The 144,179-nt window shown below is 45.2% G+C and overlaps 2 protein-coding genes across 3 annotated transcripts; one reads left to right on the top strand and one right to left on the bottom strand.

Annotated features, from left to right (window-relative positions):
* Positions 1-9,356: 9,356 nt before the first annotated feature.
* On the bottom strand, positions 9,357-45,752 carry LOC135311249 (zinc finger SWIM domain-containing protein 6-like). The gene is made up of 2 exons (XM_064440377.1): positions 45,003-45,752; positions 9,357-10,863 (listed from the first exon to the last, which is right to left on the bottom strand). Exons 1-2 carry the CDS (start codon positions 45,520-45,522, stop codon positions 10,739-10,741), a joined length of 645 nt encoding a protein of 214 aa, XP_064296447.1. The 5' UTR covers positions 45,523-45,752; the 3' UTR covers positions 9,357-10,738.
* Positions 45,742-115,124, top strand: LOC135311250 (small integral membrane protein 15-like). Of its 2 annotated transcripts, none has more exons than XM_064440378.1 (3): positions 45,742-46,162; positions 114,040-114,539; positions 114,584-115,124. In XM_064440378.1, exon 2 carries the CDS (start codon positions 114,067-114,069, stop codon positions 114,289-114,291), a length of 225 nt encoding a protein of 74 aa, XP_064296448.1. In that variant the 5' UTR covers positions 45,742-46,162; positions 114,040-114,066; the 3' UTR covers positions 114,292-114,539; positions 114,584-115,124. The 2 variants fall into 2 exon arrangements, with proteins under 2 accessions (XP_064296448.1, XP_064296449.1); XM_064440379.1 differs by lacking the exon at positions 45,742-46,162 and adding an exon at positions 111,636-111,990.
* Positions 115,125-144,179: the final 29,055 nt, after the last annotated feature.

Consider the following 144,179-nt stretch of genomic DNA (forward strand, 5'->3'; position numbering starts at 1 on the left):
GTAAATGAGCTCATGGATGGGAATCAGGGAGGCTTGGTTGGTGCGATATTGCCACCAGTGTATTGTTGTGGTGGCGACAGGCACCTGTTGATCTTCGACCCACAGCAACCCCACAACAGAAGGGTCCTCCACAGTACCAGGCAAGGTGGACAACTGTTTAATTTCTTCTGTCTCCAAGGCAGCTACACCAAAATCCCACCTGTACTCTTTTGGGTCCTTGAAATACCCTCTCCTGAGGTAGTCTATGCCAAGGATGCACGGAGCCTCTGGGCCAGTCACAATGGGGTGCTTTTGCCACTCGTTCCCGGTTAGGCTCACTTCGGCCTCCAATACAGTTAGCTCTTGGGGTCTCCCATCAGTCCAGAAATACTGATGGGTTCTGCCCTTGTATAGCTGGATGGCATTACGGTGCACTGTGCACCAGTGCCCACTAGAGCTTTATACTCCTGTGCAGCTGATGTGCCAGACCACCTGATCCACACAGTCCAATAAACCCGGTTGTCCCTTTCCTCCACCTGGATGGAGGCAGGGCCCCTCTAGTCCTGATCATAGTATTCGCTACTCACTTCTTGTAAATGTGAATCAAAAGTCCCTCTGTTAAGATCAGAAATAAAATCAGTGCTTCTACTGTGTCTGGGGAAGTGCTCACTGGAAACTGGAGCAGCAACTTTCCTGGAAGAACCCCACTGAGTGCTTTTCCTTGAACTCACATACCCGTGCCTCTAGGGTCAAGGCGAATTTTCCATCCCACTTCCTCATGACCTCTTCCTGGTCACACAGGTAAAACCACAGGATGGCCTGTAGTGAATATCCACTACAATCCTCTTCAGCAGAGGGATGATTACTCCTAATGGCTGAGATACTGGTCTGTACAGGTGGGACTAGGACATATAATTTTCAAGTTGCTGGACTTTCTGGGACAGTTTATCCACAGCTGAGAGGCAGGCCCATAAGGAGGAAGACAGACTTTCCTCGTTTTGCCAGAGTTGGCCAGCCAATTCATACACCATTGGTTCCTCTCCATCTTTCCAGGTCATTACTGCCAATGCTTTGGCATGCAACAATGGTGCGCTCCATAGAAACTTCCGCCACATGGATCATGTGCACTTGACTTCATCTGGATCTTTGGATAAATGCTCTTTGTCCAGGTCATCATAAATCACCTCCAGCCCAGCTAATTCCCTCAGATACTGGATACCTCTCTCTATGGTGGTCCACTTGCCTGGGTGACATACATGTTCCTTGAAGGGATACCTTTCCTTTACACTGGACAGGAGTCGCCTCCAGAGGCTGAGGGTGCCCCTTTTCCAATCACGTTGTCAACATCCCCTTCCCTAGAAAGAGGTCCCAGCTGCTTGGTTTCCCTACCCTCCAGTTCCAAGCTACTGGCCCCATTATCCCAGAATTGGACCAGCCAGGTGCAGTGTGCTCACCTAGACCATGGCTGAAATCTTTTCGTATATCTCGCAGCTCACTCAAGGACAGGGATCAGGTGGTTACCATCTCATTTATGGGTTCTGCCTCTTCCTCCTGTTCATGTAATAGCCCTTGTTCATCTTCATCCCTTACTAAACAACTTCATTTTCTCGTGTATTTCTTCTTCTATATAGTGGCGACTGATACCGGCATGTATTGGTTCTCTGGCTCAGCTAACAAATCTCCCAGCCAAAGCATCCACTAATCACTGCAGAGCACAACAGACTGCAAAAATGTACACCAATATTTAACAGGTACAGGGAAAAAAAGAGCATGGTGCAGATCAGGTAAACTAAATATTGAGAACAGGTGAATCAACATTGTGACCAGCAACTGTTAACAGATATAAATTCCTTAATACGCTCTAATCCATCTGTTATTATCTCAAACCCTTTGGGCTCCACGTTGGGTGCCAAAAAGGACTGCTGTGGTTTAACCCCAGTCAGCAACTAAGCACTACACAGCCGCTTGCTCGCTCCCCCTCCCCGGTGGGATGGGGAAGAGAATCAGAAGAGTAAAAGTAAGAAAACTCATGGGTTGAGATAAGAACAGTTTAATAATTGAAATACAATAAAGTAAAACACTACTACTACTACTAGTAGTTGTTGTAGTAGTAGTAGTAGTAATAATAATAATAATAATAATATACAAAGCAAGTGATGCACAATACAATTTCTTACCACCCGCCGACCGATGCCCAGCATGTCCCCAAACAGCGATTGCTGCCCCCCCAGCCAACTCCCCCAGTATATACTGAACATTACATTATATGGTATGGAATAGCCCTTTGGTCATTTTGGGTCAGCTGTCTTGGCTATGCACCCTCCCAGATTCTTCTGCACCTGGCAGAGCATGAGAAGCTGAAAAGTCCTTGACTAGTGTAAGCACTATTTAGCAACCACTAAAACATCAGCTTGTTATCAACATTATTCTCATACTAAATCCAAAACACAGCACTATACCAGCTACTAGAAGGAAAATTAACTTTATTCCAACTGAAACCCAGACAGTAACGCTCCATTTGAATGGGAAATTTGTATTTATGCCAAACAAGGCACATTCACTGTAAAAACTGTTCAAAACTTTCAGACAAAAATAAGAACCTCTATGTTCTCTCATAGTCAGAAATGTTTCAGACTCAGCATCCACAAAAGCTCAAATATCGTACCAAATGTTACAATTCCCTTCCAGCTAGGGCAAGACTCAAACTTAAATACTCCACGGTATCTTAAACAGACACTGCTCACCTAAAAATCAACTAGATTGTCACAGAATAGTGTATACTGAGTAATCTGTAGCAGCAAAAGCACTGCCTAGATATTGCTAGGCACTGGTTCATAGTAAATACAATTGTAATTTGCCAGTATAAAACCAGCTTATTCTGAAGGCAGCAAAAAAATTCAGACAACAAACCCTTACACAGACAAGCAAAGTCAGTTTTCTTCATGTTTCCACCTGTCAATGTGACAAGTATCTCATTGCTTTATATGAAAACAAGGAAGAGAGCAGTGAGCAAAGAAAAAACCCAACCTGCACAAATCTGCTTATAAAAATGCTACTTTGTCACTTTCCTGTAATTGTTATTTGTTGAAACATCAATGCATGGAAAAGTATTAGTACAGAGTTACCCACAGAAGTTACTTCTGAAAACAGAGGAAATATTCTTTTGTGTGCAGTTATTAGAATGAAAAGCCAGATATTGCACTTTTACATTATCAATTTTGCAGCTAATGAAGTTGTAATAAACTCCTATTAAAACAACGGTGTAATTCCAGACAGGTAGGAGCAAGTATGTAAAAACTTGTGAATCCTTTTCCTTATTATTTTTAATTCAGTTAGCATTGCAATAACATGTTGATTGCAAGGATCTGTGCAGCAACTGTCACTTCCAAATGCATCCTTTGAAACAGCCTCAAGAGCAAAAGTTTCCATAATTTAATGAAGTCGGCCAAAACCACGCTTGTACTCTTCTAGTCCAGTCCTACAGATAATACAAATCTGGAAGCACTGGAGAAATGCAGATAACATTTGTTGTGGGTTGACCTTGGCTGGATGCCAGGTGCTCATGAAGCTGCTCTATCACTCCCCTCCTCAGCAGGACCAGCGGTTGCTCCAGAAGAAAAAGGTTGTAATAATGAATGCCCCCTCTCCTCCTTTCTCTTAGCTTTTATTGCTGAGCAGATGTCATATGGTATGGAATATCCCTTTGGTCAGTTTGGGTCAGCTGTCCTGGCTATGTCCCCTCCCAAGATCTTGCCCCTTCCAGCCTACTGGCCTTTGGGCGTGAGGGGGGGAATGTTGGAGAGGCGGCCTTGATGCTGTGCCAGCACTGCTCAGCAGCAGCCAAAACACTGGTGTGTTATCAATACCTTTCTAGCTACCAATACAAAGCAGAGCACTATGAGGGAAAGATAACGCCATCCCAACCAGACCTAATACAATGCTGTATCTCAGTGTACCATTACAGTATCCTTGTAATATAAGTACCAAACTGTGATATGAAAATGTCAGCTAGTACAAAACAGCTCTGTAATGTTTCAAGGCTAGAAAAAGGGTACAACATGTTTCACGGAAAATAATCTTACATACTTGTGCCATCAGAAGCAGTTAACAACAAAGAGGATGCAATATCTCTTTTAACAAAATTCTAATGGAGAAGGATCCAGTTTTCCTCTAACTCTGGGCCTCCTACTAGCATAGGCAGACACATCCAAAGCATGCCAACTGGTATGTTCCTTTCAGGATCCACACAAAAGATAGACTGAGAACAATGAGCTGTGCCATTTACATTCTAAAATTAATAAAACATATGTCATGGTTTTGGCTGGGATAGAGTTTTCTTCACTGTAGCTGGTATAGTGCTGTGTTTTAGATTTAGTATGAGAATAATGTTGATATCACACTGATGTTTTAGTTGTTGCTAAGTATTGCTTACATTAGTCAAGGACTTTTCCAACTTGCCATGCTCTGCCAGGTGTACAAGAAGCTGGGAGGGGAGAGGGCACAGCCAAGACAACTGATGAAAACTGGCCAAAGCAATATTCCATACCATAGGATGTCATACTCAGTCTATTAACTGGGAGAGTTGGCCGGGGAAGGACAGAAATCGCAGCTTGGGGATTGGCAGTGTCGGTGAGCAGGTGGTGAGCAGTTGCATCACTTGGTTTTCCATGGAGTTTCATTGTGATTTTTTTTTTGCCTGGATTTCACCCCTCTCTCTTGTTATTTTCCTTCTCATTATATTATTATTATCATTTCTATTACTATTACCATTTTAAGTATTAAACTGTTCTTATCTCAACCAATGAATTTTCTCACTTTTACTCTTCCAATTCTCTCCCCCATCCCACTGGGGTGGGGGGAGTGAGCAAACAGCTGTGTGGGGCTTAGTTGCCAGCTGGGGCTAAATAACAACAGTCCTTTTCGCACCCAACGTGGGGCATGAAGGGTTTGAGATAATAACAGTTGCTGGTCACAGCACTGACTCATCTGTTCTCAATATTAGTTTATCTGATCTGCACAACGCTTGTATTTGCTGTACATGTTAAAGACTGGTGTAGGTTTTTGTAGTTTGCTGTGCTCTGCAGTGATTAGAGATGTTTTGCCTAGGAGATTTGTTATTAAAACGCTGGCCTTGAGTTTTAGCTGGTATTTGGGTTTTGTACTGAAGCTGTTAGTGTACTTCAGGTACCACCTCATGGAGAAAATTAGCAATGATACCTCCTCCTCTGAGAGTTTTTTTATGGAGGAAATACAGAATGGCATCTTCGCTACCTTCTTCTATGATGTCTCCTCCTTCATTACAACAACTTTTCAGCATCTTTAACATCCTTGGGTAGTTAAGATACTTCTATTGGTGTTGCTTGGGAATATTGTTTCGGCTTTGTCTATGGTTAATAAGCAATTTAAGAATATCATCCAGAGATCTGCCCCAAGGCTCAATAGTTATGAGTGGCAGGGCATGTGGGATACCATGAGCAAATACCTAGGAGAGTGGGCACCTCCAGTGGTTTGGACCTTCACCCCTGAACAACTGCAAAATCCTGAAAAACTAGTAAAGTATTTGGAGAAAGTATGTTGTCACCCGGGCAACTCCAGAGAGACAGAAATCACTGCAATGTCCTGGGGCCTGGCCCATGCCTAACGAGCCCTGTTGAACAGTATTCAGTGCTCCCAAGGGGAAGAGAAGGCCTCTGGATCTAAAAAGAAAATGAAAAAGAAAGCGACAGGCACTGCGCCTACTCCAACCCTGGTAACAACCACTATGGCTACTCCAACCCCAGCGACAGGCACTGCGGCTGAACCAGAGAACCAACACATACTGGTATCAGTTGCCCCTATACACAAGAAGAAATCGTGGAAGAGAAAGTCAACTTATTTAGAAAAAGATAATGGAAGAGCAGGACCCTCATGACGAGAGGAGGAGGAAGAGGACAAACTCTTAAAAGAGATGGAAAACACATGAAACCATCCCTGAGTGAGCTGCGAGATATATGAAAAGATTTTGGCTATCGTCTAGATGAGCACATTGTCACGTGGCTGGTCCAATGCTGGGATAACGGGGCCAGTAGCCTAGAATTAGAAGGGAAGGAAACCAAACAACTGGGATCCCTTTCTAGGGAAGGGGGCATTGACAAAGCAATTGTGAAAGGGACACAAGCCCTCAGCCTCTGGAGGCGACGCCTGTCCAGTGTGAGAGAAAGGTATCCATTCAGGGAAGATGCTATATATTGCCCAGGAAAATGGACCAGGATGGAGAAAGGTATCCAGTACCTGAGGGAATTAGCTGCGCTGCAGGTGATTTATGGTGACCTGGACAATGAACAGTCTCCCAAAGATCCAGATGAAGCCGAGTGCACACGACCCATGTGGCGGACGTTTGAACAGAGCACTCCACTGTCACATGCAAACTCATTGGAAGTAATGTACTGGAAAGATGACGAGGCACCAACGGTGGCGTAGCTGATTGATAAACTCCGGGAGTATGAAGCAAATCTCTCTTCCTCCCTTGTCTCAGCTGTGGAGAAACAGTCCTGGGAGTTCCAGCAACTCAAAGGAGACATGTCCTACTCCCACCTGTACGGACCAGCATCTCAGCCATTAGCAGTAAGTGTCTCTTTGCTCAAGAGAGAGGATACACACCATGGGGCACCCTATGGTTTTACCTGCGTGACCACGGAGAGGACATGAGGAGGTGGGATGGAAAAATCCACCTCAACCCTAGAGGCACGAGTACGTGAGATGCAAGGAAAAACAATCACTCTGGGGGGTTCTTCCAGGAAAGCTGCTGCTCCAGTTTCCAGTAAGCAATTCCCCAGACAGAGGAGCAGATGCGCTGATTTTCTTTCTGATCTTAACAGAGACACTTGTGAATCGTATTTACAGAAAGTAAGTGACGAATACTGTGATCAGGACTAGAGAGGCCCTGCCTCCAGCCAGGTGGGCAAAAGGGATAACAAGGTTTACTGGAAAGTGTAGATATGACAGCCTGGCACATCAGCCCCACAGGAGTAAAAGGCTCTAGTGGGCACTGCTGCACAATGCACCCTAATGCCATCAAGCTATCCAGAAGCAGAATCCATTTGTATTTCTGGAGTGACAGGGGGATCCCAGGAGCTAACTGTATTGGAGGCCGAAGTGAGCCTAACCGGGAATGAGTGGCAAAAGCACCCCATTGTGACTGGCCCAGAGGCTCCGTGCATCCTTGGCATAGACTACCTCAGGAGAGGGTAGTTCAAGGACCCAAAAGGTTACAAGTGGGCTTTTGGTGTAGCTGCCTTGGAGACGGAGGAAATTAAACAGCTGTCTACCTTGCCTGGTCTCTTGAAGGACCCTTCTGTGGTGGGGTTGCTGAAGGTCAAAGAACAACAGGTGCCGATTGCCACCACAACAGTGCACCGGCGGCAATATCGCACCAACCGAGACTCGCTGATTCCCATCCATGAGCTCATTTGTTGACTGGAGAGCCAAGGAGTCATCATTAAGACCCACCCTTTAACAGTCCCATATGGCCAGTGCAGAAGTCTAATGGAGAGTGGAGACTAACAGTAGACTACTGTGGCCTTAACGAAGTCACACTGCTGCTGAGTGCTGCTGTGCCGGAAATGCTAGAACTTCAATATGAACTGGAGTCCAAGGCAGCCAAGTGGTATGCCACAATTGATATCGCTAATGCATTCTTCTCAATCCCTCTGGCAGCAGAGTGCAGGCCACAGTTTGCTTTTACTTGGAGGGGTGTCCAGTACACCTGGAATCGACTGCCCCAGAGGTAGAAACACAGCCCTACCATTTGTCATGAATTGATTCAGACTGCACTGGAACAGGGAGAAGCTCCAGAACACCTACAATACATTGATGATATCATCATGTGGGACAATACAGATGAAGATGTTTTTGAGAAAGGGAAGAAGATAGTCCAAATCCCTCTGAAGGCCAGTTTTGCCATAAAACATAAGGTCAAGGGACCTGCCAGAGGAGATCCAGTTTTTAGGAAAAAAATGGCAAGATGGATGTTCTCAGATCCCAATGGATGGGATCAAATAAATAGCAGCCATGTCTCCACCAACTAGCAGAAAAAAAAACAGACGTTTTCTTAGGCATTGTGGGTTTTTTGGGAATGTATATTCCAAATTATAGTCTGATTGTAAGCCTTCTCTATCAGGTGACCTTGAAGAAGTACAATTTCAAATGGGGCCCTGAGCAATGACAAGCCTTTGAACAGATTAATTCCTTGTACTAGTCAAGGAATTTTCAGCTTCCCATGCTCTGCCAGGTGCAGAAGAAGCCAGGATGGGAGGGGGCACAGCCAAGACAACTGATCCAAACCAGCCAAAGGGATATTCCGTATCATATGACGTCATGCCTAGTATATTAACTGGGGGGAGTTGGCATGGGGGGCAGCAGTCGCGGCTCGGGGACTGGCAGTATTGGTTGGTGGTTGGTAGTGGTTGCATCAGTTGTTGGCTTGGGTTTTTTTTCCCCCTGGCTTTCACCTCTGTCTCTTGTTATTTTCCTCTTCATTATATTATTATTATTATTATTATTATTATTATTATTACTGTTACTATTTTATTTTAATTATTCAACTGTTCTTATCTCAACCCACAAGTTCTCTTACTTTTGCTCTTCCAATTCTCTCCCCCACCCCACTGGGGTGGAGGGAGTGAGCGAGTGGCTGTGTAGTGCTTAGTTGCTGACTGGGGCTAAGCCACGACAACACAGTTTATATTCTGCAGAATAAGTAAAAGATTGGAATACAGTTAGCATCAAGACAGATTCAAATCAAAAAGATATGAGAGTTCAAAGTTAATAAACTTTCTATAGAGACTGAAAAGTCATTTTAAGAAAAGATTAAGAAAAGGCTCCACTCTCTTATTTAGCAACAGTCCCCTGTAGATACAGTTAATTTACTGTTATTAGAACCATGAAAAGAAAAAATTAAATAACTCTTATGATGGTCAAGCCAGCCACCTACAATCAAGTCTACATCATGTAGAAGAACTCTGAGCCACACGCTGCATTTGGTGTGGGTTTCCCAGAGACATTGTCATGGTTTAGCTCCAGACAACAACCAAGCACCACGCAGCCACTCACTCACTCCTCTACAGTGCGACTGGGGAGAGAATCAGAAGAGTAGAATTGAGGAAACTTGTGGGCTGAGATAAAGACAGTTTAATAGGTAAAGCAAAAGCTGTGCGCGGAAGCAAAGCAAAACAAGGAATTCATTCACTGCTTCCCATAGGCAGGCAGGTGTTCTGCCATCTCCAGGAAAGCAGGGCTCCATCACACATAACTTGGTTACTTGGGAAGACAAACACCATCACTCCTAACAACCCCCCCATTCCTCCTTCTTCCCCCAGCTTTATATGCTGAACATGATGTCATATGGTATGGAATATCCCGTTGGTCAGTTGGGGTCAGCTGTCCCAGCTGTGTCCCCTCCCAGTTTCTTGTGCACCTGGCAGAGCATGGGGAGCTGAAAAAGTCCTTGACCAGTGTAAGCGCTACTTAGCAATAATTAAAACATCTCGGCATTATCGCCACTGTTTTCAGCACAAATCCAAAACATGGCCCATACTAGCTACTGCGAAGAAAATTAACTCTATCCCAGCTGAAACCAGGACAGACATTAACATTCAGTTCCTCCTTGCCACTGCTGTTCAGCTGAGACTCCTGCAGTCCCACAAGGCACCAATTACACTGTGGCTATGGCTGGCATCCTGGTGAATGGACAACATGGGATGCTGGGCAGACAGACTTGAAGGGAAAGCTGCCAAGTGTCTGGGAAGGAGAGAGGTAAACTAGATAGTACCCAGAGGGCATTCATTAGGAGTTTGATCTCTGTGCCTATTACTCTATTATTAGCTTTTCAGAAGCATTCTGGTATTTTGTTCTGTCATATGTAGACTAAGTAAAACTACATGTTTGGGTAATGCCTAGGTTATAGTAACACTGTTTAATTTAGGATCAAGGTACTGCATTGATCTTCTAAGGAAGACCATTGAACAAAGGCTTTATTGTGCAAGCCGGATTACTTTGTGTCAACAATGCATGCCTTGCTAACAGCTATACCCTTGAAGAAGAACTAAAAGACTGATAACAAGGGAACATCCCGCCCCAGAAGGTGCTAAGTTTCAACAACTGCCGAAGAAGCATGAAGTCAGCACAGACCTGCAGTAACTGGGGAAAAGGTAAAGGGGGCAGGGTGAGATCATAACCACCGATTCAGTTCAAAGCCAAAAAAAATTTGCCCCCCTCCTGTAAGGAGTGCGTGTACTAATCTACATAGCAAGTGAGGCAAATTTAAATATAGCTAACCAATAGCAGATGGGATGGTAATTACCAACCAATGAGCATGAATTTAGGCGGGTTTTTACTAATCATGTAACAAGATAAATACATTGTAGCTTGTGCTGTGTGCTAGTTTTGTGGACTTACCACCTAGCTCCTATCTTTGTGCAAATATGAAATAAACAATTATCTCTGCTCTGCATGTTAATTGACTTTTGCACACTGGGTGAAAGAACCCCAATTTTTGGGACAACACATACTTACACTAACATTGTACTGAATTGCTAATACTGCATCAGTACAGATGGACCAGACCTCTATAAGGACCATCAGCTGGCAGAGCAAAAAGGGAAAACAACATGCCATTTGTGTACTAGCACTGAAGCACTGCTCCATACTTCTTTTTAAAGTGACAATAAACACTATGCAGCACAGGATTTCTTAGTGGGTACGTTACTGGGTACGTTTCCCTTCAGTTTACAGGGGAAGGACCCCTCTCTCTCTGAACTGCTTCTAGGTTTCTTTCATTATGAGTCACCATGATGAGGGACTTCGAGGTACAAGAGCAAGGAGCACTGCGCCTTGAAAAACCAGGCTCTGAAAAAGAGAAGTGAAACAGTGAATATAAGGAACATTTATCTTCCATAACACCAGTGAAAATCAAGTACATAAGACTAAATCTATGAATTAACATGGCAGAAACAAAGAAAAAAGAAATGCATGCTTACGTAGACATTTTAGTAAAATCCACAACCGTGAAGTTTAATCCATCTCCACACATCAAATTAACCTCCAACAGTAAATTTCAGAAGCAGGCAATGTGTTAAGCTTTATGTGGTGCCTATTCTTTGTGGAAATGCAGAACTTCAATGAGTCTTTCATGGCTCAAACCCAACATACCCAATTTCTATTCAATACACAGCAATATTTAGGTAGCTTGAAAGCTCCAAAGTCCTGTTTCGTTATGGTCTGTGTCACATTCAACTAGACTTAGTAATTTTATAGCTCAAGAGGAAATCCCAGATTATGCTCACTGGAATGAGGTATAAAACTAGTCTGATTCACAGAGGCAACCCAGAGACTTCCTTGTAGTCATGCTACTGTATTACTACTGCCCAGATGCCACAGACAGAACTTGAGGCACCACTGTGGTATGCACTGTCCAGCAGTAGTCATGAAATTTAATAACAGACAAGACAGGAGAAAGCAACACACACAAGCAGACTGACTCACCCAGTCATGCAGCACCTCAGTAGTACAGAAGAAATTCACCTCTTCTGACTCCTAAAGTCCCAACCACTGACTAGGTCATGTCTCAAATTTTAAAAGGTGTTTTCCATACTAGTACATCTGGTCTTTTTCAGCTCCACCGAAGACTTGTCCCTAATACCATCTGATAATTAATTTCATGAACTAGCATTGCCTTGCACAAACAAGTTTCTTTTTAACAGTTTCAAAATTTGTTATCTCCAGTCTGCTGACTGTTCTCTCATTTGTCTTTATTATTAGGAACAGGTAACTATACTGATGCCACCTACATCTGCAAAACCATTCACAGGATAGGAAGTGGGAGAACAAAGAGAAAAGGGCTTCTCTTGAATTTTTTTCCATCTCCCCTCTCATTCATAAAAATCTGAGAAAATCAGTTCCACCATGTATTTATATTTAAATTCCAAATAGAGTCCTGCAACCTATATCTCTAATTTACAACAGGATTAGACTGTTTTGTACAAGACTTAGTGACAAGCACACATTGACCAGAGACACCTGTGATGAGAAACACTGCCCCAGAAGTTTTGCAGATCTAGTGAAGACTAGAAGCAGTAAGACTGGTTATAGGAGGAAAGGCAGTCCAAAAAAATAAACTGAATTAGAAAAGCCAAGGGAGCAGCTTCAAAAAAGCTGCCTGGACCTGCTTAGCAAGTGTCCAGACAGCCCAGAAGCCTCTGCAATCAACAGTTCTCTCAAAATCCTAAAAAAAGAAGCATTTAAGTAATGCTCCATTTACCTATATTGCCAGTAAGGCTGATATTGAAACATGCTTTGTCACTCTTCCACAGCCTGCATATTTTCCAGATACGATCATATTTTGTATTTGTTTCATAATAATCCAGAACCATAAATCCACACTGAATCTGATTATAGAAATGAAGAAAATATAACCCAGAAAGCAATCAAATCCAAAAATAAGCTAATTTTATTCATTTTGAACCAAAAGCTTAACACCTTGCCACCCTCAAAATACTTTTCTATGGAAGTTTTCCCTAATTAAAAAAAAAAAAAAATTGCTGTGATGACACCATGGCATCCTTACTGCTCTGGTGCTTCTGGCTGTAGCTGATACCCAACAAGTCACCTCTGTATGGGACAGACAATTCATGAGCTTCTGCTTCAGAATCTGGCTGGGCTGAAGATGGACCAGATGGGCAGGGGAAGGAGATCTGACAGTGGAAGACATACACCGCCTCCCAAAATCCTCCAACCTCAAAACTGCGAAAGCTAAAGGATATTTTTTTTGCACTCTCTTCACCAGCTCACCTGCAGTGCTGAAAACAAAATAAAACAGCAGACCGTGCGCCATTAGAGGGAGACATTATTTTTCAGTTAAACGACAACTTTGCATTTATACTGTAGGCCCCGGTATGACAGAGCAAGATGAAGAAGGGGTTGGAAGCAGCAGGGTGGCCACAGACCTCAGCAGGGTGGGGAACAAGGGGAGAAGAGGGTATTTCAAGGCAGTGAGGACAGGAGGCCTGCAGACAGGCCTGGCTCTCGGCTGAACTGCCCACCCTGACATCAGCTAGCAGCATAAGCAGCATTCCTTAACAGTTCAGAAAAACCCACTGGTGGGAAACCTTGAAAGCCCTCAGCTGTAGTGAAGAAAGCAAAGGCTTAGCCAGGAGCCAGACTACTGAGCTCAGCATTTTGTAATGTGCTTCCTTTTTACTTAGCAGCTTGCATAATGCATCGACCCCTTCTGCCTTTAACCCTTTATTCACCCACACATTGAAATCAGGTTTATGGCTGCAGCACTTTCTTGTCACCCGCTCCCACAATGCTGGGCCGGCAACTCTCCATTAGAAACACTGGAAAACAAACTGAGATGCTGCAGTGACCAGGGGAGTTACTGGCACATTTACTCAAAACTGTGTCAGAAAAAGGAAAAAGAAGAACTAACCCGAAGTACTGCAAAGTAGATACAAATTTGGCAGTAACATTCACAGAAAAAAGATTACCTTAATTTCCTCTAGTCCTCTGTGAGTCTGTGTGTTGACAGAGACAGTTGGATGCAGATACTGTATTTACAGCAGCCCTGATTTTAATCAGATTTTTATATACGATATTTACACATGAATCCTGAAAGTACCACTGTTCACAGATTCATCCATACAAGCCAGAGAAACCAGCAGATTGCCATTTGTGTTGCACTGGGGGCCAGGTTCAGGGCTCAGGGCAAACACAGCAAGATGTGGTTCTTGTCACACTGAGCTGGCTATCTGATTTAAGAAAAGACTCAAAACAAGCAGATCTGAAATCGGAAATGGGGAGGAGGCTAAGAATAGCTGTGGCTGCTACATACACTATGCAAGTGATTTCCAATAATCTCTACAAATCTGAAAAAATTAAGGAAGTTTTCTGAAGGTCACATAACCTTAGTTTCCACATTTCATTCATATAGCCCTACTACTTTTGAGACCACACAGTTCCTATTTTAAAGCTGTGAAGACAGTACAGTGTAGTAAATTCCTTCCTTGCAGTCTTCCATTTTGCAATGTTATGTAATCACAGATCCCTATTCTATTTTTCTGAGCACATGCCATACAAAAATAATTTTCTAGCACATCCAGAATTTTTGCCCTATTAGGTGAACATCTATCCAGTACACACTGCCTCACCCAGCAAGAGGCACTCATTTTAAAATAGTGATAACCCTAAGAAATATTTGTATAAGATTCTTTGATTTTGACTGTCAGCATCACCTCAGTACTATAACGTTACAGATACTACAAACCTGAATCAAATAATCTCTGAGAAATGTCATAGTAAAACTAGAGATAAGTTTTAATTCAGCTAGCAAGTAAATTGCTGGCAATGTGAAACTTTGTGTCACAGAAAATTCTTTACAAAAAGCATGAAAGCATTTTACAGACGTTTAGTTTTGATCAGCTGTTTCCAGATCCCCACTACCATTTACAATACAAGAAAACATATTCCTGTAACCAGGTCAGATGACCCAAGTAAAAATAAAAAACAACCACAAAACAAAGAAAAAAACCCACAAAAAACCACCACACCCATCTATGTACTTCCTGAAGAGGGGCAAGTACAGTGTTGACAAAGATTCATAAGTTTACAATTACCTTTTTTTTAAAATAACAAACTAGATTTCCTAAACTTGATTTTCATGTTTTTAATAAGAAAAAAACTTAAGTTCCCCACTTAAAAAGAAAACAAACTCAGAAAAATAGCCATCTCATCTAGCATTCTTCAGAACAGGACATTGCTCAGGGACAGTTAAAGCAAAACAAAAGCTTTGACTTCTGAACCATAATTTTTTACACTACATTTTAATTTGAAAGAGATACAATACAGCCTGTGCTCCTAAACTGTATGAGCAGATAGGGTGGGGGAAAACAAAGGATGTCTCTTCCCTCACACTCCCTCCATGCCACCTATGCAAACTAAGACATGATTTCAAGGAAAGTCCCTTTTCCAGTCTTCTATAACCACCACCATTAGGAAGTGTAGAAGCTCCAGTTGTCAAGACTCTCCAGAGCTGAAGCTTTACAATGTTATAAGACTACAAATCATGGCACATATTATTTTAACTCATAGCATAAAGGATTTCAAACGTTAACAAATATCTAACAGTTCTACAACTCCTTTCATGTTAAGTTTTATAAATCCTGCACAGATTGCATGTGGTGGCAAGCTGGACAAATTGAAGAGTTAACTACAAGTAAAAGCATTTTATCTGACAGCATAACTGACACCAGTATCTAAATGCATGGAATTAATCAGTTCAATGCCTTCAAAGCACCAGGGCACTTATTCAAATAAAAGTTCCCCATAGCTACTATACCACGTATTTTAAGGCAAGATTTTATCCGCATATACAGCAACACAAAAAACTCAAGCACACTAGGGGATGACTTAATATTTGCTGTGGGGGGCCATAACTTTTAGTTTTCTTGATGTTTACATTAAAGGGATTCCATAATCATTTCATAATTATTGAGCTTCCACTTTCCTAGTTTTAGGTTTCCATTTGCATAAACTATTAAAAAATAGCTCCCCATGTGCCTCCCCTGTTGCTTTTGTTCCAGTAATGCCCCTAAATCATCTTTGCTGATAAAACACTAGTTGAGAAACACTTAGTACATCTCCTTTTTAGACACTACAGGGTGTAATAAAATTCAAATTAACAATTACTTTCAGGTGTAAAGTGGACAGACATTTTGAATTTGGATTTAGCTTTATGTCATGTTTATAACACTTCCTCAGGACTATTCCAGGTAATGCTTTCATTGAGAAGGATATAATTTGGGTGGTTTTTACCTTATCACCATAGCAATTATCTCAGTAGTCCTCAAAAGGAAAAAAAACCCCAGTCATCAGCACAGAAGCCAACCACATCACATGCTGTTTCTGGCTCCTCTGGGGGATCTGAAAACAGGAAAGTAACTGATGGTCTACAGGCTGTTCTGATCCTAGCAACATTTAGTATTACCAGGTTTGTGTTTCACTATTAGCTTACCATTTGAAAAAGCTGAACACCTCCATACTAGAACAGGTAGCTGCCATCTTCAAAAATCTTCCTAGAATAATCCCATTCTTAAATTTCACAGGGTTTTCTACTTGCCATTGGGCTTCTCTCATTTAAAACATTAATTTAAAAAATTATCTCCTAGGGTTTTTTATTGCTATTTTTTAAGCCTTTTGATTTCAGGACAAGTTAATCATGATTTCTTAACATTTCAGTTGACAAGTACACAACACTATATAATTATGTACCTATTTAGCCTGTGAAACCACACGTTCACATCTTTGTTCTCATTCACTCTTCCCCTTCAGATTTTTTTGCTACACCCTTTTGCACCATAATTTTAACAATAAACTTTTCAGAGCAAGGACTGACGGGTAACATGAGTTTGCACAGGGTCTATCACAAACAGGATAAAATAATAAACGAGTACAGGTGGGTAAAGGCAGAGGTGATGGGGAAGTACTGGAGTGACAGCGTACACAAGCTCTGAAGAAATCCTTCAGTCATCTATGGATATCTCTATCAAATCAACCAAACAAGATTGTCCTGGTTGCAGCTGGGATAGACTTAAATTTCTTCGTAGTAGCTAGTATGGGGCTATGTTTTGGATTTGTGCTGGAAAACAGTGGTGATAATGTGGAGTATGTTTTAGTTGTTGCTAAGTAGCAGTTACACTGGTCAAGGACTTTTTCAGCTCCCCATGCTCAGCCAGGTGCACAAGAAACTGGGAGGGGACACAGCTGGGACAGCTGACCCCAACTGACCAATGGGATATTCCATACCATATGACATCATGATCAGTATATAAAGCTGGGGGGGGAAGAAGAAGGAAGGGGGGGGAATGTTTGGAGTAATGGCGTTTGTCTTCCCAAGTAACCGTGATGGAGCCCTGCTTTCCTGGAGATGGCTGAACACCTGCCTGCCCATGGGAAGCGGTGAATTAATTCCTTGTTTTGCTTTGCTTCCACGCGCAGCTTTTGCTTTACCTATTAAACTGTCTTTATCTCAACCCATGAGTTTCCTCACTTTTACTCTTCTGATTCTCTCCCCCGTCCCACTGTGGGGGAGTGAGCAAGTGGCTGCGTGGTGCTTGGTTGCTGACTGGGGCTAAACCACAACAAAGATGACTTTGTAAACTCTAAACAAATCATTCAGACTTGGTAAGGTGGATGAATATGGTTATAAAAAGCTTCTAAACATGACTAGTACAAAACAGAAAATCCAGAGAGGAAATCCTTGTTCATGTGTTAGAGGAGTGAAGGGAATCAAAAGGACAATTCGGCATAAAGCTCATACACTTAAAATATCCATTTCAAGAGAAAAGCTGTGGCGGCTCTTATAACCAATAAACATCTTTAGTTTATTGTAGTTAAATATAAAAAAGCCTAGCTTTGCAACTATTCTTAAAGACAGACTCCAGTGCTAAACTGCACCCTTTTTTAAGTTGGCAACTCTTCACAAGTTCTATCTAAGAACAAACTGAACTCTTACATTTCATTTATGCAGGCTAAGACATGGTTTTCTCCTTTGAGCTTTGCACTTTCAAAAGATCTCATTCTTGGTCATCGCTGCAAACCCATATTTCATTCATAAGAGGCCTAAAAAAAGGAAGTTTCAAATGTTCTTAACTTATCCCTTACCTACCTTTAAAGTTTGTACTGCAACGGACAGTTAAGTGTACAGATACCAAGCCTTTTCAAGCAGCTGCTACTATGTTGCACTGCGGTGTATTGCCTACTTTCTTAGGGTGTTTAGTACCTCAGCCTTTTCCTCATCCTCGGTGGCAAAGTTCCCCTCTGTATCCAATAGAGGATGGAGATTCTCTTTGGCTCTCTTTTTGTTGTTAATGTATTTATAAAAACATTTTTTTGTTATCCCTGAAAACAGTGGCCAGGTTGAGCTCTAGTTGGGCTTTTGGCTTTCTAATTTTCTCTCTGCAAGACCTAACAAGGTCTCTGTACTCTTCTTGAGTTGCCTGCCCCTTCTTCCAAAAGTGGTACATAAACAAGGCTTTCCTTATTACAAAACCTTGACCAATAGACAAGTCCCCCTACCACACTCCCCCAGTGGTTAAAAGAAAGCCAGACAAATGTTTACTTTAGGAGTACAGGAAAGAGGAAGAAAATACCTATTTACTCCAATTGTGCATGTTCACTTTTCTCTGTATCTGCATAGCTGTTGCAAAAGCTGCTTTTTGCCTTCAGAGATCATATCTTGCTTCTTTTGAGACAGTACTGAGCTTCAACATACTTATATATTATACAGACTTTTGAGGCAATTTTTCCACTTATTTATACAGTTGTTTGGTGACCAAATAATGTGTTCTGTGTTTTATTGTCATTCGTAGCTGTTGACTTCAGTTTCTAAAGTAAGCATTCACAGCTTTTTGTCTGGTTAGGTCTGTTGAGCCAACATAGCTAAGAATGAGCTAGAATCTCCTTTGTTTCTTGGGCTTTGAGTGGTTGCCTCTCAACAGTCTCACTGGAGGCTGCAGGGTCATGATGGTATAGCGGAGACTTCAGTTGGCTTGCATAGTCTTTATTACTGGTAGTAACACATGAGAAGGAAATGATGGAGCAGGACTTGTAGATCTCAAGCTGAGTTTGTAGGGCTGGCATGTAGGAGTGAAAAAAAAAAACCCAACAACTTATTGCTTGTAAACTGAGTGCTTTTGATACAGACCTCACTGAGAGTCTAAAATAGCTTTGTGGGGTTCCAGTATCATTACTACTTCCCCAAGTAGAACAGCAATTGAGTAGGATGTTGGTGCTTTTGTATAACTTGCATAGTGTGGAAGTTAAATGACAGACAGCTGCTCAGTAAATACACCTCACTTACTTACCAGAAGTGACCTGTTTTCAGGACTAGAATAAAGCAGATGGGTGATCTATTCCAGATGGACTGAACTAACACAACACTAAGCTTGCCCATAACTGGTGGAGGAAAGAAGTGCATTGGAAGCCCTTGTTGCACATTTCACAGCATGAATGAGTCAATTTTCAGGGCAGAAATGGCTTTCCTTTACCATAAAGAGAGATTTCGTGGGGCTTTATGCAGGCCTGTCTGGGATAGAATGCTTTGGCTTTCTCAACTGCTTGCACAGGGAGAGGTTAAAGCTTATCAACAAGGCTTGCTTTCAACAATAGCCTGTTTTGATGTGGAAGGATTGATCTGGGTTGCTTACTTCCTAGAGCATTCCTACAGGTCTGCCTAGAGGATTATAGCTGTCAGACTCTATGGCATGCATGAGTGAGACAGAGTCCTCAAGTTGTACAGAGCTTAAGCAGGGTACTTTACCTCTCTCGGTTGTCTCCTGCTGGAAAGGAGCCTGCATGACCTCCAACCCTAACTGAAGTGTCTAGTTTCCTTCCTAACCTCTGCCGGTGGTGTTTATTGTACATGTTGATCCAGGTTTCTAAACTAAATTTTTCCTCATATGAGGAAGGCAAGTTAGTCTGTTATCTTTCCTGCTCCATTGTTGCACTGCTAAGAATCTTCTAAAATTAGATTGCTCTTCTGTCAAATCATGTTTTAGGCTTATCACATGTGTTTAACGTGATACTATTTGAGCTGACCATGATTTCCGCAAGGCAGGTTTGTTAAAGAAGTACCAGCTTGAACTCTTGTCCACTTAGTGAATGAAGAACAGTCAGGTATATCAGTCCTTCAGTTTTTGTACCAATAAGTTTGGTTTCATGGCTGTCTTCCTTTTAACCCCTCCAATTATACCCCTACTTCCCCTTTGCTATGTTCAGAACAGCATACTGAGCTATATGCAGAGCTGTTGCTCACATAAAGCTAACAACTAAGAAAAAGAACAATCTCCATGAGTAATGCAAGAGGGTTTTTAAACACGGTCAAAATAAACAACAGAGTTCAATTTTGAAGCTCAACTAAAGCTATATTCAGTTTAAGAAGTACTATCCCAAAAAGGATGAAGGCTTATAGGACCTGAATGGGAGGAGAGGAGCAGTGCTTGTAGACTTCCTTTTTAGCTTCACGAAATAATTAAATTATTTCATCTGCTATGGGTGGATGTGTCTACTTATTATATTTAAACAAATCAAAGATCACAACACAGATAAAGGTTAGTTTGGCAGATTCCTACTATGACACCATTGATATGACATATAACAACTATAGTAGTGATGACATACAACATTATATAGCAATTAACAGCATACCATTCAGTTCATTGACTGTTTTCACCCAAAATCAAATCCCCTTGAGGTACACATTGGACATCTCCATCCTCCCGCATCACCCACCAAGTACACCCAGGTCCTCGAGCAAAAGCAATCCTACGAATGGGTTTGCATTTGCCTGAGGCAGGAAGAACCCAGACTGTTTTGCCCAGCATATTTTTTTTACATGCACTACAGGGACTCTATCCCCTTCCACAGTATGTAGGATTTCTGACTGGGCAGGGCCAGCTCGATTGGCAGATCCCCTAGTGTTGACCAACCAGGTTACTTTTGCTAAATGTGTAATCCAGTGTTTGAACATGCCACCTGCCATTGCTCTCAGTGTAGTTTTTAACAGTCCTTGTATCTTTGATTTTCCCAGAGGCTGGTGCATAACACAGGATGTGATACACCCACTCAACACCATACTCTCTGGCCCAGGGGCCTATGAGGTTGTTTTCAAAGTGAGTCCCATTGTCTGGCTCAATTCTTTCTGGGGTGCCATGTCATGGTAAGTGTGATTTGTCAAGACCCAGGATATTCTTCTAGGTGGTGGCATGGGATAGGTTTCCAGCCATCCGGTGGTTGATTCCACCACTGTAAGTACATGGCACATGCCTCGGCAGGTTTGTGGGACTGTGGTGTAACCAATCTGCCAAGCCTCTCCATATTTATATTTCAGCCATCATCCTCCATACCAAAGAAGCTTTAACTGCTTGCCTTGCTTGATTGCAGTACACACTTCACATTCATGGATAACCTGTGCAACAGTGTCCATGGTCAAGTCCACTCCAACACAGCGAGCCCATCTGTACGTTGCATCTCTCCCTTGACGGACTGAGGTGCCATGAGCCCACACACCTATAAATAATTCACGCTTATGTCGCCAGTCTTCAGTGCTCTTCAGTGGCTCGACCCCTGGGTATGTGAGCATCCACATGACATACTTTTGCAAGCAGGTTCTCTACCCAGGCAGCAATATCTTGCAACAATGTGGCAGCCCAGATGGGTTTGCCTCTGTGCTGCCAGTTCCTCTGCTTCCATTGCTGTGACCAGCCCCACAGGGCATTTGCCACCATCCAGGAGTCAGCATAGAGATAGAGCACTGGCCACTTTTCCTGTTCAGCAATGTCTAAGGCCAGCTGGATGGCCTTTACCTCTGCAAACTCGCGCGATTCACCTTCTCCTTCAGCAGTTTCTGCAACTTGTCATATAGAACTCCATACAGCAGCCTTCCATCTCCAGTGCTTTCCCACAAGGTGACAGGACCCATCAGTGAACAGGGCATATTGCTTCTCATTTTCTTGCAGTTTGTTATAGAGTGGGGCTTCTTCAGCACGTGTCAACTCTTCCTCTGGTGATAATCCAAAGTCTTTGCCTTCTGGCCAGTACATGGTCACTTCCAAGATTCTTGGGTGACTGGGGTTTCCTACTCGAGCCCGCTGGGTGATCAGTGCAACCCATTTACTCCACGTAGCATCAGTTGCATGGTGTGTAGGGGGGAAACGTTTCCTTTGAACATCCAGCCCAGCACTGGCACTTGGGGTGCCAGAAGGAGCTGTGCTTCAGTACCAACCACTTCTGATGCAGCTCGGACCCCTTCGTATGCTGCCAATATATCTTTTTCAGTTGGAGTAGAGCGGGCTTCGGACCCTCTGTATCCCCAACTCCAAAACCCTAGGGGTCGACCTCGGGTCTCCCCTCGTGCTTTCTGCCAGAGGCTCCAGGTAGGACCATTCTTCCCAGCTGCGGTGTAGAGCACATTCTTTACATCTTGTCCTGCCTGGACTGGCCCAAGGCATACTGCATGAACTATCTCCTGTTTAATCTGTTCAAAGGCTTGTCGTTGCTCAGGGCCCCATTTGAAATCATTCTTTTTCCGGGTCACTTGATAGAGAGGGCTTACGATCAGACTGTAATTTGGAATATGCATTCTCAAAAAAATCCACAACACCTAAAAAAGCTTGTGTTTCCTTTTTGCTAGTTGGTGGAGACATGGCTTCTATTTTGTTGATCACATCCATTGGAATCTGACGACATCCATCTTGCCATTTCATTCCTAAGAACTGGATCTCTTCTGCAGGTCCCTTGACCTTACTTTGTTTTATTGCAAAACCAGCTTTCAGAAGGATTTGGACTATTTTCTTCCCTTTCTCAAAAACTTCTTCTGCTGTATTGCCCCACATGACGATGTCATCAATGAATTGTAGATGTTTCAGAGCTCCTCCCTGTTCCAGCATAATCTGAGGCAGTCCATAGCAAATGGCAGGACTGTGTTTCCACCCCTGGGGCAGTCAGTTCCAGGTGTATTCTTCACCCTTCCAAGGGAAAGCAAACTGTGGCCTGCACTCTGCTCCCAGAAGGATGGAGAAAAAAGCATTAGCAATATCAATTCCCTTAGATAGTAGATACCTTTCTCCACAGTTGTCCATTTTCCTGGGCGATATCTAACATCTTTAAATGGATACCTTCCCTTCACTCCAGACAGGACTCGCCTCCAGAGGCTGAGGGCTTGTGGCCCTTTTTCAACTGCTTTGTTAACACCCCTTTCCCCAGAAAGGGATCCCAGTTGTTTGGCTTCTTTCCCCTCTAATTCCAAGCTACTGGCCCTATTATCCCAGCATCAGAGCAGCCAGGTGGCAATTTGCTCCCCTAGACAAAAGCCAAAATCTTTTCACATATCTTGCAACTCACTCAAGGACAGGGATCGTGTGGTCTCTGTTTCATTTATGACTTCTTCCTCCTCTTCTCGTTATGGCCCTGCTTCTTCACCATCCCTTTCTAAACAAGTTGACTTCTGCTTCCAAGGTTTCTTCTTCTGTGTGGGTGCGACTGATACTGTCATGGGTTGATTCTCTGATTCAACTCCAGTGCCTGTTGGGGGGGTTTGAGTAGCCACTGTGCTTGTTCTAGGGGTTTCAGTGGCCACAGAGCATGTCATCAGTGCTCGAGTGATCACAGTGCCTGTCACTTTGCATTTCAATCCAGAGACCTTCTCTTCCCCTTGGGAGCACTGAATACTGTTGAGGAAGGCTCAGTGCGCATGGGCCAGGTCCCAGTACGTTGCAGTTATCTGTGTCTCTCTGGAGTTCCCAGGGTAATAACATAATTTCTCCAAATATTCTACTAGTTTTTTAGGATTCTGCACTTGTTCAGGGGTAAAGCTCCAAACAACTGGGGGTGCCCACTGCCCTAGGTATTTACCAATACTATCCCACGTGCCCTGCCACTCGTAACTATCAAGCCTTGGGGCAGATTTCTGGGTGATATTCTGAAGTTCCTTTCTAAGGTTAGTCAAAACCAAAACAACATGCCCAAAAACTAACAATAAGTATATCGTAACTACCCAAGGATTTTCAAGATACAAAAACATTGTTGCAATGAAGGTGGAGACATAGAAGAAGTTGCAAAGATACCATTCTGTATTTCCTCCATATAAAATCTCTCAGAGGAGGAAGTATAATTGTTAATTGCCTCAGTAAGGTGGTATCCAAAGTACAGTAAGGTTTCCAGCAAAAACCCCAAATACCAGATAAAGCTGAAAACCAGTGTTTGCATAACAAATCTCTTAGGCCAAACATTACTAATCATGGCAGAGCACAGCAGACTAAACAATCCAACACCAATCTTTAACACCAACTGCAAAAAACGAGAGCTTGGTGCTGTGACCAGCAGCTGTTATTACCTCAAACCTCCTGAGCCCTATGTTGGGTGCCAAAAGAGACTGTCGTGGTTTAACCGACAACTCAGCCCCACACAGCCACTCACTCACTCACTCCCCCACCAGTGGGATAGGGGAAAGAATCAGAAGGGTAAAGCTCGTGGGTTGAGATAAGAACAGTTTAATAATTAAAATTAAACAATAACAACAGCAGCAGCAATAATGCAATGGAAAGGTAAAAAATGAGAGAGGGGCAAAACCTAGGGGCGGGGGAAGGGGGAGTGAACCAGCAAAACAAACAGCACATGACCCAGCCACGCGTCAACCCGACAGGGCCAGTCCCCAAGCTGTAACCACCCCTGCACACTAACTCTCCCACTTAATATACTGGTCATTGAGTCACATGGCATGGAATGAACATTCCATTGGCCAGTTGGGGTCAGCTGTCTTGGCTGTGGTCCTGCCCCCCAGCCTCTTGCCCACTTGGCAGAGCATGGGAAGCTGGAAAGGTCCCTGACTACACTATAGGCACTACAGTGAAGAGAATTAACTCTTTCCCAGCCAAAACCAGCACACCCTTCCAATCTACCTGGCCCAAAACACAGCTACAGATAACAGCCCACCCCTACCTACCAATCAAGCTACACATATGCTAGGCTAATACACAGACTTCTTTTTGCACTCTTATGCTGCTGAATCCCCCACCTCATTCACCCATGTAACTTCTGCCTGAGGTGCTTGTGTTATGATAGAACACCACCTGCTCCACATCACCATCTTTTCACTCCCACTGCCAAATAACTGAGTACACTGAGGCCCTTGCCTTGAATGTGATTCTGCCATTAAGCCTTTGCTCATTCCAGTGCAGTGCATCACACTCAGATGGCTTTCACCACGGTCCCCAGTGGAGAGCTTTTCTGGATATGCTTCAGGATTTGTATTCCTTTACCTTTCAACACTTCCATAAATTGATGATTCTTCTCCCAGAACTTTTGACCTTTACTGGTGTCATGGTTTAACCCCAGTCAGCAACCAAGCACCATGCAGCCACTTGCTCACTCCCCTGCAGTGCAATGAGGAGAGAATCAGAAGAGTAATAGAGGAAAACTCGTGGGTTGAGATAAAGAGAGTTTAATAGGTAAAGCAAGAGCTGCACATGCAAGCAAAGCGAAACAAGGAATTCACTGCTTCCCATCAGCAGGCAGGGGTTCTGCCATCTCCAGGAAAGCAGGGCTCCATCACGCGTAACGGTTACTTGGGAATTCAAACGCCATCACTCCGAATGTTACCCCCTTCCTTCTTTCTTCCCCCAGCTTTATATACTGAGCATGACATCATATGGTATGGAATAGCCCTTTGGTCAGTTGGGGTCAGCTGTCCCGGCTGTGTCCCCTCCCAGCTTCTCGTGCACCCGGCAGAGCATGGGAAGCTGAAAAAGTCCTTGACTAGTGTAAGCACTATTTAGCAACAACTAAACCACCTCCACATTATCAACAGCACAATTATCAACAGCACATTATTAAAACAACAAATTATCAACAGCACAAATCCAAAACGTAGCCCCATACTAGACACTATTAAGAAAATTAACTCTATCCCAGCCAAAACCAGGACAACTGGCTTTTGTGGCTTTCCTTTCACTTCCTAAAAACATCACAACTCAGTGTCTCATTGCAGTCATCCTCCTCTACTTCCTTCTTTCAGTAGATGTTTCTCAACACTTTATCTCTAGTTTTTAACTTCATTTTGTTATTCAGGGAGGGAGAGGAAGATGTACCTCATAACAGGCAGGATTCACTGAAGTGCATGCCCATGATTCATCTCTCTTTCCATTTATCCAGTCTAACACTGCACTACCCCCATCTTTATTCCCAGGTCAGCACAACATTTAGCCTTGGAGGAAAAAAAGAAGAAAGCAAAAATAAATCATAAATCCTCTCGTTTCTTCTCAAGTCTGGGTACCACAAATATTCACTACTATGGAGAGAAAAAAAAAACAAAAACAAAAAGAGCAGATACCTGCTCTTTTTGTAGTACAGAATGTTTATAATCAAGCCATTTATTTCCTGTTGAGGAGAATTAAGACAATTTTACTATACCTTATAATAAAAGAAAATAAGTTATATTCTATGATCTTATGAATGCGTATTTAACTATGAATAAATCTGTTTCAAACAGTTGTACAAAATTAAATCAGTGGTTTTGTTTTACCACTGTAATGATGGAGCCTCCACCATGACCCAACATAAATAGCTTCCACTTCTGATAAAGTACAGCCTGACAAACACCCTTCAATTAAATAGAAAGTCAGTGCTTTCTGAAAAAACAGTGCTTCCTTTGTGTGTCAGATAAATCCTATTTATAAAATTTAGATTGGGATGTAAGGTTAAAAAAGAAAAGAGAACACCCACTTCATATCTTTAAACATATTTTTACAATTTCAAAAAGCTACAGGACAGCTAAGCTACAGTTTGCCAACCTGTTTTCAATTTTGAAAGCTTTGTTTCATTTTGTAGGAAAGAACCTATCGGCTTCTATGCCTTCACTAGTACCCATTGAAAGTAGACTACATATAGGGAACAGTCATTCAGACTATATCCTCCTCAAATACACATCTTTGGGGATCTACTGAGCTCTTTGACCTCTACCTTATGTCAGGCATCACCACTTGCCCACTTCTCTTCCTAGCCTCTCATCTATAAAGGTCAACTCAGCATTTTACTACCTCTCTTCCTCTTCAAGTACACCTTATTCTATGAGCCAAACTCTTGTTTATTCCTAAACACTTCTTCATTCCTGCCACCAAACAGCCACTTACATTTATCATCTACATAACTACCTAGAAATTAAGCCTGTAAATTATTGCCAGGATACATGACAATGTAAAGTTTGAAGACTGTCAGTAAAACTACATGGTACGCTGCTTCTAAAAGTAGCGCTAATCAAGTTATTCTCAGCTTCCTTATCCCATCAGACTGCCAAGGCATCTGTTACATCAAGTCCCATTCCTAGTCACTGCCTATCATTCATGCATTAGCAGCACATTTAGCTGAAGTCACCTCTGTAAATTAATGCATTTAGATTTGACCAAGAAAGCTGCATGATGGTGCTCTCACATATCATGGCTTGCAATAAGAGTTAAAAAGTTACACATTTCATGTCATCCTCATCCCTCTGCTCTAGAAGATGCAAAATTTCATGCTTCTATGTAATATAGCTACACTAAATCCAGATACAGAATATAATGGACTGATATTTTATCCCCAAAACACTCATTGTAGTCAGTTTACAAGGTTTCAGTTTACAGCCTAAATCAATGAAGGAACTGAGACTCATTTTGCATGTACAACAGCAGCAGTACAGCCAGTTGTCATTGGTCATAACACAGTATTTCAGAATAAAAGCATTCCATGTTTTCTTCCTTTATAGCTAATATATTAAACAATTCATTTAGACTATCATGTTTTCCCTGTTCTTGAACTTTTAAAAATCAGCAGCCTTAACAGAATTATATCGAAGAAGCACAAGCCATGCTTAATGTGGTCACTGAGGCCAGCTTTGTAAATATGCAAATGAGTGTTTTACTAAGACTACTTTTCATCCTCCCAAAGCAGTGTACTGTATTCCTTAAACATGAGAGGGAAAAATAAGTGCTTCATTGAAGCAACTGCTGTGCAAGTACTCAATAGCTTACTGTAAGGTTCTTCACACAACTTTGCTGACTAGCTCATGTTTTCCAGAAGATTATCTGTAGACATTTTAATGAATTCTTAACACAGTCATTTTAACTACCATCCTTTCATGGCCAAAACTGCAGTTAAATGGCAAAAGTGACCAGCCCCCAAGCATATGAAATCCTGAAGACCATACAATCTGCGTTTATTTATACTTTCCATAGATGCACTATCAATACCATCTTTAGAGCTTTAGAGCAGTCAAAATATCAAAGATTAATGTAGAAATTAAATATTAATAAAGCTCACCAGCTACTCTTGACAAGAATAAGCTAGAAGCTGATTCGCTGAAGAGAGTTTGTGCTGCCACTATGCCTTGCACACATAGCTGAACACTGGTATGCAGAGAGAATACAGACCACTAGTATAAAATACGAAAGAATCAAAACTTTAAGCATAAGGACACAAACCCAAGAAAGCCAGTGTTGGCCTTTAACCCAAAACCTTGCTTTTAACACAAGTTTAAAAATACAAAAATAATTAGAATACATGCAAACTTGATCCTCTACTGTATCACAGATTGTAAGTTTGTCTCACACTTTCTAAAACAGTTTATCCAATTTTAATTGCCTCAATGGTTGAACGTTCTTTATTTCATTAGTCAGTCCTCTGGTCTGCTTACACATTTGCAGAATTAAGTTGGCGGGGGGGGAGGGGGGGGGGAAATAAAAATCAAACCCTGTTTTAAGATAGTGACTTTCATCACAAGTTTTCTAGACATCCTGGTCTTAAATAGTGGGGCCAAGGCAACAAAGACTCGATGCATATTGCTACCTCAGATGATGGCATGGTCATGCATTGCAAGGGCATCACATAAATCATGATAATTAACACGTAGCTAGGAGAATGCAAACCAGTGTACAGTACTAGCCTCTAGTGATCCAGGTCACAGAAGGTTATAAAGCCATGTCGAGAGTTGCACATATACCCAGCTGAGAAGCTTTTTATATAGGTAGTTTTAAATAGTAAACCAAAAAGGAAAAACTGGGAGTTCAAGGAGACAGATCTCCCAGAAAAAGTGCAGTTGTTGAACAGTACTCAAGTATTCACATGCTGTCAGGTTGACTGCATTCCAGACAATCAGAATTCACATTAAATCTGTACCCCTGCTGCACATGAAAGCTTTTTAAAATTTCAAATTAGTTCCTGTCACAGCATATTAATAAATTAGGAGAGCTTTTGTCAGTTAAAATAGTGTGGTCCTTTTTATTTTTTTAAACGATGCAGTAAATTCTCCTACCTAATCCCCAAAGAAAATCAGCTAAAGAGAAAGTAAATTAAGGAGTGCCAGCTGCATTCCTATATTACCATAACTTTACACTCATTTTGTTAACTACTACAAAACTTCAGGATTTGTCTTGACATAACAATTAGATTACCTGGATAGCAGGTGACATTAAAATTGAACCCATGCAGACATATCTTATAGCGTGCCACATAATATGCTTTTTATCCTTCACCAGTAAAAACTGCTGTACATAATAACATACTACTACTCACGCTAAGTAGGGTGGAGGTTTTTGGTGTTTCCCACCTGCCCAGTTGCTTTGTTTTCGGGTTGTGGGGTGGTTTGTTTTTTTTTAATTGGAACTTTACAAGAGTCTTATGTAAGGGTTCAATTTTAACAGGTTCATTGAAAAAAAAAAAAAAGCAAATGATATGGCAAAACACTGCAAGTAGCTACTGACTTAAGGAAACCAATTTGCCCAATGTTGACTTTAAAATTGTTTCAGCCTGCCCTCACAAACAGATTTTGCTTTTAATTAATTGTTCATCTCAGACTGCAGAGAGAGAGAACATGCACACAAGCATCAGTTGCTGGCATGACAACTGGCTGAAATTCAAGAATTGCTACATACCAAAACATCTGACCATATACAGAGATGGAATCGCTTTCCTAAAACTGAAAGCAAGCTTTGAAAGTGAAAATTGATTTCTTGGAAGCAAGGAAAGCCTTGAAATTAGGGAAAAAGAAACGTGAGAAACATGAAAACTGACCCAAAACAAATTATGAGAAATTATTAGGTCAACCCAATATAAAACTTTTCTATAAAAGAAGATTCCTTGTTTTAAAAACTGTGATGGGAAGTGATTTACAATTCTTTTTCCTCCTTTAAAAAAAATTCTAGAGCTATCCTATTAAATTTATCCTACTATTCATTACATGGAAAGATAGTATAAAGTGTTATTTTCACATCTTGGAATCACTTTAAAATGCTTACTTTCCCTTAAAATCCAGAGTAGATAATTTTAGAGAAAGACTGAAAAAAGGCAGGAGCTGATTTACAAAGTTTTCAATATTTAGTAATCTGATCTTGAAAGAAAGCTTTTCTTCTTCTCCCCCGGTTTCCAAAGAAATGATACAAGGTCAAGGAGAGTACATAACAGCACACATACATACACACTGGAAATAGCTTGTGCGTTCCCTAATTAATGCATTGCATTCCAAATCTAACAAGGAAACTGGAATTCATTCACATGTCTCCCTTTCATGAAGAAATATTTAAAAGTTAATTTACTTGTTTCTGTTCTGGAACTTGGAAATATTGGTAGTTATTTCCTAAAGCAAAGCAAAACTGGAATCAATGAAGATATTTTCACAAGACTATTAGTCTTGGAACTAAGTCAAAGAAATCCAGCAAGAAGTCAGACATCATTTGTTTACTCCCCTACCACACTACTGTATTAATAAATTCTGGATTACTTGTTTTAGTCATACATTCCTAACCAAATCCCAACATCAGGCTAACTGGGGAAGAAACCTTGCTTGTTCCTTCAGCATGTCAGCAGATAAACTTCTTGTCTTCCTCAAACAAGCAGAGTTTAACACAACCTTCTCCCCTTGGAAAAAGGTCACTATGCATACCAGGACAATTTGGTATCACAGGAGACCAAGAAGTTAATGCAAAACACAGTGCTTGTATCTCCACAAATGACAGCCTTAGTTTTGTCACATAATTTAGTATTATTTGCATTAAATAAAAATTTTTTACTAAATCCATGTGTCCTACAGGTTTCATCAAAAATTAGATATGTATTGCACACATCAGTGAAGATGTCTGCTAAAAGGTGCATTTCAAACAACAACACAAACATTTGTGCCACCTCTGCTAATAAGATACCTGGTGTTTTATCAACAGAAAGGTGTTCACATCATACTGTTGGCACTCTGTCATGGTTTAGCCAGCAGCTCAGCTCCACACAGTCGCTCGCTCACTCCCACACCAGTAGATGGCGGAGGGAATCAGAAGGGTAATGCTCACGGGTTGGGATAAGAACAGTTTAATAATTAAAATTAAAAGAAACAACAACAGAAATGCAATGTAAAGGAGAACAACGAGAGGCACAAAACCCTGGGGGGGGGGGAGGAGAATTACCGCCAAAACAAACCGTACACGACGCAGCCACTCACCACCTGCCAACCCGACGCCGCGCCGCTCCCGAGCCGCAACCTGCCCCCCCTTAATATACTGGTCATGGTGTCACATGGTATGGAATGAACATGGCATTGGCCAGTCGGGGTCAACCGCCCCTGCCATGGCCCTGCCCCTCCCAGCCCCCCACCATGCGGCACAGCACGGGAAGCTGGAAAGGTACCTGACCCCCCACGGTGAGGAGAATTAACCCTTCTCAGCCAAAACCAGCACATTCTCCACCCCTTATTCCATACCATTTACATCATGCCCAGGTCCCATACCATCCAATACAACCTTACCAACCACCACCCCTCCCCCTTTCCATCCTTTAACATAATACATAGACATCATTCCCTTAGTTCATGGACCTTCCCTGTAAAATGGCCATTCAAATGTCCATTGAGTTCACCCAGTCCATGACTCTGGGCTCCATCTGTCATATCAGTCTTTCAGGGCCAGAGAGATGGTGTACATGGCGTTGGGTTGCTGAATACCTAGTCCGTCATCATTCCACCACTGCTGAACATTGCTTGTTTCATCAAAGATCATCTTCCATGGGTTAGGAGGCTTGTACTCTGATATCATTGATACAACACAGAGATGACACACAATATTATATAGCAGTTCACATTGTACCATTCAGTTCATTGACTGTTTTTTCCCAAAATCAAATCCCCTTGAGGCACACATCGGATTTCTCCATCCTCCCGCATCACCCACCAAGTACACCGAGGTCCTCGAGCAAAGGCAGTCCCACAAATGGGCTTGCATTTGCTAAGGCGGGAATAACCCATACTGTTTTGCCCAGCATATTTTTTTCACACTACAGGGACTCCATCCCCTTCCACAGTATGTAGGATTTCTGACTGGGCAGGGCCAGCTCGACTGGCAGATCCCCTCGTGTTGACTAACCACATGGCTTTTGCTAAATGTGTATCCCAGTGTTTGAACGTCCCACCATCCATTGCTCTCAGTGTACTCTTTAACAGTCCATTGTATCGTTCAATTTTCCCAGAGGCTCCTGCGTGACAGGGGATGTGATACACCCACTCAATGCCATGCTCTTTGGCCCAGGTGTCTATGAGGCTATTTCGGAAATGAGTCCCATTGTCTGACTCAGTTCTCTCTGGGGTGCCATTTCGCCACAGGACTTGTTTTTCGAGACCCAGGATAGTGTTCCGGGCAGTGGCATGGGGCACAGGATATGTTTCCAGCTATCCAGTGGTTGCTTCTACCATTGTAAGCACATGGCGCTTGCCTTGACGGGTTTGTGGGAGAGTGATATAGTCAATTTGCCAGGCCTCCCCATATTTATATTTCAGCCATCGTCCCCCATACCACAGAGGCTTTACCCACTTCGCTTGCTTGATTGCAGCACATGTGTCACATTCATGGATAACCTGTGCAATAATATCCATGGTCAAGTCCACCCCTCGATCACGAACCCTCCTGTATGTTGCATCTCTCCCTTGATGGCCTGAGGTGTCATGGGCCCACCGAGCTAGAAATAGTTCACCCTTATGCTGCCAGTCCAGATCCACCTCAGCCACTTCAATCTTGGCAGCCTGATCCACCTGCTGGTTGTTTCAATGTTCTTCAGTGGCCCGACTCTTGGGGACATGAGCATCCACATGCCGTACCTTTACAAGCAGGTTCTCTACCCAGGCAGCAATATCTTGCCACAATGTGGCAGCCCAGATGGGTTTGCCTCTACGCTGCCAGTTGCTTTGCTTCCACTGCTGTAGCCAGCCCCACAGGGCATTTGCCACCATCCATGAGTCAATACAAAGATAGAGCACTGGCCACTTTTCCCGTTCAGCGATGTCTAAGACCAGCTGGATGGCCTTTACCTCTGCAAACTGGCTCGATTCACCTTCTCCTTCAGCAGTTTCTGCTACTTGTCGTGTAGGACTCCATACAGCAGTCTTCCAGCTCCGGTGCTTTCCCACAAGGCGACAGGACCCATCGGTGAACAGGGCATACTGCTTTTCATCTTCTGACAGTTTCTTATAGAGTGTGGCTTCTTCAGCACGTGTCACCTCCTCTGGTGCTAATCCAAATCTTTGCCTTCTGGCCAGTCCATAATCACTTCCAAGATTCCTGGGTGACTGGGGTTTCCTACTCGAGCCCGCTGGGTGATCAGTGCAACCCATTTACTCCATGTAGCATCACTTGCATGTTGTGTAGAAGGGACGTTTCCTTTGAACATCCTGCCCAGCACTGGCAGTCGGGGTGCCAGAAGGAGCTGTGCTTCAGTACCAACCACTTCTGATGCAGCTCGGAACCCTTCATATGCTACCAACATCGCTTTTTCAGTTGGAGTATAGTGGGCTTCAGACCCTCTGTATCCATGACTCCAAAACCCTACAGGTCGACCTCGGGTCTCCCCTCGTGCTTTCTGCCAGAGGCTCCAGGTAGGGCCATTCTCCCTGGCTGCAGTGTAGAGCACATTCTTTACATATTGTCCTGCCCGGACTGGCCCAAGGACTACTGCATGAACTATCTCCTGTTTAATCTGTTCAAAGGCCGGATGTTGCTCAGGGCCCCATTTGAAATCATTCTTTTTCCGGGTCACTTGATAGAGAGGGCTTACGAACAGACTGTAATTTAGAATATGCATTCTACAAAAACCCACAAGCCCAAAAATACTTGTGTTTCCTTTTTGCTAGTTGGTGGAGACATGGCTTCTATTTTGTTGATCACATCCATTGGGATCTGATGATGTCGTTCCTTGCCATTTTTTTCCTAAAAACTGGATCTCCTCTGAATGTCCCTTGACCTTACTTTGTTTTATGGCAAGACCGGCCTTCAGAAGGATTTGGACTATTTTCTTCCCTTTCTCAAAAATGTTTTCTACTGTGTTGTCCCACACGATTATGTCATCAATGTATTGAAGGTGTTCTGAAGCTTCTCCCTGTTCCAGTACAGTCTGAATCAGTCCATGGCAAATGGTAGGGCTGTGTTTCCACCCCTGGGGCAGTCGATTCCAGGTGTACTGGACAGTCCATGCCTCTAGGGTCGAGGTAGGCTTGCCATCCTACCTTCTCATGTCCTCTCCGTGGTCACACAGGTAGAACCATAGGGTGTCCCACGGTGTGTATCCTCTCCTTTGAGCCAAAGGACGCTTATTCCTCACAGCTGAGACACTAGTCCATAGAGGTGGAGAGAAGGACATATCTTCTTTGAGTTGCTAGACCTCTTGGGATAGTTTCTCCACAGCGGAGACTAGTGAGGAAGAGATATTTGCCTTGTAATCCCGGAGTCTATCAATCACCTTTGCCACTGTTGGTGCCTCGTTGTCTCTCCAGGACATTACTGCCAATGAGCTTGCATGTCTGTTGTCAGCGCTGGAGTGACCACAGTGCCTGTCACTTTGCATTTCAAACCAGAGACATTCTCTTCCCCTTGGGGGCACTGAATACTGTTCAACAGGGCTCGGTATGCATGGGCTAGGCCCCAGCACTTTGCAGTTGTGAGAAACTGAACTAAGGTATTGTTTATTAAGACTTATGTTAAGCTCAATGTAAAGCATGCGAAGAATACCTCCCAGGCGTGCTTATGCAAGATAACCATCAGATGTCCAAACTTATCGACAGAGATAAGACAAGCAACCCCATATCACCAGGAAGCAGGAAACGACCCCCTAACAACAACTGAAGCATGCGAAAAGTACCTCCACTATCTCATTGAACATGGAAGTAAAGATGTATAAAGAGAGACTGTTTGAACTGCTCAGTACGGCAGTTGGCGGAGCGCAGACTCCCCTGCCGTCCAGCGCTGTATTTGCTCATATTCTACTTGCTACAATTAATAAAATTCTAATTGGATTATGATCCATTGTGGTCTCAATTTATGACAATTTGGTGCCGTGACTCGGATAAGGAACGGTGAGCTTCTGTCCTCCGGGGAGGCGCCCCGCGGCAATCCGCGGCCCCGCGACCGACAGCTTACCTCAACCTTACCGACGAACCTAAATTCTAGAATGATGAGCAAAGGAGAAACCGGTAAAATCCCATAAAAATTCTGTGCACGGGAGTCCGGACGAAGACGCAGGGCGCGTAAGTATATGGCGAATTTGTTCGCGGGTTTACCGTTCGGGCGGGATTGGGTTTCCTGGAATATAACGAGTGAGAGGTTCGCTATATTGAACCAGGCGAGTGCGGACCCTTAAGTACTGCGTTTCCCATCTCCCGCGAGGGACTGGGCCAGGAACAAGGGGAACGAGTGAGTGCACGCTTGTGGATATTCCAGAAGATGGGGGCGAAGGGCAGCAAGCCTTCGACTCCCATGGGAAAGGTACCCACTGTACCTAAGAATACCCCTCTGGCATATATCCTAGACAATTGGAGATATTTCCCTGGAACCCTAGGGAAAGATAAACAGAAAATGATAAAATATTGTACTAGGATATGGGGAGGGAAGAAGATTTCTAAAGATGTCGTTTGGCCAGTCTATGGGTCAGAAGAGGATTGGGTCAGACAACAATTAAACCTCTGGGTTAACAATAAAAAAAACCCCTTAACCCAGAAGAGAGTCAGTATGCGGAAGTGTGGCTAGAAAGACCGAGAGCTAGACTTTATCCACTGAATGAAGTAAAAACTGAACAAAAGAAAAAGAAGGAAGAGTTAGACGAAACCCTTCTAACCCCCCCTCCTTATATTTCTCCTCCTGCTCCCGCAGCCCCTTCAGAGGTCCCCAGAGTGCCCACTCCCCCACCAGAATCGGAACAAGGGTCTCCCCCTCCTCCTAGACGCGTAACTAGGAGTCAAAAAGGGGCAGCTCAGATGTATCCTTTAAGGGAAATGCCCATGGGGGGACCCCAACCTGTGATTGGATATATTTTTGTGCCCCTAAGTTCGGCTGACCTACGAGATTTTAAAAGAACCGAGATGGGAAACCTAATTGAAGACCCACTCGGAGTGGCAGAAAGATTAGATCAATTTTTGGGACCAAACCTTTATACTTGAGATGAGATGCAATCTATCCTTGGTCAATTATTTACTACCGAGGAAAGAGATATGATTAGACGAGCAGGAATGAGACTGTGGAATGCTCAGCATGCCCAGGGACCCCAAGCAGATATTAAATGGCCACTCCAAAGACCTAATTGGGATAATCAGGATCCGGTGCATAGAACTCATATGCAGGACCTGAGAACTATAGTAATTCAAGGGATTAGAGAAGCAGTACCCCGTGGCCAGAATATCAATAAAGCATTTAATGAAATACAAAAGAAAGATGAGAGCCCTACTGAGTGGCTGGAACGACTGAGGAAAGCCCTTCAGCTGTATTCTGGGGTAAATCCAGACAACCCTTTAGGGCAAGCGCTCCTCAAAACTCAGTTTGTGGCAAAATCATGGGAAGATATCAGAAAGAAGATTGAAAAGTTAGAGGACTGGCAGAATAGAGGGTTGGATGAATTATTGAGGGAAGCTCAGAAAGTCTACGTAAAGCGGGAAGAAGAGAGCAGCAAGCGACAAGTAAAAATGATGGTAGCAGCAGTCAGAGAGGATCGCAAAGGGCGGACTGGTGAACACAGATCTGCTGGAACGAAACAAGGGAACGTGGTAGTAAAGAAGGAACAGAGATGTTGTTTTTACTGTGGAAAGAAGGGACATATAAAGACGAATTGCAGAGAAAGGATCAGGGATGAGGAAATATTAAAAACGGAATAGGAGAGTCAGGGGCTCTATATCTTAGGGGACCGGAGTCATCATGAGCCCTTGATAAAATTAAAAATAGGTCCCCATAAACAAGAGTTCACCTTTTTAGTAGACACTGGGGCTGAGAAATCGACTATTAGGCAAATACCTGAGGGATGTAAAGTTTCCCCTGAAAAAGTACAAGTAATTGGGGCAAAAGGAGAATTTAAGACAATAGAATCGGGCCCCCTGAGTGCCAGCTGGTCGGCTCAAGCCTGTGAGCTGTACGCATTGTGGAAAGCCTTAGTGTCACTGAAGGGAAAGGATGGAACTATATATACAGACTCACGCTATGCGTTCGGAGTAGTACATACCTTTGGGAAAATATGGGAGGAGAGAGGATTTGTTAACTCACAGGGAAAAGAACTGATACACCCAGAATTAATTCGGCGAGTTCTGGGGGCATTGAAAATACCAAATAAAATAGCAGTTGTACATATAAAGGGACACCAGCGAGGCACGAGTTATCAAGTTAGAGGAAATAATGCAGCTGATACAGAAGCAAAACGAGTAGCAGGCAATTATAGTACGATTTTGACTATGCAACAAGTACCTGTTAGTAATAATTTGAGTTTTGAGTCTGCAGAAAAGGAAAAACTAGAACAAATGGGAGCTAAGGAACAAGATGAAACAGCTGTCCGGACTGCTGAGCATGGATGGACTCATGCTAGTCGCATTAAAGGCCCAGTGACGAGACCCCACTGGAAAGTAATCAGTACTCCAGGTGACACCAAGATAACTCTGAAAAGATAACGTAATGATAAGAACTTTAGTTGATTATTTTGCCGCATTACCTTTTGGTATAAAGTGTATATTGCTGTTTATATTTGCTATAATTATCTTTTTTTAATCTATTATATATGGAAGCGTACAAAGTGTGTTGAAGGAAATTGCTAAACTTATGTAGTAACACAATATTGAATATAGAGGAAAAGCTAATAAGCACTTTAGATATACAAATTAGATGCAATCATTTGAACTGCGATTGTTATCCATTTGCTCGTTGCAAGTGTAAGGTATGCCAGGATAAATGGTGGACACACTGTGAATATGGATACCCTCCGATAGGAGTTTGCACACAGTGTTGGAAAACCCAAAGAACTCTCACTGAGTGGAAATTAAAAACAATTAGAGTCGGAACAAGAAATTATTCGAGGATCCCATGAATGGTGGAAAGTTTTGCCAAAGGAATAAACCCTTAGTATTATTGTTACCATTCCAACGAATCAATCCCCTTTGTGGTTGAAATTTTGGCTACAAAGTGCAGAAGGGAAGTACTAGCTGTGTCTTGCTTAGTCCCATTAGTTAAAGCTGCAAAGTGGGAGGCCTATATAAACAGGCAGAAAGCCTGAAACAGCTGTTCTCCTGAAGATTTCCCTTGCTGCCAAGAAGATGGTACACCCCGTGGCTCGAAGCAACCGAGTCGACGGGCGAGGCAGAGGAGGAACAAACTGTGGAGAAAAGAACCAGAACAATGAGACGCAAAAGCAGCTATGGTCGAACTTCCCCAAGACTGGTAAAAGTGTACTTAAATTGGAAAAATTGACAGACACCCTTTTTCCTGGTATATCGTTAGTTTTATTATCGATAATAGCCCAAACTCCGGAAAAGGTTAGATCAACGTAAAAAAGATCGTGAAGCGGGCAAGTTATGGTATGAAAGCTGGTTTAATGTTTCACCTTGGCTAACCACTTTGTTGTCTGCTTTAGCAGGACCGCTTATTATGTTGATTCTGGGACTTATATTTGGACCTTGTATATTACGCTGTATTTTACATTTTATTAAAGAACGGTTTGACCCAGCTAAATTGCTTATTTTGACTACAAGGTCTGAAGCAAAATATAAGAGTGTATCTATTAATGAAGATGACGATTGTTGTGAATGCATTATGCCACATAAGAACTATGATTGTAATTGTGAGATATTACCTTGTGAGTGTTATGATAAATGTCGGAATTGTGGAAGAAGATTTGCCTGCAGTGCCGAAAATGAAAGTAGTGTCTAATAAACAATAATAGGATAAAAAGAAAAAGGGGGGATTGTGAGAAACTGAACTAAGGTATTGTTTATTAAGACTTATGTTAAGCTCAATGTAAAGCATGCGAAGAATACCTCCCAGGCGTGCTTATGCAAGATAACCATCAGATGTCCAAACTTATCGACAGAGATAAGACAAGCAACCCCATATCACCAGGAAGCAGGAAACGACCCCCTAACAACAACTGAAGCATGCGAAAAGTACCTCCACTATCTCATTGAACATGGAAGTAAAGATGTATAAAGAGAGACTGTTTGAACTGCTCAGTACGGCAGTTGGCGGAGCGCAGACTCCCCTGCCGTCCAGCGCTGTATTTGCTCATATTCTACTTGCTACAATTAATAAAATTCTAATTGGATTATGATCCATTGTGGTCTCAATTTATGACACAGTTATCTGTGTCTCTCTGGAATTCCCAGCATAACAACATACTTTCTCCAAATATTCTACTAGTTTTTCAGGATTCTGCACTTGTTCGGGGGTGAAACTCCAAAACACTGGGGGTGCCCACTGCCCTAGGTATTTGCCCATGCTATCCCACATGCCCTGCCACTCGTAACTATCAAGCCTCGGGGCAGATTTCTGGGTGATATTCTTAAGTTGCTTAGTCAAAACCAAAACAACATGTCCAAAAACTAACAATAAGTGCACCTTAACCACCCAAGGATGTTCAAGATACAAAAAGGGAGGGGGGAGGGGAATTACCACCGAAAAAACTGCACGGGACGCAACCGCTCACCACCCGCCAACCTGATGCCACGCCGCTCCCGAGCCGCAAACTGCCCCCCCTTAATATACTGGTTATGGTGTCACATGGCATGGAATGAACATGCCATTGGCCAGTTGGTGTCAGCTGCCCCCGCCATGGCCCTGCCCCTCCCAGCCCCCCACCACCACCCGGCAGAGTGCGTGAAGCTGGAAAGGTAGCTGACCCACCACGGTGAGGAGAACTAACCCCTTCTCAGCCAAAACCAGCACACACTCAAACAAGCCTTGAAAGAAAAGAATTTACATTTGTTTTACTTGCTCTGTAATTTCACAGTATTTTGAGCAAAGATGGCTAGATAGAACAAAAAATTCTTAACTAGAATCATCATCCATTAAAAGGATCTGAAATTTCCAAATACAATACATATAGGTATCACATTCCACCAGAATTACATGTAGCAGTTACCAACATGGTTTTGTAAAGCTTTCTCTTCCTGGTGAGAAAATAGCTTCTCCTGGTTTTGAAAGCAAATCCTACCACACTACCCCCACAAAAAAGCGGGGGGATAATTAGCTGTAACGATAGATGGTAAAAACACCTCTGAGTCAGAAGATAAATACTTCTCATTAAAAGAAAATTGGGAAAAAAAAAAAATCAAGTCTTCAACTTCATTTAAAAACCAACTAAAGAAACATATAGGGAGCTCCAACCATTATTTTACGCTTGAGAAATTTTCGTGGTTCAGCCCCAGTCAGCAACTAAACACCACGCAGCCGTTCACTCCCCCCACCCCTGTGGGATGGGGAAGAGAATCGGAAGAGCAAAAGAAAAAAAAACAAAAACAAACTTGTGGGTTGAGATAAGAACAGTTTAATAATTAAAATAATTATGAGAATAATATTGATTATGATAATAACAACAATAATGATACAATGAAAAAGGGAAAAAGGGAAAAAACCAAAACAGACAATATAAGCGCTCACCACCCGCCCACTGACACTGCCAGTCCCTGAGCCGTGATTGCTGCCTGCCTCCCCTGGCCAGCTCCTCCCAGTTAACATACTGGGCATGACGTTACATGATATGGAATATCCCTTTGGCCAGTTTGGAACCGCTCTCTTAGCTGTGCCCCCTCCCCTCCCAGCTTGTTGTGCACCTGGCAGAGCATGGGAAGCTAGGAAAGTCCTTGACTACTATAAGCACTACCCAACAACAACTAAAACATCCTGTGTTATCAACATTGTTTTCATACTAAGTCCAAAGCACAGCACTATGCCATCTACGGTGAAGAAAATTAACTCTATCCCAGCTAAAACCATGACAGACATTTTACTTGTTTTTCTTTGAAAAGTATTCTGCTTACATCCCCCCCAAATACATTTCACCAAGGGGCTTCAGAAAAATGAGTCTGCAGCTCCACACTGAATGATGCTGTTTGGCTGAACCCTCTTCCACAGACAAGGCAGTTTTTTAGCTCACAATATTAACATTAAATTCTAGACCTGTGTTAAGTGCCAGTCAATTAATTGTTTACATTATTTTCCTTCCCTAGGAGTTTCTTCCCTCCAACTCACTCCCTTGCCATTCATACCCAAGAGGCATGACTACTATGATTACAAAGCCTTATGCTGCCGTGGAAAGGACTGCAACGCCTTAAAGGAAGATTTGTATGAGCAAGCAGGGTCTATGCAGCAAAGACAAGCTGACCTCAAATTATAGACAGATAAAAATACTCTAGGAGTACTTATATGACATATCAAAAAAACCTCACTTCAAGTACTTCCAATATGGACGCAGTTACAGCAGCAAAGTTGAGCTTTATAACACTACAGCAAAGGCAGTCTCCATCTTTCCCCAAGCAGAGTCATATCAGCAGAAGCACAAGGTTTGGTTATTTTTTTTTTCTTCACCTAGAATAACTGCATTAAGGGCTCTTGCCAGGTCAACTGTGCTACTGAGGATTCACACCTCTTCCTAACCTTGACAACCATAGCTGTGATGACAATACAGTACTGTATACTAATTCAGGGATAACCTCAGAAACCAAATACACACTTTACCATCTAAAACTGTCTGCTCATTCCTACTCCTGCAGGAATCTATGCGTCCCCCTCAAATTAAATCCTGCATTCCCTGTTTATAGTAATACTTAGTGTTACAAGTAAAGCTGTTAGAATTGATATGTAATATAATGTACTTTGTCCAATAACTGCACTTTTCCATAGTACAACAGAAATTCCATTACTTATACTGCAAAGAACAAAAGTTGACATTTATATTGTCACTAAACACACACTTATACAAACTCAATGTTAATTTTTGCTCAACACTACAAATTCAACTGTATTATATGAAACCAATTCAGTTCTCCACCCAATATAACTCACTCCAGTTAAATTTGCTTTCACAGTTGCACCTTTCTGCTTCACAAGGAGTATCTCACTGGTAAGAGCCTTTACCAGCCCTAATGACACAGCTACCTATCCAAACTACACAAGAATTTTCCTACACCGGGACCTGGCCTATCCAAGTGCTCCACAACTCCCTCACTAGGCCTCTGTCAGAATAAAATAGAATAATTTCAGTTGGAAGGGACCTACAATGATCATCTAGTCCAACTGCCTGACCACTTCAGGGCTGACCAAAAGTTAACACATGTTAGTAAGGGCATTGTCCAAATGCCTCTTAAACACTGACAGGCTTGGGGCATCAACCATCTCTCTAGGAAGCCTGTTCCAGTGTTCGACCACCTTTTCAGTAAAGAAATGCTTCCTAAGTGTCCAGTCTAAACCTCCCCTGACACAGCTTTCAACCATTCATATGTGTCCTGTCACTGGATACCAGGGAGGAGAGATCAGCACCTTCCTCTCCCCTTCCCTTCCTCAGGAAGCTGTAGAGAACAATGAGGTTGTCCCACAGCCTCCTTTTCTCCGAACTAGACAAGCCCAAGTCCTTAGCTGCTCCTCATAGGACATTCCTTCCAGCCCTTTCACCAGCTTTGTTGCTCTCCTCTGGATGCATTCAAGGACCTTCACAGCCTTCTTAAATTGTGGGGCCCAGAACTGCACACAGTACTCAAGGTGAGGCCAAACCAATGCTAAATACAGCGGGAACAATGCCCCATGCCTGTCAGTGTTTAAGAGGCATTTGGACAGTGCCCCTAATAACAATACAATTGACATGTTTCATTTCATCAGCTTCCACTACTATTTTTGCACAGCCTTTCAAAGGAGGCTCACATAAGGTTAAAAAAAAAAAAAAAAAACAAACAAACAACCAAACAAAAGACACAAACAAACAAAAAAACCCAAACCAAACAACAAACCACTCCACCAACTAAAGGTATTTTCAGCAGTAGGTATAGCATTTGTTTGGAATGCAGTTAAGGGGTCCAGAAGCAGCAGCCAACAGTTTGATTTATGCAGATTCTCTTTCTTCACATTGACCCTTGCCAACATTACTCCCCTTTTGAAGCTATGCAAAAAGTTACTTTTTTTCCTTTCACAACTACTCATTGAGGCCTAATCCACTGCTGAAAGCAAGCAAAGCCAAGCCCACACTGGATGACCTAGAAAAGATTGCATCTTTTATTTATCACCTCTTGGTTTTATTTTCACAGTGAATTCTGCACTCTAGTCAGTCCTCATTGCTTGCAAACAGAATCAAATGCAAGCAAAAGGGGAAGGAAAAAAAGTCTCAGCACTGCCAACCAAACTAAAAGCCCCACTTTTGGTTTTGTCAGTCCTGAGGAACCACAGATGTGCCTCAGACCTTTGGAAAGAGAACGAAAGGCAGAAGATTAAACTTATAAAAAAGTTAATAAACACCTCTTTCAGAAAAAAATTTAAAAATAGTGTCTAAAGCTGAACTCCATCCAGGCAGAAGGGTATATAGCCCAAGAACAGCAACAGAACTTCCCTTTGGAAAGTAGAAGGCACTTTTGCAGTCTGCCAGCGAAGTGAAATACGCTGCGGACAAGGCCGAGAGAGAGCCCAGCACCGGGACCGGGGCCGCCGCCACAGCTCAGCGCGGCTCAGCCCTACACGGCGCCGTGAACAAAAGGCGAGCAGCAGCCGCAGCTGAACCACCGCCGAGGGACGGTCCGGCCCAGCACAGGGCGGGACACAGGGACCGGCCCCACAGAACCGCCGTCCCGCCCCCCGATTGCCGAGCCGGCGAAGAGAAGCAATGAAGAATCTCTTTTGTCTAAGCTTCCACTTTCGGAGGGGGGGGGGGGGGGGTGGGTGTGACAGAAAGTGAAGAGAACACAAATAAACATAAAAATGAGAACAAAGTGCCTAGTCGTCGTCGTCGTTGTTGTCGCCGCCGCCGCCGCCTGCACCCAGCACGCCCGGGACACGGAAGCACACCCCCCCGCAGAAGTTTCCCGGGGAAGCTATAAACCCCTTCCCCGCGGCATCGGCATCGCCACCGCCCTATCAGGGGGCTGCTTGCGGGCGGGGGGAGCGCGCGCACCCCCCCCCAACCTCCCCGGGCAGCTCCCCTGTTGGGGTGGAGGGCACCAACCTTCAGAGGCCTTTAGAGGCAGGGGAAGAGTAAACTAGGGTCAGTCTGCAGCAGGTGAAGAGCAGCGGCAGGCGGGGGTAGCGGCGAAAAAAGTATTGTTCCAGGAGGAGGAAGAGCAGCGCTTTACTTCCTTACCTCGCCGTTGTCACGCAGGGGATCATCCCAAAGTAACTCGTGGGACCCCCACGCTCGAGCTACAGCAGCTCCCCGCCGTTGCCCCGAACCGGGGGCCTTTCACGACGCCTCCTCCCCCCACCCCGGCGGTGGGGCTTGGGAGGGATCGCGCCCCCACCTTCTCACTCGCCGCCGCTAACCTAGAACTGCCTTTGTTCCCAGCTTCGCCTCCCTCCCCCCCCCGCCAGGGTCTCGCACCCTTTTTTATTTCTTTATTTTGGACCGCGGCGCATCCGCCCCCCTCCCCCGCCGGCCGCCTTCTGCTGATTCATTTCCACCGGCGGTCCCGAGGGGGACGGCGGAGGCGTTTCCTCGCTATTGTGGCTCGGGGTATGGCGATGACCCGGATTACCAAGGGTGGGCGCTGGGAAGAAGCGGAGCCAAACAGGATTACACACTCTGGATTACAGGGAGAGGGCACGACGAGTCGGGAAAATTAAAGGGACAGGGGGGAGTAGCTGTGCCCGGCCCCCCTGCCGGAGATTGGGCCGGCTGCCGGCGGCGGGGGCCGTGGAGTTATTCCGTGTTCTGGGTGCGAGGGGGAGGAGACTGGCGGAGAAAGTTGCTCGGCCCGAATTACAGCCTGGGAGTAAAGGATTCGTGCAGGCCGGGCCGCGGGGGGAGCAGCTCCCCGGCCCCACTGGCAGCCCCCCAACGGGCTGCCGGGGCGCATCAAGGAGGCGGAGTGGCTCCGGCCGCCGGGGCCGCGCAGGGAGGGTGGCGGCTCCCCGGATGGCAAGCGAGTGATACGCAGGGGCAGACCCGCGCCTGAAGATGCCGGCGGCGCCCTGCCTGGGTGGCCACGGCTCCGGCCGGTGACTCACCGACTTGCAGGACATTATCGACACAACCGCCGTCTAGCAGAGCTATGCCCCTATGGAAGGGCAGTCGGTTCTCGGCGGCGGCGGTCTCGGCGCCCCCACTGGGCGCGGCGCCGGTGCCCCCGAGGGCGACGGCAGGGTCCTCGGTGCCGGTGTCGAAGGAGGAGTACATGCAGATTTCCCTCTCGCTGCGGGGGAAGGACCAGTAGACGATCCTGCGCTGTACCGGCTCCGGGATCCGCTCAAACCGCTCCTCCACCCGCTGGAAGGGCCACTTCTCCGCCACCTTGCGAGCCGCAATGTCCAGCAGGGACTCGGGGTTCTGGGTTTTGCCGAGCGGCAGCAGCCCGGCGGCGGCGGCGGCGGCGGCGGCGGCGGCGGCGGCAGAGGAGGGTCCGGCGCAGAGCGCGCCGTTGCCGAGTCCGGCACCGCCCACCCGCTGGCCTGGCCTGCACCCCGAGCCGTAGCCGGGTCTGCAGCAGAGGCGCTTGATGGGAGGAGGGAGGTGACCACGCTCCGCCATGATCGCGCCGCTTCTAAGCAGATAGCGGAAGTATCTGTACCCTATAAACGGCACCAGGAAGACAGCGAGCGGCCGCGAGCTACCCTGGGTCGCACCCTCTCTTCCCTTACATGGCCGCGGGAGGCGGTGCCGGCCGCCTCGCCCACGGCGGGGGGCGGAGCCTTATGCAAATCGGCGCCACAAACATAAATAGAACGGCCCGAGGAAGGCTTGTTCTGCGCGCTGGTGAGGGATGCTGTGCCGATGTTTCGCCTTTTCTCCCCCCACCCCGCTAACGTCATGCGCGCAAACTCGAGAGCGCCTCGCGCGCCTGGTGGGAAAAGGGGGCGTGGATGGCAGCGTTCTTTAACGCCGTTCTTCTCTGACACTGTGTAAGGAATGGAATGCGGGGGCGGGGCCGGGGCCGCCATGGCCTCAATCCAGTCACTTCTACTAGGAAAACTGGTGGGAGGTGGGGGTAATTGCACTCTGCAGCCGGAAAATACGTTACAGCTGAGGCAGCCGTCCTCGCCCGCGGAAAGGTGGGGGCTGGCCTGCTCCCAATGCCTCGCCCGGGAGATCAGAGCAACGCCTGCCTTTCGCTGGAGCTCGGCGGGAGTTGAGAGCTGATGGGAGGCGGAAGAGGTGCCTCGGAGAGCAGGTAGGAGGCGCCCACGGGTGATCCCACATGGGCTGGGGTGGCTTGGGTTTCTGCCTCAGAGGCAGGCTGAAATAGGCGAAGCCGTGGTGGTGTTGTCGGGGTACTGCTCCTCTGGGGCAGAAGCCGGGGTGGCTGACCCCACGCGTGCCCGCAACAAACCCTTGAGACGGCTCAGTGAGGCGCGCCCCAAATTTTTCCTTTCTGTTAGAGGTACTACGGTAACTATGGCCATTGGACCGTGAGGTGAGACCCCGTCCCGTGGCGGGGTCTGGCGTGTCCTGGTTTGCTGGTCGTGGGCGCCTTTGCGCGTGGGCTGCAGCCCGGTGAGAGCTCCACGTGGCTGGCTCATTTCGCAGATGGTTCGGCTGTTATCCCGAAAAGCGGGCTCGTTTGCCCGGTGTGCAAAACGCCAAGCTACACACAGAGCAGAGGTATTTTATTTGTTATTTTTGTGCAAAGATTGGTGCTAGGTGGTAACCCATAAAGCTAGCACACTGCACCGAGAAACTACGAGGCATTTATACAGTTAAATGTGTCAGTCACAGCTAATATTCACACGCCTCAGCTAATAATTGGTTCTTTCTTGCTTGGATTTAACGGTACAGCTCACTTTTAATTTACCACGCATGCTCGGGGGTGGGGGGTGGTTCCAGGCCTATGGGCCTGTTTTTCAGTATTATGACAAGGAAAGTTCCCATACTGGGCGCTTTGTTTTAGTTTTTATCTGCATCCCAATTAGTTGTTCTCCTTGACTATACGCTTTATCACCCAGTTTTCAGAGGCTTCTGAGGCGGGATGTTTGCTTTGATAAGTCTCTCAGCTCTCCTCAAGGATATAGTTGAAAAACAAGTGCTTTTCTGTCTCAGTTTTTGTCTCTTGCCCTCTCTTTTGCCAGGCTCGTGTAGTTCATTGTTATGTCTTTAGTGGACAGTTCCAAAAATTCCATTTTCTTAGGGATATCACGACTTGAAACAGCACTAGTAGCCCAAGGTGAAGGGCTCAGTGCTGCGACCCGCAGTGAGTAAACTGAACTCAATTAATGTGTGCTGTGTTTGCCTTGGTGTTGAAAAGGTCTGTAAAAAGGCTGATGTTGGCCATCTGTCCCAGTTAATTTTTAGCAAGCAGCGGGGTGCGTAATGCTTGCAGTTGCTGCAGAGCATAGTGAGAAGGATTCTTTTTTAATGAATACAGAAAAGTAAAACCATAATATTCAGCATTATACCGACTCCTTAAATTAAATGGTCTTCCTGGAAAAAAAAGAGTAAATTCTAATGAGCCACAGTAGCAGGCTGAGGGTGTAAGACTCCTGCATAGCACAAATAGCAAATGCTACCTCTGCTTGTAGCAAGGAATTCTGTCCCTAATTACAGGCATACTGATAATGTAAAATATTATTAAAAGAATATACAATAAGGATCAGAGCTAGCAAATAAAGCTGATATATCAAAGTCTCTCTCCATAAGAAAGATATCATTTTAGAACAATAAATATTTTTAATTCATTATTTTCAAACTTTAACTTGAAAATGGCATTTTTGGCGACTTACACTTGAAAACACTTATTCATTCATTTGGATTTAACAATGAACAGCACTTGATAGCGTATGATACAAAAGACGTAATTTGAGTGCCTAGTTGACTGATTCACGTAGGCTAGTTTACCAAGCTGGACTATATTTTCCATGATGCAATGCAAGTATTCAGTTGGGAGGTGCACAGTCCGGAACGCAGGGAAAGAATGTCAAGTTGTTGTGGTTTAGCCCCAGCTGGTAAGAACCACACAGCCACTTGCTCAATCCCCCACCAGAGGGATGGGGGAGAGAATCAGAAGGGTAAAAGTGAGGAAACTCATGGGTTGAGATAAGAACAGTTTAATAATTAAAGTAAAACAATACTAATAACAATAATAATATAATGAAAAGGAAAATAATGAGAAAGAGAGACAAAACTGGGGTAGGGGGAATAAACAACCAAAATGAAAAAATTATGCAAACCCAATTGCTCACCACTGGCTGACCTGACGGTGCCAGTCCCTGAGGCTCGATCAGCCCTGCCCCCCAAACCTGTGGTGACAACTCCCCCAGTTAATATGGTGCTCATCATGTCATATGATATGGAATATCCCTTTGGCCACTTTGGGACACCTGACTTGCCTGTGGTCCCTCCCCTCCCAGCTTCTTGTGCACCTGGCAGAGCATGGGAGGCTGGAAAAGTCCTTGACTAGTTTCACTACTTACCAACAACTAAAACATCAGTGTGTTATCAACATGATTCTCATACTAAATCCAAAACACACCACTATACCAGCTACTAGGAAGAAAATTACCTCTATCCCAGCTGAAACCAGGACAGTGTCCACCCCTTATTCTGTACTGTCTATGTCATGCCAAGGTCCTATGCTTTCCAATACATTCCAATTAATCACCACCACCTTTCCTTTATTTTGATATATACACAGAAATACCATTCCCTTAATCTATGGGCATCCCTCTAAAATGTCCGTTGAGTACATTTAGTCTGTGACTTTGGGCTTTGTCTGTCATAACAGTCCTTCAGGGCAGGAGAGATGGTGTATGGTGTTGGATTCTTCCATGCAGAATCCAGTCCTTGTTCCATCACGGCTACACTTTGCTTGGTTCAAAGTTCATTATTCATTAACCGGGGAGATTCTTACTATAATACCATTAATATAGCACATAACAACCATATAATACTGTATATCATCAGTTTTATAGGAATTAACATCATACCATTCAGTTCATTGGCGGTTTTCACCCAAAATCAAATCTCTTTGAGGTACACATCGGAATTCCTCTACCTCCCATATCACCCACCAAGTTCACCCAGGTCCTTGAGCAAAAGCAATCCCACAAATGGGTTTGCCTTTGCCTGAGGCAGGAAGAACCCAGACTGTTTTCCCCAGCATATTTTTTTATGTACGCTACAGGGACTCTTTCCCCTTCCACAGTATGTAAGAGTTCTGATTGCGCGGGGCCAGCTCAATTGGCAGATCACCTTGTTTTGACTAACCAGGTGGCTTTTGCTAAATGTGTATCCCAGTGTTTGAACGTCCCACCATCCATTGCTCTCAGTGTACTCTTTAACAGTCCATTGTATCGTTTGATTTTTCCCAGAGGCTCCTGCATGACAGGGGATGTGATACAACCACTCAATGCCATGTTCTTTGGCCCAGATGAATATGAGGTTATTTCGGAAATGAGTCCCATTGTCTGACTCAGTTCTCTCTGGGGTGCCATGTTGCCATAAGACATAGTTTTCCAAGTTCAGGATAGTGTTCCGAAAAGTGGCATGGGGCAGGGGATATGTTTCCAACAATCCGGTGGTTGCTTTCACAATTGTAAGCACATGGCACTTGCCTTGGCCGCATTGTGGAAGTGTAATATAATCAGTCTACCATGCCTCCCATATTTACACTTCAGCTAACATCCCCCATACCACATAGGCTTTACCCGCTTCGCTTCCTTGATTGCAGTGCATGTTTCACATTCATGGATAACCTGTGCAAAATTCCACCCCTCGATCACGAGCCCATTTCTATGTTGCATCTCTTCCTTGATGGCCTGAGGTGTCATGGGCCCACTGAGCTAGAAATAGTTCACCCTTATGCTGCCAGTCCAGATCCACCTCAGCCACTTCAATCTTGGCAGCCTGATCCACTTGCTGGTTGTTCCAATGTTCTTTGGTGGCCCGACTCTTGGGGTCATGAGCATCCACATGACGTACCTGCACAACCAGGCTCTCTACCCAGGCAGCAATATCTTGCCACAGTGTGGCAGCCCAGATGGGTTTGCCTCTGTGCTGCCAGGTGGTCTGCTTCCACTGCTGTAACCAGCCCCACAGGGCATTTGCCACCATCCAGGAGTCAGTATAGAGATAGAGCGCTGGCCACTTTTCCCGTTCAGCAATGTCTAAGGCCAGCTGGATGGCCTTTACCTCTGCAAACTGGCTCGATTCACCTTCTCCTTCAGCAGTTTCTGCAAATTGTCATATAGAACTCCATACAGCAGCCTTCCATCTCCGGTGCTTTCCCACAAGACGACAGGACCCATCAGTGAACAGGGCATATTGCTTCTCATTTTCTTGCAGTTTGTTATAGAGTGGGGCTTCTTCAGCACGTGTCAACTCTTCCTCTGGTGATAATCCAAAGTCTTTGCCTTCTGGCCAGTCCATAATCACTTCCAAGACTCCTGGGCGACTGGGGTTTCCTACTCCAGCCCGCTGGGTGATCAGTGCAACCCATTTACTCCATGTAGCATCAGTTGCATGGTGTGTAGAGGGGATGTTTCCTTTGAACATCCAGCCCAGCACTGGCAGTCGGGGTGCCAGGAGCAACTGTGCCTCAGTACAACCACTTCTGAAGCAGCTCAAACCCCTTCATATGCTGCCAATATCTCTTTTTCAGTTGGAGTATAGCGGGCTTCGGACCCTCTGTATCCCCGACTCCAAAACCCTAGGGGTCGACCTCGGGTCTCCCCTGGAGCTTTCTGCCAGAGACCCCAGGTAAGACCATTCTCCCCGGCTGCAGTCTAGAGCACATTCTTTACATTTTGTCTTGCCCGGACTGGCCCAAGGGCTACTCCATGAACTATTTCCTATTTAGTTTGTTCAAAGGCTGGATGTTGCTCAGAGCCCCATTTGAAATCATTCTTCTTCTGGGTCACTTGATAGAGAGGGCTTTTAATCAGACTGTAATTTGGAATATGTTGTATTTTGGACTTAGTATGAAAATAATGGTGATAACACACTGATGTTTTAGTTGTTGCTAGTTAGTGCTTATACTAGTCAAGGACTTTTCTAGCCTCCCATGCTCTGCCAGGTGCACAAGAAGCCGGGAGGGGAGGGGGCAGAGCCAAGAGAGCAGATCCAAACTGGCTAAAGGGGTATTCCATATCATATGACATCATGACCAGTATATTAACTGTAGGGAGTTGGGCAGGGGACGTAGTGATCACGGCTCAGGGACCAGCAGCGTCAGTCAGCGGGTGATGAGCAGTTGCATTGCTTGTGGGTTGTTTTTTTTATTTCCTTTTTTTTCTGGTCTTCATTTCACTCTCTCTTTTTCCTTTTTGTCATCATTATTATAATCATTACCATTATTACTCTTTTAATTATTAGACTGTGCTTATCTCAACCCACAAGTTTTATTGCTTTTGCTCTTCCGATTCTCTCCCCCATCGCACAGGTGTGCGGGGTGTGAGCGAGCGACTGTGTGGCGCTTAGTTGTTGACTGTGGCTAAACCATGACAGCATTCTCCAAAAACCCACAACACCTAAAAAAGCTTGTGTTTCCTTTTTGCTAGTTGGTGGAGACATGGCTGCTATTTTGTTGATCACATCCATTGGGATCTGACGTTGCCATTTTTTTCCTAAAAACTGGATCTGCTCTGCATGTCCCTCGACCGTATACTTTTTTATGGCATAACCAGCCTTCAGAAGGATTTGGACTATTTTCTTCCCTTTCTCAAAAATGTCTTCTGCTGTGTTACCCCACATGATGATGTCATCAATGTATTGAAGGTCTTTTGGAGCTCCTCCCTGTTCCAGTACAGTCTGAATCAGTCCATCGCAAATGGTAGGACTGTGTTTCCACCCCTGGGGCAGTCGATTCCAGGTGTACTGGACGCCCCTCCAAGGGAAATCAAACTGTAGCCTGCACTCTGCTGCCAGAGGGAATGAGAAAAATACATTGGTGGTATTAATGGTGGCATACTACTTGGCTGCCTATTACTCCAGTCCATATTGAAGTCTGGCACGGCAGCACTCAGCAGCAGTGTGAATTCATTTAGGTCATGGTAGTCTCCACTCTCCATTAGATTTCTGCACTGGCCATATGGGACTGTTAAAGGGTGAGCGGGTCTTACTTCTTGGCTTTCCAGTCAACAGATGAGCTCATGGATGGTAACCAGGGAGTCTCGGTTGGTGTGATATTGCCACCATTGCACTGTTGTGGTGCTGATTGGCACCTCTTGTCCTTTGACCCTCAGCAACCCCACAACAGAAGGGTCCTTCGAGAGACTAGGCAAGGTAGACAACTGTTTAATTTTCTCCATCTCCAAGGCAGCTATCGTTCAGCCTCAGTTGGCAACTAAACACCACGCAGCTGCTCGCTCACTCCCCCCCACCCCTGTGGGATGTGGAAGAGAATCGGAAGAGCAAAAGAACTTGTGGGTTGAGATAAGCACAGTTTAATAATTACAATAAAATAATGATTATGATAATAATGACAATAATGTTAATATAATAAAATGGAAAAGTAAGGGAAAAAAAAGGGGAAAAAACCACAAACAATACAGCCGCTCACCACCTGTCGACCGACACTGCCTGGCCCCGAGCCATGATTGCTCCCTCCCTCCCCTGGCCAGTTCCTCCCAGTTAACATACTGGGCATGACGTTATACGATATGGAATATTGCTTTGGTCAGTTTGAATCTGCCCTCTTAGCTGTGCCCCCTACCCTCCTGGCTTCTTGTGCACCTGGCAAAGCATGGGAAGCTAGAAGAGTCCTTGACTAGTACAAGTGCTACCCAGCAACAGCCAAAACATCTGTGTGTTATCTCAACATTGTTTTCATACTAGGTTCAAAGCACAGCACTATGCCAGCTAGAGTGAAGAAAATTAACTCTATCCCAGCTAAAACCATGACAGCAGCTATACCAAAAGCCCACTTGTACCCTTTTGGGTCCTTGAACTACCCTCTCCTGAGGTAGTCTATGCCAAGGATGCACGGAGCCTCTGGGCCAGTCACAATGGGGTGCTTCTGCCACTCATTCCCAGTTAGGTTCACTTCGGCCTCCAATACAGTTAGCCCTTGGGATCCCCCTGTCACTCCGGCAATGCTGATAGGTTCTGCCCCTGTATAGCTGGATGGCATTAGGGTGCATTGCGCATCGGTGTCCACTAAAGCTTTATACTTCTGTGGTTCGTATGTGCCAGGCCATCGGATCCACACAGTCCGATAAACCTGGTTATCCCTTTCCTCCACCTGGCTGGAGGCAGGGCCCTCTAGTTCTGGTCATAGTAATTGCTATTCACTTCTTGTAAATGTGAATCAAGAGTCTCTTTATTAACCTTTAGAAATAAAATCGGCGCTTCTACTCCTCTGTCTGGGGACCTGCTTACTGGAAACTGGAGCAGCAACTTTCCTGGAAGAATCCCCCTGAGTGACTGTTCTTCCTTGCAACTCACGTACTCGTGCCTCTAGGGTCGAGGTAGGTTTGCCATCCCACTTCCTCATGTCCTCTTCCTGGTTGCACAGGTAAAACTGTAGAGTGCCTCGTGGCGTATATCCTCTCCTTTGAGCAAAGGGACGCTTATTCCTAATGTCCGAGACACTGCTCTGTAGAGGTGAGGAGTAGGACATATCTTCTTTGATTTGTTGGACCTCGTGGTATAGTTTCTCTATAGTGGAGACAAGGGAGAAAGAGGTATTTGCTTCGTAATCCTGGAGTCTGTCAGTCAGACCCCCCACTGTTGGTGCCTCTTCATCTTTCCAGGACACTATTGCTAATGAGATTACATGGGACAATGGTGTGGTCCGTACAAACTTCTGCCACATGGGTCATTTCAACTGGATCTTTGGGTGACTGTTCCTTGTCCAGGTCACCATAAATCACCTCAAGCACTGCTAATTCCTTCAGATACTGGATTCCTTTCTCCATGGTTGTTGATTTTCCTGGGCGATATGTAACATCTTCCTTGAAGGGATACCTTTCCTTCACGGCTGACAGGAGTCGCCTCCAAAGGCTAAGGGCTTGTGCCCTTTTTCCAATTGCTTTGTCAATGCCCCCTTCCCCAGAAAGGGATCCCAGTTGTTTGGCTTCTAATTCCAGGCTACTGGCCCCATTATCCCAGCATCAGAGCATCCAGGTGACAATGTGCTCACCCGAATGATGGCCAAAATCTTTTCGCATATCTCGCAACTCACTCAAGGACAGGGATCGGGTGGTCTCCGTTTAGTTTGAGTTCTTTCTCTCCTCATGGTGACCCTGCTTTTTCATCCTCTCTTACTAAACGAGTTGACTTTCGCTTCCAAGGTTTCTTATTGTGTATAGGGGTGACTGATACCACCATGAGTTGATTCTCTGATTCAGCTGCAGTGGCTGTCCTGGGGGTTCGAGTGGCTGTCGCCTCATTTGGAATAGCCGCAGTGGCTGTCACTTTGTCTTCTTATCCAGAGGTACTGAATACTGTTGAACAGGGCTCGGTAGGCACGGGCCAGGCCCCAGCATGTTGCAGTGATCTGTGTCCCTCTGGAGTTCCCATGGTAGCAACATTCTTTCTCCAAATATTCTACTAGTTTTTCAGGATTCTGCACTTGTTCAGGGGTAAAGTTTCAAAACACTGGAGGTGCCCACTGTCTTAGGCATTTGCCCATACTATCCCACATACCCTGCCACACATAACTATCGAGTCTTGGGGCAGATCTCTGGATGATATCCTTAAATTGCTTACTAACCTTAGATTAAACCAAAACAATATGCCAAAGAAATACCAACTACCTAAGGATGTTCAAGATACTGAAAAGTTTTTATAAGGAAGGAGGAGACATCATAGAAGAAGGTAGCTAAGGTGCCATTCTGTATTTCCTCCATATAAAACCTCTCAGGGGAGGAGATATAATTGCTAATAGTATCCATGAGGTGGTACCCGAAGTACAGTAACGGCTCCAATACAAAACCCAAATACCAGATAAAGCTGAAGGCCATTGTTTGAATAACAAATCTCCTAGTTAAAACATCACTAATCACTGCAGAGCACAGCAAACTACAATAACCAACACCAGTCTTTAACATGTATTGCAAAAATAAGTGCATGGTGTAGATCAGATAATATTCTCAACTAATATTGAGAAGAGATGAATCAATGCTATGACCAGCAACTGTTATTATCTCAAACCCTTCGAGACCCATGTTGGGCGCCAAAAGAGACTTGTGATTTAGCCCCAGCTGGCAACTAAGCACCACACAGCCACTCGCTCACTCCCCCACTGGCAGTATGGGGGAGGGAATCAGAAGGGTAAAAGTGGGTTGAGATAAGAACAATTTATTAATTAAAATTAAACAATAGTTGTTATAACAAACCCAAAAATAATAGAATTAAAAGGAAAATAAAGAGAAAGAGAGAGGTGAAACCCTGGGGCCGGGAGGGGGAATAAACAACCAAAACAACCCGCAGGTGATGCAACTGCTCACCACTGGCCCACCCATCACCACCAGTCTCTGAGCCGTGATTGGCCACTCCCCCAGTTAATATACTGGCCATGATGTCATATGATGTCATATGATATGGAATATCCCATTGGCTAGTTTGGGTCAGCTGGTTTGGTTGTGGCCCCTCCCCTCCCAGTTTCTTGTGTACCTGACAGAGCATGGGAAGCTGGGAAAGTCCCTAACTAGTATAGGCACTACTTAGGGACACTTAGCCACTACTTAACAGCAACTAAAACATCAACGTGCCTTCAGTGCTAAACCAGCTACAGTGAAAAAAAATTAACTCTATCCCAGCCAAAACCAGCACATTAGTTTGTCAAGCATAAGATCTAAGAAGTACAAATAACATCAAGTTGACTGGAAACTTAACATCTACTTTTTGTTTCCACCAAAAACCAAGACTACAGAAATAGTTTATTTTCTAATCAGGTGATTGAAGAGTTTTGTGGAAACTGTGTTTTTCATTAAAAATGGATGGGAAATTCAGTGAACTGTATCAGACTTGCCTACTTTGATTTTTAAAGAAAGATTGGCAGAAAACCTGAAGATTGTTTAGAATATGCAAGTATTGGCTTTTTTATATGCTAGTAATCTCTTAGACAGTAGCGTTAATTTGTAATTTCACAGGCAGAGAATTTTTTTTTCCCTGCTGTCAGTTGCTTATACTAAGAAAATGGCTAATGGTTTTTAACTAAGGAGTTTAAACTGCAGACTACAGACAGGGACTAAACTGTGTTCTGCAGAATTTATTTTCTGTATATACTAAAAGGTGTTTTTTCTTTGGGATCATGAGAGCTACTTTCTGGGTAGGAAATTAGTATAAACTGATGCTTGTGCTTCTGGGTATAGACTGCACAAAACAGTTACTCTTCAGTTGCCAGTTTCATAAATTCACAGATACTTTGCTGGGATATTAACTGGCATCTTCATCATTTTAGTATATATTTTACAAGTGGTCTACTGGATTTATATACTTAACTCCAACTAAATTTTGGAGGTATTTGGGAGCCTGAATGCTACAGGCAAGAGATGAGGATGTAGTACTTTATTTTGCTATTAATATGGTATTGGTTTCAGTATTTCTGACAGCAGAGAAATGGAATATGTAGAAGGTAAAAAATGAAGAACTTCATGATTTCATGTGTATGAGTGCAGAGGGAGGAAAATTATATTTCATTTTCACCTCATCACTTACTCTTTGTTAATAATTGTTCACATCTTGAAGCAATTTTTCTTCTATGTTCTTCTAGCACTATTTCTGTTTTAAACAAGTGTCTAGCAAGTCAATAAAAATGCTCTTCTAAATTAGGTAATTGCTGTTCTTTATCAGGTCTTAGCCACCTGCTGCAACAAAAATAATACACTAATGCCACTGGAAGAATTCTTCCTGTCATAGTAAAGAAGTTTTACAGTAAAAATTGAGAAGTAAGAAGAGTGAGAGATATGTCAATGAAAAATAGAACTTCCATAATAAGCAAAGTAGCCCATGTCAGTTATCTCAACTTCGTCATTCTTCTGTCTTTTCAGGTCTGGACAGAAATTATCAAATTCACTTAAAAAATCTCAGAGAAAAGCAGGTGGAAAAGCCCATAGATCAACCTTTTCCTTCCATCTTCTATTCAGCAGGAATAGCTACTTCCTATTAAGTCTATGAATATTAATAGCTACATAGGATGCTGTTGAAGCTTTTTTTCATTTCAGGGCTAGGGAGTACATGAAGAGTGTAGGGGAATAGACAGGGATCGGCGACCGGAAGATTACGGGATGTGACGGAAAGATAGACTCCTCCCCATAGGAGTGGCAGGAACAGGAACCGCAAGAGCTATATAAGCGTGTGACACAGCCAAATAGACGGACATTTTGTATCCATCATATTGGTGTCTGTGCATCACTGTCCCCAGGGTGGGTAGAGCCCTGTGTCCCGGAGGTATGCGGCCCAAGATAAGTTCTCCCGTAGAAGCGTACAGCTACAAGTGGTGACCCCGACGTGATTAGCGGGGAGGCTTGGCAAGTTCGCCGGGGGGAAAAGAGAGCTTGGGGCACGCAGGGGCGGGACGGGGAGCCGCAGGTCGGCAGGCGCGCCATGGATTCAGTCGTAAAGGTACTGAAGGGATTGGGGAAGGAATATGGTACTTCGATATCGAAGACGCCTACCTCAAAGGCCATCCGATGGATGATTACGCAGGGGCTCATACGAAGTCCCGCAGACATATTTAATAAGGATAAGTGGGTGAGGATTAAAGAGGAGTTAGCCGAAAGGGCTATGATGGGAAAACCCCAGTACATACAGCTCTGGGGAAAGATACACCGATTACTATTGAAAGCTCGGGATGATCAGGAGACGTGGCGGCAGGCGCGGCGGTGCCTGCACAGTGCTACAGGCGACAGTAGCCCGGAAATAGACCCAGGAGGGGCAGTGGGGATGCAGACAGGGGCAAGCATCGCGGGGGATGGGAAAGAAGGGGAGAGTTCGGACGGAGTAGCCTGGCCAGCGACTCAGTCTGAGGCTCCCAAGGAGGTGGATCGGGAAGCGGCGGTGTTCCCTGTTGAGCCAGCGGGGCCTTTAGAGAGTCCCCCCCCCTGCATACCCCTGGGATGATTTGGCACGGGCGCGGGAGCCCGCGCGCGGGGAGAGTGACGTGGCAGCGGACGCAGTGGGAGTGACGGAGCGGAAGGAGAAAGATGACCAGCGCCGGAAGCAGCGCCGGCAGCGGCACAGCCCTCTGCCCGACCCTCGAGACTGGCTCCCGGGGCAACCCTTGAGATGGGAGTCGGACGAGGAGGGGGATTGGGGTGCCTGGAGGGGAGGACAGGGGGAGTATAGAACAATATCGAGTAGCAGCGAATCAGAAATTGGGGGAGAAACCGATGCCCATATGTGGGAAGAGAGAGCAGCTTGCCTGCGGCGCGCAAAAAAGAGGCACAAAACAGCAGAGACTCGGAGGACCAATCAGAAGGAGGGAGGAGAGGGACCGTCAAAAGGGGAGTTCCGGGGCGCTGCAGCTCCGGAGGGGTCTCCGGAGGAAGTGCTGCGGCAGCTGCAGCAGGTTATGCGCGCACTAGGGGTAGTAACTCGGCAGCAGACAGGACTTTTAACGAAGGGTGCACCCCAGCGACAGTCAGTTGAGTTACCTAACTGGCGGCTGATAGCTAGAGATTGTAGCCTCGATGGAGTAAGGATAGAGGTGCCCGGGATCTTCCCTGTCCGATTAGCTCCAGGAGGAGGAGTGGAGTGGACGCCGATAGATGCCAAACTAGTGCGAACTTTATGGCGAGAAATTAGAGAAAAGGGGCTGAAAGACGAAGGAGTAGGATTGCTGCTGGACGCTGCGCATGCAGCGCCATTGACCCCCTCTGATGCTAAGCAGTTGGTGAAAGCAATATTAGCTCCCACAATGTACATACTTTGGAAGGAGGAAATGCACAGTGCCTGCCATGCCCTTGTACAGCAAGTGGCGGCAGTTCCGGGCCACCCGCTGAGGGGGACCACCCTTGACCGTCTCACTGGCAGAAGTCAAGGACTGGAAACCCCGCAGTTGCAAGCAGCAGAATTAAGGGGCAGGGAGCTGCAAGCGGTAACGGAGAGTTCCCGCAGAGCGTATAGCAAAGTGGGCAGGTATGAGAAAAAAGCAGAACCTTGGCAAAAGATACAGCAAGGACTAGCAGAGCCATTTACAACGTTTTGTGATAGGTTGCAGAAGGCTATTATAGAATCAGAATTGCCACCAGCAGCCAAGGAGGCAGTCCTTATGGATTGCCTCCGAAATCAAGCAAATCCGCAAACACAAGATATCCTCCGCACCCTGGCGGTAGGGGCGCCATTGGGTGAAACCATCAGGCATGTCTTGCGCCAGGAAGCATTGAACCAGCATGGCAGTGCGGGAGCGCACGTCTGCCAGAACACTCACTGTGGAAGCGAAGAAAGGGTGATGGTGCAAGCAGCCGGGGTGGGGCCGATATGTCACTTGTGTGGACGGCGAGGGCACTTTAAAGCTGGGTGCCCGTTAGCGGAAAGGGGAGGATGTAATGGAGGAGGAGTCCGCCCAGTAGGGAGGTGCTGGGTGTGTGGGAAGCCAGGACACCTGGCAAGAGATTGTCCAACTACGAGGCCGGGAAATGGCCAAGGGAGGGCGAAGCGAGGGGGATTCGCGCCTCCTATGAGTCAAATGACCCCCATCACGGTGCCAACGCCAGGAGCTTGGCCCACCGTAGCGAGCCAAGGGGGAGTGAACCGTCATGCAGGGGGGCAAGATTTGCAGGTTACAGCCCCCGCGTGGCCTTGGTCATAGGCTGTGACTAGAGACCCATGGCAGCAGTGATGATTACCCCACAAGAACCGAGTTACCTGGCACGAATATGCCTGGGAATGTTAGTGGATACCGGGGCAGATGTCACAATAATGCCACTCGAACGGTGGCCACCAACTTGGCCCCTTGCCATGGGAAAACGTATAATAGGGGTAGGAGGAGAACAACAGACGAGAACAAGTACTTGCCCTGTGAAACTCGAAGTCATGGACGAGGACGCAGGGAAGCTCCTCACGGCCGTAGTGACCATACTAGTAGCAGATGGGGTAGCAAGCCCCTTGTTAGGGCGAGACGCCCTTGCCCAGATGGGGATCGGGTTGAAAAATTTATCATAAGGGCCACTGCCTCAGAGGGGCTTCATCAGCACAAGTTAGTGTGGAAAACCGAACAGCCCGTCTGGGTGGAGCAGTGGCCCCTGACAGCAGAGAAAACAGAGGCTGTAAGAGCTATAGTAAAACGAGAGCACGAAGCAGGGTACCTAGAGCCCTCGATGAGCCCGTGGAACACCCCTATATTTGCTATAAAAAAGAAAGATAAAAACCAGTGGAGGATGCTGCATGATCTTAGAGCAGTAAATCAGCAAATGGAGGACATGGGGCCTCTCCAACCTGGCCTACCAGATCTGAGCGCTGTCCCGAGAGGATGGCAAGTCATTGTTTTAGATATCAAAGACTGCTTCTTCAGCATTCCGCTACATCCAGATGATAGAAAGAGATTTGCCTTTACTCTGCCTGCAGTGAACCGCACAGAACCAGGTAGTAGATGGCAGTGGACAGTACTTCCGCAGGGGATGAAAAATTCTCCAGCGATCTGCCAGAGGTATGTGGCTTCTGCATTGCGGCAAGTAAGGCAGCAGTATCGGGAGAAAATCTACATGATCCACTACATGGATGACGTCCTCATAGCTGCGCCCACCGAGGCGTTGTGTGAACAAGTCTTTTCAGACACCCAAAGGGGCCTTGCGGGACAGGGCCTCAAGGTAGCTGAGGCAAAGGTACAGCGAGGACCAGTGTGTGGATTTCTGGGTGCTAGAATAGAAGGGGATTCCATACAAGCTCAGCCTATTAAACTTACACCTAAGGTTAAAAATTTACACGATGTCCAGAAGCTGGTAGGAGCACTGCAGTGGTTGCGGACATTCGTGCGCGTCACCGGTGAGGAGATGCAACCTTTCTATGCGTTGCTGAAAGGGACCAACCCATGGGAGCCCAGGAGTTTAGACGCTGAGGCAGTCCAGCAGTTGCAGATGATAGAACGTCGAATGCAAAAGGAAGGAGTATGGCGGTGGGACCCCCAGGAGGAATTAATTGCAGGTTGGATTCTGACCGCCAGTGGAGGGTTAGGATTGCTGTATCAAATACGAGCAGGGGAAGAAAAACCACTGCGATGGGTATATCAGAAGGTTCCCAAGGATGCATTCTCCACAAAAGTCAAGGTAGCTGCAGGAATGATTTGGCGGCTGCGACGGGAAAGCAAGGTAATTTTTGGGAAAGAGCCAGATAAGCTGACAGTGCCGTGGAATGGGGAGAAATGGCAGAAGGTGGTAGAGAGTGAAGAGGATATACAATTGGCAGTATACTCATACCCAGGGAAAATCGTCACAGGCACGGTACAGAAGTGGGCCGAAACAGCCAAAGTGGTGGATTTAAGTGTGGATAGTAGAGTTTTGGATACCCCTCACCCAGGACCAACATATTTCACAGACGCTTCCTTGAAGACGAACAGAGCGGCGGTAGTGTGGAAAGAAGAAAATAGTTGGATGCGCCAGACGTATGAGGAGCAAGGTAAAAGTGTGCAGTGGCTAGAAGCGAAAGCGCTAGAGATGGCCCTGCGAAAGGATATAGATCGGCATATAAATGTGTGCACAGACTCCTTATATGTGTATAAATTAGTCATGTCCATGAAACGAGAGGGTGTACCACACACGGAAATTGCCTTGATGCTAGAGATTGCTTTATCACAGCGAGGAGCAACGGTGACAGTAATTCACATTCGCAGTCATCAGACGGGGCCTGGACCACTGATTGAGGGGAATCGCATGGCTGATGAGGCAGCCGCGGGAGTCTGGACCTTGGCGGAGGCAAAGAAACTGCATGAACAACTGCACCTGGGTGCTAAAGCCTTGGCAAAGGAGTGTGGCATCTCAATAAGAGCAGCAAGAGAAGTAGTAGCCACCTGTCCTTACTGTCAGCACTCGCCATTGTGGGAGGCAGGAGTCAACCCTCGAGGACTGGAAGCAAATTCTATCTGGCAGACTGACTTTACTGAATGCCCACAGTTGGCCCCCGGAAGGCACCTGGCAATTACAGTTGATACATATAGTGGAGTCATCATGGCTACTCAACATCGGAAGCAGACCGCAACACACTTGACTACGCATTGGACCACGGTGATGGCGTGGCTTGGAAAGCCTACCGAGATAAAAACAGACAATGGACCATGCTTTCGGGCTCGAATTACCCAAGAATGGTGTAAAGCTTGGAATATTGTATTAAAACACGGCATTGCTTACAATAGCACGGGGCAGGCTATAGTAGAACGCGCTCATCGCACCTTGAAAGCAAAAATAATACAGCTTGGGGAGGGGGAGGGGTATAAGGGAACTATACCCATAGCAGCTCAGCAAACTATTTTAATGCGTGCATTATATTCGCTTAATCATTTTATACGCGGGCAGGAGCAAGTTACAGCAGTGGAGAAGCACTTTGGCAAAGCTCAAGCAGGCGAGCGCTATCCGCAGGTACGAGTAAGGTTCCCAGGCAGTGAGCAATGGGAGAGAGGATGGAAACTGAGATGCCTGGGGAGGGGCTACGCCGCGGTTGAGAATGAAGGGCGCATAGAATGGGTGCCTGCAAAGTGTGTGAAAGCAGAACTGTGCAAGGATGTACAATGAATAATCCCTCTCTGAGTTGTCTCTTTGCAGGGTCTGCTGACATGGATCCTCATGCTAGCCGTACCATTGGGAAAAGAAATGAGCTCCTTGACAAGATCGCAAGCAATATTGCAACGAGAGCGACACTGGGAAAGGGCGGCAAAAGAGAGATATAAACTGGAACTGGATAGTAATAATTGGGGGGATCTTGTTGTGTGTAGTAATCATGGTTACTTGTGGGCTACCATTGTTATGCTGTGTTATAAGACAAATCAAAGAGCGCCTGCGAGCGTTACATGAATATAGACCTGACCGCAATATGTATCCGCTTCCGCAAGTAGCTTTGTAGAATTTTAGTAGCATGGGGAGGGGGAGATGTAGGGGAATAGACAGGGATCGGCGACCGGAAGATTACGGGATGTGACGGAAAGATAGACTCCTCCCCATAGGAGTGGCAGGAACAGGAAGCGCAAGAGCTATATAAGCGTGTGACGCAGCTAAATAGACGGACATTTTGTATCCATCATATTGATGTCTGTGCATCACTGTCCCCAGGGTGGGTAGAGCCCTGTGTCCCGGAGGTATGCGGCCCAAGATAAGTTCTCCCGTAGAAGCGTACAGCTACAAAAGCATATGGGTAAGAATTAGAGACTGAGGCAACAAAGGGAACCTTGTGGTTGGTGTTTACTAGAAGCCACCTGATCAAGGGGAGTCTATCGACGATGCCTTCTTACTCCAGTTACAGGAGGCATCGTGCTCTCATCCTGATGGAGGACTTCAAGCACCCCGACATATGCTGGAAAAGTAGCACGGCAAGCTAGAGACAATCCAGGAGACTCCTGGGGCGCATCAAGGATAACTTCTTGATCCAGGTAATAGACAGCCCTCCCAGATGGGATGCGACACTGGACCTGATGGTGACCAACACAAGTGAGCTAATCAGTGACGTCAAGATTGGAGGCAGACTGTGCTGCAGTACTCATGCACTGGTGGAGTTGGCAGTCCTGAGGGATATGGGTCAAGCGAAGAGTAAAGTCAGGACCCTGATTTTAAGGAAAACAAACTTCCAGCTGTTGAAGAAGTTAGTCAGTCAGCAGGACCCCCTGGGAAACTGCCCTCAAGGACAAGGGAACAGAACAGAGCTGGCAGATCTTTAAGGATGCTTTGGGAAGAGCGGAAGAGCTCTTGATCCCCATATGTAGGAAATCAGGAAAGGAAGGCAAGAGACTGTCATGGCTGAGTCAAGACCTGCTGGTCAAACTAAAGAGCAGGAAGGAGATGCGCAGGCAGTGGAAGCAGGGACAGGTATCCTGGGACGAGTATAGGGACATTGCCCGGTTGTGTAGGGATTGGGTCAGGAAGGCCAAGGCACAGCTGGAGCTGAACTTGGCAAGGGACGCAAAGAATAACAAGAAGGGCTTCTATAGGTATGTCAGACAGAAAAGGAAGGTCAAAGAAAGTGTACCCCCTAATGAACACAACTGGCAAACTGGTAACAACGGACAAGGAGAAGGTTGAGGTACTCAACAACTTTTTTGCCTCGGTCTTCACTGGCAACCTCTCTTCCCACACCTCTCGAGTGGATGGTCTCCATAGGAGAAGATCAGGTTCGAGACCACCTGAGGAACCTGAACATACATAAGTCTGTGGGACCTGACAAGATGCATCCCAGAGTCCTGAGGGAATTGGCTGACGTAGTTGCCAAGCCACTCTCCATGATATTTGAAAAGTCATGGCAGTCAGGTGAAGTCCCTGGGGACTGGAAAAAGGGAAACATTGTGCCCATCTTTAAAAAGGGTAGAAAGGAGGACCCTGGGAACTACCGACCTGTCAGCCTCACCTCTGTGCCTGGGAAGATCATGGAACAGAATCCTCCTAGAAGCTATGCTAAGGCACATGGAGGACAGGAAGGTGATCCGAGGCAGCCAGCATGGCTTCACCAAGGGCAAGTCCTGCCTGACCAACCTAGTGGCCTTCTATGATGGAGTGACTACATCAGTGGACAAGGGAAGAGCTATGGATGTCATCTATCTGGACTTCTGTCTAACAGGCCTGTGACACGATCCCCCACAGCATCCTTTTCTCTAAATTGGTGAGATACGGATTTGATGGGTGGACTGTTTGGTGGATAAGGAACTGGTTGGATGGTCGCATCCAGAAGGTAGTGGTCAATGTCTCAATATCCAGATGGAGACCGGTGATGAGTGGTGTCCCTCAGGGGTCCGTACTGGGACCAGTACCGTTTAATATATTCATCAATGACATAGACAGTGGGATCGAGTGCACCCTCAGCAAGTTTGCAGATGACACCAAAGTTGAGCAGTGCAGTTCACATGCCAGAAGGATGGGATGTCATCCAAAGAGACCTAGACAAGCTGGAGAGGTGGGCCTGTGAGAACATCATGAGGTTCAACAAGGCCAAGTGCAAGGTTCTGCACCTGGGTCGGGGCAACCCCTGATATCAATACAGGCTGGGGGGTGAAGGCATTGAGAGCAGCCCTGCCAAGGAGGACCTGGGGGTACTGGTGGACGGAAGGCCATACATGAGCCAACAATGTGCACTTGCAGCCCAGAAGGCCAACTGTATCCTGGGCTGCATCAAAAGAAGCGTGGCCAGCAGGTCGAGGGAAGTGATTCTGCCCCTCTACTCTGCTCTGGTGAGACCCCCACCTGGAGTACTGTGTCCAGCTCTGGAGCCCTCAGCACAAGAAGGACATGGAACTGTTGGAGCAGGTCCAGAGGAGGGCCGCAAAAATGATCCAAGGGTTGGAGCACCTCTCCTATGAAGAAAGGCTGAGAGAGTTGGGGTTGTTTAGCCTGGAGAAGAGAAGGCTGCGGGGAGACCTTTTTGCGGCCTTCCAACACTTAAAGGGGGACTATAGGAAGGATAGGGACAATCTCTTTAGCAAGGACTGTTGTGACAGGACAAGGGGTAATGGTTTTAAACTAAAGGAGGGTAGATTTAGACTGGGTATAAGGAAAAAAATTTTTACTATGAGGGTGGTGAAACACTGGAACAGGTTGCCCAGAGAGGTGGTAGATGCCCCATCCCTAGAGACATTCAAGGTCAGGTTGGACGGGGCTCTGAGCAACCTGATCTAGTTGAAGATGTCCCTGCTCACTGCAAGGGGGTTGGACTAGATGACCTCTAAAGGTCCCTTCCAACCCAAACCATTCTATGATTCTATGATTTCACCAACATTGACAAATAATGGCTGCTGTAAAATTCAGGACGTTTTCTTTCTCCACTGTTCAGTTCCATGTTATTGTGAATTCTATATCTTTCTGGCAGTGTTAGTCTGGATTCATGGCAACAGTGTTTGAGGGTTTTTCTGTTTGGTTGGGTTTTAGTAAGCGAGCTCTTCAATTATTTCTTATGCTAACAAAACTGGGAAAACATATTACTTTTTATCCCTTAAGCTGGGTGAATGACCATTACTATGTCACAAACACAGTGTCACTAAAACCACTTTATATGGAATAGGACACATTTCTAGAAGGGAATCACATCTTGAAATGAAAATGAAGGAATATACTTCCTTAAAAGGGGAAATTCCATACAAATGAAAAATCATATTGAAAAAGCTACACTGAAGACATGATGCCAAGGCAAGTGGCATGATCGATGTTTACCGAGAGCACAGCAGGAAAGAGGGATCTGCTTTCGCACTGCAAATAGCTGTTAGTGAAGAGGAAAATTACTAGTGTTTAATACTTTAGAGAGACAGGTACATAATACTGAAGTTTTCATGTATGAAGAAGTATGAAACATCCAGTATAAGCTGACACCATGTTATTCAGAGAAAGACTTAAGGACAAAATGAGTCTCACCCTTTAAGTTTGTATTTTTTCCTTCATTTTTCCTGTACCCTTAGTGGTTTTAGATATCCATGTAGGCTAGATAGAAATGTTACTATCCTTTTCAGTCTCATACTCATGTTTACTCTATGTATCATTTATCTAATAGACAAAAATTAGTTTGGGGGGCATTCCAGTGTATTATTTCAATGACATATCCCACATCTGAATAGCCAGTCTGGCAGTTTAGAAAATGACTACTCTGATAAATGCACTGCAGTGTTTACAAAAACATGTTTTATTTCTCACACACATGTAATCACACGTGTAATCAGTATGTTAGATTGCAATAGTGCAAAGTCAATAAGATTTTAATGGCAAGAATTTGGAGCAAGCATGCTTTGGCATACATTTCTTATGCAGATCATCTAAAATTTTTGGTAGTTTAATGTTCACAGTACCTGTGAGCATTACTGTTTTGCTTGTAGAACTTATTTTATATTTAGGTTTTTTCCTCCTCCTTTCTCTATTGTGCTTTTCTCTTGGAGGTATACTATTTTTCAGAGAAACAGTGTTTTTGCTCTAGAGATTAATCTATGCATTGTAAATCAGTTCTAATGACATTTAAAATGTTCACAGTGTTTTTTGATAAATCAAAGTTTCTGATAATTCTTTTGATGACACATGGTCTTGGTATGCTTATTGTTACTAATAGAGACTAATTCTTCCCCATTGTATTAATATACATTTCTCGTGTCTATATTGCATACCTATCAAGTTTAGATTAATTAGAAAATATAGTTGTGTGTCTGTGCAGCTTTGATATTAAGGAGATGCTGGTAAACAGTTTGGGGAATGTTTCTGATACTATTTTACTGCATGAGATGACCTCTCATATCTAGTTTACTTTTTAATCCATTGGTGGTTTGTCAAAAAAATGTTCCATGCTAATGTGGCTCTATTCAGCATGCTTGCTCTGCTGTTACAAAGTCAGCCAATCAGTAAATGGAGCACAGGCTAATAAATCATTATCAATTCCCAAATTATGTTGGAATCATACGTCTAAGATACCAAAACAAGTAAAGCAGGATGTCTTTATATAATTCCCCCTAAAAAGGGTTGTTGCAGTATTTGCCAAAACAAAACTGCCAAACAAATGCATGTCAATTTCAATTTTTCTGGTATTACAGTCAACAAGGAATTAAAAATAAATACTCCAATAATAAGATTCATGCTGTGATAATAATAAAAAGAAGAAAGGACCTAGGACTAACAAATGCCAAATGCAAATTTAGCTTCTGTCTCAAAGACAATCCACTTGCCTTCTTTTTTTTTTTTAAATTCAAGTTTATTTAGCTAATTGGACAACATATGCCCCAGATTTTGGCTCCATTACAGCCTTGTCCATTTACAACACCAGCGGCCAGTATAACAGCAATTCAGAAATATTGCCAGGACAGAGCTACCGTAGTCTGAGTCTTAAATATTTTCTGCTTCAGGGAGTAGTGGAAACTGAAGTCACAGAATCACAGAATCACAGGTTGGAAGGGACCCCAGGGATCATCTAGTCCAACTTTTCTAAGAAGAGCACAGTCTAGACAAGATGGCCCAGCACCCTGTCCAGACGACTCTTGGAGGTGTCCAACGTGGCCGAGTCAACCACTTCCCTGGGGAGATTATTCCAACGGTTGACTGGCCTCACTGTGAAAAGTTTTCCTCTGGTGTCCAATCGGAATCTCCCCAAGAGCAACTTGTGTCCATTCCCCCTTGTCCTCTCCATGTGACTCCTTGTAAAACGGGAATCTCCACCTTCTTTGTAGCTACCCCTTAAGTAGTGGTACACAGTGATGAGATCCCCTCTAAGCCTCCTTTTCTCAAAGCTGAACGAACCCAGGTCTCCCAGCCTATCCTCATATGGCAGGCTTCCCAGTCCTTTGGTCATCTTGGTGGCCCTTCTCTGGACCCCTTCCAGCCTGTCCACATCCTTTTTGTATAGCGGGGACCAGAACTGTACACAGTACTCCAGGTGTGGCCTGACAAGCGCTGAGTAGAGAGGGATAATGACTTCTTTCTCTCTGCTGGTGATGCCCTTTTTGATGCAACCCAGCATCCTGTTGGCCTTCTTGGCCGCAGCAGCACACTGTTCGCTCATGTTGATCTTCCTGTCCACCAGGACCCCCAGGTCCCTTTCCACAGAGCTGCTCTCCAGCCAGGTGGATCCCAGTCTGTGCTGCACTCCCTGATTATGTTTTCCCAGGTGCGTGACCTTACACTTCTCCTTGTTGAACTTCATAAGGTTCCTGTTGGCCCACTCTTCCAGCCTAATCAGATCTCCCTGCAGAGCAGCTCTCCCTTCTGGAGTGTCTACTTCCCCACTCAACTTGGTGTCATCTGCAAACTTCATCAGGCTACACTTGATCCCATTATCCAGATCACTTCTGAAGACGTTGAATAACATTAGGCCCAATAACGATCCCTGGGGGACCCCACTCGTGATAGGTTGCCAGTTTGAAAAGGAGCTATTTACCACCACCCTTTGGGTGCGGCCTGTCAGCCAATTCCCCACCCACTGCACAGACCACTCGTCTAGGCCATAATGCATCAATTTCTCCAGGAGGAGACTGTGGGGGACCGTATCAAAAGCCTTGGAGAAGTCCAGGTAGACAATGTCCACTGCCCACCCCATGTCAACCAGGCAAGTCACTTTATCATAGAAGGCCACCAGGTTTGTCAAGCACAATCTGCCCTTAGTGAAGCCATGTTGGCTTCTCCCAATCACGTGCTTCATTTGACTTGTTCTGGCCCTCAGGAGGATTCGTTCCATAACTTTCCCAGGGACTGAAGTAAGGCTGATGGGCCTATAGTTACCCGGATCCTCCCTCGAGCCTTTCTTGTAGATAGGGGCAACATTTGCCTTTCCTCGAGTCCTCTGGGACATCCTCCGTTCTCCACGACTTCTCGAAGATTATTCGAGGGAAGTGATTCTGCCCCTCTACTCCGCTCTGGTGAGACCCCACCTGGAGTACTGTGTCCAGCTCTGGAGCCCTCAGCACAAGAAGGACATGGACCTGTTGGTGCGGGTCCAGTGGAGGGCCACAAAAATGATCCAAGGTTTGGAGCACCTCTCCTATGAGGAAAGGCTGAGAGAGTTGGGGTTGTTCAGCCTGGAGAAGAGAAGGCTCCATGGAGACCTTATTGCTGCCTTTCAGTACTTAAAGGGGGCTTATAAGAAAGATGGGGACAAGATTTTTAGTAGGGCCTGTTGTGACAGGGCAAGGGGTAATGGTTTTAAACTAAAGAGGGTAGATTCAGACTACATATAAGGAAGAAATTTTTTACTATGAGGGTGGTGAAACACTGGAACAGGTTGCCCAGAGAGGTGGTAGATGTCCCATCCCTGGAAACATTCAAGGTCAGGTTAGACAGGTCTCTGAGCAACCTGATGTAGTTCAAGATGTCCCCAGTCATTGCAGGGGGGTTGGCCACTTGGGAGGAACACAGGAATGTTGTCAGGGTATGCAGAGATGTGACGAGGAAGGCCAAGACCCACTTGGAATTAAATCTGCCAAGGCATGTCAAAGATAACAAGAAGGGCTTCTTTAAATCCATCAGCAGTAAAAGGAAGACTGGGGATACAGTGGGCCCACTCCTGAACAAGGATGGGGCCCTGGTGACGCAGGATGCAGAGAAGGTGGAGTTATTGAATGCCTTCTTTGCCTTGGTCTTTACTGCTAAGGCTGGCCCTCAGGCATCTCATCCCCCAGAGAAGAGAGGACAAATTGGGACAAAGGAAGACTTACCATCAGCTGAGAAGGATTGGGTCAGAGATCACCTATGCAAACTGGATCCTCGCAAATCCATGGGCCCTGACAGGATGCACCCGCGAGTGCTGAAGGAGCTGGCAGATGTTCTTGCTGAGCCACTCTCCATCATCTTTGAAAGGTCGTGGAGGACAGGAGAGGTGCCCGAGGACTGAAGGACAGCAAATGTCACTCCAATCTTCAAAAAGGGCAAGAAGGAGGACCTGGGGAACATTAGGCCGATCAGCCTCACCTCCATCCCTGAAAAGCTGATGGAGCAGTACATCCTGGAGGTCATCTCCAGGCATGTAGAGGAAAAGAAGGTTATCAGAAACAGTCAAAAAGGATTCACCAAGGGGAGATCATGCTTGACCAACCTGATAGCGTTCTTTGACAGCGTGACTGGCTGGGTGGACGAAGGGAGAGCAGTGGATGTTGTCTATCTTGACTTCATTAAGGCATTTGACACTGTCTCCCATAGCATCTTCATAGATAAGCTAAGGAGATGTGGGTTAGATGAGTGGACAGTGAGGTGGACTGAGAACTGGCTCAACAACAGAACTCAGAGGGTCATGATCAATGGGACAGAGTCTGGATGGAGGCCTGTCACTAGCGGTGTTCCCCAGGGGTCTGTGCTGGGTCCAGTCCTGTTCGATATAGTCATCAATGACCTGGATGGAGGGATAGAGTGTAACCTCAGCAAGTTTGCTGGTGATACCAAGCTGGGAGGAGTGGCTGATACGCCAGAGGGCTGTGCTGCCATCCAGCGAGACCTGGACAGGCTGGAGAGCTGGGACAAGGGGAACCTGATGAAATTCAACAAGAGCAAGTGCAAGGTCCTGCACCTGGGGAGGAACAACCCCATGCACCAGTACAGGTTGGGGGTTGACCTGCTGGAAAGCAGCTCTGTTGAGAAGGACCTGGGAGTGCTGGTGGACAGCAAGCTGGCCATGAGCCAGCAGTGTGCCCTTGTGGCCAAGACAATGGTATCCTGGGTTGCATTAAAAAGAGTGTGGCCAGCAGGTCGAGGGAGGTTATCCTCCCCCTCTACTCTGCCCTAGTGAGACCACATCTGGAGTACTGTGTCCAGTTTTGGGCCCCCCAGTTTAAGAAGGACAGGGACCTCCTGAAGAGAGTCCAGGGGAGAGCTACGACGATGATGAGGGGACTGGAGCATCTCTCTTATGAGGAAAGGCTGAGAGACTTGGGGTTTTTTAGGCTGAGAAGAGAAGACTGAGGGGGGATTTAATAAATACCTATAAATATCTAGAGGGTGGGTGTCAGGATGATGGGACTAGGCTCTTTTCAGTGGTGCCCAATGACAGGACAAGGGGCAATGGGCTCAAGTTGGAACACAGGAAGTTCCACCTCAATATGAGAAAAAACTTCTTTCCTGTGAGGGTGACAGAGCAGTGGAACAGGCTTTCCAGGGAGGCTGTGGAGTCTCCTTCCCTGGAGACATTCAAAACCTGCCTGGATGCGTTCCTGCGCCCCTTGCTTTAGGTGTTCCTGCTCAAGCAGTGGAGCTGGACAAGATGATCTCCAGAGGTCCCTTCCAACCCCTACCATTCTGTGATTCTGTGACTAGAAGACTTCTGAAGGCCCCTTCCAACCAAAACTATTCTGTTATCCTATGATTTTAAGCGTAAATGAAAAGGAACCCCTTTAAGATTACTTGGGGTTTGGTCTAAGTTGCTTTATTGCCATTGAATGTGGGTTTGTTTCATACTGTTTATTAAATGGAGAATATAACTACAGGAACATTCATGTCATGGTTGAGCCCCGGTCTGCAACTAAACACCACGCAGCTGCTCGCTCACTCCCCTCACCCCTGTGGCATGGGGGAGAGAATCAGAAGAGCAAAAGCAAAAGAAAACTTGTGGGTTGAGAAAAGAACAGTATAATAATTAAAATAAAATAATAATTATTATAATAATAATAATGATCCTGATAATAACAACAATAATGGTAATATAATAAAAGGGAAAAAAACAGAAACAAACGATACAAGCGCTCACTACCTGCCAACCGATGCTGCCGGTCCCTGAGCCGCGACTGGTGCTTCCCTCCCCCGGCCAGCTCCTCCCAATTAACATACTGGGCATGACGTTACATGATATGGAACATCCCTTTGGCCAGGTTGAATCTGCTCTCTTAGCTGTGCCCCCTCCCCTCCCAGCTTCTTGTGCACCTGGCAGAGCATGGGAAGCTAGAGAAGTCCTTGACTAGTACAAGCACTACCCAGCAACAACTAAAACATCTCTGTGTTATCAACGTTGTTTTCATACTAAGTCCAAAGCACAGCACTATGCCAGCTGCAGTGAAGAAAATTAACTCTGTCCCAGATAAAACCATGACACAAGGTGATCAGGGGACTGGAGCATCTCTCTTATGAGCAAAGGCTGAGAGACCTGGGTTTGTTCAGCCTGGAGAAGAGAAGACTGAGGGGGGATCTTATTGATATATTTAAATATCTGAAGGGTGAGTGTCAAAAGGATGGGACTAGGCTCTCTTCAGTGGTGCCCAACAACAGGACAAGGGGCAATGGACACAAGTTGGAACATACGAAGTTCCACCTAAACATGAGAAAAAAACTTCTTTACTGTGAGGGTGACAAAGAACTGGAAGAAGCTGCCCAGTGAGGTTGTGGAGTCTCCTTCCCTGGAGACATTCAAAACCCACCTGGATGCGTTCCTGTGCCCCTTATTCTAGGTGTCCTGCTTCAGCAGGGGGGTTGGACAAGATGATCTCCAGAGGTCCTATCCAACCCCTACCATTCTGTGATTCTGTGATTATAGTGATTCTGTTTGTCCTCATTTCAGCTGGGATAGAGTTAATTTTCCTCCTAATACCTGGTATGGTGTGGTGTTTTGGATTTAGTATGAGAATCATGTTGATAACACACTGATGTTTTAGTTGTTGCTAAGTAGTGCTTATACTAGTCAAGGACTTTTCCAGCCTCCCATGCTCTGCCAGGTGCACAAGAAGCCAGGAGGGGCGGGGGCACAGCCATAACAACTGATCCAAACTGGCCAAAGGGATATTCCATATCATGTAACGTCATGCTCAGTATAGGAACTGTGGGGAGTTGGCTGAGGGGGCAGCAATTACAGCTTGGGGACTGGCAGGGCATCAATCAGTGGGTGGTGAGTGGTTAAATGACTTGTTTTTCCCTGGGTTTGACTTCTCTCTCTCTCTCTCTCTCTCTCTCGTTGTTTTCCTTTACAGTACATTATCATCATCATCATCATCGTATTTACATTATTAAACTCTTCTTATGTCAACCCACGAGTTTTCTTACTTTGGCTCCTCCAATTCTCTCCCCCATCCCACTGGGGTGGGGTGGTGAGTGAGCAGCTGTGAGCTGTTTAGCTGCCTGCCATGTTAAGCCAGAACAACCTTAGTTTGTTTTATGGTAAAACCAGTCTTCAGAAGGATTTGGACTATTTTCTTACCTTTCTCAAAAACTTCTGCTGCTGTATTGCCCCACACAATGATGTCATCAATGTATTCTAGGTGTTCCGGAGCTTCAACTTGTTCCAATGCATTATGGATCAGTCCATGACAAATGGTAGGGCTGTGTTTCCACCCCTGGGGCAGTCGATTCCAGGTGTACTGGATGCCCCTCCAAGTGAAAGCAAACTGTGGCCTGCACTCTGCTGCCAGAGGGATTGAGAAGAATGCATTGGCAATATCAATTATGGCATACCACTTGGCTGCATTCATAATAATGAATGAATTCATAATAATTTAAACATCTCTGTGTTATCAACATTATTGTCATACTAAGTCCAAAGCACAGCACTATGCCAGCTGCAGTGAGGAAAAATAACTCTATCCCAGCTAAAACCATGACAGTATCTGCCCCTTATTCAATACCATTTACGTCACGCTCAGGTCCCATACTATGAAATACAACTTCAATAACCCCTACCCGCCTTCTCATCCTTTAATAGAATATATGGATTTCATTTATCATTGCCCTAGTCTATGGACCACCCCTGTAAAACGTCTGTGAAATGTCCATTTAATTCGTGTAGTCCATGACTTTGGGCTCCATCTACTGTATGATTCTTTCAGGGCCGGAGAGATGGTGTGTGTGGTGTTGGATTGTTGCATGCTGAAGTCACTCCTCATTCCATCACTGCTGAACATTGCTTGATTAAATGAAAAGTTCATTTTTTTTATTAATTTGGAAGATTCCCATCATGATACCGTTGATATGGCATATAGCAACCATGGATGTGATGACATACAACATTATATAGCAATTAACAGCACGCTATTCAGTTCATTGGCTGTTTTCACCCAAAATCAAATCCCCTTTAGGCACACACCGGACTCCTCCATCCTCCCGCATCACCCACCAAGTGCACCCAGGTCCTCGAGCAAAAGCAATCCCACGAATGGGTTTGCCTTTGCCTGAGGCAGGAAGAACCCAGACTGTTTTCACCAGCATATTTTTTATGTGCACTACAGGGACTCTATCCCCTTCCACGGTACGTAGGATTTCTGACTGGGCAGGGCCAGCTCGATTGACAGATCCCCTCGTGTTGACTAACCAGGTGGCCTTTGCTAAATGTGTATCCCAGTGTTTAACTGGCCCAACACCCATTGCTCTTAATGTAGTTGTTAATAGTCCATTTTATCTTTCTATTTTCCCAGAGGCTGGTGTGTGATAGGGGATGTGATACACCCACTCAATAATGTACTCTTTGGCCCAGGTGACTATGAGGTTGTTTCGTAAATTAGTCCCATTGTCTGACTCAATTCTCTCTGGGGTACCATGTCACCATAGACTAGTTTTTCCAAGACCAGGATAGTGTTCCGGGCAGTGGCATGGGGCACAGGATATGTTTCCAGCTATCCAGTGGTTGCTTCTACCACTGTAAGCACATGGTGCTTCCCTTGGTGAGTTTGCGGCAGTGTGATATAGTCAGTCTTCCAGGCCTCCCCATATTGTTATTTCAGCCATCGTCCCCCATACCACAGAGGCTTTACCCTCTTGGCTTCCTTGATTGCAGCGCATGTTTCACATTCATGGATAACCTGTGCAACGTTCCACCCCTCGATCACGAGCCCACCTGTATGTTGCATCTCTCCCTTGATGGCCTGAGGTGTCATGGGCCCACCGAGCTAGAAATAGTTCACCCTTATGTTGCCAGTCCAGATCCACCTCACCCACTTCAATCTTGGCAGCCTGATCTACCTGCTGGTTGTTCCGGTGTTCTTCAGTGGCCCGACTCTTGGGGACGTGAGCATCCACATGACGTACTTTCACAACCAGGTTCTCTACCTTGGGGGGCGATATCTTGCCATAGTGTGGCAGCCCAGATGGGTTTGCCTCTGTGCTGCCAGGTGGTCTGCTTCCATTGCTAGTTAACCACGCCCACAGGGCATTTGCTACCATCCATGAGTCAATACAAAGATAGAGCACTGGCCACTTCTCCCGTTCAGCAATGTCTAAGGCCAGCTGGATGCCCTTTACTTCTGCAAACTGGCTCGATTCACCTTCTCCTTCAGCAGTTTCTGCTACTTGTTATACAGGACTCCATAGAGCAGCCTTCCATCTCCGGTGCTTTCCCACAAGGCGACAGGACCCATCAGTGAACAGGGCGTATTGCTTCTCATCTTCTGGCAGTTTTTTATATAGTGGGGCTTCTTCAGCATGTGTCACCTCCTCCTCTGGTGATAATCCAAAATCTTTCCCTTCTGGCCATTCCATCATCACTTCCAAGATTCCGGGGTGACTTGGGTTTCCTACTCGAGCCCGCTGGGTGATCAGTGCAACCCATTTACTCCATGTAGCATCAGTTGCATGGTGTGTAGAGGGGATGTTTCCTTTGAACATCCAGCCCAGCACTGGCAGCCGGGGTGCCAGGAGCAGCTGTGCCTCAGTACCAACCACTTATGAAGCAGCACGAACCCCTTCCTATGCTGCCAATATCTCTTTTTCAGTTGGAGTATAGCGGGCTTCGGAACCTCTGTATCCCTGACTCCAAAACCCTAGGGGTCGACCTCGGGTCTCCCCTGGTGCTTTCTGCCAGAGGCTCCAGGTAGGGCCATTCTCCCCGGCTGCAGTCTAGAGCACATTCTTTACATTTTGTCTTGCCCGGACTGGCCCAAGGGCTACTCCATGAACTATCTCCTGTTTAAATTGTTCAAAGGCCTGTTGTTGCTCAGGGTCCCATTTGAAATCATTCTTCTTCCGGGTCTCTTGATGGAGAGGGCTTACGATCAGATTATAATCTCGAATATGCATTCTACAAAAATCCACAATGCCTAAAAAAGCTTGTGTTTCCTATTTGCTAGTTGGTGGAGACATGGCTGCTATTTTGTTGATCACATCCATTGGGATCTGACGACGTCCATCTTGCCATTTTTTTCCTAAAAACTGGATCTCTGCATGTCATGCATGAGAGGTGCGAAACCCCGGGCTGGGAGTAGGAATGGGAATGAACCACCAAAACAAACCGTACGTGATGCAGCTACCCACTGACCCGACACCACCAGTCTCCAAGCTACAACTCCCCCCTGTGTGCTACTCACCCTCATTAATATACTGGTCATGGCGTAACATGGTATGGAATGAATATCCCATTGGGCAGTTGAGGTCAGCTGTCTGGGCTGTGGCCCCGCTCCTCCCAGCCTCCTGCCCACGTGGCAGAGCATGGGAAGCTGGAAAGGTCCCTGACTACTTTAGGCACTACAGTGAAGAAAATTAACCCCTTCTCAGCCAAAACCAGCACACCAGTACACCTGGAATCGAGTGCCCCAGGGGTGGAAACACAGCCCTACAGTTTGTCATGGACTGATCCATACCACACTGGAACAGGGTGGAGCTATATATGTATACAATGTATACAATGTATACAATACATTGATGACATCATCAATGACATCTACACAGTCCAGTAAACCCGGTGAAGAAAATTAACTCTATCCCAACTAAAACCATGACAGTTGCTTTATTACTGTTGAATGTGGGTTTGTTTTATACCGTTTATGAAATGGAGAGTATAACTATGACAACATCCATGACATGCTCTGTATGGATCTGCCAACATGAGAGTGAATTTGGCATTCAGAAGACAAGTGTTTCAAAGTAGCTTGAGAACTGAAAAATCATGTTTCAGACTACAGTCTGGATGAGAATACACATCAGCATCTGCAAAATGAACATTATGCAAAATTTACTACTTTGCCTTAAGCTAATCTCAGCAAGAGTATTTGTGGTATCATTTGTATAGGTCTTACCTTGATGAGTGAAAGCATAATGGTATAAATATTAATAGCCAGTGGTGATTCTGAAAAGCCCCGTAACAGCCTTAATTTTGTGTAAAGTATAATTAAAAATATGAATACTACTAGCCTTTTACTTGGGAAAAAATAAAGAATAACAGTTTGTAGGCAAGATGAAGGTTCTACCATCTGCATATAAAGAAAAAATGTGTGGGGTGAATGGAAATGAGGGGAATATAAAAGGAAATTTCTAGATCTGAGTTAGTCCTGTGCTGTCCCAGGTATAAACTGTTGATAAACTTAGTCTAATAAATAATTTGTTGTTGTTGTTGCAGCATGTTGTGATGTTGTTGCAGAATGAAGGTGGATTGAATAATTGTTTGCTTCTTCATATAACAATAGTGTTTATGTAATACTTAGACTTCTTCCAGATGTTTTGACTTAACCCTGCATGACATTTTTAATATGTCATGCTAATTTAATGAATATGACCTGTTATTTAATAGAATATTGGTTAACTGACAGCCAGAAACAAAATAGTAAATGGAGGATTCTAACTGAGCAAGTATATTCATATTAGGGTTATTTGAAGAATTGCTTTTGGCTATGTGTTATTTACTGTCTTTTTTTTAAATTACATGAAAGATTGTATAAAAATATTAATGATCGCTCATAGATGGCCCAAAAGATTGGGGATGTAATAAGCAACTAAGGTAAGTCATTGATGCAGCTCAGATTATTTAATAAGTTGGGTGCAAGCAGACAGGTGCTTTGTGGCTAACTATTAAGTAATATGTCTGTGAACAGTGAAAGCACACTGTCCTTTTTACCTGTCCATTTGGTCTGCAAACCAAATATCAGAGCTCAAGAACAGAGAAGACCCCCAAAGTTGGCCATTGAAGGTCAGTTGAGCAACGTGTTCTCAAAATACAGTTCCCTAGAAAACACAGCCTTTTGTTTTAGGGGAGTCTAAGCCTCCAATCTGTTTTCCCAGGATTCCTTGTATATGATGGCTCATCTCCAAAATGTGCAGTTATGTTACATGCTTACAGAACTTTATTATGGCATCTCAGGGTAATGCTAGAACATTTCCATGCTATAGATTTAGTCTACTTTTGAACTTTGAGCCAGTCTTTTTAAATATTTGTCTTATGCCATAGATGCGTCACTACTATTACCCTTTATCTGCCTTGCATAGCCTTTTCACATGTATATATTTGCTATCATTCCAGACTATGCTTTCATCTAATCATCAGCAAGTTTGTAGACTGTTTTTCCCCTATGAAGATAATTCCCATGCCAGAGGATCTTTTATCTCTCTGGCCCAACTTATGCAAGGCAGCCTTAAAATTAGTGGAACTTGACAAAAAAGTATGTCTTATTCTTTCTGTGCATTCATTCTTCTTTGTCTCTCCCAGCTTTACTAGTATCAGAGTTAGAGCTCTACAAAATTGCTCCAGATAATTTCTGAACAAGTCTATTGGTACAAATAAGGTACTAAAACCATGTCTGCAGATAATTCCCATAGTTTAATCATCAGTCACATTATGGCAAAGTTAATGCTGCTGTTGCATTTTTCATCTTTGGATATTTGTGTTTTGCTTGACCTAAGAAGAACTGAAAATGCTGGTTGGAATTTTTCTTCTGTTAACAAGTCTTTATTTGGGGGTTCAGAGGAGGAATTAAGAGGTACAGAGACATTTATTGAGAAACGTAACAATGAATGTACTCTTAAATATGGTGCTTTGTTTAAAAAGCCTCATGTAATTCTTGGCTATGCAAAGATAAGTCTCTAGGGACTACAAAGACAATACTAGTTCTATGTTTGGCACTGAAACAATTTTTGTTGGAATTTGCTTTGTCCAGTTTAGGATTCAAGAAGACTGTTGGTAGACTATATTGGGTTTGTGTGGCAAGGTTTTGGTAGCAGGGGGGCTACAGGGGTGGCTTCTGTGAGAAGATGCCAGAAGCTTCCCCCATGTTCAATAGAGCCAGTGCCAGATGGCTCCAAGATGGACCCGCTGCTGGCCAAGGCTGAGCCAATCAGCGATGGTGTTAGCGCCTCTGGGATAACATATTTAAGAAGGGGGGAAAAGCTGCTGCACAACAGCAGCTGGGAGAGAGGAGGAGTAAGACTATGTGAGAGGAACAACTCTGCAGACACCAAAGTCAGTGAAGGAGGGGGAGGAGATACTCCAGGTGCTGTAGCAGAGATTCCCCTGCAGCCTGTGGTGAAGACCATGGTGAGGCAGGCTGTCCCCCTGCAGCCCATGGAGGTTAATGGTGCAGCAGATATCCACCTGCTGCCCTTGGAGGACCCCATGCCAGAGCAGGTGGATGCACCTGAAGGAGGATGTGACCCCATGGAGAGGAGCCCATGCTGGTGGGGAGAGTTCTCTTTTTTTTTTCCTGAAGGGCCAGGCACCCTGGAATGGGTGCACCCCAAGAGAGAGGCCTGCGTCTTGGTAAGTGTCAGGGAGTCAGTTTCAGATCCCTGAATCCAGAGTCATGGAGATGGGCGCCATAGGGTGCCCAGTATGGTGATGCAACTGATCCCAGAGAAGCTGATGGGAGCCCTGGGAAGAGTGTAAGGAGGAAGGAGTGGCAGAAACAAGATGTGACGAACTGACCGCAACCCCCATTCCCCATCCCCCTGCGCTGCTCAGGGGGAGGAGGCAGAGAACTGGGGAGTGAAGTGGAGCCCAGGAAGAAAGGAGGGGTGGGGGAATGTGTTTTAAGATGTATTTTTTATTTCTCATGATCCTACTCCGATTTGATTGGCAATACATTAAATTAATTCCCCAAGTTGGGTCTGTTTTGGCCATGATGGTAACTGGTGAATGATCTCCCTGTCCTTATCTTGATCCATGAGCCTTTCATTGTATTTTCTCTCCCCTGTACAGTTGAGGAGGGGGAGTGATCAAGTGGCTTGGTGGACACCTGGCATCCAGCCAAAGTGAACCCACCACATAGACAGAAAAGGTTGAGAGAAGAGCCAGAAAAATCATTTATTCATGTGGCATGATGCAAGGAAGTTTTTCTGTTTGGTTTATCAAACAGAAAAGTGTATTGACTGCAGTCCAAAAGTATCTCCAATGAAATAGAAACTTAATACCTGGCTTTTCCATCTAGCTGACAAAGACATAACAGGATCTGATTGTTGGATGTTGAAGTTAAACAAAATCAGACTAGAACTGAGTGGTTCAATTTTCCCTAAATAATGAGCGATTAACCATTGGAACAGCTTAATGAAAACTATAATGGGTTTTCCATCTCTAGTAATTTTAACCTCAAGAAATGTCTTTCTTAAAAGACATATTCTAGCTGAACTCAGCAGTAGTTTGGGAAATCTCCAGGATTTCTGCGGCAAAACAGATCAGCCCAGATGGTCACAGTGGATGTTCTATCCTAATCTCTCTGATGGGGACCAAGATGTTTTTGGTTCATCCTTCAGCTCTGCTATGGGTTTACTTCATGCTCCATTTTTTTTGCCTGTGGATGCTAACAGTTGTCCTGGAGCTTCAGTGCAGCTGCAGCAGTTTAAGAAAGGGCATAATCATCTGTAAATGGTATAGTGGGGCAAAGGATCCAAACTGCAGAAAAGCCTGTCCCAAAGATGTACGCAGAGGACAGCCAGACACACGTGGAATTTCAGTACTCCTTTTTCTTGTTCATTCCAGTTTCTGAGCAACAATCTTGTGAATTAACAGTGTATGTGGTGATTCTGTACTACTATATAAGCTTGCGGCCATACACAGAAGGTGGAATACTATTTTGGGTTAACAGTCCTAGTGCATGTATCAACTCTTGTATGCCTGCATAATTTTAAATGCAACAAGGATATGTCCATATTCACACTTGATTTTTTTAGCTTGCCTGAAACTTGCAATTTGCGTTTCAGCTTTTGCTTGTAAAGTGATTGTCATGGTTTAACCCCAGCCAGTGACTGAGCACCACAGAGTTGCTCGCTCGCTCACTACTCCCCCCAGTAGGATGGGGGAGAGAAGCAGAAGACTAAAAGTGAGAACACTTGTCGGTTGACATAAGAAGAGTTTTAAAATTGAAATATAATAATAAGAGTAAACAAAGCAACTGATGCACAATGTGATTGTTCACCAATACTGTCCTGGTTTCAGCTGGGATAGACTTAGTTTTCTTCCTAGTAGCTGGTATAGTGCTGCGTTTTGGATTTCGGATGAGAAGAATTTGATAACACACTGATGCTTTTGTTGTTGCCAAGTAGTGCTTACACTAGTCAATGACTTTTCACCTTCCCATGCTCTGCCAGGTGCACAAGAAGCTGGGAGGGGGCAAAGCCATGACAGCTGAGCCAAACTGGCCAAAGGGATATTCCATACCATATGACATCATGCTCAGTATATAAACTGTGGGGAGTTGGCCAGGGGGCAGCGATAACTGCTCAAGACTAGGTGTCAGTCGGTGGGTCGTGAGTAGTTGCATCACTTCTTATCCTGAGTTTCTCTCTCTCATTATTGTTATTGTTGTTATTAAACTGTTCTTACCCATGACCTCTCTTACTTTTGCTCTTCAGATTCTCTCCCCCACCCCTCTGGAGGGGGGAGGGGGAGTGAGCAGCTGTGTGGTGCTTAGTTGCAGACTTGGGATAAACCATGACAGTCCTTTTGGCTGCCTAGTGTGGGGCACAAAGGGTTTGAGATAATAACAGGTTAACCAGAGCATATTAAGGAATCTATATCTGTTAACAGTTGTGGGTCACAGTACTGATTCATCTGTTCTCAATATTGGTTTATCTGATCTGCACCATGCTCTTTTTGTTGCTGTACATGTTAAAGATGAGTGTTGATTTTTGCAGTTTGCTGTGCTCTTCAGTGATTAGTGATGTTTTGGCTAAGAGATTTGTTATTAAAACACTGGCCTTGAGCTTTAGCTGGTATTTGGGTTTTGTAACAAAGCCATTACTGTACCTCATGTACCACTTCATGGAGACAATTAGCAATTATACCTCTTCCTCTGAGACATTTTGTATGGAGGAAATACAGAATGGCACCATCACTACCTTCTTCTATGATGTCTCCTCCTTCATTACAACAACTTTTCAGTATCTTGAACATCCTTGGGTAGTTAAGAACCTTCTATTGGTATGTCTTGGGAATATAGTTTTGGTTCTGTCTAAGGTTATTAAGCAATTTAAGAATATCATCCAGAGATCTGCCCCAAGGCTCGATAGTTACAGGTGGCAGGGTATGTGGGATAGTATGGGCAAATGCTTAGGATGGTGGGCACCTCCAGCATTTTGGAACTTCACCCCTGAACAAGTGCAGAATCCTGAAAAGCTAGTAGAATATTTGGAGGAAGTATGTTGTCACCCTGGCAGCTCCAGAGAGACAAATCACTACAATGTGCTGGGGTCTGGCCCATGCCTGCCGAGCCCTGTTCAACAGTATTCAGTACCCCCAAGGGGAAGAGAAGGCCTCTGGATCTAAAAAGACAAAGGCAAGGAAAGCGACAAGCACTGCAGCCACTCAAGCCCCCACGACAGATGCTGCAGCTTCTCCAACCCCGGTGACAAGCACTGCAGCTGTATCAGGAGGACCAACCCATGCCAGTATCAGTTGCCCCTATACACAAGAAGAAATCCTGGAAGAGAAAGCAAACTCATTTAGAAAGAGATGATGAAGAAGCAGGGCCATCACGGGGAGAAGAAGAGGAAGAACTCATAAACAAGATGGAAACCACTCGATCCCTATCCCCGAGTGAGCTGCAAGATATGCGAAAAGATTTGGGCCATTGTCTAGGTGAGCACATTGTCACCTGGCTGCTCTGATGCTGCGATAATGGGGCCAGTAGCCTGTAAATATAGGTTAGGGAAGCGAAGCAGCTGGGATCCCTTTCTAGAGAATGGGGCACTGACAAAGCGATTCAAAAACATGCACAAGCCCTCAGCCTCTGGAGGCGACTCCTGTCTGGAGTGAAGGAAAGGTATCCCTTCAAGGAAGATGATGTGTGTCACAGAGGTAAGTGGACTACCATGGAGAGAGGTATCTGGTACCTGAGGGAATTAGCTGTGCTTGAGGTGATTTATGATGACCTGTATACCAAGCAGTCATCCAAAGATCCAGATAAAGTCAGGTGCACATGACCCATGTAGCAGAAGTTGGTATGGAGTGCACCAGTGTTGTATGCTAACTCGTTGGCAACACCGACCTGGAAAGATGAAGAGGCACCAATGGTGGGTGAAGTGCCTAGCCAACTCTGGGAATACAAAGAAAGTATCTCTTCCTCCCTCGTCTCCACTTTGGAGAAATTGTCCCAAGAGGTCCAGCAATTCAAAGAGGATAGGTCCTACTCCCCATCTGTACAGACCAGTATCTCAGATATTAGAAGTAAGTGCCCCTTTGCTCAAGAGAGAGGATACAGACCACAGGTCACCCTATGGTTCTACCTGCGTGACCATGGAAAGGACATGAGGAAGAGGGATGGAAAATCCACCTCAACCCTAGAGGCAAGGGTACATGAGTTGCGAGGAAAAACTCAGGGGGGTTCTTCCAGGAAAGCTGCTGCTCCAGTTTCCAGTGAGCAAGTCCCCAGACAGAGTAGAAGGGCTGCTCTTACTCCTGATCTTAATGAAGAGACTTGTGATTTGTATTTACAAGAACTGAGTAGCGAATACTGTGATCAGGACTAGAGGGGCCCTGCCTCTAGCCAGGTGGAGGAAAGGGATAACTGGGTTTACTGGACTGTGTGGATTCAATGGCCTGGCATGTCTGACCCACAGGAGTATAAAGCTTTAGGGGACACTGGTGCACAGCGCACCCTAATGCCATCAAACTATATAGGGGCAGAACCCATCAGCATTGCTGGAGTGACGGGGATCCCAAGAGCTAACTGTATTGGAGGCCGAATTGAGCTTAACTGGGAATGAGTGGCAAAAGCACCCCCATTGTGACTGGCCCAGAAGCTCCATGCATCCTTGGCATAGACTACCTCAGGAGAGGGTAGTTCAAGGACCCAAAAGGGTACAAGTGGGATTTTGGAGTAGCTGCCTTGTAGACGGAGGAAACTAAACAGTTGTCCACCTTACCTGGAGTCTCAGAGGACCCTTCTGTTGAGGGGTTGCTGAGGGTCAAAGAACAACAGGTGCCAATCGCCACCACAACAGTGCACCAGCGGCAATATCGCACCAACAGAGACTCTCTGATCCCCATCCATAAACTCATTCACCAACTGAGGAGCCAAGGAGTCATCAGTAAGACCCACTCACCCTTTAACAGTCCCATATGGCCAGTGCGGAAGCCTAATGGAGAGTGGAGGCTAACAGTAGACTATCGTGGCCTGAATGAAGTCACTCCACCGTTGAGTACTGTGCCAGACATGCTAGAACTCTAATACAAACTAGAGTCAAAGGCAGCCAAGTGATATGCCAGAACTGAGATAGTTAATGCGTTCTTTTCAGTCCCTTTGGCAGCAGAGTGTAGGCCACAGTTTGCTTTCACATGGAGGGGCATCCAGTACACCTGGAATCGACTGCCCCAGGGGTGGAAACACAGCCCTACCATTTGTCATGGACTGATCCATAATGCATTGGAACAAGTTGAAGCTCCGGAACACCTAGAATACATTGATGACATCATTGTGTGGGGCAATACAGCAGCAGAAGTTTTTGAGAAAGGTAAGAAAATAGTCCAAATCCTTCTGAAGACTGGTTTTACCATAAAACAAACTAAGGTTGTTCTGGCTTAACATGGCAGGCAGCTAAACAGCTCACAGCTGCTCACTCACCACCCCACCCCAGTGGGATGGGGGAGAGAATTGGAGGAGCCAAAGTAAGAAAACTCGTGGGTTGACATAAGAAGAGTTTAATAATGTAAATACGATGATGATGATGATGATAATGTACTGTAAAGGAAAACAACGAGAGAGAGAGAGAGAGAGAGAGAGAAGTCAAACCCAGGGAAAAACAAGTCATTTAACCACTCACCACCCACTGATTGATGCCCTGCCAGTCCCCAAGCTGTAATTGCTGCCCCCTCAGCCAACTCCCCACAGTTCCTATACTGAGCATGACGTTACATGATATGGAATATCCCTTTGGCCAGTTTGGATCAGTTGTTATGGCTGTGCCCCCGCCCCTCCTGGCTTCTTGTGCACCTGGCAGAGCATGGGAGGCTGGAAAAGTCCTTGACTAGTATAAGCACTACTTAGCAACAACTAAAACATCAGTGTGTTATCAACATGATTCTCATACTAAATCCAAAACACCACACCATACCAGGTATTAGGAGGAAAATTAACTCTATCCCAGCTGAAATGAGGACAAACAGAATCACTATAATCACAGAATCACAGAATGGTAGGGGTTGGATAGGACCTCTGGAGATCATCTTGTCCAACCCCCCTGCTGAAGCAGGACACCTAGAATAAGGGGCACAGGAACGCATCCAGGTGGGTTTTGAATGTCTCCAGGGAAGGAGACTCCACAACCTCACTGGGCAGCTTCTTCCAGTTCTTTGTCACCCTCACAGTAAAGAAGTTTTTTTCTCATGTTTAGGTGGAACTTCGTATGTTCCAACTTGTGTCCATTGCCCCTTGTCCTGTTGTTGGGCACCACTGAAGAGAGCCTAGTCCCATCCTTTTGACACTCACCCTTCAGATATTTAAATATATCAATAAGATCCCCCCTCAGTCTTCTCTTCTCCAGGCTGAACAAACCCAGGTCTCTCAGCCTTTGCTCATAAGAGAGATGCTCCAGTCCCCTGATCACCTTGTGTCATGGTTTTATCTGGGACAGAGTTAATTTTCTTCACTGCAGCTGGCATAGTGCTGTGCTTTGGACTTAGTATGAAAACAACGTTGATAACACAGAGATGTTTTAGTTGTTGCTGGGTAGTGCTTGTACTAGTCAAGGACTTCTCTAGCTTCCCATGCTCTGCCAGGTGCACAAGAAGCTGGGAGGGGAGGGGGCACAGCTAAGAGAGCAGATTCAACCTGGCCAAAGGGATGTTCCATATCATGTAACGTCATGCCCAGTATGTTAATTGGGAGGAGCTGGCCGGGGGAGGGAAGCACCAGTCGCGGCTCAGGGACCGGCAGCATCGGTTGGCAGGTAGTGAGCGCTTGTATCGTTTGTTTCTGTTTTTTTCCCTTTTATTATATTACCATTATTGTTGTTATTATCAGGATCATTATTATTATTATAATAATTATTATTTTATTTTAATTATTATACTGTTCTTTTCTCAACCCACAAGTTTTCTTTTGCTTTTGCTCTTCTGATTCTCTCCCCCATGCCACAGGGGTGAGGGGAGTGAGCGAGCAGCTGCGTGGTGTTTAGTTGCAGACCGGGGCTCAACCATGACATGAATGTTCCTGTAGTTATATTCTCCATTTAATAAACAGTATGAAACAAACCCACATTCAATGGCAATAAAGCAACTTAGACCAAACCCCAAGTAATCTTAAAGGGGTTCCTTTTCATTTACGCTTAAAATCATAGGATAACAGAATAGTTTTGGTTGGAAGGGGCCTTCAGAAGTCTTCTAGTCACAGAATCACAGAATGGTAGGGGTTGGAAGGGACCTCTGGAGATCATCTTGTCCAGCTCCACTGCTTGAGCAGGAACACCTAAAGCAAGGGGCGCAGGAACGCATCCAGGCAGGTTTTGAATGTCTCCAGGGAAGGAGACTCCACAGCCTCCCTGGAAAGCCTGTTCCACTGCTCTGTCACCCTCACAGGAAAGAAGTTTTTTCTCATATTGAGGTGGAACTTCCTGTGTTCCAACTTGAGCCCATTGCCCCTTGTCCTGTCATTGGGCACCACTGAAAAGAGCCTAGTCCCATCATCCTGACACCCACCCTCTAGATATTTATAGGTATTTATTAAATCCCCCCTCAGTCTTCTCTTCTCAGCCTAAAAAACCCCAAGTCTCTCAGCCTTTCCTCATAAGAGAGATGCTCCAGTCCCCTCATCATCGTCGTAGCTCTCCCCTGGACTCTCTTCAGGAGGTCCCTGTCCTTCTTAAACTGGGGGGCCCAAAACTGGACACAGTACTCCAGATGTGGTCTCACTAGGGCAGAGTAGAGGGGGAGGATAACCTCCCTCGACCTGCTGGCCACACTCTTTTTAATGCAACCCAGGATACCATTGTCTTGGCCACAAGGGCACACTGCTGGCTCATGGCCAGCTTGCTGTCCACCAGCACTCCCAGGTCCTTCTCAACAGAGCTGCTTTCCAGCAGGTCAACCCCCAACCTGTACTGGTGCATGGGGTTGTTCCTCCCCAGGTGCAGGACCTTGCACTTGCTCTTGTTGAATTTCATCAGGTTCCCCTTGTCCCAGCTCTCCAGCCTGTCCAGGTCTCGCTGGATGGCAGCACAGCCCTCTGGCGTATCAGCCACTCCTCCCAGCTTGGTATCACCAGCAAACTTGCTGAGGTTACACTCTATCCCTCCATCCAGGTCATTGATGACTATATCGAACAGGACTGGACCCAGCACAGACCCCTGGGGAACACCGCTAGTGACAGGCCTCCATCCAGACTCTGTCCCATTGATCATGACCCTCTGAGTTCTGTTGTTGAGCCAGTTCTCAGTCCACCTCACTGTCCACTCATCTAACCCACATCTCCTTAGCTTATCTATGAAGATGCTATGGGAGACAGTGTCAAATGCCTTAATGAAGTCAAGATAGACAACATCCACTGCTCTCCCTTCGTCCACCCAGCCAGTCACGCTGTCAAAGAACGCTATCAGGTTGGTCAAGCATGATCTCCCCTTGGTGAATCCTTTTTGACTGTTTCTGATAACCTTCTTTTCCTCTACATGCCTGGAGATGACCTCCAGGATGTACTGCTCCATCAGCTTTTCAGGGATGGAGGTGAGGCTGATCGGCCTAATGTTCCCCAGGTCCTCCTTCTTGCCCTTTTTGAAGATTGGAGTGACATTTGCTGTCCTTCAGTCCTCGGGCACCTCTCCTGTCCTCCACGACCTTTCAAAGATGATGGAGAGTGGCTCAGCAAGAACATCTGCCAGCTCCTTCAGCACTCGCGGGTGCATCCTGTCAGGGCCCATGGATTTGCGAGGATCCAGTTTGCATAGGTGATCTCTGACCCAATCCTTCTCAGCTGATGGTAAGTCTTCCTTTGTCCCAATTTGTCCTCTCTTCTCTGGGGGATGAGATGCCTGAGGGCCAGCCTTAGCAGTAAAGACCAAGGCAAAGAAGGCATTCAATAACTCCACCTTCTCTGCATCCTGCGTCACCAGGGCCCCATCCTTGTTCAGGAGTGGGCCCACTGTATCCCCAGTCTTCCTTTTACTGCTGATGGATTTAAAGAAGCCCTTCTTGTTATCTTTGACATGCCTTGGCAGATTTAATTCCAAGTGGGTCTTGGCCTTCCTCGTCACATCTCTGCATACCCTGACAACATTCCTGTGTTCCTCCCAAGTGGCCAACCCCCCTGCAATGACTGGGGACATCTTGAACTACATCAGGTTGCTCAGAGACCTGTCTAACCTGACCTTGAATGTTTCCAGGGATGGGACATCTACCACCTCTCTGGGCAACCTGTTCCAGTGTTTCACCACCCTCATAGTAAAAAATTTCTTCCTTATATGTAGTCTGAATCTACCCTCTTTAGTTTAAAACCATTACCCCTTGCCCTGTCACAACAGGCCCTACTAAAAATCTTGTCCCCATCTTTCTTATAAGCCCCCTTTAAGTACTGAAAGGCAGCAATAAGGTCTCCATGGAGCCTTCTCTTCTCCAGGCTGAACAACCCCAACTCTCTCAGCCTTTCCTCATAGGAGAGGTGCTCCAAACCTTGGATCATTTTTGTGGCCCTCCACTGGACCCGCACCAACAGGTCCATGTCCTTCTTGTGCTGAGGGCTCCAGAGCTGGACACAGTACTCCAGGTGGGGTCTCACCAGAGCGGAGTAGAGGGGCAGAATCACTTCCCTCGAATAATCTTCGAGAAGTCGTGGAGAACGGAGGATGTCCCAGAGGACTCGAGGAAAGGCAAATGTTGCCCCTATCTACAAGAAAGGCTCGAGGGAGGATCCGGGTAACTATAGGCCCATCAGCCTTACTTCAGTCCCTGGGAAAGTTATGGAACGAATCCTCCTGAGGGCCAGAACAAGTCAAATGAAGCACGTGATTGGGAGAAGCCAACATGGCTTCACTAAGGGCAGATTGTGCTTGACAAACCTGGTGGCCTTCTATGATAAAGTGACTTGCCTGGTTGACATGGGGTGGGCAGTGGACATTGTCTACCTGGACTTCTCCAAGGCTTTTGATACGGTCCCCCACAGTCTCCTCCTGGAGAAATTGATGCATTATGGCCTAGACGAGTGGTCTGTGCAGTGGGTGGGGAATTGGCTGACAGGCCGCACCCAAAGGGTGGTGGTAAATAGCTCCTTTTCAAACTGGCAACCTATCACGAGTGGGGTCCCCCAGGGATCGTTATTGGGCCTAATGTTATTCAACGTCTTCAGAAGTGATCTGGATAATGGGATCAAGTGTAGCCTGATGAAGTTTGCAGATGACACCAAGTTGAGTGGGGAAGTAGACACTCCAGAAGGGAGAGCTGCTCTGCAGGGAGATCTGATTAGGCTGGAAGAGTGGGCCAACAGGAACCTTATGAAGTTCAACAAGGAGAAGTGTAAGGTCACGCACCTGGGAAAACATAATCAGGGAGTGCAGCACAGACTGGGATCCACCTGGCTGGAGAGCAGCTCTGTGGAAAGGGACCTGGGGGTCCTGGTGGACAGGAAGATCAACATGAGCGAACAGTGTGCTGCTGCGGCCAAGAAGGCCAACAGGATGCTGGGTTGCATCAAAAAGGGCATCACCAGCAGAGAGAAAGAAGTCATTATCCCTCTCTACTCAGCGCTTGTCAGGCCACACCTGGAGTACTGTGTACAGTTCTGGTCCCCGCTATACAAAAAGGATGTGGACAGGCTGGAAGGGGTCCAGAGAAGGGCCACCAAGATGACCAAAGGACTGGGAAGCCTGCCATATGAGGATAGGCTGGGAGACCTGGGTTCGTTCAGCTTTGAGAAAAGGAGGCTTAGAGGGGATCTCATCACTGTGTACCACTACTTAAGGGGTAGCTACAAAGAAGGTGGAGATTCCCGTTTTACAAGGAGTCACATGGAGAGGACAAGGGGGAATGGACACAAGTTGCTCTTGGGGAGATTCCGATTGGACACCAGAGGAAAACTTTTCACAGTGAGGCCAGTCAACCGTTGGAATAATCTCCCCAGGGAAGTGGTTGACTCGGCCACGTTGGACACCTCCAAGAGTCGTCTGGACAGGGTGCTGGGCCATCTTGTCTAGACTGTGCTCTTCTTAGAAAAGTTGGACTAGATGATCCCTGGGGTCCCTTCCAACCTGTGATTCTGTGATTCTGTGACTTCAGTTTCCACTACTCCCTGAAGCAGAAAATATTTAAGACTCAGACTACGGTAGCTCTGTCCTGGCAATATTTCTGAATTGCTGTTATACTGGCCGCTGGTGTTGTAAATGGACAAGGCTGTAATGGAGCCAAAATCTGGGGCATATGTTGTCCAATTAGCTAAATAAACTTGAATTTAAAAAAAAAAAAGAAGGCAAGTGGATTGTCTTTGAGACAGAAGCTAAATTTGCATTTGGCATTTGTTAGTCCTAGGTCCTTTCTTCTTTTTATTATTATCACAGCATGAATCTTATTATTGGAGTATTTATTTTTAATTCCTTGTTGACTGTAATACCAGAAAAATTGAAATTGACATGCATTTGTTTGGCAGTTTTGTTTTGGCAAATACTGCAACAACCCTTTTTAGGGGGAATTATATAAAGACATCCTGCTTTACTTGTTTTGGTATCTTAGACGTATGATTCCAACATAATTTGGGAATTGATAATGATTTATTAGCCTGTGCTCCATTTACTGATTGGCTGACTTTGTAACAGCAGAGCAAGCATGCTGAATAGAGCCACATTAGCATGGAACATTTTTTTGACAAACCACCAATGGATTAAAAAGTAAACTAGATATGAGAGGTCATCTCATGCAGTAAAATAGTATCAGAAACATTCCCCAAACTGTTTACCAGCATCTCCTTAATATCAAAGCTGCACAGACACACAACTATATTTTCTAATTAATCTAAACTTGATAGGTATGCAATATAGACACGAGAAATGTATATTAATACAATGGGGAAGAATTAGTCTCTATTAGTAACAATAAGCATACCAAGACCATGTGTCATCAAAAGAATTATCAGAAACTTTGATTTATCAAAAAACACTGTGAACATTTTAAATGTCATTAGAACTGATTTACAATGCATAGATTAATCTCTAGAGCAAAACCACTGTTTCTCTGAAAAATAGTATACCTCCAAGAGAAAAGCACAATAGAGAAAGGAGGAGGAAAAAACCTAAATATAAAATAAGTTCTACAAGCAAAACAGTAATGCTCACAGGTACTGTGAACATTAAACTACCAAAAATTTTAGATGATCTGCATAAGAAATGTATGCCAAAGCATGCTTGCTCCAAATTCTTGCCATTAAAATCTTATTGACTTTGCACTATTGCAATCTAACATACTGATTACACGTGTGATTACATGTGTGTGAGAAATAAAACATGTTTTTGTAAACACTGCAGTGCATTTATCAGAGTAGTCATTTTCTAAACTGCCAGACTGGCTATTCAGATGTGGGATATGTCATTGAAATAATACACTGGAATGCCCCCCAAACTAATTTTTGTCTATTAGATAAATGATACATAGAGTAAACATGAGTATGAGACTGAAAAGGATAGTAACATTTCTATCTAGCCTACATGGATATCTAAAACCACTAAGGGTACAGGAAAAATGAAGGAAAAAATACAAACTTAAAGGGTGAGACTCATTTTGTCCTTAAGTCTTTCTCTGAATAACATGGTGTCAGCTTATACTGGATGTTTCATACTTCTTCATACATGAAAACTTCAGTATTATGTACCTGTCTCTCTAAAGTATTAAACACTAGTAATTTTCCTCTTCACTAACAGCTATTTGCAGTGCGAAAGCAGATCCCTCTTTCCTGCTGTGCTCTCGGTAAACATCGATCATGCCACTTGCCTTGGCATCATGTCTTCAGTGTAGCTTTTTCAATATGATTTTTCATTTGTATGGAATTTCCCCTTTTAAGGAAGTATATTCCTTCATTTTCATTTCAAGATGTGATTCCCTTCTAGAAATGTGTCCTATTCCATATAAAGTGGTTTTAGTGACACTGTGTTTGTGACATAGTAATGGTCATTCACCCAGCTTAAGGGATAAAAAGTAATATGTTTTCCCAGTTTTGTTAGCATAAGAAATAATTGAAGAGCTCGCTTACTAAAACCCAACCAAACAGAAAAACCCTCAAACACTGTTGCCATGAATCCAGACTAACACTGCCAGAAAGATATAGAATTCACAATAACATGGAACTGAACAGTGGAGAAAGAAAACGTCCTGAATTTTACAGCAGCCATTATTTGTCAATGTTGGTGAAATCATAGAATCATAGAATGGTTTGGGTTGGAAGGGACCTTTAGAGGTCATCTAGTCCAACCCCCTTGCAGTGAGCAGGGACATCTTCAACTAGATCAGGTTGCTCAGAGCCCCGTCCAACCTGACCTTGAATGTCTCTAGGGATGGGGCATCTACCACCTCTCTGGGCAACCTGTTCCAGTGTTTCACCACCCTCATAGTAAAAATTTTTTTCCTTATACCCAGTCTAAATCTACCCTCCTTTAGTTTAAAACCATTACCCCTTGTCCTGTCACAACAGTCCTTGCTAAAGAGATTGTCCCTATCCTTCCTATAGTCCCCCTTTAAGTGTTGGAAGGCCGCAAAAAGGTCTCCCCGCAGCCTTCTCTTCTCCAGGCTAAACAACCCCAACTCTCTCAGCCTTTCTTCATAGGAGAGGTGCTCCAACCCTTGGATCATTTTTGCGGCCCTCCTCTGGACCTGCTCCAACAGTTCCATGTCCTTCTTGTGCTGAGGGCTCCAGAGCTGGACACAGTACTCCAGGTGGGGGTCTCACCAGAGCAGAGTAGAGGGGCAGAATCACTTCCCTCGACCTGCTGGCCACGCTTCTTTTGATGCAGCCCAGGATACAGTTGGCCTTCTGGGCTGCAAGTGCACATTGTTGGCTCATGTATGGCCTTCCGTCCACCAGTACCCCCAGGTCCTCCTTGGCAGGGCTGCTCTCAATGCCTTCACCCCCCAGCCTGTATTGATATCAGGGGTTGCCCCGACCCAGGTGCAGAACCTTGCACTTGGCCTTGTTGAACCTCATGATGTTCTCACAGGCCCACCTCTCCAGCTTGTCTAGGTCTCTTTGGATGACATCCCATCCTTCTGGCATGTGAACTGCACTGCTCAACTTTGGTGTCATCTGCAAACTTGCTGAGGGTGCACTCGATCCCACTGTCTATGTCATTGATGAATATATTAAACGGTACTGGTCCCAGTACGGACCCCTGAGGGACACCACTCATCACCGGTCTCCATCTGGATATTGAGACATTGACCACTACCTTCTGGATGCGACCATCCAACCAGTTCCTTATCCACCAAACAGTCCACCCATCAAATCCGTATCTCACCAATTTAGAGAAAAGGATGCTGTGGGGGATCGTGTCACAGGCCTGTTAGACAGAAGTCCAGATAGATGACATCCATAGCTCTTCCCTTGTCCACTGATGTAGTCACTCCATCATAGAAGGCCACTAGGTTGGTCAGGCAGGACTTGCCCTTGGTGAAGCCATGCTGGCTGCCTCGGATCACCTTCCTGTCCTCCATGTGCCTTAGCATAGCTTCTAGGAGGATTCTGTTCCATGATCTTCCCAGGCACAGAGGTGAGGCTGACAGGTCGGTAGTTCCCAGGGTCCTCCTTTCTACCCTTTTTAAAGATGGGCACAATGTTTCCCTTTTTCCAGTCCCCAGGGACTTCACCTGACTGCCATGACTTTTCAAATATCATGGAGAGTGGCTTGGCAACTACGTCAGCCAATTCCCTCAGGACTCTGGGATGCATCTTGTCAGGTCCCACAGACTTATGTATGTTCAGGTTCCTCAGGTGGTCTCGAACCTGATCTTCTCCTATGGAGACCATCCACTCGAGAGGTGTGGGAAGAGAGGTTGCCAGTGAAGACCGAGGCAAAAAAGTTGTTGAGTACCTCAACCTTCTCCTTGTCCGTTGTTACCAGTTTGCCAGTTGTGTTCATTAGGGGGTACACTTTCTTTGACCTTCCTTTTCTGTCTGACATACCTATAGAAGCCCTTCTTGTTATTCTTTGCGTCCCTTGCCAAGTTCAGCTCCAGCTGTGCCTTGGCCTTCCTGACCCAATCCCTACACAACCGGGCAATGTCCCTATACTCGTCCCAGGATACCTGTCCCTGCTTCCACTGCCTGCGCATCTCCTTCCTGCTCTTTAGTTTGACCAGCAGGTCTTGACTCAGCCATGACAGTCTCTTGCCTTCCTTTCCTGATTTCCTACATATGGGGATCAAGAGCTCTTCCGCTCTTCCCAAAGCATCCTTAAAGATCTGCCAGCTCTGTTCTGTTCCTTGTCCTTGAGGGCAGTTTCCCAGGGGGTCCTGCTGACTGACTACCTTCTTCAACAGCTGGAAGTTTGTTTTCCTTAAAATCAGGGTCCTGATTTTCTCAGAGGCTGGTGTGTGATAGGGGATGTGATACACCCACTCAATGCCATGCTCTTTGGCCCAGGTGTCTATGAGGTTATTTCAGAAATGAGTCCCGTTGTCTGACTCAATTCTCTCTGGGGTGCCTGTCACCACAGGACTTGTTTTTCGAGACCCAGGATAGTGTTCCGGGCAGTGGCGTGGGGGACACGATATATTTCCAGCCAGCCAGTCGTTGTTTCTACCATTGTAAGCACATGGCCCTTACCTTGGCGGGTTTGTGGGAGAGTGATATAGTCAGTCTTCCAGGCCTCCCCATATTGATATTTCAGCCATCGTCCCCCATACCACAGAGGCTTTACCCGCTTCGCTTGCTTGATTGCAGTGCATGTGTCACATTCATGGATAACCTGTGCAATAACATCCATGGTCAGGTCCACCCCTCGATCACGAGCCCACCTGTATGTTGCATCTCTCCCTTGATGGCCTGAGGTGTCATGGGCCCACCGAGCTAGAAATAGTTCACCCTTATGTTGCCAGTCCAGATCCACCTCACCCACTTCAATCTTGGCAGCCTGATCCACCTGCTGGTTGTTCCGGTGTTCTTCAGTGGCCCGACTCTTGGGGACGTGAGCATCCACATGACGTACTTTCACAACCAGGTTCTCTACCTTGGGGGGCGATATCTTGCCATATTGTGGCAGCCCAGATGGCTTAACCTCTGCGCTGCCAGTTGCTCTGCTTCCACTGCTGCAGCCAGCCCCACAGGGCATTTGCCACCATCCAGGAGTCAGTATAGAGATAGAGCACTGGCCACTTCTCCCGTTCAGCAATGTCTAAGGCCAGCTGGATGGCCTTTACCTCTGCAAACTGGCTCGATTCACCTTCTCCTTCAGCAGTTTCTGCAACTTGTCATACAGGACTCCATAGAGCAGCCTTCCATCTCCGGTGCTTTCCCACAAGGCGACAGGACCCATCAGTGAACAGGGCATATTGCTTCTCATCTTCTGGCAGTTTTTTATATAGTGGGGCTTCTCCAGCACATGTCACCTCCTCCTCTGGTGATAATCCAAAATCTTTCCCTTCTGGCCAGTCCATCATCACTTCCAAGATTCCTGGGCGACTGGCGTTTCCTATTCGAGCCCGCTGGGTGATCAGTGCAACCCATTTACTCCATGTAGCATCAGTTGCATGGTGTGTAGAGGGGACCTTCACTTTGAACATCCAGTCCAGCACTGGCAGCCGGGATGCCAGGAGCAGCTGTGCCTCAGTACCAACCACTTCTGAAGCAGCTCGAACCCCTTCAAATGCTGCCAATATCTCTTTTTCAGTTGGAGTATAGCAGGCTTCAGACCCTCCGTATCCACGACTCCAAAACCCTACAGGTCGACCTCGGGTATCCCCTGGTGCTTTCTGCCAGAGGCTCCAGGTAGGGCCATTCTCCCTGGCTGCAGTGTAGAGCACATTCTTTACATATTGTCCTGCCCGGACTGGCCCAAGGCATACTGCATGAACTATTTCCTGTTTAATCTGTTCAAAGGCTTGTCGTTGCTCAGGGCCCCATTTGAAATCATTCTTTTTCCGGGTCACTTGATAGAGAGGGCTTACGATCAGACTGTAATTTGGAATATGCATTCTCAAAAAAATCCACAACACCTAAAAAAGCTTGTGTTTCCTTTTTGCTAGTTGGTGGAGACATGGCTGCTATTTTGTTGATCACATCCATTGGAATCTGACGATGACCATCTTGCCATTTCATTCCTAAGAACTGGATTTCTTGTGCAGGTCCCTTCACCTTACTTTGTTTTATGGCAAAACCAGCTTTCAGAAGGATTTGGACTATTTCCTTCCCTTTCTCAAAAACTTCTTCTGCTGTGTTGCCCCACACAATGATGTCATCAATGCATTGAAGGTGTTCTGGAGCTTCTCCCTGTTCCAGTACAGTCTGAATCAGTCCATGGCAAATGGTAGGACTGTGTTTCCACCCCTGGGGCAGTCGATTCCAGGTGTACTGGACACCCCTCCATGTGAAAGCAAACTGTGGCCTGCACTCTGCTGCCAGAGGGATTGAGAAGAATGCATGAGCAATACCAATCGTGGCATACCACTTGGCTGCCTTTGACTCCAGTTCGTATTGAAGTTCTAGCATGTCTGGCACAGCAGCACTCAACGGTGGAGTGACTTCATTCAGGCTACGATAGTCTACTGTTAGTCTCCACTCTCCATTAGACTTCCGGACTGGCCATATGGGACTGTTAAAGGGTGAGTGGGTCTTACTGATGACTCCTTGGCTCCTCAGTTGGTGAATGAGTTTATGGATGGGGATCAGAGAGTCTCTGTTGGTGCGATATTGCCGCTGGTGCACTGTTGTGGTAGCGATTGGCACCTGTTGTTCTTTGACCCTCAGCAACCCCACAACAGAAGGATCCTTCAAGAGGCCAGGCAAGGTAGACAGCTGTTCAGTTTCCTCCACCTCCAAGGCAGCTACACCAAAAGCCCACCTGTACCCTTTTGGGTCCTTGAAATACCCTCTCCTGAGGTAGTCTATGCCAAGGATGCATGGAGCCTCTGGGCCAGTCACAATGGGGTGCTTCTGCCACTCATTCCCAGTTAGGCTCACTTCGGCCTCCAATACAGTTAGCTCTTGGGATACCCCTGTCACTCCACAAATACGGATGGGTTCTGCCCCTATATAGTTTGATGGCATTAAGGTGCACTGTGCACCAGTGTCCACTAAAGCTTTATACTCCTGTGGGTCGGACATGCCAGGCCATCGGATCCACACAGTCCTGTAAGCCCGGTTATCCCTTTCCTCCACCTGGCTGGAGGCAGGGCCCCTCTAGTCCTGATCATAGCATTCACAACTCACTTCCTGTAAATGTGAATCAGGAGTCCCTCTATTACACTTAGAAATAAAATCTGCGCTTCTACTCCTCTGTCTGGGGACTTGTTCACTGGAAACTGGAGCAGCAGCTTTCCTGGAAGAGCCTCCCTGAGTGACTGTTCTTCCTTGCAGTTCATGCACTCGTGCCTGTAGGGTTGAGGTAGGCTTGCCATCCCACCTCATCATGTCCTCTCCGTGGTCACGCAGGTAGAACCATAGGGTGGCCCATCGTGTGTATCCTTTCATTTGAGCAAAAGGATGCTTATTCCTAACAGTGGAGACACTAGTCCGTAGAGGTGGAGAGTAGGACATATCTTCTTTGAGTTGCTGGACCTCTTGGGATAGTTTCTCCACACCAGAGACTAGCGAGGAAGAGATATTTGCTTCGTAATCCCGGAGTCTATCTATCACCTCTGCCACCGTTGGTGTCTCGTCATCTTTCCAGGACATCACTGCTGTGAGAAACTGAACTAAGGTGTTGTTTATTAAGACTTATGTTAAGCTCAATGTAAAGCATGCGAAGAATACCTCCCAGGCGTGCTTATGCAAGATAACCATCAGAGATAAGACAAGCAACCCCATATCACCAGGAAGCAGGAAACGACCCCCTAACAACAACTGAAGCATGCGAAAAGTACTTCCACTATCTCATTGAACATGGAAGTAAAGATGTATAAAGAGAGACTGTTTGAACTGCTCAGTACGGCAGTTGGCGGAGCGCAGACTCCCCTGCCGTCCAGCGCTGTATTTGCTCATATTCTACTTGCTACAATTAATAAAATTCTAATTGGATTATGATCCATTGTGGTCTCAATTTATGACAATTTGGTGCCGTGACTCGGATAAGGAACGGTGAGCTTCTGTCCTCCGGGGAGGCGCCCCGCGGCAATCCGCGGCCCCGCGACCGACAGCTTACCTCAACCTTACCGACGAACCTAAATTCTAGAATGATGAGCAAAGGAGAAACCGGTAAAATCCCATAAAAATTCTGTGCACGGGAGTCCGGACGAAGACGCAGGGCGCGTAAGTATATGGCGAATTTGTTCGCGGGTTTACCGTTCGGGCGGGATTGGGTTTCCTGGAATATAACGAGTGAGAGGTTCGCTATATTGAACCAGGCGAGTGCGGACCCTTAAGTACTGCGTTTCCCATCTCCCGCGAGGGACTGGGCCAGGAACAAGGGGAACGAGTGAGTGCACGCTTGTGGATATTCCAGAAGATGGGGGCGAAGGGCAGCAAGCCTTCGACTCCCATGGGAAAGGTACCCACTGTACCTAAGAATACCCCTCTGGCATATATCCTAGACAATTGGAGATATTTCCCTGGAACCCTAGGGAAAGATAAACAGAAAATGATAAAATATTGTACTAGGATATGGGGAGGGAAGAAGATTTCTAAAGATGTCGTTTGGCCAGTCTATGGGTCAGAAGAGGATTGGGTCAGACAACAATTAAACCTCTGGGTTAACAATAAAAAAAAAAACCCCTTAACCCAGAAGAGAGTCAGTATGCGGAAGTGTGGCTAGAAAGACCGAGAGCTAGACTTTATCCACTGAATGAAGTAAAAACTGAACAAAAGAAAAAGAAGGAAGAGTTAGACGAAACCCTTCTAACCCCCCCTCCTTATATTTCTCCTCCTGCTCCCGCAGCCCCTTCAGAGGTCCCCAGAGTGCCCACTCCCCCACCAGAATCGGAACAAGGGTCTCCCCCTCCTCCTAGACGCGTAACTAGGAGTCAAAAAGGGGCAGCTCAGATGTATCCTTTAAGGGAAATGCCCATGGGGGGACCCCAACCTGTGATTGGATATATTTTTGTGCCCCTAAGTTCGGCTGACCTACGAGATTTTAAAAGAACCGAGATGGGAAACCTAATTGAAGACCCACTCGGAGTGGCAGAAAGATTAGATCAATTTTTGGGACCAAACCTTTATACTTGAGATGAGATGCAATCTATCCTTGGTCAATTATTTACTACCGAGGAAAGAGATATGATTAGACGAGCAGGAATGAGACTGTGGAATGCTCAGCATGCCCAGGGACCCCAAGCAGATATTAAATGGCCACTCCAAAGACCTAATTGGGATAATCAGGATCCGGTGCATAGAACTCATATGCAGGACCTGAGAACTATAGTAATTCAAGGGATTAGAGAAGCAGTACCCCGTGGCCAGAATATCAATAAAGCATTTAATGAAATACAAAAGAAAGATGAGAGCCCTACTGAGTGGCTGGAACGACTGAGGAAAGCCCTTCAGCTGTATTCTGGGGTAAATCCAGATGACCCTTTAGGGCAAGCGCTCCTCAAAACTCAGTTTGTGGCAAAATCATGGGAAGATATCAGAAAGAAGATTGAAAAGTTAGAGGACTGGCAGAATAGAGGGTTGGATGAATTATTGAGGGAAGCTCAGAAAGTCTACGTAAAGCGGGAAGAAGAGAGCAGCAAGCGACAAGTAAAAATGATGGTAGCAGCAGTCAGAGAGGATCGCAAAGGGCGGACTGGTGAACACAGATCTGCTGGAACGAAACAAGGGAACGTGGTAGTAAAGAAGGAGCAGAGATGTTGTTTTTACTGTGGAAAGAAGGGACATATAAAGACGAATTGCAGAGAAAGGATCAGGGATGAGGAAATATTAAAAACGGAATAGGAGAGTCAGGGGCTCTATATCCTAGGGGACCGGAGTCATCATGAGCCCTTGATAAAATTAAAAATAGGTCCCCATAAACAAGAGTTCACCTTTTTAGTAGACACTGGGGCTGAGAAATCGACTATTAGGCAAACACCTGAGGGATGTAAAGTTTCCCCTGAAAAAAGTACAAGTAATTGGGGCAAAAGGAGAATTTAAGACAATAGAATCGGGCCCCCTGAGTGCCAGCTGGTCGGCTCAAGCCTGTGAGCTGTACGCATTGTGGAAAGCCTTAGTGTCACTGAAGGGAAAGGATGGAACTATATATACAGACTCACGCTATGCGTTCGGAGTAGTACATACCTTTGGGAAAATATGGGAGGAGAGAGGATTTGTTAACTCACAGGGAAAAGAACTGATACACCCAGAATTAATTCGGCGAGTTCTGGGGGCATTGAAAATACCAAATAAAATAGCAGTTGTACATATAAAGGGACACCAGCGAGGCACGAGTTATCAAGTTAGAGGAAATAATGCAGCTGATACAGAAGCAAAACGAGTAGCAGGCAATTATAGTACGATTTTGACTATGCAACAAGTACCTGTTAGTAATAATTTGAGTTTTGAGTCTGCAGAAAAGGAAAAACTAGAACAAATGGGAGCTAAGGAACAAGATGAAACAGCTGTCCGGACTGCTGAGCGTGGATGGACTCATGCTAGTCGCATTAAAGGCCCAGTGACGAGACCCCACTGGAAAGTAATCAGTACTCCAGGTGACACCAAGATAACTCTGAAAAGATAACGTAATGATAAGAACTTTAGTTGATTATTTTGCCGCATTACCTTTTGGTATAAAGTGTATATTGCTGTTTATATTTGTTATAATTATCTTTTTTTAATCTATTATATATGGAAGCGTACAAAGTGTGTTGAAGGAAATTGCTAAACTTATGTAGTAACACAATATTGAATATAGAGGAAAAGCTAATAAGCACTTTAGATATACAAATTAGATGCAATCATTTGAACTGCGATTGTTATCCATTTGCTCGTTGCAAGTGTAAGGTATGCCAGGATAAATGGTGGACACACTGTGAATATGGATACCCTCCGATAGGAGTTTGCACACAGTGTTGGAAAGCCCAAAGAACTCTCACTGAGTGGAAATTAAAAACAATTAGAGTCGGAACAAGAAATTATTCGAGGATCCCATGAATGGTGGAAAGTTTTGCCAAAGGAATAAACCCTTAGTATTATTGTTACCATTCCAACGAATCAATCCCCTTTGTGGTTGAAATTTTGGCTACAAAGTGCAGAAGGGAAGTACTAGCTGTGTCTTGCTTAGTCCCATTAGTTAAAGCTGCAAAGTGGGAGGCCTATATAAACAGGCAGAAAGCCTGAAACAGCTGTTCTCCTGAAGATTTCCCTTGCTGCCAAGAAGATGGTACACCCCGTGGCTCGAAGCAACCGAGTCGACGGGCGAGGCAGAGGAGGAACAAACTGTGGAGAAAAGAACCAGAACAATGAGACGCAAAAGCAGCTATGGTCGAACTTCCCCAAGACTGGTAAAAGTGTACTTAAATTGGAAAAATTGACAGACACCCTTTTTCCTGGTATATCATTAGTTTTATTATCGATAATAGCCCAAACTCCGGAAAAGGTTAGATCAACGTAAAAAAGATCGTGAAGCGGGCAAGTTATGGTATGAAAGCTGGTTTAATGTTTCACCTTGGCTAACCACTTTGTTGTCTGCTTTAGCAGGACCGCTTATTATGTTGATTCTGGGACTTATATTTGGACCTTGTATATTACGCTGTATTTTACATTTTATTAAAGAACGGTTTGACCCAGCTAAATTGCTTATTTTGACTACAAGGTCTGAAGCAAAATATAAGAGTGTATCTATTAATGAAGATGACGATTGTTGTGAATGCATTATGCCACATAAGAACTATGATTGTAATTGTGAGATATTACCTTGTGAGTGTTATGATAAATGTCGGAATTGTGGAAGAAGATTTGCCTGCAGTGCCGAAAATGAAAGTAGTGTCTAATAAACAATAATAGGATAAAAAGAAAAAGGGGGGATTGTGAGAAACTGAACTAAGGTATTGTTTATTAAGACTTATGTTAAGCTCAATGTAAAGCATGCGAAGAATACCTCCCAGGCGTGCTTATGCAAGATAACCATCAGATGTCCAAACTTATCGACAGAGATAAGACAAGCAACCCCATATCACCAGGAAGCAGGAAACGACCCCCTAACAACAACTGAAGCATGCGAAAAGTACCTCCACTATCTCATTGAACATGGAAGTAAAGATGTATAAAGAGAGACTGTTTGAACTGCTCAGTACGGCAGTTGGCGGAGCGCAGACTCCCCTGCCGTCCAGCGCTGTATTTGCTCATATTCTACTTGCTACAATTAATAAAATTCTAATTGGATTATGATCCATTGTGGTCTCAATTTATGACACTGCCAATGAGTTTGCACGCGAAGATGGTGCGCTCCGTACAAACTTCCACCACATGGGTCGTGTGCACTCGGCTTCATCTGGATCTTTGGATGACCGTTGATTGTCCAGGTCACCATAAATCACCTCAAAACCAGCTAATTCCCTTAGATACTGGATGCCTTTCTCCACGGTGTTCCATTTTCCTGGGCGATATGTAACATCATCATTAAAGGGTTACCTTTCCTTTACTCCAGACAGGAGTCACCTCCAGAGGCTGAGGGCTTGTGTTTTATTTCCAATTGCTTTGTCAACACCCCCTTCCCCAGAAAGGGATCCCAGTTGTTTGGCTTCTTTTCCCTTTAATTCCAGGCTACTGGCCCCATTATCCCAGCATTGGAGCAGCCAGATGACAATGTGCTCACCTGAAAGACAGCTATAATCTTTTCGCATATCTCGCAACTTGCTTAAGGACAGGGATCGGGTGGTCTCTATTTCATTTATTACTTCTCCCTCCTCTCCCCGCGATGGCCCTGGTTCTTCATCATCCCGTTCTAAACGAGTTGACGTCCGCTTCCAATATTGCATCTTGTGTATGGGGGCAACTGATACTGGTACGGGTTTATTTTCTGAGCCAGCTCCAGTACTTGTTGTGGGGGTTTGAGTGGCTGCAGTGCCTGTCCTCAGGGCTAGAAGTGTCTATAGTGCCAGTCACTTTGCATTTCAATCCAGAGACATTCTCTTCCCCTTGGGAGCACTGAATACTATTGAGCAGGGTTTGATATGCATGGGCCAGACCCCAGCATGTTGCAGTTATCTGTGTCTCTCTGGAGTTCCCAGCACAACAACATACTTTCTCCAAATAGTCTACTAGTTTTTCAGGATTCTGCACCTGTTCGGGGGTGAAACCCCAAATCACTGGGGGTGCCCACTGCCCTAGGTATTTGCCCATGCTATCCCACATGCCCTGCCACTCATAACTATCAAGCCTTGGGGCAGATTTCTGGGTGATATTCTTAAGTTGCTTAGTCAAAACCAAAACAACATGCCCAAAAACTAACATTAAGTGCACCTTAACCACCCAGGATGTTCAAGATACAAAAAGGTTGTTGTAATAGAGGCACAGACATCATAGAACAAAGTTGCAAAGGTACTATTCCGTATTTCCTCCATATAAAATCTCTCAGAGGAGGAGGTATAATTGCTAATTGCCTCAACAAGGTGGTATCCAAAGTACAGTAATGGTTTCAGCAAAAACCCCAAATACCAGATTGTAGGGGAATAGACAGGGATCGGCGACCGGAAGATTACGGGATGTGACGGAAAGATAGACTCCTCCCCATAGGAGTGGCAGGAACAGGAACCGCAAGAGCTATATAAGCGTGTGACGCAGCCAAATAAATGGACATTTTGTATCCATCATATTGATGTCTGTGCATCACTGTCCCCAGGGCGGGTAGAGCCCTGTGTCCCGGAGGTATGCGGCCCAAGATAAGTTCTCCCGCAGAAGCGTACAGCTACAAGTGGTGACCCCGACGTGATTAGCGGGGAGGCTTGGCAGGTTCGCCGGGGGAAAAGAGAGCTTGGGGCACGCAGGGGCGGGACGGGGAGCCGCAGGTCGGCGGGCGCGCCATGGATTCAGTCGTAAAGGTACTGAAGGGATTGGGGAAGGAATATGGTACTTCGGTATCGAAGACGCCTACCTCAAAGGCCATCCAATGGATGATTACGCAGGGGCTCATACGAAGTCCCGCAGACATATTTGATAAGTATAAGTGGGTGAGGATTAAAGAGGAGTTAGCCGAAAGGGCTATGATGGGAAAACCCCAGTACATACAGGTCTGGGGAAAAATACACGGATTACTATTGAAAGCTCGGGATGATCAGGAGACGTGGCGGCAGGCGCGGCGGTGCCTGCACGGTGTTACGGGCGACAGCAGCCCGGAAAGAGACCCAGGAGGGGCGGTGGGGACGCAGACAGGGGCAAGCATCGCGGGGGATGGGAAAGAAGGGGAGAGTTCGGACGGAGTAGCCTGGCCAGCGACTCAGTCTGAGGCTCCCAAGGAGGTGGATCGGGAAGCGGCGGTGTTCCCTGTTGAGCCAGCAGGGCCTTTAGAGTCGTCCCCCCCCGCATACCCCTGGGATGATTTGGTACGGGCGCGGGAGGCCGCGCGCGGGGAGGGTGACGTGGCAGCGGACGCAGCGGGAGTGACGAAGCGGAAGGAGGAAGATGACCGGCGCCGGAAGCAGCGCCGGCAGCGGCACAGCCCTCTGCCCGACCCTCGAGACTGGCTCCCGGGGCAACCCTTGAGATGGGAGTCGGACGAGGAGGGGGATTGGGGTGCCTGGAGGGGAGGACAGGGGGAGTATAGAACAACTTCGAGTAGCAGCGAATCAGAAATTGGGGGAGAAACTGATGCCCATATGTGGGAAGAGAGACCAGCTTGCCTGCGGCGCGCAAAAAAGAGGCACAAAACAGCAGGGACTCGGAGGACCAATCAGAAGGAGGGAGGAGAGGGACCGTCAAAAGGGGAGGTCCGGGGCGCTGCAGCTCCGGAGGGGTCTCCGGAAGAAGTGCTGCGGCAGCTGCGACAGGTTATGCGCGCACTAGGGGAAGTAGCTCGGCAGCAGACAGGACTTTTAACGAAGGGTGCACCCCAGCGACAGTCAGTTGAGTTACCTAACTGGCGGCTGATAGCTAGAGATTGTAGCCTCGATGGAGTAAGGATAGAGATGCCCGGGATCTTCCCTGTCCGATTAGCTCCAGGAGGAGGAGTGGAGTGGACGCCGATAGATGCCAAACTAGTGCGAACTTTATGGCGAGAAATTAGAGAAAAGGGGCTGAAAGACGAAGGAGTAGGATTGCTGCTGGACGCTGCGCATGCAGCGCCATTAACCCCCTCTGATGCTAAGCAGTTGGCGAAAGCAATATTAGCTCCCACAATGTACATACTTTGGAAGGAGGCAATGCACAGTGCTTGTTATGCCCTTGTACAGCAAGCGGCGGCAATTCCGAGCCACCCGCTGCGGGGGACCACCCTTGACCGGCTCATTGGCAGAAGTCACGGACTGGAAACCCCGCAGTTGCAAGCAGCAGAATTAAGGGGCAGGGAGCTACAAGCGGTAACAGAGAGTTCCCGCAAAGCGTATAGTGAAGTGGGCAGGTATGAGAAAAAAGCAGAACCTTGGCAAAAGATACAGCAAGGTCTAGCAGAGCCATTTACAACGTTTTGTGATAGGTTGCAAAAGGCTATTATAGAATCAGAATTGCCACCAGCAGCCAAGGAGGCAGTCCTTATGGATTGCCTCCGAAATCAAGCAAATCCGCAAACACAAGATATCCTCCGCACCCTGGCGGTAGGGGCGCCATTGGGCCAAACCATCAGGCATGTCTTGCGCCAGGAGGCGTTGAACCAGCATGGCGGTGCGGGAGCGCACGTCTGCCAGAACACTGACTGTGGAAGTGAAGAAAGGGTGATGGTGCAAGCAGCCGGGGTGGGGCCGATATGTCACTTGTGTGGACGGCGAGGGCACTTTAAAGCTGGGTGCCCGCTAGCGGAAAGGGGAGGACGTAATGGAGGAGGAGCACGCCCAGTAGGGAGGTGCTGGGTGTGTGGGAAGCCAGGACACCTGGCAAGAGATTGTCCAACTACGAGGCCGGGAAACGGCCAAGGGAGGGCGAAGCGAGGGGGATTCGCGCCTCCTATGAGTCAAATGGCCCCCATCACAGTGCCAACGCCAGGAGCTTGGCCCACCGTAGCGAGCCAAGGGGGAGTGAACCGTCATGCAGGGGGGCAAGATTTGCAGGTTACAGCCCCCGCGTGGCCTTGGTCATAGGCTGTGACGAGAGACCCATGGCAGCAGTGATGATTACCCTGCAAGAACCGAGTTACCCGGCACGAATATGCCTGGGAATGTTAGTGGATACCGGGGCAGATGTCACCATAATGCCACTCAAACGGTGGCCACCAACTTGGCCCCTCGCCATGGGAAAACGTATAATAGGGGTAGGAGGAGAACAACAGATGAGAACAAGTACTTGCCCTGTGAAACTCGAAGTCATGGACGAGGACGCAGGGAAGCTCCTCACGGCCGTAGTGACCATACTAGTAGCAGATGGGGTAGCAAGCCCCTTGTTAGGGCGAGACGCCCTTGCCCAGATGGGGATCGGGTTGAAAAATTTATCATAAGGGCCACTGCCTCAGAGGGGCTTCATCAGCACAAGTTGGTGTGGAAAACCGAACAGCCCGTCTGGGTGGAGCAGTGGCCCCTGACAGCAGAGAAAACAGAGGCTGTAAGAGCTATAGTAAAACGAGAGCACGAAGCAGGGCACCTAGAGCCCTCGATGAGCCCGTGGAACACCCCTATATTTGCTATAAGAAAGAAAGATAAAACCCAATGGAGGATGCTGCATGATCTTAGAGCAGTAAATCAGCAGATGGAGGACATGGGGCCTCTCCAACCTGGCCTACCAGATCTGAGTGCTGTCCCAAGAGGATGGCAAGTCATTATTTTAGATATCAAAGACTGCTTCGTCAGCATTCCGCTACATCCAGATGATAGAAAGAGATTTGCCTTTACTCTGCCTGCGGTGAACCGCACAGAACCAGGTAGTAGATGGCAGTGGACAGTACTTCCGCAGGGGATGAAAAATTCTCCAGCGATCTGCCAAAGGTATGTGGCTTCTGCATTGCAGCAAGTAAGGCAGCAGTATCAGGAGAAAATCTACATGATCCACTACATGGATGACATCCTCATAGCTGCGCCCACCGAGGCGCTGTGTGAACAAGTCTTTTCAGACACCCAAAGGGGCCTTGCGGAACAGGGCCTCAAGATAGCTGAGGCAAAGGTACAGCGAGGACCAGTGTGTGGATTTCTGGGTGCTAGAATAGAAGGGGATTCCATACAAGCTCAGCCTATTAAACTTACACCTAAGGTTAAAAATTTACACGATGTCCAGAAGCTGGTAGGAGCACTGCAGTGGTTGCGGACATTCGTGCGCGTCACCGGTGAGGAGATGCAACCTTTCTATGCATTGCTGAAAGGGACCAACCCATGGGAGCCCAGGAGTTTAGACGCTGAGGCAGTCCAGCAGTTGCAGATGATAGAACGTCGAATGCAAAAGGAAGGAGTATGGCGGTGGGACCCCCAGGAGGAATTAATTGCAGGTTGGGTTCTGACCGCCTGTGGAGGGTTAGGATTGCTATATCAAATACGAGCAGGGGAAGAAAAACCACTGCGATGGGTATATCAGAAGGTTCCCAATGATGCATTCTCCACAAAAGTTAAGGTAGCCGGGGGAATGATTTGGCGGCTGCGAAGGGAAAGCAAGGTAATTTTTGGGAAAGAGCCAGATAAGCTGACAGTACCGTGGAATGGGGAGAAATGGCAGAAGGTGGTAGAGACTGAAGAGGATATACAATTGGCAGTATACTCATACCCAGGGAAAATAGTCACAGGCACGGTACAGAGGTGGGCCGAAACAGCCAAAGTGGTAGATTTGAGTGTGGATAGTAGAGTTTTGGATACCCCTCACCCAGGACCAACATATTTCACAGACGCTTCCTCAAAGACAAACAGAGCAGCGGTAGTGTGGAAAGAAGAAAATAGTTGGATGCGACAGACGTATGAGGAGCAGGGTAAAAGTGTGCAGTGGCTGGAGGCGAAAGCGCTAGAGATGGCCTGCGAAAGGATATAGATCGGCATATAAATGTGTGCACAGACTCCTTATATGTGTATAAGTTAGTCATGTCCATGAAACGGGAGGGTGTACCACACACGGAAATTGCCTTGATGCTAGAGATTGCTTTATCACAGCGAGGAGCAACGGTGACAGTAATTCACATTCGCAGTCATCAGACGGGGCCTGGACCACTGATTGAGGGGAATCGCATGGCTGATGAGGCAGCCGCGGGAGTCTGGACCTTGGCGGAGGCAAAGAAACTACATGAACAACTGCACCTGGGTGCTAAAGCCTTGGCAAAGGAGTGTGGCATCTCAATAAGAGCAGCAAGAGAAGTAGTAGCCACCTGTCCTTACTGTGAGCACTCGCCATTGTGGGAGGCAGGAGTCAACCCTCGAGGACTGGAAGCAAATGCAATCTGGCAGACTGACTTTACTGAATGTCCACAGTTGGCCCCCGGAAGGCACCTGGCAATTACAATTGATACATATAGTGGAGTCATCATGGCTACTCAACATCGGAAGCAGACCGCAACGCACTTGACTACGCATTGGACCACGGTGATGGCGTGGCTTGGAAAGCGTACTGAGATAAAAACAGATAATGGACCATGCTTTCGGGCTCGAAGTACCCAAGAATGGTGTAAAGCTTGGAATATTGTATTAAAACACGGCATTGCTTACAATAGCACAGGGCAGGCTATAGTAGAACGCGCTCATCGCACCTTGAAAGCAAAAATAATACAGCTTGGGGAGGGGTAGGGGTATAAGGGAACTATACCCATAGCAGCTCAGCAAACTATTTTAATGCGTGCATTATATTCGCTTAATCATTTTATACGCGGGCAGGAGCAAGTTACAGCAGTAGAGAAGCACTTTGGCAAAGCTCAAGCAGGCGAGCGCTATCCGCAGGTACGAGTAAGGTTCCCAGGCAGTGAGCAATGGGAGAGAGGATGGAAACTGAGATGCCTGGGGAGGGGCTACGCCGCGGTTGAGAATGAAGGGCGCATAGAATGGGTGCCTGCAAAGTGTGTGAAAGCAGAACTGTGCAAGGATGTGCAATGAATAATCCCTTTCTGAGTTGTCTCTTTGCAGGGTCTGCTGACATGGATCCTCATGCTAGCCGTACCATTGGGAAAAGAAATGAGCTCCTTGACAAGATCACAAGCAATATTGCAACGAGAGCGACACTGGGAAAGGGCGGCAAAAGAGAGATATAAACTGGAACTGGATAGTAATAATTGGGGGGATCTTGTTGTGTGTAGTAATCATGGTTACTTGTGGGCTACCATTGTTATGCTGTGTTATAAGACAAATCAAAGAGCGCCTGCGAGCGTTACATGAATATAGGCCTGACCGCAATATGTATCCGCTTATGCAAGTAGCTTTGTAGAATTTTAGTAGCATGGGGAGGGGGAGATGTAGGGGAATAGACAGGGATTGGCGACCGGAAGACTACGGGATGTGACGGAAAGATAGACTCCTCCCCATAGGAGTGGCAGGAACAGGAAGCGCAAGAGCTATATAAGCGTGTGACGCAGCCAAATAAACGGACATTTTGTATCCATCATATTGATGTCTGTGCATCATTGTCCCCAGGGCGGGTAGAGCCCTGTGTCCCGGAGGTATGCGGCCCAAGATAAGTTCTCCCGCAGAAGCGTACAGCTACACCAGATAAATCTGAAAACCAGTCTTTGTATAACAAATCTTGTAGGCAAAACATTACTAATCACAGCAGAACACAGCAGACAAAACAAACCAACACCAATCTTTAACACCAACTGCAAAAAGGACAACATGGTGCTGTGACCAGCAGCTGTTATTATCTCCAACCCTTGAGCCCCACGTTGGGTGCCAAAAAGACTGTCGTGGTTTAGCGGCAGCTCAGCCCCACACAGTCGCTCGCTCACTCCCCCACCGGTAGATGGGGGAGAGAATCAGAAGGGTAACGCTCATGGGTTGGGATAAGAACAGTTTAATAATTAAAATTAAAAGAAACAACAACAGAAATGCAATGTAAAGGAGAACAACGAGAGGCGCAAAACCCGGGGGAGGGGGGAAGGGAGGGGAGAGGGGGAACGAACTGCCGAAACAAACCGCACGCGCCGCAGCCCCTCGCCGCCCACCAAGCCGACGCCACGCTGCCCCCGAGCCGCAAACTGCCCCCCCTTCATATACTGGTCATGGTGTCACATGGTATGGAATGAACCTGCCATTGGCCAGTCGGGGTCAGCTGCCCCCACCATGGCCCTGACCCTCCCAGCCACCCCCCCGCCACGCGGCAGAGTGTGGGAAGCTGGAAAGGTAGCCGACCCCCACAGTGAGGAGAATTAACCCCTTCTCAGCCAAAACCAGCACAGTTGGCTACACAGCATGCAAAAACATCTTATAATGATTCTAGTAAATACAACACCTCAGAACCAATATCTAAGCTCTAATAAATTTAGATTGTTATATTTTGCTCATGTTTGCAAATTACAGATCAAACAGGGACCCCATAACCTCCCTAAAAGTTTTAATGCTTATGTAAATGGCTAGCACATTAGAGAGATGCTATTTTTAAAAGATGTTACAAGAGCCTGATCGCTAGAGACAGTTTTTGAATGAGAATGCACGTCTATAATAAAAAATTGTACATAGCACAAAATTGCATTCACCGTATTCAGTCTAAAGCATTTTAGACTAGTTAGACCTCTTGTCAATGTCTCTTTCCTTTGACAAAACATATTTCTTATTTGCCTGTCTGCTGCCCTTTGAATAACACACCCGCTCAACCCTCACCCAAGTCTGTGTATATGTGTGGGGCGGTGCCCCGCCCCCGAAGACACGTGAGGCGGACGGCCTCGAAGGAGGGAGGTTAGGCGTCCGGGACTGCCTTAGCTAATCGCGGGGAGGGGCTAGAGCTTTCTCTTTCTTCAGTACCCGGGCGGAGCGGGTGCCTTCTTCCTGTTTCCGCTCGGCAGGCTGGCGCTCTCCAGGGCAGCGGCACTGTGGGGTGTACGAGGAAGATGGTGGCGTGGCCGGTGGGAGGGAAGTGAGGGGAGGCGGGACGGCCTGGCCTGCTCCGAGCCCCGGCGATACCTTCCCACCGCTGCCCCTCGTCGCCCCCGTCTCTCTCCCGAGCAGCGCTCTCTGCTGGGCGAAGGCGAGCGCTGCCGGGGACGCGCTGCACAGGGCGCCTTTCTCTCGTGGCCTGTGTCTTATCTCCGCAGCGACCTCGGCGCCACCCTTCCGTCGATTGACGCGCCCGGAGGATGCTAGAAGCAGCGTTGTGCTCCCCTGCCACAGGTGGGGGCAGGGTGGTTGTAGCCACTGTGCGGCCGTTCAGAGGGCGGTGGGGCGCGCGGCTTTTTTTTTTTGGTTTGTTCTGTGGTTGTGTTTTTTGATTTGTTTTGTGGTTGTGTCGTGGTTCAGCCTCACTCGGCAACTAAACACCACGCAGCCGCTTGCTCACTCCCCCCACCCCTGTGGGATGGGGGAGAGAATCGGAAGAGCAAAAGAATTTGTGGGTTGAGATAAACACAGTTTAATAATTACAATAAACATAATAATTATAATGATTATTATAATAATTACAATAATGATAATATAATAAAAAAGAAAAGGGAAAAAGAACAGAAGCACAAACAATGCAACCTCTCACCACCTGCCGACCGATGCTTCCCATCCCTGAGCTGCGATTGCTGCCTCCCTCCCCTGGCCAGCTCCCCCTAGTTAACATACTGGGCATGACATTACATGATATGGAATATCCCTTTGGTCAGTTTGAATCCGCTCTCTTAGCTGTGCCCCCTCCCCTCCTGGCTTCTTGTGCACCCGGCAGAGCATGGGAAGCTAGGAAAGTCCTTGACTAGTACAAGCACTACCCAGCAACAACTGAAACATCTGTGTGTTATCTCAACATTGTTTTCATACTAAGTCCAAACCATGGCACTATGCCGGCTACAGTGAAGAAAATTAACTCTATTCCAGCTAAAACCATGACAGATTGGTTTTCATAGAATCATTAAGGTTGGAAAAGACCCTTAAGATCATCAAGTCCAACCGCTAACCTATCACTGCCAAGTCCACCACTAAACCATATCCTCAAGCACCACGTTTACCCTTCTTCTGAATACCTCCAGGGTTGGAGACTCCACCACCTCCCTGGGCAGCCTGTTCCAATGTTTGACAACCCTTTCAGTGAAGAAGTTTTCCCTAATATCCAACCTAAACTTCCCCTGATGCAGCTTGAGGCCATTTCCTCTCGTCCTATCGCTTGTTACTAGGGAGAAGAGTCCGACCCCCTCCTCGCTACAGCCTCCTTTCATGTAGTTGTAGAGAGCGAGAAGGTCTCCCCTCAGCCTCCTCTTCTCCACACTAAACAACCCCAGCTCCCTCAGCTGCTCCTCATAAGACTTGTTCTCTAGACCCTTCACCAACTTCATTGCTCTTCTCTGGACATGCTCCAGCACCTCAATGTCCTTCTTGTAGTGAGGGGCCCAAAACTGAACACAGTATTTGAGGTGCGGCCTCACCAGTGCCGAGTACAGGGGCACTATCACCTCTTTGCTCCTGCTGGCCACACTATTCCTGATACAAGCCAGGATGCCATTGGCCGCCTTGGCCACCTGAGCACACTGCCGGCTCATGTTCAGTTTTGTTTTGTGGTTGTTTGGGTTTTTTTTTGTTTTGTGGTTGTTTTTTTTTGGGCAGGGGGAAGGAGTGGTGTTGGGTGGTGGGGCAAGCATAACTACTGCATTGGGAGGAGTTTGGGAGGGAGTCATAAAGGTGTCCTGGGTGAAGGACCTCCTAAGCTCACCTGGGTGCTTGTAGGTGACTGACCTGAGGCATTCTGGTGGCCTCTACATGTGTGCCGATGTACGGGCTCACCCATGCTGGCACTTTAGTGCTCGCTTCAGACAGTTTTTACATTGTTTTTGATTTAGCGACTTATTCTGGCTAGTTTAATATTTAAAGCACCGGCTTTTTCCTCTCCTCAGTAAAACCTATAGAAAGATAAATCAACTGTGCGCTTTTTTTCCCCTCCTTTTCCAAAGAAGCAGGTACATCACTTCCCCCCCCCCCCCCATATAGTAATTTTTCTTGGTAGTATCTGAAGCTCTGTTGGATGAAACCGTACTTTAAGATAGGGTCAACACTTTGTTTGTATTGCACTCAGTTTAACATACTATGCGCTACTTTTAACTAGGAAAAATTAGCTTGGTTTTTAATAATGAAAGACGGTGACGTTAAAATAGTAAATTTTTTTTTTTTGCTTTAAATTTACTTATTTTTATGCTTGAAACTTACTTTTTTTTACGCATACTCAGAATTTTTTTTCTTATTATTCCATAGGGTTTCCCCAAGAGAAAAACAGAAAAGATGTTTCATATTAAAGCTTGGGCTGAATACATCGTGGAGTGGGCTGCAAAGGACCTTTACGGCTTTCTTACTTCAGTGATCTTTGCCCTTACACCATTGTTCGTAATTAGTGCAGCACTTTCATGGAAGCTTGCAAATATGATTGAAGCCGGGGAGCGAGAGCAAAAGAAGAAACAGAAATGCCAAGAGAATATTGCAGAAGCCAAACAAACAAAGAAGGATTAAATGGTCAAAAAAAAGGCCTGCCTTGTGCAAAGAATCCACTTCTTTATGAAGCACTGTTTTACATTTTGTTTTGTAATGTTCTTTTGATACTTGACCCTGTTATTTCTTGAAGTATGAAATTTAGTCCTTTTAATATATATTTTTTTTTCTGCTGAGATGATTTGTGTTAAAGTTTGTTCAAAAGACACTTGTTATAGCCATTAAATCGACTACTTGTCTTCTAGTGCAGGTTACTTTTCAAAATTTGCGTGTTAAGATAAAAAATTAATCTGTTGGGTGGCACTGGGGGTAGATTTTTTTTTTCCTTAGCTGAGCTATGACTTCAGTATCTTGATTGTCAAATTATGGGGAAAATGGGAATGACTTGCTATTGTCCCTAAATCAGGGTTCTTTACCCTGATGTGTCATACCCATGGTGTACAAAATGCTGATTGACACACTGAGTCGAGATATTTATCTTTATTGCCAGTCTGCAGAGTGGTTGTATCGTTTGTGTTTCTGCTTTTTTCCCTTTTTCCCTTTTCCTTTTTATTATATTATCATTATTGTTATTACTGTAATAATCATTATCATTATCTTATTTTAATTATTAAACTGTTCTTATCTCAATCCACAAGTTTTGTTGTTTGTGTTTTTTTATTATTTTGCTCTTCCAATTCTCTCCCCCATCCTTTTTAGTTGCCAACTGAGGCTGAACCAGGACTTTTTTTTTTTTTTTCTTGGAAAACTAATGAATATGTATGTAAAAGTTGTATAAGTTATGCAGCTAACCCTGTGCGGGCATGCACATTAGGAGAAGTGTTCCCCTGTGCATCTAGTGCTGCAATAAAGAATACCTGCTTAATAGTTGTTCAGAGTATTGAGTCCTGATTTCGGCTTTTCATGGCATCAATGTTGATCTTGAAAAAAGCATGAGGAATGATTGTCATTAGTCAACACAGAAAAAAATATTGAAATGATTTATTCAGAATCTTCTATACAATCCACGCCAGAACAAACGATTTTCGTGTTCAAAGTATCTGCACGCATCCATTTTATACATTAAATTCATGCCACTAACATGTACACTGAAATCAGGGTTCCTGTGCTCAAGCTAAAGAAAATGTGATTCAGGAACCTTGTGTCAATTGGCATGTTAGAAAAACTGGCTCAAATAGATGAGTTTTCTTAGCATAAATATCTTGTGCTTTGATACTGGTAAGTTTGTTCTGTGGAAGTACCTCATGGGCACTGAGTCCTTCCTGTTTCTACTACTATCACCAGCAAATACTTCATTTTCAATTCTGACTAGAAGATATTTTTTTATTAACATTGTGATTGTATTTCAAATACTATTGGCTCAATTATCATAGCTGCTGCAGTTTGAAGCACTTATGAGACTGAAGTTTCCCTGCCATTACAGGCATTTAAATAAGAGTTCCAAATTTGAATAGGATAATAACTTGGTTAAAAATGTAAATTTTAATGAAAATACTGCATGTATATTTATAGAAGGAATTATCCTTAAAACACACTAGAAATGTACAGGATCTTTGTAACTAATCTTCTAAATTTGGCTTCAGTTTATCTGCATGGCTCACTACAATTAAATACAGTGAGTGTTAAAAAGGTTCCTCCCCAGACACCCTCCTGGTTCCGCAGGGCTTCCTATCACCTGCTGAACAGCAGTAGAGAAGCCGACATTTGCTGGGCTCTTCTACCCATGACAAGTAGTCTGTAAATCTGCATAGCACCACAGGCTCTTCCAACTCACCTGCACACAGCTACATTTTCATTTTGAGTTTTGTTGCTATCCAACCCTTTACTGTTTGATATGCTGTATACAGTGACTAGGAGCTAAAACTCTTTTTTCTTTTTATTTTCTTTTTTAAATTACTGTTGAGAATCGTTAGGATTAATACCCTTGCTTAGCACTAGAAGCTACAGTAGTTGAAGCCTTAGGCTGCAAGAGCTGAACGAGAGTAAACTTTTTGATAAAACTAATGCTGCTAACACAGAACTAGCTGAATCTGGCAGATGCGAGCAGAATGAAGACGATAAGGACCAAGGAAACAATTCCAAGAGAATGTGGTAACTTCAGAAGAAGGCCAGCCCAGCGACAAAGAAAACAGACCACCAACCAGAATCAAGTGATTGGACTTGGGTATAATTGGGGAGCACAATCTGGGGTAGGGGTCCCTCCTTGGAGGCATCCAGCTCAAGCTGCTCTGTGTGTCAGATAAATCAACAACTTATTTACTCAGAGGACTGGGGACTTGTCTTCTTCAAGCAGGAACCTAGGGCCGAGCCCTGTTGAGGTGGCACTCGCATAATTCCTACCATGGACTAGGTGGCGGTTGCAAAATTCCTGCTACAATTATATTGGCAGGTTCAGAACAGTTATTTATCTTCTCTCCTCCTCCAAGATGAATTGAAATATTTTATAAAATGGCTAGCTTCACTATCAACTGCCCCCCCAGAACATACCATTTAAGCTTTCTGCTGAAATATAAGAACATTAATATGTAATGTGCTCTGAACTTTAGGGGAAATACAAAAGCATTACACCCAACACAGAGAACACGGTATCTACCAGGTAACTGCAGTTTTCTAAGGGTTAGCTTGTTCTTCCAACACTCTCTTTATACAAATAAATGCTATAAGTCTGTATTGGGTATGTCTGAGATGGAGTTAATTTCCCAATAGCAGCCCTCACAGTGCTGTGCTTTGTATTGGTAGCTAGAAAGGCATTGATAACACAGCAGTGTTTTGGCTACTGCTGAGTGGTGCTCCCACAGCATCAAGGCTTCCTCTCCAACATCCTCCCCACCTCATCCCCAAAGGCCAGTAAGCTGGGGGTGGGCAAGACCTTGGGAGGGCACATAGCCAGGTAAGCTAACCCAAACTGACCAAAGGGATATTCCATACCATATGACATCTGCTCAGCAATTAAAGCTAAAAGAAAGGAGGAGGGGGGGGAGCATTCATTATTATGACCTTTGTCTTCTGGAGCAACTGCTACGTGTACTGAAGCCCTGCTTCCCAGGAAGTGGCTGGACATCGCCTGCTGATGGGAAGTAGCGAATAAACCATTTTTTTCCCTTTGCTTCTGCGCAAGGCCTTTGCTTTTGCTTTTATTAAACTGCATTTATCTTGACCCACAAGTTGTTTTCATCTTATTTTCTCCCTCCCTGTCCTGTTGAGGCTGGGAGTGATAGAGCGGCTTGGTGGATAGCTGGCATCCAGCCAAGGACAACCCATCACAAAGTCCTTTGAACCTGCAGTTCTCAGGAGGCACATGGTATCTAAAGACTATCAGAAATGCCCTTTATCATAATTATTAAAAGATAAATCTAAGGACTGGGATTCTGCTGAAAAAATAAAAAAATGAAAAGATGCCTGAAGACATTCAGCTATGGGACCTGAGCGTGATGTAAATGGTATTGAATAAGGGGCAGATACTGTCATGGTTTCAGGTGGGATAGAGTTATTTTTCTTCACTGCAGCTGGCATAGTGCCGTGCTTTGGACTTAGTATGACAATAATATTGATAACACACTGATGTTTAAATTTTTGCTAGGTAGTGCTTATACTAGTCAAGGACTTTTCTAGCTTCCCATGCTCTGCCGGGTGCACAAGAAGCCAGGAGGGGAGGGGGCACAGCTAAGAGAGCAGATCCAAACTGGCCAAAAGGTTATTCCATATCATGTAACGTCATGCCCAGTATGTTAACTGGGAGGAGCTGGCCGGGGATGGCAGGCAGCAATCGCGGTTCAGGGACCAGCAGCATCTGTTGGCGGGTGGTGAGCGATTGTATCGCTTGTGCGTTTCTTTTTTCCCTTTTACCTCTTTTCCTTTTTATTATATTATCATTATTATTATCATAATCATTGTTATTCTCATCAGAACTGTGCTCTTAGCTTGACTGTGGCTGAAATACATAAGTGTTCTCACCTATACTCTGCAATGAAAAGCAAGTACAACAAAATAGCAGTGCTAGTATTCTTTAATCCTTCAAGTGCTATGCATAGTACTAGCTGTAATTGTGTTCAGACCTTGTATAAGACTGAATTTTCTTTGCAAATCTCAAGCCCCTAATCCTTTTGTAAAATTTATTAAAATTTACTAAAAGCCAGAACTAGCATTAGCTCCTTGAGTGTGTATGTGTAGCTAGCTGTAATAATTCCATTTATTCTGAAAAAATAGAGATAGTAAATGAGCGTTTGAAAATGATTTGTAATTGAAATATAATTAACCATCCAAACCAGACTGTAATACTGCTGTGTTGGGTCATATTGTTTAATTGATGTTCTCCACAGCTGTAACTTCCTTTTCATTTCATTTGCAATCTGTACCCTTGCTGTCATTTGCCCATTTTTCTTCCCTGCATGACTACCTTTTTGTTTATTTTATGCATTATGTTTTTATTGTACGCTTTCTATCTGCTTGCTAAATTCCCTTTATACATGCTAAATCCCTATTTTAAGCTAGTTTTCATATATTTACAGAAAATATTCAGTACTTCATTCCTGGATTTATTCACATTTTGACAGTAATTGGTAGAAAACAGTTTCTTGAATCTGATAGACCAAAACAAACCAAAAGAACAGTTGGGAGAAAGCTTCCACATGCTAGAGCACAGAGCATCCATCAGCTATACAAGGAAGTGGCATTTGTACTAGTATCGTTTACACTTTTGTTGCAAAAAGAATTGCATATTTCTAGTAAGTTTATTATAGATTAATTTACAAAACAGTCGTTCTTTGTAAAGGTGTAGTATCTGTTGGGCTTCCTGTTGCTGTGATGAGGTAGAAGGCACAAGGCTTTCCAGTGAGCAGGAAACAGAGGCTGGTATTGGTGCATCCTGCTGCCTGCTGAAGAGAACATGGGGACTAGAAGGACAACCAGCATTTAGCAGAGCGTTTGTAAATCTCGGTTTCCGCTGAAGGAACTTGCTTCTCAGACAAACTGCAATAAAAGGTATTTTTACTTGAGTTAACCACCAGTGTCTGAGATACAGCAGGCTTTCAAAACATAAGACTTGTGTGAATGTGTATAAAAGCCATGGGCTCTGATCACTAGTGCAGTTACATGTTCAGCGTTTTCAGATTATTAAATTTGTTGTTCTTAAAAAGAAAATATAGAACACAGGATGCCCTTTTTCATATACTTATAACATAGGCATAGGTGCATACAAGTTGACTGCTCAGCAGCTCATAATTGTTCATAGCATTCTAATTTTATTAGAATAAACTATTTTTGTTATGACAGAAAAACACATTTGTAGTATCCCTTCTGAGTAGTTTGAATGTCCTACGATGATAAAAGATTAAAAATCCTTAAAACCAAAATGACAAATTGGATGCAGAGAAGAGTGAGAAATTGGCCTTCAGAAATAAAAATGAGTATGTTTAAATTCATTTTGCCTTTACATATAGAAAACGTGAATCTGTGCAGTGCAAGCAGAGGACAGTTTTCACACACTTATATAATGGATAAGATCTGAAATAACTGTCAAAGCAGACTCCTTCCCTAGGGAACTTTCAGGCTGAAGTCACAAAGGTACTTCCAGTATGTTCAATATTACCTCCCATTGCTTTTACTGTAAATAATACTGCTTAAAAGATAATGTGTAATTGTTAGAGGAGTATCCAGAATAAAAACTTGAAAAGGTGTAGTTTTGCGTTGTAATGATCTAAACTAAGGATTTGCAGTTGAAGTCTCTGCCACTTATCTCGCTCTGCCTGCACATTGGTTTATCAGATAGCAAGTTATGAAGTGATCATTTCTTGCTGACAAATGGGCCATGCTCAGCAGCCTGGCCAGTCTTACAATCATTCATATCAACAGGACAGACCATCTAGATTTGCTGGACTATAGCAGCAAATATACTATATTTTCAGCATATCTCTTAATTTTTTGTTATACCACACAAGTATTTTTGTATTTTATAAAAGGTCAAATGAAATGCTAGTTAATTTTTAAAATATAGAAATAAAAGGAAGACCTAACCATTAGCTGCTTGATAATCAGGTGTGAATAAAAACAACTTTGAGATGGTTCTGGACAAATTGTACTGTTCAGAAACTTTTACTAGGACAGATATTAGCACTATGTATAGCTCGACCATTTCTTTAAGAATGAGATACTCAAAATGGAATCATCATAATAATCACTTGTTTGGTCTTTGTGAAAGTAAAATATTTCTCAATATATATGAGCGCTAGTGAATCAATATATACACACTGATTGCTAATCTTTCTGTGAAATAATGTGGAGTAGCTTACCAAATATTTAATAGTTATTCAGACTTCAGGTTCTGCCTTCCTGTTCTCTTTCTACTGGGTTTAAAACACATATTTTTAATTGTATACAGGATTGGCTTCCTACTCCCAGTGTGGCATGGAGTGTTGCATTCTGTTTGCATATTGTAGACATACTTAAGTTTGTATGTATTTGTCTGCTTACCCAATCGTAACATTTACAATGCAGTGAAACTGGGCCTTGTTTTACTCATTCTCTTTGGCTAGAGCTAAGGGTTTGGGTTGGTTTGTTTTTTGGGTTGTTTTTTTTTGGGGGGGGGGGGGGTGTGTTGTTTTTTTTTGCGGGGTGAGGTGTGTATTATTTGTTCTCTTATTTGACTGTAGAGAAGATACTGTAAAACATTTGGATCCAGATAACTTTGTGGTTTCCTTGTCTTCTGTTTTATTTAAGGATAGATTTAATCTTGCTGCTTGGAAGGAATTTGTCATATCTCAAAATGAATATTCTTGTTTGTTTTATAATCACTTCAGCCCTAAATGCTCTGACAAAATACTCTGTCTACTAGGGAGAGATGTTGTATCTTTCTTACTGCTAATTAACTACCCTTCCTTGAGAATAGTGTGATTTTTCTTTTTTTTTTTATTTTCTTCAACAGCACAGGCTATCAGAGATAACAAACAATATGCTTTGATCCTTGTCCATGACCTGGATTTCTAAGGTGTTGGCATAGTATCTGTAATGCTACCCATATCCGCAGGAACAGTGATGGCATCCTTGAGAACAATGACAGAAGCAATTATTTCTAAAATTAAAGGCATTTGTCAGAGTTCTAGGCAAATAGACATGGACCACATAAACAATGAACAAATTCAACCCAGCAATAGCAGTATTTTAATCAAATGATTCCTGCCACACCAGATCCAATGAACTAACACCTCAGATGTTAGTTTAGACGCATCTATAGGAGCTGGTGCCACATCTCTGGATTGGCACGTAGGTGTTAACCCAGGCCCCACAAGATGAGTTTTATAGTTCTACACTGAAAAAGTGTCTTCTGGCCTACTAAAAACTTAGAGTCCTCTCAGCCCAAAGACTGTATTTTGGGGCCATCTTGGGTTGAGTTCACATTTGCCGTCCAGATTTCAAGGCAATATTCAACAACAATGGAGAGAGTGTATCAGAATTACTTTGTGAAATCTAACACACAGTTAGACTGCCATACTGGTGGTAAGCAGAGCTTTTCTCCTTCCACATGCAAGCATTTACTAAGCTTGTCTTCACATCTGTCTGTATACCAAAAAAGTTACCTTCTACTAGCCTCTAAATGGTTGCATTATGTTCCTGGTGCATTTACATATATGTGTGTTTATGTATATGTATTTTTAAACATTTTACCTCTGACGTGATTCCATTCAGAGATGGACAAAGTGATGCTGGTACACACAGTACATGGTTTGCACTGAATATTTTGCAAGCTTGTGTAAGTTTCTCTCTGAGTGATCTGAACAGGGTCTTTTCTTTCTTTACAAATATTTTATATTTTGTATTTCTGGCTGTGGCTTGATACCATTAAACACAATAGAAAACTCATTGACTTCTTTGTGTGTGTTTTTGCTTTATTTATCACAAAAATATCAGATTTTTCTTTGCAGATTTCTCCTCTGCCAAGACCAAAGTAAAAAGTGGCATCTTCCAGTAATGATTTGCTAGAATAGATTATTCTCTAGATCTTTTGATGATGTTTGTAAAAAAGAAGTATATTATTTAAATAAAACATTTATTGCAAAGTTTTTTTAACACTTGAACTTTCCATAGCAAAACTTGTTTTAATTTAGACTAAATACTTGTTTACACTTAAACAAACAGTTAAGAGACATTTAAACACAGTCGGCCATAATCCAGATAGAAATTGTTACACTTTTGGCAATTTTGGCAAAAATATGGTTTGTAATTTAAAGAAGAGACCAGCAACATTCCGAAGATCACTTTGAAGGGCTCTGTTCTAAAATGTACTAAGCTCTTTCTGTAAGGGACTGACCTTACTAACAGTGATATGGTACTGTATAGTCTTACTGAGTAAACTGAATGGAGGGAGCAATGTATTAAGAAAACACCTCCTCCTGATTTCAGTGAGATCTACAGTTGTAGAGTACCTTAGGAAAATGGAAAATGAAATAGTTACTAGCATTGCACAGCCTATAATTGGGTTACCTCTCCTGGTGTTTTCTTTTGTTACTGATTGCATCATTATTAGAATATTTGCTCCATCACCAGTTTCAGAAATTACAACTTGGAGTATCAACGAGCATTACAAGCCAGGTATGTGCGTAATTTCTTCCTGTTCAAAGAAACAGCTTCTATACAATTTTTTGTATTAGTAGTTTGTCATCGTAGTTTTCTGTGGAGTTGACAGATACGTGCAGAGCAGAGTCCTAGACTAGGGAGGTAGCAGTCTTCAAAAAATAGCATAGAGTTATTAGGAGAGAGGAGGCGTATGCAGGCATTTAAAAAACAATAAAACCCAAAGCCTGTGCTGTTTCACTTTTTGAATTCATTGTTCACATTTTAACTATAGTAAATGCATTTTTAAACTGAGAGCTCTTTTTTTTCCCCACTCCCATACCACCCCAGTTCTTCCTGGCTAGTTATGTAGGTATTTTTCCAAAGTCATCGAATCACAGAATGGTTTGGGTTGGAAGGGACCTTTAGAGGTCATCTAGTCCAACCCCCCTACAGTGAGCAGGGACATCTTCAAGTCGATCAGGTTGCTCAGAGCCCTGTCCAATCTGACCTTGAATGTTTCTAAGGATGGGGCCTCCACAACCTCTCTGGGAAACTTATTCCAGTGCTTCACCACTCTCATTGTAATTTTTTTTTCCTTATATCCAGTCTAAATCCACCCTCCTTTAGTTTAAAACCATTACCCTTTCTCCTGTCACAACAGGCCTTGCTAAAGAGATTGTCCCCATCCTTCCTATAGTCCCCCTTTAAATACTGGAAGGTCCCAGTAAGGTCGCCCCGCAGCCTTCTCTTCTCCAGGCTGAACAACCCCAACTCTCTCAGCCTGTCCTCATAGGAAAGGTGCTCCAGCCCTCGGATCATTTTTGTGGCCCTCCTCTGGACACACTTCAACATTTCCACGTCCTTCTTGTGCTGAGGACAAGAGGGGACCCTCCCTTTGAACATCCAGCCCAGCACTGGCAGTCGGGGTGCCAGGAGCAACTGTGCCTCAGTACCAACCACTTCTGAAGCAGCTCGGACCCCTTCATATGCTGCCAATATCTCTTTTTCAGTTGGAGTAGAGCGGGCTTCGGACCCTCTGTATCCCTGACTCCAGAACCCTAGGGGTCGACCTCGGGTCTCCCCTGGTGCTTTCGGCCAGAGGCTCCAGGTAGGGCCATTCTCCCCGGCTGCAGTGTAGAGCACATTTTTTTACACCTTTAAACAAAAAGAGGGTAGATTCAGACTAGATATAAAGAAGAAATTTTTTACGATGAGGGTGGTGAAACACTGGAACAGGTTGCCCAGAGAGGTGGTAGATGCCCCATCCCAGGAAACATTCAAGATCAGGTTGGATGGGGCTCTGAGCAACCTGATCGACTTGAAGATGTCCCTGCTCATTGCAGGGGGGTTTGGACTAGATGACCTCTAAAGGTCCCTTCCAACCCAAACCTTTCTGTGATTCTATGACTTTGGAAAAATACCTACATAACTATGTTATCAACATTATTTTCATACACAGGTTATCCACGAATGTGACACATGCGCTGCAATCAAGCAAGCGAAGCGGGTAAAGCCTCTGTGGTATGGGGGACGATGGCTGAAATATAAATATGGGGACGCCAGGCAAATTGACTCTATCACACTCCCACAAACCCGTCAAGGCAAGCGCCATATGCTTACAATGGTAGAAACAACGACTGGCTGGCTGGAAACATATCCTGTCCCCCACGTCACTGCCCGGAACACTATCCTGGGTCTCGAAAAACAAGTCCTGTGGCGACATGGCACCCCAGAGAGGATTGAGTCAGACAACGGAACTCATTTCCGAAATAGCCTCATAGACACCTGGGCCAAAGAGCATGGCATTGAGTGGGTGTATCACATCCCCTATCATGCACCAGCCTCTGGGAAAATTGAACGGTACAATGGACTATTAAAAACTGCAATGAGAGCAATGGGTGTTGGGCCAGTTAAACACTGGGATACACATTTAGCAAAAGCCACGTGGTTAGTCAACACGAGGGGATCTGCCAATCGAGCTGGCCCTGCCCAGTCAGAAATCCTACATACTGTGGAAGGGGATAGAGTCCCTGTAGTGCACACAAAAAGTATCCTGGGCAAAACAGTCTGGGTTCTTCCTGCCTCAGGCAAAGGCAAACCCATTCATGGGATTGCTTTTGCTCGAGCACCTGGGTGCCCTTGGTGGGTGATGCGGGAGGATGGAGGAGTCCGATGTGTGCCTAAAGGGGATTTGATTTTGGGCAAAAACAGTCAATGAACTGAATGGCACAATGCGAACTGCTATATAATATTGTGTGTCACCTCCGTGTTGTATCAATGATATCAGAGTACGAGCCTCCCAATTCATGGAAGATAAACTGTGAAACAAGCAGTGCAGCAGCGATGGAACGTTGACTGACTCAGTATGCAGCAACCCAATGCCACACACACCATTTCTCCCACCCTGAAAGACTGATACAACAGATGGAGCCCAGAGTCATGGACTGGGTGAACTCAATGGACATTTTAATGGACATTTTACAGGGAAGGTCCATGAACTAAGGGAATGATGCCCGTGTATTATGTTAAAGGATGGGAAGGGGAGGGATGGTGGTTGGTACGGTTGTATTGCATCATATGGGACCTGGGCATGGTGTGAATGGTATGGAATAAGGGGTGGAGAATGTGATGGTTTTGGCTGAGAAAGGGTTAATTCTCCTCACTGTGGGGGTCGGCTACCTTTCCAGCTTCCCACACTCTGCCGCGTGGCGGGGGGGTGGCTGGGAGGGTCAGGGCCATGGTGGGGGCAGCTGACCCCGACTGGCCAATGGCATGTTCATTCCATACCATGTGACACCATGACCAGTATATGAAGGGGGGGCAGTTTGCGGCTCGGGGGCAGCGTGGCGTCGGCTCGGCGGGCGGTGAGCGGCTGCATCGCGTGCAGTTTGTTTCAGCGGTTCGTTCCCCCTCTCCCCTCCCTTCCCCCCTCCCCCGTGGCTTCGCGCCTCTCGTTGTTCTCCTTTACATTGCATTTCTGTTGTTATTTCTTTTAATTTTAATTATTAAACTGTTCTTATCCCAACCCACGAGCGTTACCCTTCTGATTCTCTCCCCCATCTACCGGTGGGGGAGTGAGCGAGCGACTGTGTGGGGCTGAGCTGCTGGCTTAACCACGACACACAGTAATAAAACTCAGAGGCTTCTGAATTGCACAGTTGGATAGAAGGTGAAATGTTAAAAAAAGAAACTTCTTTGTGACAGCTCCTGTTTTCTTTCAAACTATTTCTAGCATTTCCATAATTCTCTGTTTTGACAACCTCATTTTCAAGGGAGGAAAAATGTACTTCAGTGAGTTGTAATAAGCGTAAGGTTTCAAAGATTGTTGCCCCCCCCCAGTAATTACATTGAAATTGCATTCTGTTTGGTTGTCACAATGCATACCCACTTTTCCCATTTATTTGATCATAAGTATTATTTATTTGAGAGGTGCTATGATCAAAACTAGCTTCAGTCATGGAGATTAGTTTACACAGAATTCGTGTTCCTTTAACCAGAATGGGATGCCATTTAGAAAAATTCTTTGTCTGACACTTTTGGGATTGCACATTATAGTTTTGTTTCTATCTTCTTTCAGATGCTTTAGTTGAGAAGTTTTAAAATGAGAACTCTGACATGGAGATTGTACATTCTTGCATAGAGAATAGGACTTAGCAAATTAGTATTTTGCTCCTGAAGCCACAAAAAGCTGCATAATATGATTTACAGTTTTGGGAAATGTTGTTAAAAAAGCAGAGGGATAAACATTTCCTCTGAGCAAAATATTTTCCACCATTGTTGTCCAGGATCACAACCAGGACTGAAAATTTAGACACGTTCAAATGACTTGACTTGCATTAAATACCATTTTGCATAGTAAATTGTGCGTGATTCCAGAGGGGATTAGTACACAGTGCAGTAAAATTTGACCATATAGAGCTGAGCTACAAAAGTCTAAATAGAAGGGAGTGGTCAGAGAAGTAAAAAAATAAAAAGTGAGAGCTTGAAGAAACATAGAATCACATAGAATCCCAACTCTCTCAGCCTGTCCCCATAGGAGAGGTGTTCCAGTCCTCGGATCATTTTTGTGGCCCTCCTCTTGACCTGCTCCAACAGGTCTGTGTCTTTCCTGTACTGAGGGCTCCAGAGCTGGACACAGTACTCCAGGTGGGGGTCTCACCAGAGTGGAGTAGAGGGGCAGAATCACTTCCCTCGACCTGCTGGCCACACTTCTTTTGATGCAGCCCAGGATACAGTTGGCCTTCTGGGCTGCAAGTGCACATTGTTGGCTCATGTCCAGCCTTCCGTCCACCAGTTCCCCCAAGTCCTCCTTGGCAGGGCTGCTCTCAATACCTTCATCTGCCAGCCTGTATTGATATCAGGGGTTGCCCCGACCCAGGTGCAGGACCTTGCACTTGGCCTTGTTGAACCTCATGATGTTCTCACAGGCCCACCTCTCCAGCTTATCTAGGTCTCTGGATGCCATCCTGTCCTTAATGATGATGACAGAAAACACCTAAACATTAAACTTTCCCACTGTCTTAAGATGCGTAGGTATTTTGAAACAGGGATGTTAAGAGAGTTACAGTCTCTCAAGGATGATAATAATGATACTGTTTCTGCCAAAAAAGAAGGTATTTCAAAAATATTTAACTTCCCTCCCCTCAGTTCCTTCCCTGGAAATATAAATGGACAGTAATATACAAAACCTTCTAAACAAATGATAAATCTGTTCAATTACATTGTTCCATTTGTCTCAATGGCATTTCTTACTAATTGTTTTGACAACGTGGACTTGTTTTTGTGAATGCATGCTTGCTTTTTAAGTGAACAATGTAACGAGAGTTGTTACTCAGAAAAATAAATTCAGATCTTACACATCCTCTCCTATCTGTGTGTGTATGAATGAGCAAGAGAATGTGCATGCCAGAGATGAGATGAGATTTTTACCCTTAATAAAGTCAACCTACTCTTGCACGTTTTAATAAAATTTATTTTCTATCCTGGGTATTTATAATAAAATCAAATAAACCTTCTGTAATTACTGGTAAGAGTCGTCTTTTCCAGTTTTAAGGACACTTTTGATTTGTAGTTGCGTTTTACATACTGCACAGTTGACTAAACATATATTTAAATATCAAATCAATTAAACTGAGAAATCATTCCCTTCTGGCTGCCTATTTTTTTCTTTAATCCTGGTCAGTGTAGGACCTTATTACAAGTAATTTGCCACTATAAGGCTGAGGAAAAAATTCTAGCATCACAATTTTTGTCATTTTTCCACCACTTCCCCTGCAGGCTGCTACTGTTGATGGCCTTTATGGAAATATAAATCCAATCAGCACCTGCAAATTTCATGAGACGTCCATCTTCATGTTAAATTTCTAACTGAGTGTCAAAACAATCTGTGGATTTCTCCCTGATGAAATGTGCTTTGAATTGTAAATTTCTGCAATTTTCTCATGTTAGAATTCGAGTTGCACTAAAATAGAACTAGCTCAGATATAGTACCTACCAGCCTGAGACAAGTCAATTTTTCCTTTCATTATCTTTCTACACCTGTGAAAAATGACCTGTTTTTTCTTTTACATAAAAAATTAAATTACATTTTATATTCCATTTAGTAGTAGAAGAAAATAGGCCTTCAATATATTCCAAATATTTTTCAAATCACTTATTTGTACCTGCTATTCATTTTGCAGTATTTTGCAGTAATAAAATCCCAGAAATTAGCTGCAATAAAACTTAAAAGAATTTCCTATAGTGTCATAATGTTCCAATATTCAAGGAGAGCAAGTTCAGTTCACAGACACAGTTTCTGTTTCTTCTAAATTTTGACTTACATTAAATGTTGATGGAAAAAAGAAAATATATACATAAATGACTAAGATGATAAAAGCCATACCACCATGGTATGGAATGAACATGCCATTGGCCAGTCGGGGTTAGCCGCATCCACTATGGCCTTGCCCCTCCCAGTGCCCCCCGCCACTCGGCAGAGCGCGGGAAGCTGGAAAGGTAGCCAACCCCCCAGGGTGAGGAGAATTAACCCCTTCTCAGCCAAAACCAGCACACTAGGGAAGGGGGCATTGACAAAGCAATTGGAAAAGGAAGACACGTCCTCAGCATCTGGAGTCAACTCCTGTCAGGTGTGAGAGAAAGGTACCCCTTCAAGAAAGATATTGTATTTCACCTAGGAAAATGGATGACCATGGAGAAAGGCATCCAGTATCTAAGGGAATTAGCTGTGTTTGAGGTGATTTATGGTGACCTAGACGATCAACAGTCATCCAAAGATCCAGATGATGCCCAGTGCACACGACCCATGTGGCAGAAGTTTGTACGTACTGCACCGTGGACGTATGCAAACTCATTGGCAATGATGTCTTGGAAACATGACGACACACCAATGGTGGCAGAGGAGATTTATAGACTCTGGGATGGTGAAGAAAGTTCCTCCTCCTCCTTCGTCTCTGCTGTGGAGAAACTGTCCATGGAGGTCCAGCAACTCAAAGAAGGTGCATCCTACTCCATGCCTGTACAGACCGGTATCTTAGCCATTAGGAGTAAGCGTCCCTTTGCTCAGGAGAGAGGATACACATGTCAGGGCACCTTATGGTTTTACCTGTGTGACCAAGGAGAGGACATGAATAAGTGGGATGGAAAACCAATCTCAGCTATAGAGGCATGGTTACATGAGCTGCAAGGAAAAACAGTCACTCATGGGTGTTCTTCCTTGAAGGCTGCTGCTCCAGTTTCCAGTAAGTAATTCCCCAGACAGAGGAGCAGAAGCACTGATTTTATTTCTGGTCCTAATAGAGATACTTGTGATTCATATTTACAGGAAGTGAGTGGTGAATACTATAGTCAGGAATAGAGGGGCCCTGCCTCCAGCCAGGTGGAAGAAAGGGATAACCAGGTTTACTGGACTGTGTGGATTCAATGGCCTGGCACGTCCGACCCACAGGAGTATAAAGCTTTAGTGGACACCGGTGCACAGTGCACCTTAATGCCATCAAACTATATGGGGCAGAACCCATCCATATTTGTGGAGTGACAGGGGGATCCCAAGGGCTAACTGTATTGGAGGCCGAAGTGAACCTAACCGGGAATGAGTGGCAAAAGCACACCATTGTGACTGGCCCAGAGGCTCCGTGCATCCTTAGCATAGACTACCTCAGGAGAGGGTAGTTCAAGGACCCAAAATGGTAAAAGTGGGGTTTTGGTGTAGCTGCCTTGGAGATGGAGGGAATTAAACAGCTGTCTACCTTGCATGGCCTCTCGAAGAACCCTTCTGTTGTGGGGTTGCTGAAGGTCAAAGAACAACAGGTGCCGATCGCCACCACAACAGTGCACCGGCGGCAATATCGCACCAACCGAGACTCCCTGATTCCCTTCCATGAGCTCATTCATCGACTGGAGAGCCAAGGAGTGATCAGTAAGACCCACTCACCCTTTAAGAGTCCCATATGGCCAGTACAGAAATCTAACAGAGAGTGGAAACTAACAGTAAACTGAACAAAGTCAAACCTCCTCTGAGTGCTGCCATGCTGGACATGCTAGAACTTCAGTATTGAAATAGAGTCAAATGCAGCCAAGTGGTATGCCATAATTGATATTGCCAATGCATTCTTCTCAATCCCTCTGGCAGCAGAGTGCAGGCCACAGTTTGCTTTTACTTGGAGGGGCATCCAGTACACCTGGAATCGACTGCCCCAGGGGTGGAAACACAGCCCTACTATTTGCCAGGGACTGATCCATTATGCATTGGAACAAGGTGGATCTCCCGAACACCTAGAATACATTGATGACATCATCGTGTGGGGCAATACAGCAGAAGAAGTATTTGAGAAAGGAGAGAAAATAGTCCAAATCCTTCTGAAAGCTGGTTTTGCCATAAAACAGAGTAAGGTCAAGGGACCCGCACAGGAGATCCAGTTCATAGGAATCAAATGGCAAGATGGACATCGTCAGATCCCAATGGATGTGATCAACAAAATAGCAGCCATGTCTCCACCAACTAGCAAAAAGGAAACACAAGCTTTTTTGGGCGTTGTGGTTTTTTGGAGAATGCATATTCCGCATTATAGGCTGATCATAAGCCCTCTCTATCAAGTGACCCAGAAGAAGATTGATTTCAAATGGGGCCCTGAACAACAACAAGCCTTTGAAAAGACTAAACAGGAAATGGTTCATGCAGTAGCTCTTGGGCCAGTCCGGGCAGGACAAGATGTAAAGAATGTGCGCTAGACCGCAGCCAGGGAGAATGGCCCTACCTGGAGCCTCTAGCAGAAAGCAGATGTGGAGACCCGAGGTTCACCCCTAGGGTTTTGGAGTCAGGGATACAGAGGGTCTGAAGCCCACTCTGCTCCAACTGAAAAAGAGATATTGGCAGCATTTGAAGGGGTTCGAGCTGCTTCAGAAGTGGTTGGTACTGAGGCACAGTTGCTCCTGGCACCCCAACTGCCAGTGCTGGGCTGGATGTTCAAAGGAAACGTCCCCTCTACACACTCTGCAATTGATGCTACATGGAGTAAATGGGCTGCAGTGATCACCCAGCAGGCTCGAATAGGAAACACCAGTCGCCCAGGAATCTTGGAAGTGATGATGGACTGGCCAGAAGGCAAAGATTTTGGAATATCACCAGAGGAGGAAGTGACACGTGCTGAAGAAGCCCCACTCTATAACAAACTGTCAGAAGATGAAAAGCGGTATGCCCTGTTCACTGATGGGTCCTGTCGCCTTGTGGGAAAGCACCGGAGATGGAAGGCTGCTGTATGGAGTCCTACACGACAAGTAGCAGAAACTGCTGAAGGAGAAGGTGAATCGAGCCAGTTTGCAGAGGTAAAGGCCATCCAGCTGGCCTTAGACATTGCTGAACGGGAAAAGTGGCCAGTGCTCTATCTCTATACTGACTCCTGGATGGTGGCAAATGCCCTGTGGGGCTGGTTACAGCAGTGGAAGCAGAGCAACTGGCACCACAGAGGCAAACCCATCCGGGCCGCCACATTGTGACAAGACATTGCTGTCCAGGTAGAGAACCTGGTTGCGAAGGTACGTCATGTGGATGCTCACGTCCCCAAGAGTCGGGCCACTGAAGAACATCGGAACAACCAGCAGGTGGATCAGGCTGCCAAGATTGAAGAGGCTGAGGTGGATCTGGACTGGCAACATAAGGGTGAACTATTTCTAGCTCGGTGGGCCCATGACACCTCAGGCCATCAAGGGAGAGATGCAACATACAGGTGGGCTCGTGATCGAGGGGTGGACTTGACCATGGATGCTATTGCACAAGCTATCCATGAATGTGAAACGTGCGTTGCAATCAAGCAAGCCAAACACTTAAAGGCTCTGTGGTATGGGGGACAATGACTGAAATATAAATATGGGGAGGCCTGGCAAATTGAATATATTACACTCCCACAAACCCACTGTGCTGGTTTTGGCTGAGAAGGGGTTAATTCTCCTCACCGTGGGGGGTTGGCTACCTTTCCAGCTTCCCGCACTCTGCCACGTGGCGGGGGGCTGGGAGGGGCAGGGCCATGGTGGGGGCGCCTGACCCCAACTGGCTAATGGCATGTTCATTCCATACCATGTGACACCATGACCAGCTTGTGGCTCGGGTGCAGCGCAGTGTCGGGTTGGCGGGCGGTGAGCGGCTGCGTAGTGTGCAGTTTGTTTTGGCAGTTCATTCCCCTCCCCCCTCCCTTCCTCACCCCACCCCCCCCGGGGTTTTGCACCTCTTGTTTTTCTCTTGGCATTTCTGTTGTTGTTTCTTTTAATTTTCATTATTAAACTGTTCTTATCTCAACCCACGAGCGTTACCCTTCTGATTCTCTCCCCCATCTACCGGTGGGGGAGTGAGCGAGCGCCTGTGTGGGGCTGAGCTGCCGGCTAAACCACGACACCCGCCAAGTGCCGTGTGCTTACAATGGTGGAAACAAATGCCATCACCCATGCTACTGGCCGGAATACTCTCCTGCGTCTCGAAAACCAAGCCCTATGGCGACATGGCACCCCAGAGAGAATTGAGTCAGACAAGGGGGCTCATTGCCAAAATAGCCTCATAGACACCTGGGCCAAAGAGCATGGCATTGAGTGGGTGTATCACATCCCCTATCATGCACCAGCCTTTGGGAAAATCGAAAGATACAATGCCACAGATGCCACCCCTGCAGTTCCCCTGCTCCAAAACCTGGTGTCATGGTACAGCCCCAGTCGGCAACTAAACTCCAGGCAGCTGCTCGCTCACTCACCCCACCCCTGCGGGATGGTCAAGAGAAACTGGATCTCTTGTGCGGGTTCCTTGACCTTACTATGTTTTATGGCAAAACCAGCTTTCAGAAGGATTTGGACTATTTTCTCTCCTTTCTCAAATACTTCTTCTGCTGTGTTGCCCCACACAATGATGTCATCAATGTATTGAAGGTGTTCAGGAGATCCACCTTGTTCCAATGCATTATGGATCAGTCCCTGGCAAATAGTAGGGCTGTGTTTCCACCCCTGGGGCAGTCGATTCCAGGTGTACTGGATGCCCCTCCAAGTAAAAGCAAACTGTGGCCTGCACTCTGCTGCCAGAGGGATTGAGAAGAATGCATTGGCAATATCAATTATGGCATACCACTTGGCTGCATTTGACTCCAGTTCGTATTGAAGTTCTAGCATGTCTGCCACAGCAGCACTCAACGGTGGAGTGACTTTGTTCAGTCTACTGTTAGCCTCCACTCTCCATTAGATTTCTGCACTGGACATATGGGACTCTTAAAGGGTGAGTGGGTCTTACTGATCACTCCTTGTCTCTCCAGTCAACGAATGAGCTCATGGAAGGGAATCAGGGAGTCTCAGTTGGTGCGATATTGCTGCCGGTGCACTGTTGTGGTGGCGATCGGCACCTGTTGTTCTTTGACCTTCAGCAACCCCACAACAGAAGGGTTCTTCGAGAGGCCATGCAAGGTAGACAGCTGTTTAGTTTCCTCCGTCTCCAAGGCAGCTATACCAAAATCTCACTTGTACCCTTTTGGGTCCTTGAACTACCCTCTCCTGAGGTAGACTATGCTAAGGATGCACGGAGCCTTTGGGCAAGCCATGATGGTGTGCTTTTGCCACTCATTCTCTGTTAGGCTCATTTCAGCCTCCAATACAGTTAGCTCTTGGGATCCCCCTGTCACTCCACAAATACGGATGGGTTCTGCCCCTATATAGTTTGATGGCATTAGGGTGCACTGTGCACCGGTGTCCACTAAACCTTTATACTCCTGTGGGTCGGACGTGCCAGGCCATCGGATCCACACAGTCCAGTAAACCCGGTTATCCCTTTCCTCCACCTGGCTGGAGGCAGGGCCCCTCTATTCCTGATCATAGTATTTGCCTTTCACTTAGTGTAAATACGAATCATCAGTGTCTCTGTTAAGATCAGAAAGGAATCAGTGCTTATGCTCCTCTGTCTGGGATTTGCTTGCTGGAAACTGGAGCAGCAGCTTTCCTGGAGGAAGTCCCCTGAGTGATTGTTTTTCCTTGCAGCTAACGTACCCGTGCCTCTAAGGTCGAGGTAGTCTTGTCATCCCACTTCCTCATGCCCTCTCCGTGGTCATGCAGGTAAAACCATAGGGTGTCCCGTCGTGTGTATCCTCTTTCTTCAGGAAAGGGATGCTTACTCCTAATGGCTGAGATACTGGTCCATACAGGTGGTGAGTAGGACATATCTTCTTTGAATTGCTGAACCTCCTGGGATAGTTTCTCCACAGCCGTGATGAGGGAGGAAGAGAGATTTTTATCATACTCCCAAAGTTTATCACTCTCCTCTGCCACTGCTGGTGCCTCTTCCTCTCTTCAGGACATGCTTGCCAATGAGTTCCCATGCGTCGAAGGTGCGCTCCATACAAATGTCTGCCACATGGGTCGTGTGCACTGGGCTTCATCTGGATCTTTGGATGACCATTGATTGTCCAGGTCACTATAAATCACCTCAGGCACAGCTAGTTCCCTCAGGTACTGGATAACTTTCTCCATGGTTGTCCATTTTCCTAGGCAAAGTACAATATCTTCCTTGAAGGGGTACCTTTCTCTCACACCTGACAGGAGTCGCCTCCAGAGGCTGAGGGCTTGTTTCACTTTTCCAATTGCTTTGTCAATGACCCCTTCCCTACAAAGACATCCCAGTTGTTTGGCTTCCTTCCCCTCTAATTGCAGACTGCTGGCCCCGTTATCCCAGCATTGGAGCAGCCAGGTGACAATGTGCTCACCTGAATGACACCCAAAATCTTTTCACATATCTCTCAACTCACTCAAGGATAGGGATCGGGTAGTTTCTGCTTCTTGTACGAGTTCTTCCTCTTCCTCCTCTTCTATTTGTGATGGCCCTGGTTCTTCATCATCTCTTTCTAAATGGGTTGACTTTCTCTTCCAAGATTTCTTCTTGTGTTTAGGGGCAACTGATACTGGCATGGGTTGGTCCTCTGATTCGTCTGCAACACTTGTCACTGGGGTTGGAGTTGCTGCAGTGCCTGTCATGGGGGTTTGGGTAGCCGCAGTGCTTGTTGCTTTCCTTGTCTTTCTCTTTTTAAATCCAGAGGCCTTCTCTTCCCCTTGGGGGCACTGAATAGTGTTAAACAGGGCTCGATAGGCATGGGCCAGTCCGCAGCACATTGCGGTGATTTGTATCTCTCTGGAATTGCCATGGTGAAAACATACTTCCTCCAAATATTCTACTAATTTTTCAGGATTCTGCACTTGTTCAGGAGTGAAGTCCCAAGACTCTGAGGGTACCCACCGTCTTAGGCATTTGCCCATACTATCCCACATACCCTGCCATGCATAGCTATTGAGCCTTGGGGCTGATCTCTGGATGATATTCTTAAATTGCTTATTAACCTTAGACAGAGCTGAAACCATCTGCCAAAGCAATACCAGCAGATGTATCTTAACTACCCAACTACCTCCATAAAAATCCTTTCACAGGAGGAGGTATAATTGCTAATTGTCTCCATGAGGTGGTAGCGGAAGTACAGTAATGTCTTTCATGCAAGACCCAAATAACCAGTAAAACTCAAGGCCAGTGTTTTAATAACAAATCTCCTAGGCAAAACATCTTTAATCACTGCAGAGCACAGCAAACTACAAAAGCCAACAGCAAAAACAGTTTGAATATGAAACTTATTTGATCTTTTATCTCTTGCAATACATACTATTTAAAACAAAATAAATAACTTGAGTTACAAGAGATTTATCCACAGATGTATGGAACTGATAGAGCTTTAGTAATTCTAATCTGTAGTGTAGAACATGAATCTGTGGTTTAAATCTGAATATGCATGAGAGCACTACATTCAAAGCTATCCCGCTTCAGCTTTTTTAAGAAATAAGATGAAGCTTATCCTTTTGATAAGCTGTAGCTACACTAGAGCGACAGAACATGATGCTCTTCCTTTGGTAGATATAACACTCAAAAAAGTGACCCTTTTCCCTTAAGTGGAAAACATGACACACATTATAAACAAATACTACTACAAAAAAGGCATTATAAAATAAGAGCTTACAGAACATGCTCTTAAAATACTTTATATGCTTTTCTTCAATTTAGACTTCAGATCTCGTTTTTGCCCCTGTTGTTTATTTTCTTATCCATATCTGAAAACAGTCTGGGATCTTTCAAGCTCAGCTGACGGACTAAGCCCCACTACAGCAGGTATGCCTATTAAGTACACAAAGTGATATTTAACTACTCATTGTGTTTAGTTTACATGACAGTATTTAGATATATACACTGATTTTTACAATGTTGCAATCGATTTATAAATTGAGGTTGATGATTGCTAATAACACTTTCCTGACTCGTTTTGCATTATAACTTCAGCAAACACCATCTTTATGTTATAGGAAAAAAATAAAGAACAGAAAAAAAACCCTCAGTAAAGTAAGTGGCTATTTACATTGGTAAGAGCACCACCAGTAACAGATTATGATGCTTTTTTAAAAGTCAGTTTGCAGGAAGAGTAAGAAAGAGCCTTCACCTAATAAAAATGTCCCAATGTTTATATTTAAATATATGATAACTGCAGCCAAGAAAAAAATTAAAAATAAAAGAAAAATGAGCCAAAGCATTTGCAGTTCAATTAACCAGGATGTATTTGGCTAAACAGCTGGAGAAACTCTTCACATCTCAGGGGCATGTCTTTCCTCATGTCTCCTCTGCTGTAACTTTTCTCTGCCAGCACATAGAAATATGAAGATATCCATACTCCTATGTCATCAATTTGAATGTCATTGCTAAATGATACTCAAAACATCTTGTGGTCCAGTTATTTTCCTTGGGTTTAATAAATCTGATTTATTTTTTATAATATGTCAGTTTCCTGACAGTCATCTTTGCAAGTGTTGTGGTTTAACTGGCAACTCAGACCCACACAGCCGCTTGCTCACTCCCCCACTGGAGGGACAGGGGAGAGAATCAGAAGGGTAACGCTCGTGGGTTGGGATAAGAACAGTTTAATAATGAAAATTAAAAGAAACAACAACAGAAATGCAATGTAAAGGAGAACAACGAGAAGTGCAAAACCCAGGAGGAGGGGGGAAGTGTGGGGAACTATAGGATTGAATCAGTATGTGTGTTTCAAGATAAGTTGTTTGAGATAGAAAGCGGGCTGGAGGATTATGGGTATGCGATGGAATTAGCTTGACTACAGACCCGCTGATGGAAAATTACAGAGAATCTGCAAGTCACTAAAGAGGAGGAAGAAAGGCGAAAGACATTTCTACTTTGAGAGCAAACAATAAAACAAGAACAAGGAACTTTGGTATGAAATGCAGAACTAGACTGCTTGCTAAGGAAGAATCGTAACCCGTGACATTAACTAAGCAGTTATTGAAGCTTGTTTACAAGAGCATATAAAAGCGCAGTGACTTAAAAATAAAGTTGAAGCTTGCTCTATCACTCACATTGAGTTGGCCGCTTGCTTTCCTCGCTCGCCGCAAATGGCGCCCGAACAGGGACCTGAAAAGGACTATTTCTGATACAGCAGCGAGAGACGGAGATGCACTGGCAGACGGCAGCCAGGGGGCAAAAAGGAGTCGATTTATGCATCAATTTTGATACGTCCCGACCCTCCGGCCTGGATTCAACCTCGGAATTCAAGAGGGGATCCGCTTTCCGCAATTGAAGCTAACCCGGGAGCGAGAGCCGTACAAAGACGCTGATTTTCCTCACATCGGGCGATGGAGGTCGAGGTAGCTTTTGAATTATTAAAGCGCTTTTTAGAAAAGCGGGGAGTAAGTCGGTTAAAAGACTTGTCAGGATTAGTTGCAGTAGGTAAAGCGAAAGGGTTTTTTAAAGAACCGGAGTCGATTTTTGAGGTAGAGGAGTGGAGAGCCTATGGTGATTGTTTGTGGGATTTGGTGATAGATGACGATAAGACAGCGAAAAAGCTAATGAAACCTTGGCGGGAAGTGATTAACTGTATGAAAAAATATAAAACTGAAAAAAGATTAGCAACAGCCACCTCTGATCGGCTAGACAACTGTGACCCCAATGCCGGAAAGATTGGAATTGGCTTAGACAATATCTCACCTCCCTTCTCGGGGATCCCAGTTGTCGTACCTCGAAAGCCCCTTATTTCCCCCCCCCTCCCCCCCCCGCCCCCCCTGCCCCCCCCCCCCCGTTCCCCCCCACCCTCCCGCCCCTGATAAATCTACATCTGTAGAAACTAGCGAAGGAGGAACTGGCTTGGGGAACGGAGGTGAAGATATTGGAAATTTATGTGATATAGTCTCTCCGGTGGAGGAAAATAAGCCGAGCACGCCGTCTACTCACCGTTCTGTGCCTGCTGCGCGCAGCCAGGTTGACTGGCGGAAAATCGCGTTAGAGGCATTACAGAACGGGGACCTAGAGACCGCCGATTTGTTAGCTCAGGCTTTCCCTGTCATCTGTCAACCGGACCCTGCTAACAATCAAAATTTATTAGCACACCATAATCCTCTTGATTGGAAAATTCTTATGAAGGGCCCATTGCTGCGTCAATACCTACCGGCCCTCAAGCTATGTTAGTTGAAGCATTGAGAGAAGTTGGGCAGGGAATGGTACACGTACAGCAACAAGTTTGTGCCGCTCTCGCCCCATTGGGTCCAGCTAAAAACTCTTAACAGTAACCAAAGAGGGACACTGCCGCATGGACTTTCCCAATCCCACTGACATGGCTCACAGAAGGGCCAGTATGAGTCGGACAGTGGCCGCTCAAACGGGAAAGTCTACAACAAGCCCACATATTAATAAAAGAACAATTAGATCAAGGGCACCTCCGACCATCGACAAGCCCCTGGAACACCCCTATTTTTGTTATCAAGAAAAAGTCAGGGAAGTACAGACTGTTACATGATTTACGGGCAGTAAATCAGCAAATGTAACCGATGGGGGCTTTACAGCCTGGCCTTCCAAATCCAGCCATGCTACCAACTGGTTGGCATTTACTAATTATTGACTTAAAGGACTGCTTTTTTACTATAAGGCTGCATCCTCAGGATACCCGGCGATTTGCATTTACTTTACCAGCAATCAACAGAGAGGGTCCTGACTTACGTTTCGAATGGACAGTATTGCCACAAGGCATGAAGAATAGCCCTACTCTGTGTCAACTTTTTGTAGATGCTGCATTAAAAGACATGAGGCAGCAAGGCCGGACACTGTAATTTACCATTACATGGATGACATCTTGTTTGCGCAAGAACAACCTTTCTCAGCACATCAAGAATTATATTTACAGCAACAGCTCCAGCTACACGGCCTAGTAATAGCAACAGAAAAGGTCCAACATTCACCAGTATGGAAATACCTCGGCTGGCACATCAGTGACTCTTAAGTAAGTCCACAGAAACTTACATTGCACACAGCAATTAAAACCCTTAATGATGCTCAACGGCTGTTAGGAGACCTGCAATGGCTACGGCCAGTAGCCGGAATCACTAATGATGACTTGGAAGTTCTTCGCCCAATGTTGAAGGGCACTGACCCTGCCACGCCGGTCCGACTGACTGCTGAACAAACCTCTATGATACGTCTTAGCTCCGAGATCGTCCAGGGAGCAGTAGACCGGCTGGACCCCGATCTCCCCATCGATCTCACCGTACTCTATGGTTCTACTCACATTTTGGGTGCACTTACTCAGTGCAAAAAGAAAAAGGGGGAGAAGATAAGGGTGTTGGAATGGCAAAAGTTTTGCTTGTGCAAAAGTTTTGTTTGTGCAAAAGTTTTGTTTGTATTAAATCACTTATGCCTATTTGCAGAACATGATAACCCTCCTGTGTGGGTGCATGGAAATGACTATGGGAAAGAGTCAGGACAGGCAGTAATGGTGAAGTATCGAGACCCTTCCACTGGTCTATGGCAAGGGCCCGTAGAAGTCAAATATTTTGGTCGAGGTTACATGTGTGTGCTTACCCTCACAGGTCCGAGGTGGATACCCAGTAAGTGGGTAAAGGCTATGCCTAGTGAACAGAAGGACGAAATCTGCGAAGTGACAGGAGACGGTGAAAACGTATGACTACACCGGTAGAGGTAGACAGGATACGGATAGAATGTCCCCAATGCAATAAGTGCCGACCCTGGGTACTAAGAGAGTGTCATAGCTGTCAACAGCGCAGGTGGGTAAGAGCCCATCGAGCTAGGAGGTGGTGTGACAGTTGTTACTATCACCAATTACAGACACATAAGGTTTTAATCATCACAGGCCACGAAGTAGAGGGTTCTAGACGATATGAATTGCACACCCTTGACTGGGTCAGACAAATCAATAGTGCTCCTTTGCTAGTGCTGCGCCAGGAGTGTGCTGTAAAGAACCAGGTACCTGAAACATGGGAAGTAGCCCCGAAGCACTGGGAAAAGACAAAGAAAAAATGTACACGAGAGTACTCCCATTAGTTATCATAAGTATCGTGATAAGAATCACCGAGGGCATATACATACCGCCCCAGCCCAAACAGAATGTATGGGTTACCCTGGCAAATCTAACAGGCCAAGATTCCATCTGCCTATCATTGTCATCACCAGGAAATCCCCTCTCCACCTGTTTGGTTGGAGTGCCAGTTGATAATTGGACACTAGTGATACCACAAAATACACCACACTTAGGGAGCCTTTGTGATACTCCCCAGAATTGTGTGAATAATTGGGACAGATGGGCAGTCCATCGCCCTCAAACTAATTTTGAGCCACAAGAGCTTGAGCTATTGGGTTCTTTGTCAATGGATGCTTGTTTATACTTCAGTTATACGGGACAAAACCAGTCCCTTTCTTGGTCTGTGAATGCCACCCTAAGTATATATAAAAATGCTACTGCTTGGTGTAACTATACCTCTGTTAATATATCGCGCTCTAACAATATGCCTATTGCGCTACCTGCAGGTTTGTTTTTAATTTGTGGAGATCGAGCTTGGCCTGGCATCCCATCACATATAAAGGGAGGGCCTTGCTCTATAGGTCGCCTAATGTTTTTTACCCCTAACACTTCAATGATTTATCAACATTATAGAAAGATGAGAAGCAAAAGGAGCACTCATAAGTTTGAGGATAACTGTGACTCTACAGCTGAATTTTGGAATCCTACAAAAATTGTAGCTGTTTCCTTCTTGGCTCCTGGAGTTGGTGTTGCTCAAAGCCTCACGACATTAAACAAGCTGGGGTGTTGGCTAGCTAAGCAAACAAATGCCACATCAAAGGCATTATCTGGTTTATTACTAGATGTAGGCTCTGTAAGACACGCTACGCTGCAAAACCGCGCAGCCATAGATTTTTTGCTTTTAGCCCAAGGACATGGATGTGCTGAATTTGAAGGGATGTGTTGCATGAATCTATCAGATCACTCAGAATCAATACATGCAAGTATTGAGAGCTTAAGAAGGAGGGTCTCAGAACTTAGGGAGGATGATCCATGGCATTGGTTTAACAGCTTGTTTAATGGATGGGGCATTGGCAATTGGATCAAGAGTATTTTGCAGATGGGATTAATGATATTTGTAATGTTTATCATTATATTAATGTGTGTTCCTTGTATATCGCAATGTATGCAACGAATGATGGAAAGAAGTATGAATGCCGTGTTCCTTTCCCAAGGAACAAAAGAAAAAGGGGGATATGTGGGGAACTATAGGATTGAATCAGTATGTGTGTTTCAAGATAAGTTGTTTGAGATAGAAAGCGGGCTGGAGGATTATGGGTATGCGATGGAATTAGCTTGACTACAGACCCGCTGATGGAAAATTACAGAGAATCTGCAAGTCACTAAAGAGGAGGAAGAAAGGCGAAAGACATTTCTACTTTGAGAGCAAACAATAAAACAAGAACAAGGAACTTTGGTATGAAATGCAGAACTAGACTGCTTGCTAAGGAAGAATCGTAACCCGTGACATTAACTAAGCAGTTATTGAAGCTTGTTTACAAGAGCATATAAAAGCGCAGTGACTTAAAAATAAAGTTGAAGCTTGCTCTATCACTCACATTGAGTTGGCCGCTTGCTTTCCTCGCTCGCCGCAGGGAAGGAGGGTGGGAAGACAAATGAACCACCAAAAAAACCAGCACCTGAAACAGCTGCTCACCACCCACCAAATGAACACTACACCTCCCTGAGCAGCAACTACCCCCATTAATATACTGGTCATGGTATCACATGGTATGGAATGAACATCCTATTGGCCAGTCGTGGCCAGCTGCCCCAGCCGTGGCCCCGCCCCTCCCAGCCTCCCGCCACATGGCAGAGAATGGGAAGCTGAAAAGGTCCCCGACCATCACAGGCACCACAGTGAAGAGAATTAACCCCTTCTCAGCCAAAACCAGCACATTCTCCACCCCTTATTCCATACCATTTACGCCATGCCCAGGGCTCATTCCATCCAATACAACCTTACCAACCACCACCCCTCCCCTTCCCATCCTTTGACATAATACACAGACATCATTCCCTTAGTCTATGGACCTTCCCTGTAAAATGTCCAGTAAAATGTCCATTGAGTTCACCCAGTCCATGACTCTGGACTCCATCTGTTGTATCTGTCTGCCAGGGTGGGAGAGACTGTGTGTGTGGTGTTGGGTTGCTGCATACCGAGTCAGTCATCGTTAAATCCCTGCTGCACTTTGCTTGTTTCATCAATGTTTATCTTCCATGGACTGAGAGGCTTGTACTATGATATCATTGATGCAACACAGAGATGACACACAATATTATATAGTGGTAAACATTGTGCCATTGAGATCATCGGCTGGTTTTGCCCAAAAGCAAATCCCCTCGACGCACATATTGGCCTCCTCCATCCTACCGCATCACCCACCAAGTGCACCCAGGTCCTTACTTTTACTTATTACTATATAATAGTAATAGTAATTACTATTACTATTAGTGTGTTATTTTAATTTTTAAACTGTTCTAATTTCAAGCCATGAGGTTTCTTAGTTTAGGTCTTCCAATTCTCTCCCCCACTCCAGTGAGGTGGGGGGAGTGAGCAAGTGGCTGTGTGGTGCTTATGTTCTAACTGGGGCTAAGCCACGACACATGTTAAAAATAGGAAGTTTTCTTGAAATAGTACTCAAGAATTTATTATTAATTTGATTACTTCTTTTAACAGAGTATTATTTTAATTTTTTTTTCAGAAATATTGTGGAAAGGCATCAGTTTTCAGAAGCTGGAGAAAGGTTTTCATTGCAGCTTTCACATTAGATTTTTCATTCTCCATGTTATAGTTTGGCTTTTCCTATTTAAAATCTATATCTAACCTTGTTATGGCAATAATAAGTCTTACGTACCATATGTATGCACGAAGGACCTGAGATTATAAGTATTCATTTAATCTGAAACTATTTTTGGGAAGGCAGTTGGAATAAGATATGATTTATCTACAGGTAACTTTTTTAAGAATCTCACTAATTTACCTTTTACTCAAAAGGCCCTCTGCTAAAACACTAACCATATAACAGCACTAGGACAAAATCAAGGGAGATTTATTTTTTTATACAAGAAGTTTCAGTAAGTCTTACAATTTCATTCATAAAGGAAGCTTCTCTTCATGGCACAATTTGATAAAATTGCAGAGAAAGAAATTCTGCCACACTGAATAATATGCAAACGGCTATTTTCAGCTATTTTGCTAAAATATTAAACAAATATATTCCAGATAAAAATATATAAAATATTCCATGCAATGCATAATATCTGACAAATAAGAATAAGAAAAATTTGTGATTAATCAAGCTCCTAGTATCTTTTTTTGCTTGAAATTCAGAGACAATAACCCTAGTTTACTCATATTTTAAAAATTAAGTAACATTTCTTCCCTGAAAAAGTGTCTACTTATTTGTTACTGCACATACATACAGTACTGTCCTGTCCAAATAGTAAATATGCTGAATT

Source organism: Phalacrocorax carbo, unplaced genomic scaffold (assembly GCF_963921805.1).
Source record: "Phalacrocorax carbo unplaced genomic scaffold, bPhaCar2.1 SCAFFOLD_130, whole genome shotgun sequence".
Classification (NCBI taxonomy): domain Eukaryota; kingdom Metazoa; phylum Chordata; class Aves; order Suliformes; family Phalacrocoracidae; genus Phalacrocorax; species Phalacrocorax carbo.

What these genes read in the sequence shown, in the direction of transcription:
- LOC135311249 (XM_064440377.1), bottom strand. Translation starts at nt 45,522, where the DNA reads ATGGCGGAGCGTGGTCACCTCCCTCCTCCCATCAAGCGCCTCTGCTGC. An exon ending in CGATAATGTCCTGCAAGTCG is followed by an intron (nt 10,864 to 45,002) that starts GTGAGTCACCGG and finishes TCTCTTTTTCAG; the next exon opens with AGCCTGGTTTTTCAAGGCGC.
- LOC135311250 (XM_064440378.1), top strand. Translation starts at nt 114,067, where the DNA reads ATGTTTCATATTAAAGCTTGGGCTGAATACATCGTGGAGTGGGCTGCA.